The following is a 132092-nucleotide window of genomic DNA, read 5'->3' as shown; positions in this document are numbered from 1 at the left end:
GGGGTCTTTCCCATCACCTACCTGCCTAGTAGGAAAAAAGGAAGACCCAACAAGAGATGGATTGACTCAATAAAGGAAGCCACAGCCTTCAATTTGCAAGATCTGAACAAGGCTGTCAAAGAGAGGACACTTTGGAGTACTTTGATTCATAGGGTCGCCATGAGTCGGAAGCGACTTGACGGCACTTAACACACACACACTTGCTTAGTCCCTATAACTGGAGATGCTGGGGATGGAACCAGGGACCTTCTGCAGGCCAAGCAGATGCTCTGCCACGGAGCCCCAGCCCCTCTCCATGGCCTCAGGCAGGGGGTCTTTCCCATCACCTACCTGCCTAGTAGGAAAAAAGGAAGACCCAACAAGAGATGGATTGACTCAATAAAGGAAGCCACAGCCTTCAATTTGCAAGATCTGAACAAGGCTGTCAAAGAGAGGACACTTTGGAGTACTTTGATTCATAGGGTCGCCATGAGTCGGAAGCGACTTGACGGCACTTAACACACACACACTTGCCTAGTCCCTATAACTGGAGATGCTGGGGATGGAACCAGGGACCTTCTGCAGGCCAAGCAGATGCTCTGCCACGGAGCCCCAGCCCCTCTCCATGGCCTCAGGCAGGGGGTCTTTCCCATCACCTACCTGCCTAGTAGGAAAAAAGGAAGACCCAACAAGAGATGGATTGACTCAATAAAGGAAGCCACAGCCTTCAATTTGCAAGATCTGAACAAGGCTGTCAAAGAGAGGACACTTTGATTCATAGGGTCGCCATGAGTTGGAAGCGACTTGACGGCCCTTAACACACAGAGACCTGATAGGGAAAACCCTGGGGATCTGGGAATGGTTCCTGGGGAGGGGGATGTGTGCCACTCTTGGAATTCTGTCTAGGACACCTCCAAATTCTCCAGGTATTTCCCACCTTCCTGCTTGTCTCCCTGTGCTTCTCCAAGAATGGCTGCTTCCCCACTCCCCAAATGCCTCCTCTTTTCTCTCCAGTGAGGGCAGCTTTGGCAGTCCCAATTGGGTTGCTGCTCTCACCCTTCCTCCAGGGAGCTCAGAGCCTGCATAGTTCTTGCTTCCTAGCCAGATGTAACCCAGTGCTCTTTGCAGCAGAGGAGATTTGGACGTGGGACTCCTAGATCCTTGCCCAGCACTTGGCCTGCTCCCCGCCCCCCACCACACACACACACACACACACACACACACTGGCTTTCGCATCAATACCAAATAGACAAAGGACAGTAGATTGTTACAAGAATTATTTGTGCGGTATGAGAATCTAGTTGGAGGTGGGAGATCCAATCACAAGGACATTGAGTGATCAAATCTATTTACATACCCAACAAGATAATAGTTATCTGCATATTCAAAATTCCGAATAAATAATAACAAGATGCATTCTTCTCTTGGTCCCACCAAGTGTTATATGTGAAAGAAATGTTTGTTTTTGCCCCATGTGTATTACTTACTCTCTTACCCTGAATTTTACCTCCTGTAGTCACTCAGTGTGAAGAAGTCATTGTGTAGATCCTCACATTCCACTTTGTCCACCCCCCACCTCCAGGTCATTAGGAATAAACTAAATAGCAATCCCAAGAACCAACTGCTCACTTCTCTCTCTACTTATATGTTTAAGGAGGATCGGCTTCAAAGCAATATAAATGTATTCAGGCAGAAGAGCTGACGTTCCCCATACTGGTACATTTGAAAAACTACACCCTGCTCTTTAACTAAAGGTAGCCTCTGCCATTTCTTGACCTCCATTAAATCTGACAGATATCAGTAGTAATACTAATACTTAATATTTACACAGTCCTTTCAAAGGTTCAAACCTCTTCATGTGTATCATTCTTGTGATCACCACAAGGCACAGTGAGGCAGCCTTGGATATTGGCCATGCCGCCAGTGAGGGCAGGAAAGCAGCAGGGCTCTCCTAAGACCCTTCGGGTTACCCATCGGGACTGACATGTGCAGGGAAGAGAGGCCCGCTCCCCCAGCAGAGAATAAGAACAAACCATTGCTGTCCTGTCTTGGCCTTCCTTTGGGGTCTCCACTCCAGTTCCCTATTGGTCAGCAATGCAAACCTACGGGATTCCCGGAGGCACCCACCCACACACTTGGGAGCAATTTGCACATTGCTGTTCTCTTTCCCAATTGCCTTTCCCTTCCCCCACTTAATGCCATCTACATCAGTCTGCTACTGAATACGTGCAGAACATCACTCAGCTAGTGTCCTCATGGTGGGAAGACCAGCAGGCCTGAATGGGAGGGTCTGATCAAGGATAGGACGACCAAAAAAGGTCCAGGCTTTCAGCTGCTGAAGAAAGACTGCGGCTCAAGGACTACACATTACCTTAAAAAAACAACAACCTAACAGCCTGATTACCTAACCTCGGTGAGATTCTTGCTGGCCAAATGCTTAAAGTTCAAGTAGGTGGCATCAAGTGTTCCCACACACACACTGAGCAGGTTAGTAGAGATTAACTGACTAAAGAAATGTAACTTCTGGAATGCTGTCTAGTCCTTTGCAAACAAATAGTATTTCTGTCTGAAATCACCCAAGTTGATGTTTCTAAAACATGCCGCCCAGGAGAGAATTGGCTGCTGTGATGATGTCTATCAGGCCTGTATATGTAGGGACCCGAGCCTTTGAATCAGAAAAGTGTGCTTTCCTTCCCATGTCTTCGTATTGTTTTCCGTGGGAAGCACTTGCATCAGCATCAGGAACGGCTGGAGGCTTCTGGAGCAGGGGGCCACAGCAGCTTTCTAACATACCGCAAAGTCACATTAAAGCAGCTGACCGCTGAGGCCGGGCTCTTCTCTAAACAACGCGGAAGAGACGGATGTTTTGCAGCGGCTGTTCTGGAAAGTTGTATTAACCAGGCCGTGCAGCAGAGGGAGCTCGAAGATGCCAAATGTCCTGGTGGCTTTTTTTTTTTTTAAACAAAAGGATGTGGTCTTTGCTGAGAGCTTGGCAGCCCACCCCAGAAGCCCCAGCAGGGAGGCAGCATTACGAGTCTGTGCGTGCTCAGCAGAGGAGAGAAAAGCGAGTGGAAAGTCTCCCTTTAGGGTGCGGAGAACAGAGCAGCTGCACCAGAGCTCTCGCAACCCACCCATCACAGCTGAGTATGTTGATGAAGCCCCCACCCCTGCAAGAGAGCGGAGCCTGAGGAGGGGAGGGACTTCAATGCCACTGGAGTCCAATTGCCAAAGCGGCCATTTTCTCCAGGTGAACTGATCCCTATCTGCTGGAGATCGGTTGTAATAGCAGGAGATCTCCAGCTAGTACCTGGAGGTTGGCAACCCTAGCCCCACCCCATTGGAGGGCTGCCTGGAAAGCATTCAAACAGACACCAGGGTAGTAACAAGTAAAGTGCCGCAGGAGCAGCAAACAGCAAATGAGTGCCCAAACTCTGTATGTGGTTCTCTCCGGGTTCCCCAGCCCACCTCCCCTGTGTGTCCTCCCATAGGATAGGGGGCACCTTTTAGGAGGCGACTGTAGCCGCTGAGCCAACATTTACCCACCTATTGCAGGATGCCGCGCTGCAACTGTGTCTGCCACGTGTGCCAGGGCTGCTGTGTGGGGCCCTGATCCTGCCAGGCAATGGGCATCTTACGTATTTAGCCAGCAATAGCAGTGGCTGTTAAGTCACCTGGGGGGGCTGTGACTGATCTCATTGTGTCCCCTACTTGCAAGGGGGTTTACTACCAGAGCAGAATGCGAAGTCTGCATTGATGCGCTGCCTGCATATCTGCAAGAGGTCCTACCTTTTCTGGCTGAGAGAGATGATAGAAAGATTGAACTAAAGAGAGCATGAATGGCATCATGTCCATTTAAATATATTTTAACATGATGTTCTTTCACCAAATATAACTAAACTCCCAAAACAATTGCCTGTTCTATCTAATAACAACTTAATTCATTAAGTTAATTCATGCCATTGTATTCCCTATTACTATGTATGGGTGTGAGAGCTGGACAACGAAGAAAGCTGATAGGAAGAAAGTAGATTCCTTTGAAATGTGGTGTTAGAGGAGTGTTAAGGATACCGTGGACTGCCAAAAAAACAAATCAGTGGCTTATAGATCAAATCAAGTCTGAACTGACCTTAGAAGCTAAAATGACTAAACTGAGGCTATCGTATTTTGGTCACGTCATGAGACGACAAGAGTCATGCTTGGAAAAGTTGAGGGCAGCAGGAAAAGAGGAAGACCCAACAAGAGATGGATTGACTCAATAAAGGAAGCCACAGCCTTCAATTTTCAAGATCTGAGCAAGGCTGTCAAAGACAGGACACTTTGAAGGACATTGATTCATAGGGTTGCCATGAGTCGGAAGCGACTTGACAGCACTTAACACACACACACACACACACATATATAATGGTCCAGTAGCAAATTTTAAAAAATTAGGCAACCAGTGAGGCTGAAGCATGTGTCACGACTCTTGCCTATGCAGAACTATAAACTGCTAGAACAAAGTATATTATCTTACCCACAAGCCACATTTCTTTGGGTTCCGCAAGGTTTGAAAAGCCCTGTGGCCACCCCAGCTCTCAGACACACAGCTGTGAAACAATCCAAACTGAGAGCCAGCGTGGTGTAGTGGTGAAGAGCAGTGGTTAGGAGCAGCGGACTCTAATCTGGTGAACCATGTTAACTTCCCCACTCCTCCTCCATATGAAGCCTACTGGGTGACCTTGGGCCAGTCACAGTTCTCTTAGAGCTCTCTCAGCCCCACCTACCTCACGGAGTTTCTGTTGTGGGGAGAGGAAGGGAAGGAAGGAGATTGTAAGATGGTTTAATACTTCCTTAAGAGGTAGAGAAACTTGGCATATAAACCAACTCTTCTTCAAATATTTATTGAAGTCTTAGGGATGGGGTTCTGAAAGCAAGTAGGAGGGTGGTTGTTGCAAACTCTCTCGATCTAGAGCGGGTCACACTCTCCCGGTCCCTCCATGCCTCTCTGACAGGTGCAGCTGTGGCGGTCAAACACCTGTCTGTGAAGCCATTTGCCAGAGGGCAGGCTAGGACAAGACAGTTGGCAACACCCCCCCCCCCCCGCAGAGAGCAGCCACACACACCTGGACACTGCAGCTGTTGGTTGGGTGGCAACGTCAACAGGTGGCCCTGGCACTGCGCTGGAACGGCATGAATATGTCAATTGTGAGAAGATTCAAACAAAAATAATCAAAAATTGAAGCTGGCGTTCAGGCCGTGGAAGTCAGGAAGGCTATGGCTATGTTTAGAAACAATATAATAACAAGAGTGGATTGGTTTCCATGGAAATAGCTTTGTTTTACTAATTTGGTAGGACATTGAATAGATGGAGCTTTAGTAGGAATAGTGGGGATTTTAATTATGTTTTGTAGTGTGAGTGATTCAAGCTGCTCTAGCGCCGGGGTGTGTGTGTGGAGGTGTTTGAAAGATACGAATAACATTTCTGGAGAAGATAGGACTTCTTTTACCACATGAATAAACCTATGGGTATGGACTCCTGGTGGAATTCGTGAGGGGTAGGATCCCGCCCCCCCAGGATCTCTTGATGAGCGTATTTCCCCAAAGGCCTCCCAAGCCATTTGCATCCCCTGCAGCGGTCCCTGCAGGTATCTCAGCTGTTGGACCACCAGAGTTTTCACGAGGCGTGCCTTCCCTCTTTGAGCAAGTAATGCCAGCTGTGTGTGCTCTGGCTATTGTCACCCTGGAAGACGTCCTTTCACTCTCTTGCTCCTCTTCCTCTCTCTGAAGGTCTGGGAAGGAAGGAGGATGCTCCCACCGCCCTCTGAAACGCAAGCTGGTCACAGGGAGATCGCCCAAAACGGTTCCTCAGATCGATTTTCCAGGCCATGATGGTGGGACTCTGGATGCCTCAGCAGCCCCTCTGGCTCTCACTTTCCTCAATGACATGTCCAGGTATAAAAGCAAACCAGAGACCTTTTCTCCAGGGTTGTGTATTAGGCTCGCAAACTTAAATATCCTCTCCAGTCTCAACAAAGCCCTCGAGGGCTCTCGAGTTGTCATTCACTGTTGCCTCAGGGTAGGTGTCCTGGCTACCTCAGCAGCTGGAGCCTCCGAGCTTTCTGCAACTCTCTTCCTCTTTTTCTCTCTTCCTCTTTTCTTCAGTGGTGAAGAGGACACTCAGGTAGGATCTCTGTGGTACCTGACCCAGCCAAGAATCGAAATAATCTTCGCTGGGTTGAGCATAGAGAGTTCCACTAAGTGGTCACGGTTAATAGAAGGGAGGGGACAAAAGGAGAACGTTGTGTTGTTGCCTCCTGTACACGGGGGCTTCCGCTGCTCTCCTAACAAGGATGGGAATTGCCAAGGAGGCCAAAGAAAGGAAGCTCCTCGGGCTCTGTAGACACCTTTTACCCTTCACAAGCAGATCTTAAAATACCAACCGAGTGTATTCAACCAAGAGGGATGGGAAATCAAAGGAGGACACACATGTATCAAAAGTCAGACTCGGGGTGTGACTATATGACACGCCCAACACATACTGGGGCATGGGTGCATGCCCAGACTCATAGTCAGATGTACATACGTGGAGGAGACTCACCTTAAAAACGTTCATTCACTTGGCACTATGAGTGGGGGGTGGGGGGGAGGTTCCAGTTTCCCTCCCAGTCTGCTTTGACCAGTGGAAAGGGAGGGGGGGGGTTCACCTGTTTTCTCTGGCTGCAGATGTCTTTCCTCAGGCAAACGAGTGCTTTTTAAGATGAGTTCCTGATGTACATCTGACTGTGAGCCTGGTTGCTCACCTGAGACTCGGCACACGTTGGGTGTATTGTGCCACTTGGCTCTTAGGCAACACAATTTGAAGTGGAACGGCAGAGGAGACAGAGTCTTTGACTCTCTGTCTGGGGGCTTCCGCAAGTGTCCCACAGTCTTCTTCCCTGCAGCTTGGTTGGCTCTCTGTGAGGCAGCTCATTAGGTTTGCCAACTTCCAGGTGGAGCCGGGAGTTCTCCTGGAAATAGAAGTGCTCTCCAAACTAGAGAGCTCAGTTCCCCTGGAGAAAATGGCAGCTCCAGCAGGCGGACTCTATGATATACCACAGATTCTCAGTGAAATCCCTCCCAAAGTCCCCCCTTCAGAGGCAGCTCCCCCAAATCTGCTGTTGGTAGGGTTGCCAAGTGCCCGGTGGTGGTGAGCAAACCCCCGCCAATCCACCCGGGTGCCTGCCAATCAGCTGAGGGTCAGCGGCCAAGCATGCACGCTCGCCTGCGCATCTCTTCCAGTTTACACCCGGATGTGCTGCATCACAATGGGCCTTTTACCATTCAAACTCCCAGTTTGAGTGGTAAAAGGCCCCTTGCGATGCGGCACTTCTGGGTGTAAACCGGAAGTGACGCAATTGCATTGGCGCAGCCGTGCGCATGCGATCTGTGCCCAAAAACCTCCTGCAGGAGGAAAAGGGGGACCTGGCAATGCTAGCTGTTGGGAAGGGGGAAGATTCTTGGGAGCTGCTCTGCACACCCTGAACTGGCCCCATAGCACATGTGTGGAGGGCAGGGACAAGAGGACTATGTGCCTGTAAGGATTAACATTCGTGGATTCTCTTGGATATGCTGGTTGTCAGAACACTTTCCACTTCATAGTTCAGTGTTATGGACAGTGATCCTACAGACTAATCTTCTGTTGGAAATATAGTAACGTAGGAAAGATCTAGACATGATCAATGCGGGCCCAAAACTATGTGGGAAGGGTGTGGGGGGGGGGGGGACAGTGCCCCCTTGGAAATATGGTACACACCCCTTGGCACCCCCTTTCCATTAAAAAGAGAAAGATAATTTCTAGCCGTTCTCCTCCCCTGCCAGCAAATGTCTCTGGGCTGCGGTTGCCAACCTCTAGGTGGGGCCTGGAGATCTGGAATTACGACTGATAGCCAGATAGTTTCAGAGGCATTTTCTATAGCCTTCTACTCTGCTGAGTTGCCTCCTCTCCCCAAACCTCACACTCCCCTGGCTCCATCCCCAAATCTCCAGGAAATTTTCAACCCAGAGTTGGCAACCCTGGGGCATACCCATTAGACCATTGTGTATAAAGTGCCGTCAAGCCACAGGTGACTTACGGCAACCCTGTAGGATTTTCAAGGCAAGAAACAATGGGAGGCGGTTTGCCGCTGCCCTCCTTTGCATAACAACCCTTGGAGGTCTCCCATCCAAATACTAGCCAGGGCCGACCCTGCTTACCTTTTGAGATCTGACAAGATCAGGCTAGCCGGGGGCTATCCAGGTCAGGGCTCCTCCTCTCTGCTTCCTTTCGCTTAACCAATGTTTAATCCATAAGAGAACCTGTAGTTTTATCTCACGGCTGCTTAGTTTACTCGGGAGTCTTTGCTGAGGTACCGGGACAAAAGCCTTTCGGGTGTCTAAGTATATATTTAGCAGATCACCCTTATCCTCATGCTTGTTAACCTTCTCAAACAACTCCGAAACATTGGTGAGGCATGCTGATTCGCCCTCCACAGGCTTTGTCCCACAGTGTGCTTAATAATCATATCTTTAATAAGAGTTTCTACTAATTTAGCCAGGACAGGCCTATCCTTTCTTGGATTCCCTTCTGGACTATTTTTTAAAAACCAATGTAATATTTGCCACTTCACAGTTCTGCAGGAATTTTAGTGACAAGTTACATTTAGGGATTCTCCAGCAGTAGGGTTGCCAGGCCCCTCTTCGCCACCGGCAGGAGGTTTTTGGGGCAGAGCCTGAGGAGGGTGGGTTTGGGGAGGGGCTTCAATGCCATAGAGTCCAATGGCCAAAGTGGCCATTTTCTCCAGGGGAACTGATCCCTATCAGCTGGAGATCAGTTGTAATAGCAGGAGATCTCCAGCTAGTACCTGGAGGTTGGCAACCCTATCCAGCACCCACCAACACACATTCTGTTCACCAGTTTCTTTCTTTCTTTCTTTATCTCTGATTAGCCCTGAGTTACACTGCGTAATCTACCTTGAGTCTCAGTGAGAATGGCAGACTATAAATAGTGCACCAGGTCTCAAACCTATGCAAAACCAAGTCCAGAGTCACGATACCGCCAGTTGGCTCCATGACCATCTGTTCCGGCACACAGTCATTTATGATGTCTAGGAACCTCATTTGTACAGCATGACTCGAAGTACACATTTGCCCAGTTGACGTGAGGTTAGTTGAAGTCACTCAGTACTATGTTGTCCCCTGTAGTCCCCTCTAGGGTTGCCAGGTCCCTCTTTGCCACCAGTGGGAGGTTTTTGGGGTGGAGCCTGAGGAGGGCAAAGTTTGGGGAGGGGAGGGACTTCAATGCCATAGAGTCCAATTGCCAAAGCAGTCATTTTCTCTAGGTGAACTGATCTCCATTGGCTGGAGATCAGTCGTAATAGCTGGAGATCTCCAGCTACTACCTGGAGGTTGGCAACCCTAGTCCCCTCCCTTATTTCCTTCTGGAGATCAACCTCATTAGTGTGTATTTCCTGGCTGGAGTTTATATTGTGCTTTGGAAAGCTGTGATTAGTTGCAGATTCGTTTTACCTTTCATTCAGCCCCCGTAGAAATCTTTGGAATCTGCTGACTTCCACTAAGTTTGGTTTGTGTTTATCTTGATAGGATATTAAAAATGGGAATGGTTTGTGTCGCTCTTGGTCCCCTTCTAAGGAATGCAAAGAAGAGCTGGTCAGGCTGCCGTCTAGTTAGTTAGAAAGCCAGGTTCCCGCTTTCTGGGGCTAGCATTATATGTCACTCTGTCTTGTCAAAAATTCTATGAATATTCAATGAGGATTTTAATGTATTGTAATCAACGAAGCAATTTCAGTGGAGAAATATTAAATATGTTGTCATCTCTGGAGGAGATTTAAATGCATTGTTTTGCCCATGAAGTGACCTTAGGAAATTTGAAAATGGTGCCTCTCTGTTTGGCAAAAATAACTTGTTTGATATAAATCAAATAGGAATAAATCCTAATAAATTATCTCATCTGTTCACAAAGGATAAGGTAGGCTTCTGATAAAAGTAAGTTTTTAATTCCTGTCTTTTTCTTTAGCATTTACAGAGACAAAAATTCAGCTTGGTATATGCATCCTGACACTTGGACAGTTGAAACACAAAGTGTTCTGTTTTCTTAATGCAGCTCACCATCTCTTTCCATACCTAAATCTCCCTAAATGCACAAAGGCAGGCGACTGGGGTGGTGCTTTCGAGGCCCAAAGTAGGACGTTGCCCTGCCTCCAGAGGGCACCCCACCCCCACCCCGATGTTTGTTTTTGGAACTGAAAATTCCCAGACTCCCCAGCCTTTCCTCAGGCTCCAACCCCACTAATAACCTCTGTCACCATCCTCTGTACTTTTTCCAGATTTGCAATGTCCTTTTTGAGGTGCAGCATCCAGAACTCCACACGAGGCCACACCACAGCTCTACACGAGGGCATCACAATATTGGCCATTTTATTTCCAGCTTTGGTAGAGGATTTCTAAAATCCTCTGGGAAACCTTGGTCTGTGGATGACTCGACACTAATTCACTTAGACAGATTTTTTTTTCTCATTTGCCAAAGGGCAAATGAAAACTACTAACACAATCTCAAGAAAAGATGGAGATCATCAAAATAGTGGGAGTTTATGTAAGGAATTATATTTACCTCAAGCGGAATAAAACTGCTGAAGACGGACTCTGTTCTCCGGTCATCCAGTTACAGCCACTGGAGAAGGACAGGATTGCTGCTACACTCCTCGGTCGGTGCCCCACACAAGGAGAGCGCCAGCGTAGGACTCTGGTGCCGGCACGAGGTCAATGGGTGCTGCATTAGAGGCAGGCCATCTTACGCTCTTCTCTTGCTGATGGGTGATTTTGGAGGACAGTATGGGTAGCTGAGTGGAGAGGCCGTGTAGCTCAGTGGCAGAGCACCTGCTTGGCATGCAGAAGGTCCCAGGTTCAATGCCCGGCACCTACAGTTAAAGGAACTAGGCAAGCAGGTGATGTGAAAGGCCTTTCTCTGCTTGAGACAGTGGAGAGCCGCTGCCGGTCAGAGTAGACAAGATTGACCTTGAGGGACCAATGGCCAGACTAAGTACAAGGTAGTGTGTAGTAGGGTTACGTGGGGTTTGTTTGTTGTTATGTTTACTATTCTATGTAGAGAATGAAGAAAGCTGATAGGAAGAAAGTAGATTCCTTTGAAATGTGGTGTTGGAGGAGAGTGCTACGGATACCGCGGACTGCCAGAAAAACAAATCAGTGGGTTCTAGATCAAATCAAGCCTGAACTGACCCTAGGACAGTGATGGCGAACCTTTCAGAGACCGAGTGCCCAAACTGCAACCCAAAACCCACTTATTGATCGCAAAGTGCCAACATGACAATTTAACCTGAATACTGAGGTTTTAGTTTTGAAAAAACCACTCATACATTAACATCTTTTGTCTTAAAAGAAAAACACAGTAACAGAGCTGTGGCAAGGAGTTCCACAGGTTAATTACATGCTGGGTAAGTGGGTGTTCCTCTTTTAGTAGGGGATTTCACTGAAAGGTGGGAGGCGCTGCAAAGCCCGTGCTATGGCCTGAGCGCTCTGCTCCCCTCCTGCTATGCCACGCTGTGAGCTATGCTCCTCTCCAGCCCCACCATGGGAATCACCTTCACCACAGACTCAACAGGCTGCCATCTGTGCCACACCCTCACGCCGCATGTGAGCTGCCCAGCATGTGAGCCGCCCAGCCGCATGACAGGGGAGGGAGAAAGCGCTCCCATTGGGCTGCTGGGCAGAGGGGTGGGCGATGTGAGAAATGCCCTCTGGCGCGCGTGGAGCAGGGGGAGGGGAGCAGCCCGGCCCCGCGCCCCTCTGGCTTTCTAGTGATGAACTCAGGTGAACTCTGCGCTGGGGCGATGGCGCATGTGCCCACAGAGAGGGCTCTGAGTGCCCCCTCTGGCACGCGTGCCATAGGTTCGCCACCCCTGCCCTAGGATGACTAAACTGAGGCTGTCCTACCTTGGTTACATTATGAGACGACATGAGTCATTGGAAAAGACAGTCATGCTGGGAAAAATTGAGGGCAGCAGGAAAAGAGGGAGACCCAACCGGAGATGGATTGACTCAGTAAAGGAAGCCACAGCCTTCAATTTGCAAGACCTGAGCAAGGCTGTCAAAGACAGGACATTCTGGAGGACATTAGGGTCGCCATGAGTCGGAAGCGACTTGACGGCACTTCACACACACACACACACACACACAGAGAGAACAATAAAAATCTTAATGGGGGGTGGGGTGGGGAAGAGAAGCTTCCTTGCCAGAGATGGCATTTGAATCGCGATCTCCTAGAACCTAGCCAGATCGAATTCAAATAGCCTTTAACGGAGTAAGGTAACAATCATACAAATGTAGTAGAAAAGGGCCAGAGTCCAGGAGCCCCTTAAAGACTAAGGTGAATGTTTTCTGGCAGGGTGTGAGCTTTCGTGAGCCACAGCTCCCTTCTTCAGATACTGTGAATCGTATAGATTTCACTCAGGTAAGTCAGGCCCTCTTAACAAACAAGGGCACCACATCCGTTTGGACAGATCAGGACAGTTCTTAGCCTCCCTTTTATCCAGCGGGGGGGGGGGGGAGAAGGAGGTCGCTGGGAGGGCGCGGGGGGGGGGGCGGGGGCGGTTGTGAGTTCCCTGCACGGTGCAGGGGGCTGGACTAGCGGGCCCCGGGGGGTCCCTTCCAACTCTATGATGCTATGCCCCCCTTCTCCGGGGGGGGAGGTGGGGGTGGGGCTCCGCCGGGGCTGCTTCCCGCCCTGGGAGGGAGGGAGGGAGGGGGTCGGTGGTGGGGGGGAAGCGGCTGGGCCCCGCGCCCCGCACGTGACGCCCTCCGCCCAGCCTCGGGGGGCCAGGGAGGCGCTGGCCGCGGCCTCCGTTCCGGGGCGCCTCGGGAGGGGCCCGCCCGCGGGGCTTTGTGGGAGGCCTCCCGGGGCGAGAGAGAGAGAGAGAGAGAGACGCTGCGTGCGTGCGTGCGTGCGTGCGTCGTTCCGGAGCCCCGCCCGACTCGTTGTGTGGCTGCGCGCGGCGGCGCTGGGCGGGGCCTGCTGTGGGCGCCTCCCTCCTGCTGCCGGGCGGGGGCGGGGGCGGGTGCCTGGGGGGGCGGGGGTGCGACGGGGCCGCCGCCGCCGCCGCCGGACTGCGCCCCTCGCCCGCCGCCGCCGCCGCGGCCTGTGCAGGGTGGTGAGGGAGGGGTGGAGGGGAGCCCCCCAACCCACCCGCCCACCCACCCCCTCCCTCCGCGGCCTCCTCCCGCCCGTGGGGCCTCCCTCCTCCTCCTCCTCCTCGATGGGCAGCTCCCACCTGCTCAACAAGGGCCTGCCGCTCGGTGAGTCCCCCTCCCTTTGTGTGGTGTGCGTGTGTCTCTCGGTCGGTGGGTGGGGGGGTGGGTGTCTGCCCGGGGGGGGGGCGGCGGCGGCGGCCTCTTTTGTGTCCCTCCGCGCCTGAGGGGGGCAGGGTGTGTGTGTGGGGGGGGGGTCTCTGTGCTGAGGCGCCGGAGGGAGGCCGGCCTGGGCAGAGGCCCTTCTGTGGGGGGGGGGGAGGGGAAGAAGGAGGCCCGGGAGGAGGAGAAGCCCCTATCTGAAGAGGCTCTGCGGGGAGGGGGTCCCGCCTTCCGGGGGGGCGCCCCCCCCCCACACGCACACGGGTCATGATGATGGAGGGGGGGAGGGGGGGTCGCGGAGCACCGCCCGGCCTCGGCCCTGGGTGTGGCGTCTCTGGGCGGCAGGGCCCTCCCACACACACACACACACCGGGCCTCCCCCAGACCCCAGCTCTGCCGGGGGCGGCGGCGGAGAGCCCCCCCCGGCCCCCCCCCCCGCGGCCGCCTGGACGGGCCCCTTCCGCGCCTGCCCAGCCTTGGCTCCTGGGGGGTGGTGATCGTGGGGGGTGTTTTATTTCCCTTTCCTCCCGTGACCAGGCCCGACGCCTCCCCCCCCCCCCGCACGACGCCCTGCCGCGGGAGCTGTCCGGCGGCTGGTCGCCAGCCAGGCCGCAGCGGTGCCGGACAGCGCCGGTCAAAAGTGGGGGCGCGGGGGTGGGGGGGAAGGCGAGAAAGGCGGCTGCAAAAAAGCCATCTATTCCCAGGCAGGCCTCCAGAGTGGGGTCCATCTCCACCCCCCCCACCCCACCCCAAATAGCATGTCTGTCTAACCTACAAGGTTGCACTGCAAACAAAACCTTGCAGTTAGAAATGCGATTTAGTTTCCAGGAGCGGTTTTGCCACCGACCAATAGGGCGTCTTTCAGGGCCTAAAAAGCGTTACAGTGCAGGTAGGATATTGTCCTTCTGTCTCAAGATCCTCCTGCGTTCTGTCACATTCACATCAGCCTGCCTTCGTGTAGGGCAGTGGTCTTCACAGCCTTTTTTTGCTCCATTCCCCCCTTTCACCATTGTTCAGAATATAACCCCACCCCCTTCCCAAGACAGCCTAACTCAAGAAAACAAACTACAGTTTTACAGATTGTACATAATCTACAGGACATCACACTTCGCTGAATAGTGGTCCCAATATCCCCCCCCCAACCCTAAAATCCCAGGGGGGGGGAATTCCCCCCTTGTTGAGAACCCATGGTCTAGGTAGTTTGAGCGTGTGAGTAGTCTAAAATATCCAACCATTTAATCTTAAACTAAATCACAACAGTTCCTCAGATATAATTGAGATGATTGCTGCTCGCGTTTGTTTTATGATTTAGAAGGGCATGTTAACTAATGTAGTTTGATATCCTTATTAATATTCCATTGGCATTTTTAAACACTATGAAAAGAACATATAGTATATACATTCACTACAATGGAATAGTTTTAAAAAATAAAACGTGAAGACCAGAGACCCCTCTCTGTCTCACTTCTCCCTTCAATTGCGCCTGCCGATGGAGTCTTAGACAAATCAATCTAGAATGGCCGCAGATTGAAGGATGTTGCTGCGTTTTAGGAACAGAATGGCAGTAATCACATAGGAGCAATGGAGAGAAGGGGGGAACAAACGAACAAAACGTCGGATACTAATTTTGACAAAGAATATACATTCCAAGGTTTTTATTAAAAGGCAAATTTTACTTTATGGATAAAGTTGTTCTAACCAGTAATAGATATCCAAGCTGTGTGAGATAGGGAGATTTCTAATTTTTCATGATGGTGTGTTCGGTCACCACAAAATGTGCTGCTATACAGGGGGGTTACTCAGCTGAAGGTTCGCTGGGAAGCTTTAAAATCCACTTGAGTAGGACAGCCCCTGAACACCAGCTTCTTTCCAGGTTGACAGCATATACGGGACAAAATAGTTCCATGTGAGGAGGGCATGTAAGGTTGCCATGAAATTTCTTCCATGTGTAGCAGCATTACTTCTGAAATGTGAGTCAGTCCATTGACAAACTCATTGGAGTTTGCAGATTTTCAGCAAAAAAATAATGCACCAAAAGTAGTGGCCCCAGCTTCCGGGGGCAATGCATTATTTCGTAATCTGACGATGCCCTTGGATTTCCTGCAGAAAAACACGTCAGGGTCTGCAGCTGAAGGGCTGTGTGGGGCTTCTTGCTTCCTGGGCTGAAAGGCTGCTCTGGTGTCCCTCCCCCTCCCTCTGCCTCTGGCCTTGCAGTATTTCAAGGCCGTAAAACCCTGCAGCAGCTGGCAACGGAAGGAGCGCTGCAGTCAGATTCTGAAGCCTCCTGTCCCTCGCCAATATTTATTTAATGAAAATGTAGTAAAGGCATGACACACAGGATGCGGCAGGAGGAGCAGAAAACCGTAAACCACCAGTTGTGGTAAACAGTGTCAGTCAGGGCTCTACGGCAGAGCCAAGTTCCCTTTCGCGTCATAACTGAGAACGAGGAGGCAGTTCTGGTCATCACAGGGAAATGAAAGCATGCCTCTGCGGTAACAAAACAACGGGTGTTTGCTCTTGTTGTGTCTCGAGTGGCGCAGCGTAGAACTCTGAGAGGGGACTATAGAAGTGGAAACCAGAGGAGCATCGCAGGGTGAAGTGTGGGAAAGGCGGTGAAGAGAGAGAAGGAGCTTGAAGCGGAAGGCAGGCAGCCTGGCGGCTCTTGCAAACAGCTTGCTCCAGGCTGCCCCCCGCCCCCGTGGGACAGGAGGCCTGGTCACGCTCAAAGAGGGGACTGCAGCACACCTGTCAGGTCCAAGTTTCGCTCTGGAACCTCCTTCATCATCTCCCCCTCTTTTGTCCTTTTGTGGGCTCCAGCATGAGCTTTTTGTCTGGCCAGTTCCACTGTGCCTGGATTAGTGGTGCTCATTCCAGGGCCTGGGAGAGAGTGGCTGCCCCAATTGACACAACGTGCGGTGCCCTAAGTAAGCTGGGTAGTGGCCCCGCAATTCTAGTAGCCCAACTGGTGGGGAACTCCAAAGTAGGATTGCTCCTAATGCTTCTCCATTGTCTCTTTCCAGGAAATAACAGTTTTTTAAATCATAGAAGCATAGAGTTGGAAGAGACCACCAGGGTCACCTAGTCCAACCCCCTGCATAATGCAGGAAACCCACAACTACCTCCCCCCCACACACACACAGCCCGTGACCCCTACTCCATGCCCAGAAGATGGCCAAGATGTCTTCCCTCTCATGATCTGCTTAAGGTCATAGAATCAGCATTGCTGACAGGTGGCCATCTAGCCTCTGCTTAAAAACCTCCAGGGAAGGAGTCACCATGGTGTAGTGGTTTAAGTGTCAGACTAGGATCTGGGAAACCCAGGTTTGAATCTCCAGTCTGCCATGGAAGCTCACTGGGTGACCTTGGGCCAGTCACACACTCTCACCCTAGCCTACCTCACAGGGTTGTTGTGAGGATAAAATTGAGGAGAACTATGTAAGCTGCTTTGGGTTCCCACTTGTGAGAAAGGCAGGATATAAATAAAGTAAATAGATAAAAATAAAATAAAGCAATAAATAGAATTGTTTTACTACATCTCAAACTTGATGCATGCTCTGCACTGTTGCCATGGGCCCAGTGCCGAAAGGCCTGCACCAGCTACCCTACTGTTTCCGGGCACAGTTCAAAGGTGGGGGCTCTTTTCTTTCAGGCCTGAAAAGGCTCCAGGGTGCCCAAAGTGCCGCCACCTCCCATATTGTCCAGCCCACCAGTTAAGATCATCTCCCCAAATCCAGCTCTCTGTGCGGGTAGAGACTAGAGATAGGGCATTTTCAGCGTTGGCACCTTTTGAAATGCCCTTCCCTTCTGAAAGGAGGCTCACTTGGCACGTACCGTGTTGTGTTTTAGGTGCCAAGCCGAAACGTTTCTTTTCACCCAGATTTTTAACTACTTAAAAAAAAAAAGTTTTTAGCAGTTTTATGGTCAGCTTCTTGTCTGAATTCTATTTTTCGGATATGTTTATGCTCTTTTATGCCCTGTCTGGTTTTCAGTGGCTTGTTTTTATATTGATAATTTATGATTTTATGGGAGGGGGTTGCTTGTAAGCTGCCTCAAGCAGGTCTCTGGAGAGACATCATAAAAAAATCCAGATTTAATAAATAATGGCCCTTCTGCCTCCTTCTTGCGCCCCCTCCCCGCATCTGTCCCATTTGCTCTGCAGCCAGCCCCACCCCCAGCCCTTCCATCTTTGACAGGTCTGGCTCACCTTTATCTAAGAGTGATGGAGACTCACCAGATCCTTTGGCAAATAAGAGGGGTGTGTGTGACACAAATCATGCCAGATAGGCTAGTAGAACAGGCAGGATCAGACCACTTTGTACAGTTAAATATTGTTTGTTTATAACATTTTGACACCGCCTTTCCACCTAATCGGGATCCACAAGGTGACAGACATAAAAAATGAAATATTTAAGCAATTTAAAATACAATTAAAATGATAAAATAATTCAATTTAAAACACATAAACAACACTGGAAGGAGGGCCAGTAACCCTTATTGGGGGTATGCCAGATGAAATAAAAAGGTCTTCACCTGCTGGTGAAAGACACCGATGGAGGGAGACTGACGATTCTTCTTGGGGAGGGAGTTCCAAAGTTTTAAGGTTGATCGTGGGGTACCATAGCCAGCTGGTTTGGCCATGGAAAGGTACCCCTTGGGGCAATAATCAGGCACATGACCTGCAGGCAAAAATATCCCTGCATAAGTGTCACTCAGTAATGTGGGTTTCCTGGAAAAATAGGAATTGGAAAACTGTCCAGAAAGTTTTGGAGTGTGATCTAATTTTGCTTTTTTGGACTACTAATTTGTAAAGAAAAAGTTTAAAGTATGCTGTGTTCATTTTATGTACCAATAGCAACTAATACTTAAGCTGAAATATTTTATTAGGAAAAAAATTAGTCAGGTATGATTTAAATGTTATATTCAGGCAAATTAAGAAGAAGGGAGTCTCAAACCGGCTTACAATCACCTTCCCTCCCCCACCCCACAACAGACACCCTGTGAGATAGGTGGGGCTGAGACAACTGTGACTAGCCCAAGGTCACCCAGCTGGCTTCATGTGGAGGAGTGGGGAAGCCAACCCGGTTCTCCAGATTAGAGTCCGCCGCTCCAAACCACCGCTCTTAACCACGACACCATGCTGTCTTTCAAATTGTTTCATGTGCGAATTACTTTTATTGGAATACTACTTTTAAAATGTACTTTACATTTTCAAAAAATATAAACATAAAGCCCAAAGACCAACTGTTGACACGCTAATTTGAGCACACACAAAGAACCCCCCTGCAGAATAAATAGTGGGTGGCCTGCTGGTTTGCCCTCTTGTCGGTTCCAGCAGAATTTCCCCATCGCCCACGGAGGTCACAGTGTGTGTGTGTGTGCGCTCGCGCTTCGGTGTTACTGTCACTATCCATAACGTCACTTTGCATTACTTGTTAGTTCCATATCTGGTTGGGGGGTTACAGTGTTCCTTACACTATGTGAGCGGAGACATAAGCATTTTAGCTTTGATTTTAATTTGGTCTACACAGCTAGTCAGGGCAATTTATACCTTGATTTTTTAAAATTTGGATTATAATGTGTATTTGTGGTTTTGTTCCTTTCCTTCTGTTTTTGAATCAATAAAACGTTTGTGCTCTCTCGCACAATTCCCGGGGATAATCACCAGAAAAATCATAGCTTTTGAAACTGCCAAGCTTGCTTAATATTGTATCAGCGGTGGCATCCGTGCTTTGTTGTTAATTTTATGAATCAGTCTTCAGAAATGGAAAATTTTCTGCAGAGGAATGAAGCGTTTTTTCATTTCACAAAATTTTATGTGGAGCATTTTCCATGGGATGTTTTCCACCCCACATCCCTGGAGTCTCAGATCACTGAAGGAATCGTGTAGAAACCAGAGTTTGGAGTCCAGTGCTGGGAGGGGTCACAAAAATCTCTCTCCTCTTTAGCCAGATCGGCTGCTGGTTGCTGGGGGGGGAAGGTGCCTCCTCGAGGCAGGGCCTTGCCCAGACTCATTGGCACAGGTGAGGGCCCACAGCAATTTTTCTGGATGTGTAAAATTTTCAGAAATTTTGAGTCCATGAACCCCCCTGGGGGGATTGAAATATATACCACAAATTTTTCCTTATCAACAATAAATTTATTTTACTGCTTTTTCAACTTAAAATGAATTCTTCATAAATTGGAGTGCCAGCGTGGTGTAGTGGTTAAGAGCCGTGGTTTGGGGCGGTGGACTTTAATCGGGAGAACCGGGTTCGATTCCCCACTCCTCCACATGACCAGCCGATGCTAATCTGGTGAACCGGGTTGGTTTCCCCACTCTGACACATGAAGCCAGCTGGGTAACCTTGGGCTAGTCACAGTTCTCTCAGCCCCACCTACCTCACAGGGTGTCTGTTGTGGGAAAGGGAAGGTGATTGTAAGCTGGTTTGATTCTTCCTTAAGTGGTAGAGAAAGTCGGCATATAAAAACCAACTCTTCTTCTTAATTGTGCTAGTTGGAATATTTATGAAATCTAGAAGTTTAAGGCAGTTCCTCTGATAGAAACTCTTTTTTCCTGTCTGGAAGAGCAGAAAGATTTTTCCCAATTTCTCCCCTCCTGCTCCACACTCCCAATATTCCCCCCCACACACATACACTTCTTTTATGTCTACAGATACTAAGCAGGACAATTGGGGGGGGGGCAAAGAAGGCTGCATGGGGGAGAGTGCAATTGTGCCTGCACTGCTTTGGATCCAGGCCTGTATGTCGTAGATTGAGACAAGCAAAAATTCTGAGTAGTCCAGCACAAGGGGGACTTGCAAACGGCCACCCCCTGTGTCACCTTAGCCCATGTATCTTAGGTTTTTTTTCCATCTGAGAGTAGAAAAAGACTAAAAATTGATCATTGGAACCACAGATTTTGTAATGAAAATACTTAATAATTTGGACAAACAGTCTTTTACTAGCAGTATCTTTGGATATGCCCTGACCTGGATGGCCCAGGCTAGCCCCGTCTTGTCAGATCTTGGAAGCTAACCAGGGTCGGCCCTGGTTAATACTTGGATGGGAGACCACCAAGGAAGGCCAGGGTCATTACGCAGAGGCAGGCATGGTCAAACCAGCCCTGTTATGGGGTTGCTGTAAGGTGGCTCTGACTTGACAGCGTTTTTCCCCACCACAATATTTGGATATAACACTGAAATGGGCATTCCTGGATGTATACTCCTAGACGGTACACTGCTTTAAAAGTCAAAATCAGCACTCTGGATTTGCCTCGGAAGCAAACTGGTAACCTAATGAAGTGCCTCTGAGAAACACTCTTTGAGTCCTTTTCTCCAACTATTTAGGATGCTACCTGATGGTGGTGTTATCAAGGCTGCATTGAATCCCTCTGCTAACCAAAATATTACAGAGGACCTTGTTACATGCCTTGCTGAAATCAAGGTATATAAGGTCTGCCACATTGCCACGATTCACTAGGCTAATAAACTAAAAAACGTGGTAAGATTAGTCTGGCAGGATTTATTCTTAACCAATCCAGGCTGGTTTCTGCTAATCACGGCACAGTTTTCACAAGGCTTACAGACTGCCCTATAATCTGCTCTACTATCTCTCCGGCTATCCGAGTCACAGCAAAATTTCCCGGATCCTCCTTACTACATTTTTGAAGATCAGGGCAACATCTGTTGATGTGGCACCTCATTGTTGCTCTGGGATTTCTCAAATATGGTCAGAGAGAGGATCTGACGGTACCTCAGCAAGTTCCTTTACTGTCTTCGGCTGCAGTTCATCTGGCCCAGAAGCCTTGGATTTGTTTAAGGTGGCTGGATTTTCCCTGACGCCCCCCCCCCCCCACACACACACACACAAACAAACTCCTGGTCCGTTCTGAGCTGCAGTCCTACCCCCTCATCAGTCAGGCTACGTTGGCTAGGTGAGAAACAATGATAGGAGTTTTCAGTTTTTAAAAATCTGCAATTTTAGGATGCCTTAAATAGCATGGGATCCAATTAGGCACGTGTGTTTTGGCTTATGTGTGTGTTAAGTGCCGTCAAGTCGTTTCTGACTCATGGCGACACTATGAATCAATGTCCTCCAAAGTGTCCTATCCTTAACAGCCTTGCTCAGATCTTGCAAACTGAGGGCCGCGGCTTCCTTTACGGAGTCCATCCATCTCTTGTTGGGACTTCCTCTTTTCCTGCTGCCTTCAACTTTTCCTAGCATGATTGTCTTTTCCAGTGGCTTATATTTACTAAAAAAATGTTTTTTTAAGTACTCTAGGTTAATTTTATGGTCCATTAGCAGCAAATACTTGGAAGGGGAATATTTGACTTGGAAAAAATTAATCAAATGTAGTTTTACTGTTATATTCAAACCAGTTCAAGCTTTATGTGAAAATTAAGTTTTTACAAGTATCTTTACAACAAAATAAATAAAATAGATAACATTTTTTCCTTATGTTGTTCAAATATAAGAAAAAACGTGAAGGCAGCGAAAACTGTTGAGAAGCAAATTTTAGTGTTCCTGGAACATGACATCCCAATACGAGTTTTAGCTTTGGTTGTGATTTGATCGGCACAGCCAATTGGGCGAATTAATAACTTGATTTTATTATTCGATTGGGGGGTGAAAATGACCCTGGGGGGCAAGCCCAGCCCCATGGCCTCCCTTGGCAAAGCCCCCCACTGGCCAGCGACAGGCAGTGATGCGGGTCCTTGGGAAAAGTCTGAACTGGAATATTTTCTGGAACGATTTCTGTGAAATTTTCCAATTTAAATAATCCACGTTAGCAGAAAAAGGCAAATGTACCATGTACAAGCCTTCTAACAAGACTAATCTGTAGCACCACCGCCCTAACAGCGGTAGATAAACAGGCTGTTTTTTGCATATGTGGGATGGAAATTTTTGAACGGGAAAATAGAGCATTGGAAAATTTTCTGCCCTGTGTCCCCAAACTAACAGGTAGCAGCTTACCTTCTGCTTTTCCGGCCCTGGGCCCAGTCAGCAGAGCGCTGTGTGGGGCCCTGCGGGGCCTTGGCAGCGCTTGCTCCTGGCTGCAGGTGGCCTGTCCAGGCAGTGGCTCAGTGGGATATTTTCTGCCTAAGTTAAAAGGCTAGTCTGCCCCTGATTAGGATTGTGGTGTGTATTTGCAGTTTTATTTTACAGTTTACAAATTAAGGAAACATACGTAGTCTCTCTCACACAATTACTAGGAATAATCACCTGAAAACATTAATTGCATCTCTGAAACTGGCAAGCTGGCCGGCTTCTGTAAGGGCAGCGTCACCTTTTCTGGGTTTGTCGTTGGATGAAACAGCTGGGGGCCCACCAACCCCGTAGCTCACCACACTTGCAAAATGGGACCTCTGCCCCTATGTGCTTTGTAGGCTAATGCCAAAAACGGCATTTGGCCCTATTTTTCTCCTATAACAGTAAGCATTTTCAATACATTTTGTTTGACAGCACATAACTGTTCTTTCAAATAAATCAATTAGAACACCTGAGTGTAAAAATGTAGAAGATTTGTATTTTAATTAGTGTTATTAAGAAACCAGCAAGTTGTATCCACATAGTTTTTTTATTCAGACAGAATTTTGGGACACTACTTCAAATGCATCATGATTTGATGTAGGCCTGCAACTAGTTCTTTGGACTGTTTCACGCTTAAAAGTTATTAGCAATATCCTTTAGAAAAGTTTTTTTGTGGGCTAAAGAAACAGTTTAATACTAGCCAAGTGTCTGTCTTCAGGAGTTCATACTCTGCATCGCACGGAGGGGCCCTGGCTCAGTGGTAGAGCATCTGCCCAGGTGTCTTCAGTTAAAAGGGCCTAGGTGTCGTCAGTTAAAAGGATTGTCCAAAAGGCTGTCCAGAAGGATTCCATTATCAACGGTATTGAAAGCTGCTGGGAGGTCCAGGAAACTTCACACAGTCAAAATCCCCCTGTCCAACTCCCACTGCATCATCCACCAGGGCAACCGAGGTCATTTCAGTCCTACAACCAGGCCTGGAACCAGATTGGAATGGATCCAGACAGACCTTTTGAGGAGAACCAGCACTTTGGATTGTGCCGGGAAAGATGGCTAGCCAGTGCAGCGCTTCCAGCCTTGGGGGGGGGGGGATACAATTGTGCAGTTTTTCCAGTTGCAAAATGAATAGCAAATCTCAGAGGTATACACTTTCTGAGGTGGCGGTGGAAGCGATTCCTGGCTTATAAAAGGCTGATCTATACAACTCAGTAAATGTAGTTGTGTGATAGACTGTATGAAAAGAAGAGGTTCAGCTATCTGGCATTGTTCATAAGTATACCAGAAAGGAACTGCTAACTTGACCTACGTAGAAGACTATGTGGTGTCACCTAATTCAGGTGTGCTGAGATCATGGGGCACCATCGAGCGTGATTTTGCATCATTTCAAAAACATATACGTGAATAGATTGGGGGGGAAATAATGCCACATTCCAGAGTGGCCATCATGTTGTAACCAAAGCAACAGATTCCGTATAAATCTGAAATGGTCTCTGGCTGCTGGTACCTTCTGCTTAATAAATTAATTTGTCTTTAGCAGTATTGATACATTGCATCCTGAAAATGACATTTAAAAGGAATCCAGCTTTTTGAAAAGAGACTTGTATTGGAAGTATTATTCTGACCCCTTGTTCACGGAAATATCTTAGACATATGGAAATTAAACTTTCTGCTGTTTTATAAATCTGATTCGCATACTTGGATTTGTCATGTGTAGGGTTACTCACGAGTATTGTGCTTTTCTCGCATTCATGTATTTTTCAGAAAAAAGAGAATTCAAGATTTTGTTTTGAGGGGAAAACAGAAAAAATAAAGAATTACAAGGACTTTGCAAACAGATGTTAGCAAATGAAAGGTAGGTCAGACATTGGGCCTGCAAATCATAGAACTACTGAGTTGGTGTCCTGAGAGGTTAATCTCTTGAGGTCAACTGAGACCTGGCAGACAGCTGCGCTTCCTAACAAGGATTCTCAGCAGCGTTTCTCAGTCTACTCAGTTCAGATGGTATTGCTTTAAAAACTACTATTTTTCCAAAACAGTCTGTAAGAAATGTAGCTTTAAAAAAACAGTGTCTACATTGCAGTTGGGCTGTCAGAGCAGCTGTCTGTTGCATTTGGCAAAAGCATTTGGGGAGGGGCCATGGCTCAGTGGCAGAGCACCTGCTTGGTATGCAGAAGGTCCCAGGTTCAATCCCCAGCATCTCCAGTTAAAGGGACTAGGCAGGTAGGTGATGTGAGAGAGCTCTGCCTGAGACCCTGGAAAGCCGCTGCCGGTCTGAGTAGACAATACTGGCTTTGACGGACCAAGGGTCTGATTCAGTAAAAGGCAGCTTCATGTGTTCATGTGTATTTGCAGTTACTAAGTTTGGGTTTTGGGGAGGGGCTGTGGCTCAGTGGTAGAGCATCTGCTTGGCATGCAGAAGGTCCCAGGTTCAATCCCCGGCATCTCCAGTTAATGGGACCAGGCAAGTAGGTGATGTGAAAGACCTCTGCCTGAGACCCTGGAGAGCCACAGCCGGTCGGAGTAGACAGTACTGACTTTGATGGACCAAGGGTCTGATTCAGTATAAGGCAGATTCATGTGTTCATAGTGTGTAAGATTGTACAGTTATGTCCAAAGGTGATTATCAGAATTGAGTTTGCGAGTTGGAGGTTTTGATTAACAAACCTGGATGATCTGTCAGTTTACGTAATTGTTTTGAATGCACACCCCGGAGTGAAGAATTGTCAGGCGACATGTAGCCACGGAGGGCGGGGGCGGAATCATGCCTTATTCTCTAATCTTCATGCTAAATTAGAAAAGTAATCAGTTCAATTCTGTGTAACGGTAGGGTCTCTCACTTCTTCTGCCCTGCACAGGGTACCCGAATTGTTTTTAGATTTGGAGGCAGGATTTCTATATATGTCACTGATGCTATTTGTTAAGCTGTTCGAAATTATTCTCTTAAGCAGGATGGGTGAAAATCAATTTTAAAAAAATCAGATTTTTATATTTTAAATTGGTTTTTTAAAAATTTAGATCAGATTTTTTAAAATTAAATGCTTTTTGAGGAAAAAATATTCGTTTTCTATTTAAGATACATTATAGTCCAAATGTTATTCATCAAGAAATAAGGGTTAGTTTTTAATCATGTAGCATGAGGCTGTATATTCATTTAAATTTTTTGGTTAATGAATTCCATTAATCCATTCACAATGTCATGCTCTTCCAGAGATTTCTGTAATATTATTTTGGGCAGTTTTTCTATCTAGAAGATGTTATCACAGATGCTTAGTTTTACAGTTATCAAAACTGAATTTGTGTCTGCAGAGATAACATGCCTCTTCTTCACAGCAAAAACATAAACATACAGAGTTCAGAAAAAGACCTTAATCCCATTGTTCCTTTGCAAATCTATGTACACAGAATCAACCCTTTACATCTTAAGTGCTAAGTTTCAAGAAGTTCAATGAATAGAAGATTGATTGGAATGGAATAGATCTGCACTAGGAGCTCAGTGTGAGGAAGGAGGGCAAACAGTAAAAATGATGGGGAAACCTTTTGAGCAGAATTCTCCACAAGTCTTAGGATCTTTGTGTGTACAGCCTGAGGTTCTGGAGCAGAAAACCTATAATGGCAGCAGGCTGTAAAAGAGACTCAGTTGGGCAATATTAAGATTATACCAGCAAGAACGAATCTGTGTAGAAAACCATGATTTAAATCTAGTCTTACTGACTAGTGATTTAAATCAAACCCACCCTGCGTTTTAGTGTCTTCATATAAGACATGCTCATACCCTGCCAGAAAATATTTTTGTTAGTCTTTAAAGTGCTACTGGACTCTTGCTCTTTTCTACTACTGCAGACAGACTAACTCGGCTACCCACTGTGAATTGTCTTCATATTCATTAAGCATGCGAATATTTAAAGGTTAAGTTTTTTTTAACCAGAGATATCTGTGTGAGAAAAAGATTCACTGTTAATGACCACAGTAAAAATCTTTCCACATCTTTCAGTTAAGGAAATGTTTAAAAGTAGTTGGTGAAGAGTTCTCCGTTCACTGAAGTCTTCAACATATTGCCTGTCCGTAAATATTGTTAAATTTTCATGATTGCAGGAAGGACAATTGGCAAGAACAGCACCCTAAAATATTAGCCGGCGCTTAGAAAGGAAGTGGATCTTGGGCTACTGATGAAATGTGTAGTTGCAAGGTAGCAAGTGTTTCAGCAGTGGCTAGCAGATTAAAAGCAGTTAAAGTAATTCACTTAGCAACCATTAAGGCCCTAGCTTAAACTCCACAAATCTGCAAATTCAAAATTAAGGCTTCTCACTGGATCTTCAGTTGATGTAGCTCCATTAGGCTTTCTGTTATTTTCTCCTTGAGTCCCTACTAAAATTAAAACCAAAGAGATCTCCCAGCTATTTTTGTTTATTGTGGACTTACTGAACTGTTCTAGGTAGTGGAGAATGCGCATGAACCACATTCTTACTGCTGACAAATCTCACTCTTGCGATATTAACAAGAGAGACCCTTTCAGACCTCGGCTGTCTGCACTGCCCACTCCTCTTGGTCTGGATTAATGCTGTCTGTGCCTTGATGTCTCTCCCTTTTTGAAGAGGCATTCAAATGCCCAGGCTGCTGTTGTTTCCCCATCTTGCGCTTGCCTCTCAGTTTCATGTTTATCAGTGGGTGTCGACTCACCCCAGCGGTTGGGGACGGAATAGGGACTCCCCCCCCCCCCCGTTGGTTGGTCACGTGGTGGCAGCGGACAAGTGTTTATCTTTGTGTTCTGCTGATGTCAGTGGAACAGGCGTGGAGGAGGGCAGCCCGGCAGGTGCAGAGAGCAGATTCAGTGAGAACTTTAAGTTTGAACTGCTGGCTGTTGCAGTTGTCAGACCCTTAATGTTTTCTTACTGTATTTTTGTGTGTGTGTGTTTTAATTTTTAGTAAAAAAAAAATTGAACTCGCTCCTGGATACAGAGAGAGTGCAGCCAGTGGATAAGAAGTTTGAAAGCTTTGGTTCAAGATTGCAGGAGGCCGAATGAGAACTTGGACCGACTGGCAGGCCTCTCTGCGGTCTCCCAGTACTGAAGATTGTAAATAGCTGACAAGTGGAATTAATGACTCTGAAACTGAACCCCAGTTTAAGAAATGTCAGGTTGGTAGGGGGTCATGGAGGTCTGGCATTAGTTTGCAAGTTTTAAGAATGAACTTTGACTTTGTAGTCCAAGAAACCATCGCGGAAGCATTGTGCATCAAAGATAACCCTTTGGTTGGGGCGGGGGGAGCACTGTGTTTTGCCTCTGTGTTCTTGCAGATCCTGTCATGTGGAAGGTTTGATTTGGGACCGGGGGTTGGAATCCAGACTGGTGCAAACACAGTGGCTTTGTTTACATACAGGAGCCTTTCTCACCCGCCCTTGAAAAGCCCTCTCTCGAGGGTGGGGAGGCTTTCGAGAAAGGATCCCCCATAATGCTGCTTTAGGAGGGCAACCTTGTCCTTCCCCGCGTGTGAACAGAAATGCTTTCTGCCTGCTCCTGGGGTAGTGGGAGGGCACGCCTGGCATGACCCGGAACTGTCTCTTCTGGTTAAAGACGAAACGGAAAGTTTCTAAATGCTTTTCTCCCCCCCCCCCCCAGAAATAGGGATTTAAAATAAATCACTGAGCTTCTTGTGGTGCTGAGTTTTGACTATACAGTTTTCTGTACTTGCAAAAGCCTGCGAAATGCACAGCCTTTGTGGCCATTTTCCAACTGACAAATGTTGCCCAATTGGCTTAAAGCTGACTGGGGTGTTCCACTTAACCCAGGGCAGAAAAGGTCTGTGAAATGGAGGAGCCCAGTAGATTTTCTAGGAGCCGAATCGGAAGGAGTGAAGGGCAGGCAGAATGTGCTGTTGCAGAAGCGGGGGTATAAAAGGCAGCAGATGTGGGCAGAGACTAGAGATGGAAAATCTAAAAATGGGGTGGGGGGAGGATGAGAAGAGAGGAATGGAACAGGAAAAAGGGAGTTGGCATTAAGGATGTGTAAAAAGAGTAACAGAGGGAGAATGGTACAGAATGGGAGGGAGGAGAATGACACAGAGTGGCAGGGGTGTGTGAACCTGTCTGCAGAGAAATCCAGGGGAGCCACCTGCGCCCACCTTTCCAGTTTGCAGCGGCCTTTGTATCTGGTCGCTGTAAGCAGCAAGTGAATAGTTGTTTCAGAGCCAGAGGCCCTACACGTGGGAAGACCTGAATCCTGCCTCCTGCCCTTTTAATAAATAACATTGGAAATGCCATTTGACGAGAGCAGAAGCATCTGCTTGATAGCAACCTCACAAACAAGCCCTCAAAAGTTATTGGCCCACAACATTTTTTCCGAGCCTCCCTGCCCGTGGTTGCCCCACTTGTGGGCGTGGGGCTTGTGTTTGCTGGGGTAGGGAGCACTGGGCCACCACCTGAGTGTTTGGGGGTGGCTATGGGGCTCTCCAGGAACCGGGCGAGTGACCACCGCCAAGCCCGCGTTGGTCTAGCCAGCACTGCCTGAGGCGGTGAAAAAATGCTCTCTGTGAGGCGCAGCACCACCATGGCTTCCTGCTGCACAGGAGCTGAGATTATGGACCAGTTCCTGTATTGCTGTTTGCTAATAAGTCACAGCATACGAATTCAACCAAAGGCTTATTTTTAAAAACTCAATTTTCTCCTTTTCCTTCTGGAAACTTTGTCTTTTACCTGTCTGGAAAAAAATATTTGGTCGTCTCCGTCTTACTTTGAAAAGTAATGTCTTGCATATGTAACAGTATTTTTTCCCTTTGTTTATTTTAGGCATTCGACCACCAATCATGAATGGGCCGATGCACCCACGCCCGCTGGTAGCGCTGCTGGATGGCAGGGACTGCACCGTAGAAATGCCTATCTTGAAGGACGTTGCCACGGTCGCGTTTTGTGATGCGCAGTCCACGCAAGAAATTCATGAAAAGGTAAAGCTGGAAAATGTTCCGCACATAAGCCCAATGATGCTGTTAAAATCTTGTGGAGAGAGGGTTAATCCCAAATTAGTTTTTTCCCTTTTAAGTAAGGTTTTTCTGCTAACCTAGGGGTTTCTTTAGGTTTGCAGTGTCCTAAATGGTAGCCATGGCTGGCTGCATTATAGAGGCTGGCCGGTCTGCTTGAGGCCAACCTGTGGCTATTAGATACAGTCATAAAAAGGTGAGCCTGTAGCGGCCGTCAGTCCTGCCCAATCCTAGCCATGCCTGGGGCCCACCGATGACCAGATCCTGCTGATTTGCTCTTTCTGTTTGGGAGGAGCCGTTTCAGCAGCCCCAGTCGATGAGCTGCCAGCTCTGTTCTCTGTGCAGGGTGAGCAGTGCCCAGGGGGAGGGCAGAGATCTCATTGAAGAGAGAGTTATTAAGTACATTGAGGAACAGAGCCTCCTGAGGGGAAATCGGTGTGCATCCTTCGAAAGGGACTCCAGCCCTACCAACCTTTTGGAGTTTTTAGAGTGAGTTAACAAGCATGTGGATAAGGTTATCCCATGGGTGATATGAATGTGGAGAAGGTCCCTTCCCGAAGACCACTGAGTAAACTTAGCAGTTCGTGGATAAGAGCGGGAATCCTGCTAGGAGTCAAAAGTTGGTTAAACGACAGGAAGCCAAGAGGATGAACCAACGGACAGTCCTTGCCATGGAGGGAAGTGAGCTGCCGGATACCGCTGGTCTCCGCATCAGGGCTGGGACTGCTTTAATTTATTCACCAGTGATCTGAAAGCAGAAATGCAAAGTTTCCAAAAATTTGGAAGCCATGGGGGCAGAACTCTCCATTCCCCCCCCCCATTTTTTGGAAGCGGGGGAGAACGGAAATTTTAGGGAAATTTTAAATGAGGCAATAAATATTTTTCGGTCAAGCTGAAACTTCTTTTACGGATTCAATAGCATGAAAAGCATTGTTAATCGCTTACCATATAAAATTGTACTATCCAGCATATTTATGGAATTTACAAACATTAATATGTTCGTTTGCAAGGCAAATCAGCACTTGAGGAAGAATTGCAGAATGCCTCACCCACCCTGTGCTACCATAGTAGGAAAAAATCAGAACTGAAGGTAGAAAACAAATTCTGCAGTAAACAAAAGACAGAAAATCTGTCATAGAGTGGGTAGGGCTGGCAGTATGTTTGGATTTCAAACTAAACTTTATTTTATTGAAAATACTGAAATTTGAATAATACATTATCATTAAACACAATATCACATATTAATTATTGCCAACAGTATTTAGATTTTAACAAAAAAAATATTGAAAATATTATGTATATATGCACTATTAAGAATTTGTTGTGAGGGGAGAATGACCTCTGCTGCCCTCAGCTCTTTGGGGAGAAAGTTGTATAAAAATATGCTAGATAAATCTGCATCAGGTGAGGATAACGAAAATATAGGGCGCAACAGAGAGGGAGGTTTCTACATAGCGAGGGATCCCCCGGGCCTGGGGAAAGATGGGATCTCCCCCCTTTGCCCTCCCAAGAGGACCGGTGCCATTAAAAGGCAGGAGGAGGAAACCACGCCCCCCCACCTACCCCCCAGTACACACCACCCAGCCAGAAGCCTCCTCTGCGGTCCAGTCTTAAAAGGAGCTTGCGTCTTGCGTCTCTTCCCCAGAAGCAGAAGGGTGAGCCAGTGTAGGCCCCTCAGTCCCCCAAACCAGCTCTCTCTCTCGCGCTCTCTCTGCACCTCCGAGGGGCCCCCTCCGGCTTCTTAGCAGAGGTTGGCACATTTTGCACATTCTGCCAGCAGTACTGTTTTCTTTTGCAGAATGGTGGAAATGCTTCTTATGAAAAGTTTGGTTTCTCCCCTGGGAAATTTGGGGAAACGCGACACGTGGGCAAACCACCAGACTCCTGGAGGGACATTTCCCCGGCTTGATTGGAGGGCCGGCCGCTTGCTGGCCTGTCCCCACCTGCCTGCAGCGCCGCTGCCTCTCCCACCTGCTCATCCGCCTGCTTTTCCCCCCTTGTGGCTTCAAAATTGCTGGGAATGTCGCCTCTCTCGCTGAGAGGCACATGGCTGCCAGGACAAGAGCAGGGCGGCTTTAGCCCCGGAGGCTGCCGGTAGGGGCTCCGTTTGCACCCCCACCTTTCTTCCCAGTGGGTGCCTGAGGCTGCTTACACTGTTTTCCTCTCCTCCATTTTATCCTCACAACAACCCTGTGAGGTAGGTTACGCACATAAAGCTACCTTATACTGAATCAGACCATCAGTCTATCAAGGTCAGTTTTGTCTACCCAGGTTGGTGGTGGCTCTCCCGGGTCTCAGGCAGAGAGAGGTCTTTCCCATTGCCTACCACCTGAAGCTTCTGTTATTTTTTTTTTCAATTTTCGGGGACCTTCGGCATGCCAAGTTCTTCTGCAAAGCCACAGCCCCTCCCTGTTTTGTATTCTTTTCTCTCCCCCGCCCCCACCAGCAACAGAATGGCACAATGGGCACGTGCTGTTTTAGCCAAGATGTGGGTGACTTTGTGTATTTCTTGGTGACATTCCGTCTTTCCCAGTAACTAAAAGGGGGCTGAGCATACACACTCTTAGCTGGGGAGGAAGGAAGGCCTCCGTCCCAAACGGAGTGACAGCAGCTGCTATCTTGCCAGCCCGTCGTGAGTTGGAGCGCTGTCTTGAACTTTGTTTGGAATGGTTTTTCAGCAAAAGTGGCCAAGCAAGTCAGAACTGCCATGACCAAATTCTGGGTGTGGCATGTGTGCAGTGCTTCCTAAAAGATGCTCTCAAAATGTTAGCCAGATGATTGAGGTTAAAACGAGTCTGAGGTTGGGGGTGGTTTTTGACCTTTATGTTAAAGGAGCAGCAGGGCGTGGGGTGGGGGTTGTAGGTAGGGCTGTTCTTCTGAAGACTAAAGGCACAGGCAGTGCTTGTGATTCGCAAGGAAGGAGAAACTGGGCCGGTTCCAGACCGAGTGGGGCATCTCTGTCCACTTGCATCAGGGAGGCGGTGGAGGTGCTGCGTGGTGGCCGGGCTGAGCCAGTTTCCATCACGGGGAGAGCTGCCTGCCTGCCTGCCCTGCCCCTCTCCCCCACCCTGTGGATTAGGCTCTTGATGGCAGGTGGATTAACTGTCTGGTTATTTGCATTTAAACATTTGTAGAATGTGATGGGTTTGGGGGGGGAGGGGAGACGCTGCTTTGAGTTCATATGGAGTGGGGGAAAGTGGGTTAGAAGGGCCTGAATGACAGCAGCAATAAGCCTGTTTCCTGCCCACTTGGCTTTTCACGCAGAGTCTCTCTATTTAAAATATTTGACTGCTTCTCAAGGCAGCAAACAACAATGGAAAGACCTTAAAATCATCTTTAAAACCAGCAATTGAAAACCAATAAGGAGGGTCAGTAAGGGAACACCAGATGAAACAGAAAAATCTTTACCCGTTGGTGGACAACTGTGCTCAAGGGGGGAGACGAACCTCCCTGGGGAGGGAATTCCATAATTTTGGTGCCATGATTGAGAAGGCCCTTTCTCAGGTTGCCGCTTGTCTGGCCTCAGATGACGGGGCACCCAAAGCAGGGCCCCTGAAGGTGATCATCGTGGTCAGGTGGGTTCATCTGGTCAGGCAAGTAGGAGATCCTTCAGGTATGCAAGTTCCAGGTCATATCGATGAGGCCGGCAGCCCCCATGCCTGAAGCGGCGACTGGAGCTCTGGCCAATCTGGGGAGGGGTTCAGCTACTTAACTGGTCTTATTCAGCAGCCGCTGGAGCCACCGAATGCTGGTCGGTTATGGTTTCTCCCAGTGCTTTGTGATGTCCGTTGAGATTGCCAATGCAGACCTTATGGTAGCCATGATGCCTTCAGTTGGGGTCCTGGGAGCTGAGGCAGCTGTGTCTCCCCCCCCCCCCCTTTGTGTGTGTTGAAGTCAGTGGGAGTGGAGACTTTGCCGCTTGGCCAAGTATCCCAGGGCTGCTCGGTCATCAGAACGGGCTGACCTTCAGTGGATAAAGTCCAGCATCTTGGAGAGAGCGAAGTCGGTTTCTGTGTTACTAAGTCAACCCGTAAACTCCAGAGAGAAGGCAACTTGACTATCTGTTCCTTCCTTTCCCAGGTACTCAACGAAGCAGTTGGGGCTCTGATGTATCACACCATCACTTTAACTCGTGAAGATCTGGAAAAGTTTAAAGCACTTCGAATAATTGTTCGAATTGGGAGTGGTTTTGATAACATCGACATCAAATCTGCTGGAGATCTAGGTATGACGCTCACGTTTGTCTTGTACCTTTTTACATGGAAATACAATAACCCAGTCATCCAATATAAAATTTGCAAACAAATTTTAACTTGCTTAATCTGTAAAAATTTACTGCTACTTGGCATGTTTGGCTGCTTATATTTAGGCAATTTGCATTAATTTATGAGGAGCCTCCCAGCGTATCTTTACCCCCCTCGTTCCAGGACTCAACAAATCCCAGGCTCTGGGTCTCTGGTGCTTAGAAATTTCATTGTGGCACCCGGTATTTTCAGCAATGATTTTATTGTAGTGTCTCACAGGGATCCACAGGAGAAGTACAAACTTAGCATTTCACATCAGACACCCTTACTGGCGCCTGCTGTGTGTTTCTAGGAAGTGGGTGGGGCCAAGTAGGACTTTTGCCCAGCCAATGACAGGTGAGCAACCTGTACTAAATGAGAGGTGAGCAATCTGGCAATATTTTCTCTCTTTTTTTTTTTTTTTTTTTTACAAAGCATCCTGTTACTCCTACTGTAATTGTAGCTTTATGAATTAAATGGTTTTGAGTCTGCACATTTATTGCCACTCAGCTGTGGAACCTCTGCCACTGCTGTGCTAGCCATGAGGTTTCCCCGATCTGCACAGATCCACAGGTCGGCTTAGAGGCCTGCTGCTCAGAAACAGGCGTGGCCACGTGCCACATGACAAGGCCCTCCCCTCTCAAAGGCACCGTGGGAAGCCCCACGAGCCGGGTCAGTTTGCACAAGTGTGCCAAAATACCACTCCACAACCGGTTGGGTTTCATTGTGTGTGAAGACGGCTTTTAGTTATTGTCTTGGCCTTCTCAGGAAGTAAAAATGTTGTGGGACAAAATAATTATGCCCTGAGTAGACACACTTTGTGTTGTTTTGTGAATGTCTTTCATTTGGATCCTGTGCTCATTTTAATAACTTAAATGTCGATTTGCTTAGGCGGCGCTCTGAAAGTGATTTTTGATCCCTCTTAAAAGCAGATTTCTTAGTGCCCTCCTTAGAAATGTTTGGGGAGGGGCTTTGAAAACCTGTTTTATTCACTAGGGCTTTCAAAGGGGCGTGACTGGCAGGCATTTACTTGGGGCAGGGGGGGGGCTTACTGGGGTTTTGTGTTTTGTATGTTTTAACGTTTGGAATTGTGAGCCACGGTGAGCCATACGGGAAAGGTGGGATGTAAATATTTGAATGAATCAGTACTGCAAGGTAAAATGTTGGAATTGGACTGTGTGTAAATAAATCAGCAGCTGACGCTAAAGGCCGGAGTCGAGCTATACATGTTAGGTGTAGCAGACGGAGAAAACTGACAAAAGGGTAAACCAGAATGGATTCCCTGGATGACAAAGCATCCCCTGCAGAGCTGGCTGTATCCTTAAGCATGTTGTGCTAGGTCTGAAACTATAGAATAGACTAGAAATTCTATTTCTACCCCGCCCTACCCCAGTGAACCGGGCTCAGGGCAGCTAACATCATTGATTATACATACCTGAATGTCTTTGGCTTTCCTCTGAGTTTCTCCCCATGAGTCTGAAAGAGTTTGTGAGGGGACTGTGTGTGAGACCTCCCTGTTTGTGCTTTGTTTACTGAAGGGATAGCCGTCTGCAATGTCCCAGCAGCGTCAGTCGAAGAGACGGCAGATTCGACACTGTGCCACATCTTGAACCTGTACAGGCGGACGACGTGGCTCCACCAGGCCTTGCGCGAAGGCACGCGGGTGCAGAGCGTGGAGCAGATCCGGGAGGTGGCGTCTGGGGCCGCGAGAATCCGGGGGGAGACGCTGGGCATCATCGGGTTAGGTAGGCTCAGCTGGAGGGAACACCTGGCTTCGCTTCCCTTTGGGGGACGGAATGCTGGCCTTTCGACGTTGCTTTGTTGTTTGTTCTTTCAGAGCAAGTTGGTTTACCTTTAGCATATTTACAGGGGAGTTCTCTAGACCTGTCATGAATAGGAATATTAGACAGATATTCCAAAGCGATGGCCTTTAATTCACTCCTCCCAATTTTATTCTAATTGAAATGAATTAGAACCATTATCATTCACAGGACAAGACCCTGCCCCCTGCGTGGGGATTTGGGGGGGACGCCTACTCACTGAGGCCCGCGGGCATTTTACACTCAAGGAATGGCTTGGCTGGCTTGGGGAAGTAGCTGAATCCCTTTAGTTGTGGGGGGGCAGGTTCTAATCAAACACAGGGAAAAACTCCATTCGGAGGGCCAACGGGAAAGCCTGGAAAGCTGCACAAAGGCTCACGGCCTCTTCTGTACACCCCCTGAAGCAGCAGATTTTATTTTTCGATTAATTCATGTGCTTGCGTGGGGATTTCACGTGTGCTCAGTGGCTTGCTGTATGCCAGCCTGACGTTTTTCTTTTTTGGGGGTGGTGAACTGTGGTTTTCCAGGGCGAGTCGGGCAGGCAGTTGCACTGCGAGCCAAAGCCTTTGGCTTCAATGTCATTTTCTACGACCCGTACCTCTCGGACGGCATTGAGCGTGCCCTGGGGCTCCAGCGGGTGAACACCCTGCAGGACCTGCTATTCCACAGCGACTGCGTGACCCTCCACTGCAGCCTGAACGAGCACAACCACCACCTGATCAACGACTTCACCATCAAACAGGTATGGCTGCCTACGGGAGTGGGTTTCCATGGTGGCAGCGGCGTGATCTTTGTGGTGGCAGTGCGTGATCTTTGTGGTCCATACAATAAGCCTGCAGGGGTAGGGGCAGAGTTGTTATTCCTGTTCGGCTGATCCAACAGCACCATCTCTCTGACGGATCGAAAGTTCGACTGAAATCATCCCGATGTCTGTTTTGTCCTGATCAGCAGGTTTGTTGAGTGAAGAATGTTGTTTCCTGCCACTGCAATTTATAACACTGATCTTCATTTACCTGTATGTGTCAGAATTATATGCTGAGAGAATGCCCTCCCAGCCATAATAAATAGTAGACTGTTTGCGTGGTGCTGTGTGTCTGGAGCCCCCTGGTGTCCAGTGAGAAGACAGAGTCCAGTACACATGAAGCTGCCTTCTACTGAACCAGACCCTCGGTCCATCAAAGTCAGTATTGTCTACTCAGACCGGCAGCAGCTCTCCAAGGTCTCAGGCAGGGGTCTTTCACATCACCTACTTGCCTGGTCCCTTTAACTGGAGATGCTGGGGATTGAACCTGGAACCTTCTGCATGCCAAGCAGATGCTCTACCACTGAGCCAAGGCCCCTCCCCTAGCACCTGAAAGACTTAAAAAAATTTCTGGCAGGGTAGGAGCTTGTGTAAGTCACAGCTCACTTCTGAAGCTCACACCCTGCCAGAAATCTTGTGACGTCTCTCAGGTGCCACTGGACTCTGGCTCTTCTCTACTGCTGCAGACAGACTTAACACGGCTGCCCATCTTAAACTATTTTTTAAGTTCAGGGTTTCCCAAACTTTTTGAGTCATGGGAGAGAAATTGGTCACGGAGCCCTAATTTTCACCCAGCACCTATATACTAAACCGAATGACAGTAGTATTTTTCTTTCCAATCTCTTCATGGAGCACTAGGAGATGTTTCACGGAGCGCCAAATGCTCCTTGGAATACAGTTTGGGGACCTCTGTTTTAGTTAATTAATTTGATGGACACCTTGGTTTGGGCTTTTGTGACGTTGTTATGAATTGTCCCCCGGAACGTCTGATTCCCCACCAATGGTTGCCCGGCTAGTCCTGCAAACAGACAGATGCCCAAGCAGTTGTTAAGATTAATGCCTTGGGCATTATGTTAACATAACTTAAAGTTAACACAATGCCAAGGATGAGTGCATCCAAAATTCACCCTCAGAAAGTATGTTTATGTTATGCACAGCATCAAAGGGAAATGGGGTACGCTGGATTTCCCCCCTGACAAGTAACAACGAAAAAAAAGCAAGTAATAAATGGTGCCGCACTCCATCAGAAGTCACAGAACCTTAGAAAGTGGTTAAAGAAAAATACATATGTGTTCTGAAAAGTAATTAATATGTCATTTTTATTCTAGTAGTTGCCCTGTAATTTTATACTGATAGGCTCTGACTTTCTACTTACCTGTCTGTGAGAAAGAACAAAGTGTGTGTGGGGAGGGACACCTGCCCCAAATCCCTCCCAGAGTGCTTTCCCCCTCCCCCAGTGATGTGTGTGCAATCACTGCTGTTACACCCCCATTTTATTTTTTATGCTTGTATTTATCTAGCAAGCTCGGTTTTCCCTTGAGTTTGCAGACTATGCTCCCTACCCACCCCGCTACCCCCGTTGTGCTGATTTTTGTTTTTGATCCACACCGGAGCCGGGGCAGCACCCCCCAGCTGTGAGGTCTCTGCTGCGTGCCCCTGAAGTCTTGTATTTCAGTTGGGGTCTGACTTCAGTGCAATCCATAGAGTGAGAGTATGAACTTAAAATCAGGCTGAGTTCCTGTTTCAGCATGTGAAGTGTTGGTGGAAGGAAACCCTGCCTGGCAAAGATCTCTTTTGCCTACCATTCTTTTTCAGCCTGTGAGGAGGTCTCCCCAGTCCGCTTCCTTGGCCTCCGCTAATCACAGATGACTCCTGTCGGCGTGGAATTGCAAGCCTCTAATGTCATGACCTCCTTTTCCCTCCCTGCAGATGCGGCAAGGGGCTTTCCTGGTGAACACTGCCCGAGGGGGGCTGGTAGATGAGAAGGCGCTTGCGCAGGCCCTGAAGGAAGGGCGGATACGAGGGGCAGCGCTGGACGTGCATGAGTCAGAACCGTTCAGGTACCGGGACTTCCTCTTCTACACAGCATTTAGTGCTCAGGCCAGGCAGCTGTGGGGAGGGAGGCAGTCTCTGCCCCAAAGGGATCCCCCGGCCTTCCTGGTCTTGCACAGGGCTTCGCATGCACAGCCCTTCTGTCTGGACACACAAGGGCCTTTGTGCTGCTCAGGAGTTGTCTGAATAGACCGGGGAGCCCCATGTTCCACTGCCCCTTTCTCCCTATGAAGGGAAATGGGATGTCTTTGGGGGGGGGATCCACTCCAGGCTGTTTGCCCAGCATGGCCTCCCCCCATACTCTCTTTGCCATGTGCCTGTGAGACAGCAGCAGCAGATGAGAAAGGGGGAAGGGGCCAGGGCTCAGTGCTTGGCATGCAGAAGATCCCAGGTTCAGTCACCGGCAGCATCTCCAGTTAAAAAAGACTAGGCAGTAGGTGATGGGGAAGACCTTTCTCTGCCCGAGACCCTGGAGAGCTGCTGCCAGTCTACTAACCTTGATACACCAATGGTCCAATTCAGTATAAGGCAGCTTCATATACCTGTGTGTGTATGTATAGTCGGGTTCACCAACCAGACAGGAAGGAGGAGGGACGGTGTTGCCCACAGTCATCCCAGTACAAGGCCTCATCCTGCCCCAGAGTTTTCAAGGCCCTTTAGGGAATCGGCAGCTTTGCATTGACCCTTCCAGCTGTTAGGCATAAATGCCTTGTTTCCTCTGAGCTGCTGGCTGCGGCACTGTTTTTATTTATCCCTGTTGCCACATGGGCTTCCACTCGTAAGCTCTGGGGAGCTGCTGCGGCCCCGTAGCCAGCTGGTCCTGCTTCCTGCACTAAGGCCACTATCCGTCCTGTGGTCTTGAGGGGTGAAGAGGAAGTAACGCTTCAGTGGCCAAGCGGCACAGAATGACCAGAATTAAAAACAGCCTGTTCTCTCTTCACGTTTTGCTTATAATGCCTGTGAAAAATGCTCCTCTTTTTTTTTTCTTGCACAGTTTTAGTCAGGGTCCTCTGAAGGATGCACCAAATCTGATCTGTACCCCACACGCCGCCTGGTACAGTGAACAAGCTTCAATAGAGATGAGGGAAGAAGCAGCGCGGGAAATCCGGAGAGCGATCACAGGTGCGCATAGTTTGCTTGCTTGCTTGCTTCATTGATACCCCGCCTTTCTCCCCAGCGGTGGCTCAAGGTAGCTGACATAATTCTCCTCTCCTCCGTTTTATTCTCACAACAATTCTATGAGGTAGGTTAGGCTGAGAGAGAGTGACCGGCCCATGGTCACCCAACCATCTTCCATGGCAGAGAGGAGGATTTGAATCTGGCTCTCCCAGATCCTAGTCTGACACTGTAACCCAGTGGTTCCCAAACTTTTCAGGCCACGGCCCCCTTGGTTCCACAAACTCAACCCCAGCGCCCCTATCCTATCCAACAACACAGTTGAAGGGGCCCAACTCTAGCGCCCCCCCTGCTGCCCCTTGCCTCTTAGTGCCCCCTAGGTAATCCCACTGCCCCCCAGGGGTTGGTACTGCCCACTTTAGGAACCACTGCTGTAACCGCTACACCGCGCTGGCTCTCTCTCTTTTTTTTTTTAATAAAAGGGTTTTTTATTTATATATTTGGGAGGGTACAGAAAGGGGGAAAAAAGGAGAAAGGTAAAACATTATATATATAAAAACAATACAATATAGCATGTTTCATTGGATAATAAACTCAGTTAGATAAAGCTAGAATTTTAGTCAGTTATCATACTTTGTGATACATTCTCTTATGCCCATGTTTCTTGCCATGGTTGACGAACGCGCCAGGCCCAGGGGGGCAGGGGTCTGCTCTCCCCAACATTGGTGGAGCAGCAAGTGCCAGAGTGGCTTTGAGTGTTGCGTGGAGCTCAGCACTGCTGATTGTGCGCGTTCCTGAGAGGCATCTTGGTTCTTCCCAGCCAGGTCTGCTCCCAGAAGGTTGAAATTAAATCAAAAGAGTTTTCAGCTAGACATCAGGAACAGTTTTTGCTCCCCAAACCCAAAATACTGTAGCAGGCAGGTCACTGCAAAAACCTGGAAATCCGCAAATGTTGATTTACACGTTAACACACTGTATTATCTGTGAAATGCTTACAAGCAAAGAGGTGATTCCTAAATTGTCTGATCTGCTGGCTGATTGCATAAAAATGACAAATCTTTTAAAGCCTGGTGCCCCAGACTGCGGGATCTTCAAAGTACCATCCTGAGTCTCTGAGCTGAGAGGAGGAATTAAGTATTTCTTGGCTGAAAAGAAATCCAAGCTGGCTGCGCTGTTCGGCAGTAGAGGCTCGGATCCCACGGTGTGCGGGTGGAAGCACAAAAAGGTTTAGGGCAGTTCCGCTACTGCCAAATCTCATGCACTTTCCTCCCAGCATGGTGTAGTGGTTAAGAGCGGTGGTTTGGAGCAGTTGATCTGGAGAACCGGGTTTGATTCCCCACTCCTCCACATGAGCAGTGGACGCTAACCTGGTGAACTGGATTTGTTTCCCCACTCCTCCACATGAAGCCAGCTGGGTGACCTTGGGCCAGTCACAGCTCTCGTAGGGCTGTCTCAGCCCCACCTACCTCACAGGGTGTCTGTTATGGGGAGGGGAAGGGAATACTGGTTTGAGTGGTAGAGAAAGTTAGCATACAAAAACCAACTGTTCTTCTCTATACATTGTAGTGGCTGTGGATCGGTTGTACAAGATCTTGTGCAAGTGGGAATACAAGAACCCTGACTTACTGCACTTTGTCTTCTTTCGTTTCTGCTTGTGCGAGAGCTGTAGCAGAAGCAGAAATTTTGAACTGGCTCTAGCCCTGTGAATGGATCCTGAAACTAGCATGTGATGCTGTAGACATGTTTGAGCTTATAAATGAACTGAATTTGTAGATGCAGGCTCCATGGACTTCATCCTTTTAGCTTGCAACTAAGAGAGACGCGTTCAAAAATAAATTAGTTGTTTGGAATAAAAGGGTAGATGAGGGAATATTTGATATGATTCATTGCTTTTTGTTTGATTTTTGTTTCAAAGCCATAGCAGTTTACCCCCAACTGCAAGTTTTATGTTAAAGCTTACCATAAATGATATATGCCATAACAGAATGCCTGTAAACAAACAAATGCCCTCCAAGGAAGGAAAGGGGGCTTTTGGTTTCTGTCATGACGGGGCCCAGCTTCTTGGACAGCGTGGTTTTGATGTAAGATACAAAAGGTTGAGATGCATGGCTGTAGACCAATCATAGCTGTGCGAGTCAAGGGGAGCATCAGACTGGACAGCCCCACCCCTTCAAGGAACAGAGACTGTTAGCGTGGGGGGGGGGACTTTCCGGGAAAGACTCCACTCAAAGCTTGTGGCTTTTATTGGATCCACCCTTCCTGCCAGGGAGGGAGAAGTTAATATAGTAAAAGAAATGCTTTCCATCTGCATTCAGTTTGGAAACTGACCCCATTTTTGCAAGCGTCTGATCTGGCCATGCTGGTCCGTGCCGTATGTTCACCCTGTGTCCAGATTTCTGTAACATGCTCTGTTGCTGTGGTGCGCTTTCACGGCTGCCCTGGAAGTTGATGTGGAAACTTCCGCTGGTGCAAAAGGCAGCGGCCCTTTGCTATCAGGCTCTTACAGGTTCTGCCCCTGACTGGACCGTTTTTTAACTATGCAGATGACACCGAGGATAAAGCACAACTCTGTGGGGGGAGGGAAAGGAGTGAATCCTCCCCCCCCCCCAAGGAGGCCATGATGAGTGTCAGCAGGACACCCAAAACTGCCCCTGCTCACGTGTGAGGAGTGTACACCGGAGCTTGTCTGGGCCTTGACCATCTCATTCTCTCCGCCAGGTCGTATTCCAGACAGCCTGAAAAACTGTGTCAACAAAGAACACTTGACTGCAGCCACACACTGGGCCAGCATGGATCCGGGAGTTGTCCACCCAGAGCTCAATGGGGCTGCGTACAGGTAGGAGGCTTGCAGCGGCAGCACCCACCCCCACCCCGCTCCTCAAGCACTCGCTGAAAATGTTTTTATTCTGTTATTTTTCTTGCTGCTAAAGATCCGAAGAGCAAGGGTGCCCTGAGTAGCTGTCCCAACTGTTTAGTTCTGTTGCTGCCAGAGGCCACGCTTTGTCATTGCCACGATCCCCTCCCCTCCCCTGAGCTCTGGGGTGTGCTCCGAGGCCTCTGGCATGGGAAGGGGTCTTCGCCTTCGTGTGAAGGAGCGGGCAGCCTTGGATCGCAGCCTCCTGAGAGAAGCAACTGCCCCTCCTCCTCCCAACAGAGAAGGGGCTTCTCTCCTCTCTCTTTGTATGGGGGGGCGAAGGGGAGGTGGAAGCAGGGAGGAGCGTTTTCTCTCCCATTGGCAGGGATTCGCTAGTCAGATGCAGAGTGGGACCGGAAACAGACAGGCAAGAGGATCAAATTCCTGGAGGCCCGGAGGGGTCCTCCCTGGGCAAGATCTTGTTCCCAACCCGAACGTCAGCTGTGATTCGGATCAGAGCTCTCCAGAGGTTTGACGCCCGTCCTCTTCGTCTTCTCTCAGTAGGTATCCTCCCGGCGTGGTGAGCGTGGCTCCGCCCGGCATCCCCACAGCCGTCGAAGGAATCGTCCCCAATGCCATGTCTTTGTCACACGGGCTGCCAGCTGTCTCCCACCCTCCCCACGCCCCTTCGCCAGGCCAAACCGTCAAACCGGAAGCTGATCGAGACCACACGAATGACCAATTGTAGCCCAAGAAGACATCATTCCCAACGTTGGTGGTTGCAGCTTTGCAGAGTGTGTGGGAAACCAGGTGGACTTTTAAGAGATGCAAAACCTTGAACATACTGGAGGAGACCACGTGAGTTTGACAAACTGGTCCAATATGCAGTATAACAAAAGAATGATGGGAGAAAGAAAGAAGATTTGAAAACTTTATTCCTCCATATAAAGCGTAGTCTGTCCCCGTCCGGTGCCCCCGACTCACCTGTTCCCGTGTCCTGTGAGTTCTTCGTTAAGCAAGAGAAGTTAGTAGTTAATTATATCATGAATGTACTTGTCTGTGTACAGTTTTTAGAACATTAACAAGGGTTTGTTTGCTTAGTTGTCAACAAGGAGAACGGCGTAATGGAGGCATTTGGCAAACCGACTGGAGATCCTTTGTTTTTATGTGTTAAATACGTGCCCAAAAGTGAGGCAGTTTGGCGAACTTCTCAGGACAACCGTTTTTCCCCCATTTTTCTTTCTACACCACTCTGTGCATTGTTTTTTCTACCTTCTTGTCTTATTTTTTAGAATAATTTAATAAAATAAAAATGATTTCTCCTAATTTTGGCACAATTTCCCCTTATTTCAGAATGAAGACATTTCAAAGAGATTTTGAGGTGCAAGTAAAAGTTTTGTAGAAATAAGCATCACACTTTTTTGTCACCAGTCAAAGTATATATTATTGGTGGGATGCAGAGAGAGAGAGAGTGAAAGAGAGAGAGAGAGTCTGAGGCACTAGACTACTGAAGAGTAGCAGCATTTCATTGCCTACATGGATTCCTTCCCGGTAATGTGGTAGGCTAGCAATATTTTGGGTTAAATCATGTTTGTGACTGTATCCATTTGTATGAATTATTTTAAAGAAATAAAAATTACAAACAAAATACCTTGTATACAGCATTTTATTTACCGAGGTTCAGAACTATTTCACTTTCCTCACCATTGTTTGTGAAGGCCGGTTGGAAGAAAAAGGAAATCACTTGCCTCCAATTAATTGCTTTACAGACTGGAAAAGGGAACACAGAAATAGTTCCGTTTCCTTTTTGTTTTGTTTTTATCTGTTGTTGTGTGTCCTAAACAGTGTTGGGGGCCTGAAGGTTTCAGCAAGGATATCAAACAGCTAAAAAAATCTGACTCTCCTCTTTGTAATAGCGTGATTCCAAGGAGATTCCAAACTTAAACAACAGTAACATTCAAAAAAATTCTGTTGCCAATCTAGTTTGCATTTTTTAAATAAGAATTAATTGATCAAAGTTACAGACCATTCCTATGCTTGTTTTTAAGAAGGATCTCCCACTGTATCCCAATTAAATGTGCATAAAATTGCAGCATTAGAAACTATCTTTCAGGGGGAAAATAAAGAACATATAAACAATGTAATCGAGATCATACGTCAATAGGAAACATGTTAAAAGAGTAAAACAAAGCCACCTATATGAACAACTAAACCCACATTCTTCATAGATTAAGAGAAACAGTGAATAAGAGCTGCTATATAAATATACCTAACCTTATCAATATATACAATACGATAAACAACTCTGCAGAGGCGGAAACCACGTGCCTAGATCAGGTGTCCCAAACAGGTGTTTGTAACTGTTGAGAGAGTTCACTGGGCCATCACTCCTTAGAGTCAGAAGAACCCAACAGCTACAGTCTTATAACAAACTATCTATTGTCTATAGTTATATGAAGTTTCCCTCATTCCTGGTGCCTTTTCACTTGCCAAGTTTAAACCTAAAACCTCCCTGGCTGTCTGACCTGACCTTTTCCCCAAAAGAGAAATAAAACAGTTTTTGTGTTAATATTTCATATCAGCCTTTCATGTGCCATATTCAGACTTGTAATAATGAAGAGTTTCTCCATTTCTTCATCTTCCTAAGTTTGGGACAAAATGCAACTAAATACATTTCATTTGTCTGGGTGGAAGGCAGGGAATCGCTGTAACAGCCAATCAAAAGCCTGTGCTTGGTGGCTTGTGTTATGATTCCTGGTTGGTAGTAAGTAAACTTTCAAAATAAAAACGTTAATTTTGTTGAGTGTTAATGCCACTGAAAGCATGAAAAGTGCAACTGTAAAGAATGGTCGTACCTGATGTATTTAATTTTGTGTTTTTAAATAGGTTAAATTCTCACTTATGCATCAGCTGATTGTGTATTCAGATGTTGTTAGTATAGAAGAAGAAGAGTTGGTTTTTATATGCCGACTTTCTCTCCCACTTAAGGGAGACTCAAACCGGCTTACAATCACCTTCCCTTCCCTCCCCACAACAGACACCCTGCGAGGTAGGTGGGGCTGAGAGAGTGTGACTTGCCCAAAGTCACCCAGCTGGCTTCGTGTGGAGGAGTGGGGAAACCAGCCCGGTTCTCCAGATTAGAGTCCCCCACTCCAAACCACCGCTCTTAACCACTACACCATGCTGTCTCTCAAATTAAGTGCTTCATGTGCAAATTACTTTTATTGGAATACTACTTTTAAAATGTGCTTCCTTTACATTACAAATTCAGTTCACCAGATTAGCACCGCTGCTCATATGGAGGAGTGAGGAATCAAACCCGGTTCTCCAGATCAGACTCCACTGCTCCAAACCCCCGCTCTCAACCACTACACCACACGGTGTAGTGTTGTATTCTTATTTGTTTATTAACATATTTAAAATATGGGGTGGTGCAATTTTATATTCTTCCCTCAGAAGCAAAATTAGATAGTTACGGCTCTGGTTATATTTTTAACAATGTCAGTCTGGTCTAGGGGCAGGAGGGTCAGACAGATCCCCTCCCCACAGTGATTCTGGCTGTGTGAGTTTGGGCCTGGTGTTCTCGGGCAGCCTGGCCTACTCCAAAGGTTAGTGTGAAGATCAAGCAAAGGATGGGAGAAGCGGGAAGCTGCCCAGAGCTCATGGGAAAGAAGGCGGGGGGTTTAAAAAGTCATGAAATAATAGATATTGCCAGTGAAAGAGAAAGCGCATTCTTAGCTCCCCAGCTGAAACACCTGGTGCTTAATTTCCGTTTAGATCACGTTACGTATTTCTTCTTTCCTGACTAAGGCATAAAGGTGCGTATGTAAAATATTTATGGTCTACCACTAGGTGGCAAAATTATAGTATAAATCCACTCTACTGATGTAGAGTTCTGGCTGCATTTGTTTCAGATATCTCTGCTCTCCTTCCAAGCCTAAAGTGGCTCATAAAAACTCAGTTAACACATATCAATAACAGAAGTAAAAGCGTGGCATAAACTATAATCAAGAATGTGCACAACACAGGTAATAAAAGCACAGTATTCTCTGTAACATAAAAACAAAGAAGGGGAAACTAAATATATATCCAACTTGTGTGTGTAGGTAGGTGGATATAAATGTTATATATCTATATATCAGTAGAAACAATCTGGGTCCAGAGAAAGGGAGAAAAATGGTAGGGAAAGCATCCGTTTTTACAACAAAGATTTTGATGACTCCAGCTCTGCACCAGAGGAGTGCTGATCTACATCATCAGTTAATTATGCTAATAATAATACCCTCAGTTAGAGGGTAGGCTGTGCTAGGCAGCCTATCCATGGTTGCCTTTTTCTGGCAAATCCACCCTAGCTCCAAACGTAGCCAGCAGCTACTGGCATCCTCCTTTATCCTTGCCTGCGTGTAAAATGCTGATAGATGCCGAGCCCCTGCCCTGATGTGCCATAAAGCCGCTACCAGGTTTGGAGAGATGTTGCTTAGCACTAAAGGCGCTCCTTCACAAGCCCCATCCCGCCATAAAGCCAGTGATTATCTGATCAGGAGGCTCAGGGTGCTCTCTGCTTATCCCTACTTAACCTGAGCGACCTGCCCTTAGCCTGTCAAACAAGGGGGTTAACCTTGCTCCACATCCCTGGCCCCACCTGCTGACTATAATGGTGCGCAGGTCTTGACTTAGATCAGCTAGATACGCATCACATCCTTCTGTGGAGAGATGGACACCTTCACCCCTGTACAGGTGAGACTTATCATACCCTGTAAGGTGAGAGCCAGCGTGGTATAGTGGTTAAGAACAGTGGTTTGGAGTTGTGGAGTCTGATCTGGTGAACCGGGTTTGATTCCCCGCTCCCACACACGAAGCCAGCTGGGAGACCTTGGGCTAGTCAAAGCTCTCTTTGAGCTCTCTCAGCCCCACCTACCTCACAGGGTGTCTGTTGTGGGCAGGGGAAGGGAAGGCGATTGTAAGCCGGTTTGATTCTGCCTTAAATGGTAGAGAAAGTCGGTATATAAAAACCAAAACTACTACTTTCTCATACCTGATTGATAGGTGAGGTATATATGCCCCCCACACGCCAATATTTCTTTGCACACAAGCCTATTAATCTTGCTGTATCAATTTTTGCTGTCTTAATTGCTCCTGTGCAGACCCGCCTCTGGAAAAGCGCAGTCTCCAAACCACTAATCCTCCTATGCCTTAGCGCAACCCCCTGGGTCTGTACGAGGTTGTTCTCACCCAGGTGCAGCCCCATGTCCTCAGGACAGCTGCCCTCGCTCAGGACGTGAGGGACAGAAGGCAGGCGTTGGCTCCACAAGGTCCCTCTCCTGCCGCGCCACTCCTCCCCCACTGCTCTCGGCACACCATCAAACCTTCAGATGGCCCCACTGACACCACGAACAAGGGTTCACGCCCAGAGACGGGATCGGCCGTGCTGGCCCTCGCGGCTGCAGGACGCTCCTCTGCCTCTCTTGGCAGCAGGCAGCAGAAATCTGCTGCATAAGGGTGAGGAGCAATCCACCGCCACTCCCTGCTGCTCTCCCTGTTGGATGGCTGCTTTTTTCCCTGGCTAGCTGGGCCTTGAGTTTATTTGACGCTGGGCTGGGGCAAATCAATCCACGGCTCCAGGGCCACGGATGCCGCTCGTCTGATTCATTCATAAGGGGGAGGCTGCGAGAGCAGGGCCTTCCTAGGAGATCCCAGCAAATGTCTGGGGAGTTGGCGATCCCTTGAAACCTTTAGCAGCTTTACAGCACTGCATATTGAGCCTGGAAACAAATTACAGTAATCTAGGAATTATGCATAATTACAAGGTAACACAATCTGTGATTAAAACCACTGATTAGTCATCAGCAAGTCACACATTAGGATGCTGAGACATTGCTCAGGATAGCTCAGTGTTTCCCCCCTCCCCCGCAAGGCTTCCCCAGGCAAGGCAGCAGAGTAATATATGCAAAATCATATGGGTTGTTAGCTTTTGTTAGATGTCATGCTATTTGTCCCAGAGGTGATTTCAACCCCTTACTTTACACTAAAATGTCAGCACAGAAGGCGTTTACAAAGAGCCCGCGTGGTGCAGTGGTAGCATTGGACTAGCACTGGGGAGACCTGGATTCGAATCCCAGCTTGCCCTGAACCTTACTAAGGTATTGGTTCTCCCCAATCATCAGTGAGAAGCAAATTGCATGGGAACCCATTGGGGGGAGCTTAGTCAGCCTCCCTTTCTTCTGCTCATCTTTCTTAGGAGGCATCCGGTATATATACCTTCCATGGCAAACCCCAACCTCCATGGAGGAGGGAGAATAAAGTGACAATTTTTTATCAGAGTACCCTAATCTGTTTACTTGTAGCTTCCTCCATGCAGGAAAACAATAACACACACACATCAACAGTAATTGTTTGGCAAAACATTAAGAAGAGCTTTCTGACAGCGGTTCCTCAGTGGAACAGGGGCTTCCTTGAGAGGTGGTGGGCTCTCCTTCTTTGGAGGCTTTTAAGCAGAAGCTAGATGGCCATCTGTCAGCAGTGCTGATTCTGTGAACTCAGGCAGGTCATGAGAGGGAGGGCAGGAAGGGTTGCGTCAGTGCTTGGCTCTCGTGGCCCTTTCTTACCTGCCGAGGGCAATGCAGATTGATCACAACTTTGGGGTCAGGAAGGAATTTTCCTCCAGGCCAGTTTGGCCTAGGGATCCTGGAGTTTTTTTGCCTTCCTCTGGCCATAGAGCTGGGGTCACTGGGGATGGGGAGGTAGCTGTGAATTTCCTGCATTGTACAGGAAGTTTGACTAGATGACCCTTGGGGTCCTTCTCAGTTCTGCGTTTCTATGAGTCCCATAGTCCAACATTGTTAATTAAAACAAATGGGGAAATTGAGGGAGGGAGGGAGGATGTTTGTGATACAATCAATATCTCTTTTATCAGCTTTCCACCATGTGGGTTGAAAGAGGGGAACCCCTTGTCCAACACACACAAGGCCGCTGGGCCTGCATTGAAGGCCCAAATCCACCCCTCAGCTGCCCCCTTCCCACATGACACCAACCCCGGTGGTGGGCCAAAGGTACCAAAGCCAAGTTCACCAATCTCCTGGCTTGCCTCATCTCATCTGCAGCTATAAGAACATCAGAACGGCCCTGCTGCATCAGACCCAGGAGGCCCATCAAGTCCAGCAGTCTGTTCACACAGCGGCCAACCAGGTGCCTCCAGGAAGCCCACAAGCAAGACTTTGACTGCAGCAGCAGTACCATCCTGCCTACGTTCCACGGCACCTCACATAATAGGCCTGCTCCTCTGATCCTGGAAAGAATAGGGATGTATCAAGACTAGAATCCATTTTGACTAGTAGCCATGAATAGCCCTCTCCTCCATGAACATGTCCACTCCCTTCTTAATGCCTTCCAAGTTGGCAGCCATCACTACATCCTGGGGCAGGGAGTTCCACAATTTAACTATGCGTTGTGTGAAGAAATTCTTCCTTTTATCTGTTTTGAATTATCTCTCACTCTTCACCTTCAGCAAATGACCCCACATTTTGGTATTATGAGGGAGGAAAGCTTCTCCCTGTCCACTCTCTCCATACCATGCGTAATTTTATAGACCTCTATCATGTCTCAACCTAGGGTTGCCAGGTCCCTCTTCACCACCGGTGGGAGATTTTTGGGTGGGAGCCTGAGGAGGGCAGGGTTTGGGGAAGGGAGGGACTTCAATGCCATAGAGTTCAATTGCCAAAGGGACCATTTTTCTCCAGGTGATCTGATCTCTGTCGGCTGGAGATCAGTTGAATTAGCAGGAGATCTCTGCTACTACCTGGCAATTGGCAACCCTATCTTAACCTCTATGAACCTCCCAGTCATTTCACACAGCACAGTAGACCCAACACACAGGCGTAAGTTGCCCTGAGGCCCCTACAGCCACGGTCATCCTCCAAGCTAATGCTGCACTGCTACCCGCACTGCGGTGACGGAAATACCCCTGGGGTGCCACCACCAGCCCCAGACCTTCCGCTTCTGCTCCTTCTTCCTTGCACAACTCCAAACGGCGAGAGCCCCCCCTCAATAGGTCCCCCAGAGCCCCCTCTCACTGGCTGGGACGCCCGGCAGCCTGGCCCGTGCTTCCACTACAAGCTCCACAATTGGCAACCAGGGCGCCCGCACCATTGGTCATATCAGAAAGGATGGAACCGACGGAGAGCAGGGCTAGTTATTCCAAACCTTTTACAAACGCAATTCGAGGAAAAGATGCCATAGGACTCCGATCAAGGACAGGCCAACTGGCACTCGTCTCTGGACTCCATTTCCAGAAGAAGATTCATCTTACAATTATTCTTTCGTCAGGGCTGATTGCTCCAGAGGCCCCCGGAGTCTGATCTCCAGATGCAAACGACATCGAGAGCATGCCTGAGGAGGTTTCACCTCTAAGTGCACTTTTCATGCCGTGAAAAATATCGAGGGAAGCCAAGGCGGATATTTTTCAAAAGATTTGACATAAGAAAATGGCCCCATTCCAAGGAAAAAGAAACCCCCTGAAATAGTTTCCAAGTCAAAGCAAACAGCAGCTAAATCTAAATAAACAGCAATGCAACCAGAAAGATACACTTTTTGCACAGGGAATGAAATACAATAGAGATATCAGCTCATTTTATTCAAAAGTACCCGGTGACTGTGGAGCTAAATGATCCAGAGGACTTTGTAGTCGATCTCTTATGCAATTAAACTCCAGCACGGGAGGGAAAACCCTCAGAACTGACAGGCTGATTCGAAAAGCCAGGGTGAGATCCTTCTTCTGAATTTCACAGCACATTTCTATTCATAAAATATATTTATTGCCAAACACTTTAGGTGATTTACAGTGAGTTATGACATGAAAGCATTCTGAAGTGCAAAACAAATTTAAAGACAAATCTCCATCTCCATTCTCTCTCTCTCTCTCTCTCTCTCTCTCTCTCTCACACACACACACACACACACACACACACACACACACGCACAATCCATAGGAGGGCATTTATTTATTCTTCAGGGAACTTGCCTGAGGTGGGTGAGAAAATGCAAGATAATAAAAACATAAAATTTCATAAGTTATTAATTAATACCCAGCATTAAAAATCCAGCCACAGCACAAAAATATAACACCAAACAGTTTAAAATGAGCCTTACACAGTTCTCAGGCTATGAAAAAGATGTTAAAAGATCTGCCCTGAAGTAGGGTTGCCAACCTCCAGGTGGTGGCTGGAGATCTCCCGCTATTGCAACTGATCTCCAGGCGACAGAGAAACCAATTTGTTCTTGAGGATGTCCGTTGATGCTATGTCCAGGGTATCCCTTCCTACCCTCTGTTCCATTTTTGTCAGGATCTCAGCTAGGGTTGCCAACCTGGAGATCTCCTAGTATGACAACTGATCTCCAGGCAACAGAGATCAGTTCTCCTGGAGAAAATGGCTGCTTTGGAAGGTAGACTGTATGACATTATACCCCACTGAAGTCCCCCCTTCCCCAAACCCCGTTCTCCTCAGGCTCCACCCCCAAAATCTCCAGGTATTTCTCAATCCAGAGCTGGCAACCCTAACCCTGCATTAAAGGCCTGGGTAAAAAGGAGCGCTTTGGGCTGGCGCCTGAAGGAGGGAAACTCAGGTGTCAGACAAGCCTCATGGGAAAGGGCATTCCAGAGAGGGTGGCACTTCTGAAAAAGTCCTGTCTCCGACTGCTGCCATCTTCCCCTCTGGCTCTGAAGGCGGGCCCACAGAGAGGAGGGGCTTGCAAGGAAGGTCTTAGCTGGCATGCTGGACACTATAAAAGGAGGCAGTCCTACAGATTCTCTGGACCCAAGCCATTTCTGGCCTTAGGCATAAGAACCAGTACTTGGAACGGTGCTCAGAGACAGATGGTCAGATTGTCTAGGTCTTTCAGCGTAGGGGGTGATACGATCCCTTGATTCTGTCCCCCGCCCTGACCACAGCCGGGGCAGCAGCCACACTTTGGGCCAGCTAATTTCTGGACCGTTTTCAGAGTCTGCTCCACACATGCCAGTAATCACACCATGGGTCACACTGGACTTTGAGGAAGTCATTTAAATATGAAATTGTTCTTCAGTATAAAACATGCTCAAATAGCAGCTTACAATGTTACAAAAATATTATTCATATGAATAAGAACAGCTCACTAATCTGACTACTTGACGTCATGCAATTCATCTCAATAGCAGCTTCCACTATTATCTAACTTGTGTTACATTTTGAGCCTTTTGCAAAGCGCTAAGAAGTACAATTCTCTAACCTCCTCCAACCATTTGCTTTCTTTGTTAGGGCTACAGTGTTGATGAAGATGCGTGGGAATATTTGTTTACTACAGGACGTACGGTGAGGTTATGATTGAAAAAGAATGCTGGGCACAAATCATCCATAACTTTGGGGTTGGATGTCATCAATATGCAGGTGATACCCAGCTCTATCCAGATCTCCTAAGGGCTTTACATAGAGATTGAGAAAGATGGGGGATAGAGCAGTTCTCACTGTTCTTCTTTCCTCTAGTTAACGTTCAAACTTTAGTCTGGGAAAGCAGCCCTTTGTGCCTTCTGAAGCTCCCTCCTTGCTTGAAGTTTTCTGGAAGCTCCAGCGATATCCTTTGGTGCTTTTTAATTTGCAGCAAAGGCATTTATTTGAAGCGATGGAGCTGTTGAAAACGAGAGGAATGGAGCCAAGGGGTCTATCTTCCCTGAACTTGGTGGCCTCATCTTACTCTTTATTAAGATGACCTGCATTGAACTTCCCTGCCTCCCTGCTGGGGCTCATTTGAAAACTTTCCCTAAAAAGGTTCTGATACAGAAGACAGATTGACTGCCTGAGTCAGAACACCGTCTGCTTAAGGCACAGTTGTCTGTGCCTCTTCCTCTCACAAATCATAGAATCATAGAGTTGGAAGGGACCACCAGGGTCATCTAATCCAACCTCCTACACAATGCAGGAATTTTACACCTGCCTCCCCCCCCACACACCCCCAGTGACCCCTACTCCATGCCCAGAAGATGGCCAAGATGCCCTCCCTCTCATCATCTGCCTAAGGTCATAGAATCAGCATTGCTGACAGATGGCCATCTAGCCTCTTCTTAAAACCCTCCAGGGAAGGAGAGCTCACCACCTCCCGAGGAAGCCTGTTCCACTGAAGAACTTCTCTGTTAGAAAATTCTTCCTAATGTTTAGCTGGAAACTCTTTTGATTTAATTTCAACCCACTGGTTCTGGTCCAACCTTCTGGGGCAACAAAAAACAACTCGGCACCATCCTCTATAAGACAGCCCTTCAAGTACTTGAAGATGGTTGTCATATCACCTCTCAGTCTTCTCCTATCCAGGCATAACATACCCAGCTCCTTCAACCTTTCCTCATAGAACTTGGTCTCCAGACCCCTCACCATCTTTGTTGCCCTCCTCTGGATACATGTTCCAGCTTGTCTACATCCTTCTTAAATTGTGGTGCCCAAAACTGAACACAGTACTCTAGGTGTGGGAGATGAATTAAGATGGTCCACCCTGAGATGCAAAGACCCCATGGGTTTCTAGAATTCTTGTGGGAACATTGAGAACCTCAGTAGCTCATTGCTCAGTCAGCTTTGGAGGACAGGATGAAACTCTACATTATGCTTGTGGCCATGAGATGGGTTGAGATTCCCTGATTGCAGGGAACTTACCCAAGGACCACGGGGCTGATTCAGATTGGGACCATGGTTCTGAGGCAGGAGAGGCATCAGCCTGTCTCCCACGCTGTTTTCCCAAGCTAAAATGGCCCTGGAGGAGGGTGTGTTTGCCCCCATTGAAGGGCTTAATGTGCAGGATTCAGACCAAAGTGCAGCCCCTTCAATGGGGCAAAAAGTGCCCCCCACAGAGCCCGTTTCAGTTTGGGAAAATGGTGCAGGGGAATGGCTGGAGCCTAGGGTTGCCAACTGCCAGGCAGTAGCAGGAGATCTCCTGCTAATTCAACTGATCTCCAGCCAATAGAGATCAGATCACCTGGAGAAAAATGGCCGCTTTGGCAATTGAACTCTATGGCTTTGAAGTCCCTCCCCTCCCCAAACCCTGCCCTCCTCAGGCTCCGCCCCCAAAATATCCCGCTGGTGGCAAAGAGGACCCTGGCAACCCTACTGGAGCCCCTCCCGCCCAGCACAATCCATGGTCTGATTCAAATGGGGCCTTGCAGCACTTGGGTAAGTACGTTCCCAGCAACCATCCACCCAACTCACGGCCAAGCATATTGTGTGGTTTGGCTCTATGCCTAGTGGGGTTCTGGATTTTGACTCATGGCCTAGTGGGATTCTGGAGGGAGAAACTGCACAAAACAGCCTACCAGGAATTTGAGCCGAGCCATTAGCGGGGGTGACAGCTGCACTCTCCACTTTCTCAGACCAGGCCGTCAGCCAAACTATTGATCTTCTCGGGTTGTGGAGGAGGAGAGGTGGGAAGTTGATATGCTGGCAATGGCCGAAGGATGGTATCAGAAGTCCACGTCCCTCCACTAAAATCAGCTTCCTTGAAAATGGTGCGCTGAGAGCTCCTATTGCTCCTGGTCCAAGGACTACATTTTTAAGAACCATTGTTACTGACCGTTTTAAATATAAAAACATGGCACTGTTTGTCAATGCTGATGTGGTCTCTGTTGCCTTATCTTAAAAAGGGGCCTGATCCCCAGGTATTTTGCTGTTTCAAAGGCCACCTGGATTCAACCTGCAAACACATATCCTGTCCCACTGGTAATACTGTAGCCTTTTCCCAGTAAGCTTTGTAAGCAAATACATTTTCTGTGACTTCAAACTCTTTGGAACAGTAACCTGCTCTGACACACAGTCTCTGAGAAAACCCCTGGCCACTAATATTTATGCCAGGTTACAGGCCGGGTGTGCCGGAGCCAAATCAAACAGTGATGGAGACCGACAATGGGCACCCCCTCCCCCCTTCTTACAAGCCTCTCTACTTTTAAACAGAAGCTGAGATGATGTCACTGTCTGCCTGGAAACGACTGGGAAGTTCCTTCCACTCATAAAAAGCTCGCTCTGCAGCCCGTGCTTATGTGGCACCAGCAGTATGTAACTTATTTCGAACATCAGCCTTTATGGAAGAAAGACTAAAAGGAAGCTAAAGTTATGCTGGCATTTAAAAATGGTCTTTCAAGCAGCTCCAGCAGTATCCTTGTAAAGTCTGCTGGGCAAAGAACTGACATTTGGGTCGGGCAAATTGGGAGGACCTCCAGTCAAAAACAGATGGCCAGCTGGAGTGTTGGGTTACTTTGGGCAATAACAATTAACCTCCTTGCCCCTCTGAACTGGAACGCCGCCATGCTTTGGTCCCTGTACTTTCTAAGGGCTCAAAGAGAAAGATAGGTAGAAAGACCCCCAAACCCAGATAGGTTGGGACAATTTTCCAGAAATCCATTGGAAGTAGGAGGATTTTCCAAGCAGGTTCTCTTGAGGGACCTTCCCCGTTAGCTTGGCAACGAGAGAAAACATGATCCAGATGGGTTACCCACAGCACCACCGGCCAAACAGTCTCTCCAAAATGTATAATATTGAGGCTGACGGCTGGTCTGTGCTACCTTTTTCCCTATGTGGTGGAAATGCATTTGGGCCAGTAATGAGTGGGGAAAGCCAATCGACATACTTTCATATGGAGTCGAAATTATAATTCCTTGCAACCCAGAACTGGCATTGAATTGTACCAAAAAGACGGCATGAATTTGGTTGACCACCATTACAGCAGCATGTCTGGTTTTTGCAAGATATTGGGAACAAAACTTCAGTTCCCCATTTGAAAGAATGGAAGGCAAGACGGCAAGGTTTGGTCAGCATGATAAAGTCTACATATTTAGTTCAATCAACACATTTACAGACCCTAAATAAATTGGAAATTGCCTTCCATTGTATAGAACAGTATTTAAATGTAAATTGTATAAATGTAAAGATATAATTTTAGTCCATATTTACTTTCTTTGTTTCAGCGGTTTGGTAAATATGTTTATTATTGCAAATTGTAAACAATTTGTAAAATAAAATTTAACTTTACAAAAGGGAAAGTTGCTAAATGAGTGGGAGGGAGAGGAGAGTCTGCTCTTAGAATGGTGCCTCTTCTTCCTAATCTGGTTCCTGTCTCTGGCCCGGCCCTCCCAGAGAGAAGAACCCAGCCCCTTGGAAGGAAGCGCTGTCCCAGAGGTCTCAGAGGGGCCTGCTTTCCCCTAGGCTCACTGGATTTATGTGACTGGCTAAAAATTGCCTCATAACTTCTGGCAACCTCAGCAGCCATGGGCCAGAAGCTGGGATGATTCCCTGAGCAAAAGCAGTGATTTGGAACGGTGGACTCTGATCTGGAGAACCAGGTTTGGTTCCCCTCTCCTACACGTGAAGCCAGCAGGGTGACCTTGGGCTATTCACAGCTCTCTTAGAGCTCTCTCAGCCCCACCTACCTCAGTTCTGTGCGCTGCTGCGTGCTGGATCTCCTCCCCCCATTCTCCCCTCTCTCTTGGATGTGCAGACCCCGGGCCGAAATAATATTTCACGCAGAAGCCAGTTATCTGGCTTGGTTCAAGCCGTGATTGCTGAACATCATGTTACAAGAACAGGCTTCCTCGGGAGGTGGTAAGCACTCCTTCCCAGGAGGTTTTTAAGAAGAGGTTAGATGGCCATCTGTCAGCAAGCCTGATTCTATGACCTTAGGCAGATGATGAGAGGGAGGGCATCTTGGCCATCTTCTGGTCACTAGGTGTGGGGGTAGAGGCAGTTGTAAATTTCCTGCATTGTGCAGGGGGTTGGACTTGATGGCCCTGGTGGTCCCTTCCAACTTTATGATTCTATGATTCTAAGTATAAATAGTATCCTGTTGTATTATGGTTATATAAATTGTATCCTGTAGTACTTTGGAGAGCCAGCGTGGTGTAGTGGTTAAGAGCGGTGGTTTGGAGCAGTGGACTCTAATCTGGAGAACCGGGTTTGATTCCCCACTCCTCCGCATGAGCAGTGGATGCTAATCTGGTGAACCGAGTTGGTTTTCCCACTCCTACACATGAAGCCAGCTGGGTGACCTTGGGCAAGTTACAGTTCTATTAAGAGCTCTCTCAGCCCCACCTACCTCACAGGGTGTGTGTTGTGGGGAGGGGAAGGGAAGGTGATTCGAAGCCGGTTTGAGTCTTCCTTTAGTGGTAGAGAAAGTCAGCAAATAAAAACCAACTCTTCTTCTGGTTCTGGATTGATACTGTTGTGTTGACAATACTCAAGTGCATTTTTTGTGTTAAATACACATGTGATGTTTAGGGTTGCCAACCTCCAGGTAGTAGCTGGAGATCTCCTGCTGTTACAACTGATCTCCAGCCGACAGAGATCAGTTCACCTGGAGAAAATGGCCGCTTTGGCCATTGGACTCTATGGCATTGACGCCCCTCCCCAAACCCCGCCCTCCTCGGGCTCTGCCCCCAAAACCTCCTGCTGGTGGCAAAGAGGAATGTGGCAACCCTAGTGATACTTACAACCCTGCAGCTCATTTCAGCCCCATACAGTACAGAAGGATTTTAAAAAATGTGGTTGTGTATGTGTTTCTTTCCCCCATTTAATTAATTCAACACATGTGGACATCAGTCTTCATGGCTCTTGGTGTGTGTTTTGTTGACCTCTGTGAGTGAATGAGTGGCAACTCATAAAACCATTTGTTGACCACCTTGATGGCTGTCCATCTGTCGTCACTTTTAGACTGAACCGCACAATGAAAACAGAGTAGTTTTCCCGAGCTGGACATCATTATAATCCCTCTTTCCAGCTGGACAAAACGATCAGGTTGTCTTATACGAGACAGATGAGGATTTAATCCTCGATTCCTCTAACTTCCATAAATCTGTCTGCATTGCGCCACAGCTAAAATGCTTTGTAGTTTGTGTCATAGCTCATAAAATCTATTGAGACTTCTTATCCAACTTTCTCAGAAGAACAAAGCCTCCCTATAGAAATCCTTAGCAAGCTACAAAAGATTTGTCTTTCTAGAAGTATGTTGCCAGTTGAGAGTAGACGGGGTGGAGAACGTCAGGCCCAGGGGCCGTTTAAGGCCCACGGAATCATTTGGTCTGGCCCTTCGTGGGTCCTGGCAGATCTCTAGCTCAGAAGGATCTAAGACTGGCGATCCACCCCCTCCCGCAGACAGGAATAGCCTCTATTCAAGGCGGATGTGAGTTTGTTTTGGTGAGAAAAGGAACCTTCTTTCCCCCTTGCAGAAGAGTCTTTAGCTATGGAGCTGCTAGAACCGCCCAAGAAACTATGTTAACCCTTTCCCACCGGAGTCGTGGAGAAACATATTCCCTCTGTACTACAAGAGGGCTGGGGGCTGAAGTGGCGAAAATGCAGGGGTTAAAGGGGGTAGAGCCAAAATGTGTGTGTGGAGGGGGGGAGTTCTTAGCCAGTGTGTCCTCATTTCACCCCTGCAGGCGGAGGTAGCAGGAGCCGGCTGTAGAATCCGGCCCCGACCGTGTGAAGCAGGAGCAACTCCAGCATGTGGCTGGACAGCTATGCCCAGCTGGTGCAAGAGACCATCCTGTGCCACCTGCTTGCCCACGCCGGGGGGGGGATCATCTGGGGCAGCTGCCTGTTTGGGGCTTGGTTGGCTAATTTTTAAGTTGATAATTTTGTATGGCCCGCTAATGATGTTATAAATATCCAAATGGCCCTTGGTGGAAAAAAGGTTCCCCACCCCTGGACTAGACAGTCACTGAAAAAACTGACAGGAGGACTAATTTGGCTGGTAGAAAGAGGCAGGCTCATCTCTGGCTATTTGTCCTCTCTGAATGTATGGAAGTGGCTACTTGCCAAGCAACATGGGCAGGATGACACAGTGCCGCCAATGAATCCTCGAGGAGGGGGAAGGGGCCCTGCTGATCTTTTGCCTTTCTTCTTTGAAACAGCTCCAGGCATCACAGATGTGGCAAACACCGAAGAACACACCTGGGCAACACAGAGGCTCGATCGCACTGCCTTATCCAAACTGGTAACATTTCTGTTGGATTGTGAGGGCTTTGTTATGCCCAAATCCCTGTTAAATTAGCAGAGTGCACAAAGACTGTTGTGCGCAGAGAAGCCCATCCAAACCTCTGTGTGTGCCAGGAACAAAATTGCTAGGAGCCTTTTGTCTATTTAACTAATATACTTCATTTATTGTAGGAAATCCATTTCTGGATAGGATAATGTAAAGTATAGTTGCCTATCTAGTCTAACTAACTAGGATGGAGGGAGATCCAGGACATGCATCCTTCCCTCATAATGGCAAGATGGAGAAGAGTGTCGTTGTGTGTGAGGAGGTGGGAAAAGAAACAGGAAGGAAGGAAGTTTCCCTAAGAGTAGCAATCTACATATCAAAGGGATAGGTCAGAGCAGTAGAAAAAGGATGCCCCAGTGTCTTGTCCCCTCTGTCTCTCTGACTCACTAGTCTTGCCCCCCTCTGGAGTCTGAGGTTAAGAGACAGCGCAAAGTCCTTCCCTTCCAACAATTTCGACTGACAATTTCCCTCTGATTCGATCAACAGGTGCGCGTGGGATTTCCTTGTCCCCTCCCCCCTCCTTACGCCAGTAGATCTCGCTCTCGCTACATGCAGCTGCTCTTCTGAACCATTCAGAAGCGGGGATTAGGGTGACTCCCTTAGTCCCGTCATCCAGCATAAAATGGGAGGTCGTCTCTACTTAAGGACATGATCTGGACCCCAAGCAAAAGCAGCGGTTAATTAAGCGGTACAATCAGAAGCGAATGGGTTGATAAGGCGTTTCCTGTTATTTGCTCAGTGTACCCGAAGTGGCTATAGATGAAGTATCTTGGAAAAACCGCAATTGCTGTGCGATTCAAGTAGGATCTGTTGTGACTTTAATTCTTACACATTAGGAGCAACTGGCCACTGTGACCGGGGACAGATTCAAATTGCTTACTGGGCCAAATGGATACAAGAACATCTTAAATCTAGACTTTCTGAAAGGGAAAGAAAATCATAGGCTAAATGAGCCGGGGGGGTGGGGGGCAAGTCGTGAGGCTGAAGCCAGCCATCTTTTAACGAATTTAGTACAAGAATAAAAACAGTTTGTATTGGAAAACCAAACAAACAATAACAGCAAGGTGCTATATACAGAAGTGACAAATCACATCAGTGAAGTGCTATGTACATAAATTGCTACACTTTGTATCCCTTGAGGAACCTGTTACAGTCTTTGTAAGAAGCTGTGCACCTGGTCTGCTTTAAAATTCTTAAGACTACTGTACTACAGATCTTTATGAAAATTGAATATAGCAAGGCCATGTATCCATATGAGGAACTTCTTAATCTTCATTGAAGTGAACACATACACTTATGGTGAAATATGTGGGACTGAAGAAGACTCCGAAACGATCGTATCCCAGCATTCCATCTTGTTCTTCAGTAATATGAACATCCGTTGAACATCTACCTGCATTTAGGATACGAAAAATATATGCCTAGATTGCTGTATATGCTTATGGCAATTTATGTACATAGCACTTCACTGATGTGATTTGTCACTTCTGTATATAGCACCTTGCTGTTATTATTTGTTTGGTTTTCCAATACAAACTGTTTTTGCAGATATCTCAGCATATTCTTGTACTAATTTCCTAACCTATCGTTAGTACAGAGATGTTTGTTTTTGTAGGTTACTAATCTTTTAACGAATCTTATTAATCAGACAGGCTTTCATTGAAGTCTCCCCCTCGTCACATTTGTCCTCTTGATGGCAAATTCATGCATGCAGGACAGTTCATAGACGTGGTACCTTCTGCTGCCGAGATGTAGCAAGCAGGAGAGGTTGCATTTTGCTCTGGCATGTTTATTCCTATGAGACCACAGCCAAGGTCTGTGTTTTCTGGATATTGTGGTCTCAACTCGGAACGGTACACATGTGTTCACAAACGCTGCTGCTTGTCAGACCCGTTCCCTGCTGAGAGCCTGGTCTTGAAGGACATGGGCAATCCCATCCAGTGAAGAAGAAGAAGAAGAAGAGTTTTTTATACTCCGATTCTCTCTACCTTTAAGGAGTCTCAAACCGAATTACAATTGCCTTCCCTTTCTCTCCCTACAACAGACACCTTGTGAAGTAAGTGGGGCTGAGAGAGTTCGGAGAGAACTGTGACTGGCCCAAGGTCACCCAGCAGGCTAAATGTGGAGGAGTGGGGGAAACGAATCCGGTTCTCCAGATTAGAGTCTGCTGCTCATGTGGAGGAGTGGGGAATCAAACCCGGTTAGGGTCCGCCGCTCCTAACCATGACACCACACTGCCACCTCTTCGGTCAGTTAAACTGCCCAATGACAGGACTTCTGCCATGTCTAGATTCTGCTGCAGCCTATTTGCCTCCCGCCCACCATACTGCCAACTCTAGAACTTGTTCAGAACATCGAAACCGTCACCTCGATTAGATTGTCAAGGAGAAGTTGTGCTGGGTTTGCTCTGCAGCGTCAGGTTTGGACAGCCGGGCTTATAAAATACTTGAAATAAAACACTTTGAAAGGTCGACTCTCCTGTTCAGTTGGTGCAGAAACAGCAAAAAGCCTCCGGAGCTGGCGGGAGCCCACCCCCCTTGCCATGGCACAGAAGAGGGAGGCGTCCCCCTCCCCCAGACGGCTATTGCCCATAATCCACACAGAGGACAGAGAGTAACACTGATGAGCCTTTCCCATCTCAGTTATGAAATCGGCCTGATGCGTTGCACTGCCTTTAGGGACTGCGACAGCTAGTGAACTTATCTGAGAAACGGAGACCCTTTCAGCCCCATCCCAAACTCATAAAGCTGTTTTAATGACGCCGTTGTAATGAACTGGTGCCACGGCATATTTTATTCTTAACTGAAGAGTTAGTCTGAATATGGTTGTTGCCATCTGCTCTTCTGTCGTTCCGTGATTGCAAAATGAACATATTTTACAGCAACATCAGTCAAATGAAGCCTTAATGAGGAGCGAAACGGAACGCGGGCTCCGTGGGTGCACTCATAAAAAGTGTCACGCAGATGGTGACGGTGATGCTTACTCTCTCCTTCAGGCAGAAACGGTTCCTTTCTGACACTAAATATGTCATAACAGCTGTAAATTTATTATGTCAGAAAAGGTTATCCATTGGGGAATTTCCATTACGTGCATCTTTCTCTGTCACAGCATAATGGCGGGACTCCTAGACACGAACCTTTCATTTTAAATCATGAATCAGGACTAAAAACATTAGAGACTAAATAAAGAAAGCAAAACCCAAAATCAAACAAGCCCCATTTCAGTATTTTGGGGGACCGGAACGTTTCTGTTTATATAGTTCCCATCAACCAAAGGAGCGCCGGGGATTTCAGCAGGGTGCGAAGATGAAAAGAATGCACCGAGTGCCTTTCGAACAAAAACACTTTGGCAGTTTGGCCTTGGTTTTAAACATCTACTCTGTATGGTCAGTTTCTGTTTTATCTGTTTTATCTGGCATATTAGCCGCAACAAAAATGTATTTATTTATTTACACTTTGGCCGTTCTGTCTGCAGGAGAGAGTCTCAGTTCCAGACTGATGATGATTATGTTGTATCAAGCAACTGAGTACAATTTCAGTTCCAAATAAGGTTTATTGTAGACACAACAACTGCTGCATCCCTTGGTAAGGGCTCGAATACACACGATGTCTGACACATGTCAGGTCACAAGTGTGCGACTAGACTCGCAGTTAGGCGCACATTGAGAGAACTCATCTTGAACAGCACTCATGTGTTTGGTGCTGCAAAGGGGGAGAAGATGCCCAAGATGGCCTCCCCTCTCATGATCTGCCTAAGGTCATAGAATCAGCATTGCTGACAGATGGCCATCTAGCCTCTGCTTAAAAACCTCCAGGGAAGGCGAGCCCACCACCTCCCAAGCAACCGCTGTTCTGCTGTAGGCATTTGGCAGGCCTACGGGGTGCTGCAAAGTTCCGTCTTACCTCCCCTGGTACTGCACATCTTCATGAAACTGCTGGGAGAGGTCATCTAGAGCCTTGGAAGAGTGCAGTTAACATGCAAAAGACACACAACTCCCCCCCTCCTTTCATCTAATTACAGGGAAGCAAGGACGTTTGTGGGCAGTGAAACCAACAGAAATGTAACCCAGACAAGATGGAAATGCTGTTGGTTGGGGGTAAAGCTGATGTGGCATTAGGTCTACAGCCAGTTTCGGCTAGGATTGATTGCACTCCCGAAGGATCAAGTTTGCACCGTGGGAGCACTCCTGGAACTGTCGCTGTTGCTTTAGAGGCAGATGATGAGGGGTCCAGAAGTGTGTTTCACCAGCCCTGGCTGGTTTGCTAAGTGAGGATGTTCCCGGGGGGCGGGGGGAGGCTGACTTGGCCGCTGTCTTAGATGCCTTGGAAACATCAAGCGCATTAATAATGCATTCCGTGTAGTGCTGCTGGAAATGTCAACCAGAACAAGGCATGGCTGCGAGGAACTTGACAGAGGTCTGCTGAGGAGATCAGACAGTGATGACGCGTGCGCTGGCCCTGGCCCAAAAGACTGGGGCTGACCTTTACACCCCTATGTAGGGAAGGGCTCCACCCAGACGAGCTGCCCATGACCCAAGGTCCAAGAGTCTCTGGCGCTTTGCTCTGTGTTCCTGCATGAACAGAGGTGAGGTTGGTACAGGAAGGTTTTCTCCGCCGTGTCCTCCATACTTTGGAATTCTCTGCCCCAGGAGATGTCTATTCTCTTTCACTTCTGGCTTATAAAGAGCTACTGTTTTCCAGAGCATTTCCTTCGAGGATCCTGTTGGGATTTGTTGTCTTTAATCTGTACTGGATTACACTATTCATTGACTTCTTTTTGTTATCGGTTCATGAATATTTTGAGTGTTTACTGTGGTTGGTCATTGGTTGTAGCTTTAAAAGGTTTCGTATTATAATAGTTTGAAAATGTTTTTAATCCTAATTTTTATGTTGTAAACCATTTTGAGGGCTATTTTTAATAGAAATAAATAAATAGAATATTTTTGTGAGTTAAGTTACTTTTGTCCGTACAAAGTCCTGCCCGTAACAGCCTAGTTTTGTTAGTTCGTTCTCCAACAATCTGTTCATGGGAATTCTTAAGATGAGATGTCAACTGTTTCTTGAGATTATAAACATGCACAAATGGGTTTCCCAAAATTAGAGATGATTTTTTGGTATAAAGATAATTTAATATTTCATACAGAAGGTGTCATGTCAAAATGTCTATGCTTGTAGCAAATGAACAACCTTTGGAAGGAAGAGGGGTATTTATTGCAAGTGTGGAATCCTTCTGCTGCATTTTCAGGTGCCAAAAGCGTCTAGCTGTTCTGGCCTCCTGTATTCTCAGTTCCCAGTTCTCAAAAATCCTTAGCCTTGATGTATGGGTGGGAGGGAGTTTACATGAACTAGCACTGGGTTACTACAGTATGCATTCCAAGTCATTGGAGAAAATATTAGTAGAGATAGATAATTAGTAGAGAGAGATAATAATGCTGATGAGGCAGATGATGAAAGGAAGGGCATCTCAGCCATCTTCTGGGCATGGAGTAGGGGTCACTGGGGGTGTGCGGGGGAGGTAGATGTGAATTTCCTGCATTGTGCAGGGGGTTGGACTAGATGACCCTGTTGGTCCCTTCCAACTCTATGATTCTATGAATAGGCTGTATGTATAGAGATTCTATTTTAGCAGTCATTTTTTGTTACTACTTTAATCCCAATTCCAGTGTGACAGGTGTCCCAGACTCCCTGTTTCCAACAAACCATTATGCCCTATCCCTTCATTTGATAGCATATAATAATTAGCATGTTTGCGTACCACCATTTTCCTGAAACCATATTTTTTTTCTTTGGAAAAGCTGTATTTTCCTTTCGGCGTTTTTTTGTTTTCATTTCTTAGCTCAGACATTTACATCTGGGTGCATTAGAAGGGAGTTGCTTTCAGCAACTGCTCGGAAGAGCCATCTGTCAGACAATAAAACTTACCAAAAATATGCTTCTCATATAAAACACTGCATGAGAAAGGTTTTGTATTGGTCGCGGTTCCTTCTTAGCTTAGGGGCATGAAAACAAGAACTTGTTCCGTCATCAGAAACCTTGAACTGACTGCAATAAGGTTTCTTAATTAGGCTTCCTGAAGTCATGCTTTGTCTAGTCAGCATCACAGTTTTAATAGTTTTCTTTAATGCAACTGGCATACGATTAATTCACATAAACAGGAAAAAAAAGGCAAAATGCGCTCGGCTCACTGGGAGATTCTGAAGGATGCTGTCGACACAGGACCGAAGGGACCTTCCGCAGGCATAAATAGCCAGGCTCCTCTTCTCCTCTCTTGCAGAACTACTCAGCTGTGAGAAAAAAGCCAGGGCTCTTAACTTATAAGTGCTCCAGAGGAAACATCAGTGAGTAATTATGAAATCTTTGAATGTATTACAAATGTACTGTACACTGGTTTGAACGGCACTTTTTTTTAAAAAAATGCACATTTCTTAAAGCTCAAACGCAACTGTGAAACAATGTTAAAAATTCGTGTTTGAAACAATAATCTAGAAGTCTGCATTTCTATTACTTTGATGCATTGTAGTATTTATCAAAGTCCTAAGTTATGAAAAATGACAGCTAAGTAATGAATTAAATTTGCAATGCACTAAATCGACTTTCAATGCTAAGCCATGAAATGTCTTTTGCAAACTGAAATTTGAAAGAAATTATGCCTCTAGGCAAAATAGCACACTATTTAATCTTCAAAAGCATAAACATACCATTAGTGTCTTGCACCAAAACATTTACTGACATAATTAGGCCAATATGCAATTCTAATAAAACTGAAAACAGAGTAAGAAATGGATCTCAAAAAGCACATTCTTTTCTTTTCAATCTGAAAACTGCAAATTTAAATGATCCTGCATGGAAACTTATCTAAAGTCTAATAATTACATTCCTAAAAGTGGCGAGGGATGTTATCCTAGGTACTACTGTCTTGTTGCTCAGAATTCCTAATTAAGCATTCATTTTTGTAACCTACAGAGGCGAATGTGACTCTTGTCCACCACCGGCCAGGAAATGGAAAACGTGATACTTTTCTCCAGCTCCTGCAAAGTTACCCTGACTCTGCTTTTAACCTTCCTGGGCTGTGCAGGCTGTTTGCCTCTTGAAGATGATTCTGTTTGCACAGCAGAAGATCTGGCAAAGTACAGCATCGTCTTCACAGGGAAATGGAGCCAAGTGGCTTTCCCTAAACAGTACCCTCTGTACAGGCCTCCGGCCCAGTGGTCCCCGCTTTTGGGTAAGTGGCTCTTCTTACGCAGCTGAAAGGCAAGTGGAAATCTCTCAGAGCCCTTCTGTCCTCTTTCCTGCATTCTTTGTAATCCAATTGAATCAAAAGTGCTCGAACCGAGAGGCAGAACATGCAGTTATCTGCACAACATTTAAAATCTGTGTTTTCGTTCAGCTCCTGTTTTCAGCTCAGGGCAGCTGAAGTAAACAGGCGACCTCGTAGTTCTAAGCAGAGACTGTCTCCCTTGAACAAGAACGGAGAGAAACAGTAACTATTAAATAATTAAGCAAATTCAAACCAGACTTTCAGATATCGCAATGTCTTCCCTTGTCCAGGCGTGGTCCATAGTTCTGACTACAACATGTGGAAAAAGAATGAGTTTGCCAGCAATGGTATGCGTGACTTTGCTGAAATAGGTGAAACATGGACGTTAATGAAGGAAATACAAGCAGCTGGAGAAAAAATCCAGAGTGTTCATGGAATCTTCTCTGCTCCCGCCATTTCCTCTGGTACAGGTCAAACCTCCACAGATTTCGAAGTGCATTCAAGACACCCCTTTGTAAGTAGGGAACCACACCTTGGTCTGTTGTGTATAAGAATGGATGCATTGGTCGGATTGCCAACCTCTAGGTAGTAGCTGGAGATCTCCTGGGATTACAACTGATCTCCAGGCAACAGAGATCAGTTCCCCTGGAGAAAATGACCACTTGGGAAGGTGGACTCTATGGCATCATGCCCCATTGAAGTCCCTCCCCTCCCCAAACCCCGCCCTCCTCAGGCCCCACCCCCAAGATCTCCAGGTATTCCCCATCCTGGTGTTGGCAACCCTATGCATTTGTAAACAATATATATTCTTTTCTTTTTAAATCCCATCCTTCCTTCCTGTAAAGTATGCATCTCTCGAGGTGGTTCACAAGAGGTTAAGAACAATTTAACACAGAGATGTAACAATGAATTAAAAGAATGAATAAAACCAGCAGCTAAAAAACAGCGCTAACAAAATTAAAACATCAGCCATATGGAAATTAGTGGCTCATCAAAACCAGCAGTGTTTGAAGTATCTTACTTAAAGGCTAACAGATTTAAAGTAGGTTATTTTCTCACAGGTTCACTGTCACACTGGCTTGTTTATGTCAAGATTTGTGATAGAATAATCAGACCAGGCAAAGCCGTGCCTGATCGTCTTTTTGAAACAAGGTTTTGCTTAAAAATCCCTAGGTTTCTTTTGCAGTAAGAATTGTGCCCAGCCCGGACTGGTTTGTGGGCATTGACAGCTTCAATCTTTGTGAAAAAGACCACTGGAAAGAGCAGGTGTCAGTGGAGGTTTCCCCTTACGATGCCGGGACCGACAGCGGCTTCACATTTTCCTCACCCAACTTTGCTACTATTCCACAGGAGCCCGTTACAGAGGTAAGTCCAACACTTAGAATCATAGAGTTGGAAGGAACCTCCAGGGTCATCTAGTCCAACCCCCTGCACAATGCAGGACATTCACAACTACCTCCCCCCACATATCCCCAGTGACCCCCTACTCCATGCCCAGAAGATGGCCAAGATGCCCTCCCTCTCATGATCTGCCCAAGGTCATAGGATCAGCATTGCTGACAGATGGCCATCTAGCCTCTGCTTAAAAACCTCCAGGGAAGGAGAGCCCACCACCTCCCGAGGAAGCCTGTTACACTGAGGAAGCATTCTAACTGTCAGAAAGTTCTTCCTAATGTCTAGACGGAAACTAATTTCAGCCCGTTGGTTATGGTCCGACCTTCTGGGGCAACAGAAAACAACTCGGCACCATCCTCTCTATATGACAGCCCTTAAAATAGAATTATAGAATCATAGAGTTCGAAGGGACCACCAGGGTCATCTAGTCCAACCCCCTGCACAATGCAGGAAATTAACAACTACCTCCCCCCCACTTCCCCAGTGACCCCCAACCCTCGCCCCGCAATGCAGGATCCCACAATTAAAGCACAGATGGCCATCCAGCCTCTGCTTCAAGACCTCCAAAGACGGGGACTCCACCACCCTCCGAGGCAGTGCATTCCACCATCGAACAGCCCTCACCGTCAGAAAGTTCTTCCTAATGTTTAGGTGGAATCGCTTTTCTATTAGTTTAAATCCATTACTCCATGTCCTAGTCTCTGGAGCAACAGAGAACAAGCTAGTTCCCTCATCAACATGACATCCCTTCAAATATTTAAACATGGCTATCATGTCTCCCCTCAACCTTCTCTTCTCCAAACTAAACAAACCCAACTCCCTAAGTCTCTCCTCATAGGGCATGGATTCCAAACCTCTGACCATTCTGGTCGCCCTCCTCTGGACATGCTCCAACTTGTCAACATCCTTCTTAAATTGTGGAGCCCAAAACTGGACACAGTATTCCAAGTGAGGTCTGACCAATGCCGAATACAGTGGTAGTTTTACTTCCCTTGATCTAGACACAATACTCCTAATGATGCAGCCCAGAATTGCATTGGCCTTCTTAGCCGCCATATCACACTGTTGACTCATGTTCAGTTTGTGGTCGACTAAGACTCCCAGATCTCTTTCACATGTACTGTTGTCAAGCCAACTATCTCCCATCCTGTACCTGTGCCTTATGTTGTTTCTGCCTAGGTGAAGTACCTTACACTTCTCCCTATTGAAATCCATTTTATTACTTATGGCCCAGCTCTCCAGTCTATCAAGGTCATTCTGACCTCTGACCCTATTCTCTGGGGTATTAACTACCTCTCCTAACTTGGTGTCATCTGCAAATTTGATTAGCATGCTCTCTGTTCCATCATCCAAGTCATTTATAAAAATATTAAATAGTACCGGTCCCAGGACAGATCCCTGTGGTACCCCACTAGTCACTCCTCTCCAGGATGAAGTTGTGCCATTAATGAGCACCCTTTGGGTTCGGTTGGTCAACCAATTACCAATCCACCTAACAGTAGCAGTGTCCAGCCCACATTTTACTAGCTTTGTTTCAAGAAGATCATGGGGGACTTTATCAAGGGCTTTACTGAAATCAAGGTACACTACATCTGCAGCATTCCCTTCATCTACCATACTTGTCATTCTATCAAAAAAAGATATGAGATTAGTTTGGCATGACCTGTTTTTGAGAAACCCATGTTGACTGTCAGTGATCACGGCATTTCTTTCTAAGTGCTTACACACTGTCTGTTTAATTATCTGCTCTAGTATTTTACCTGGTATTGATGTCAGGCTGACTGGGCGATAATTGTTTGGGATTTCTTTCCTCCCCTTTTTAAAGATGGGGACCATATTAGCCCTCCTCCAGTCCGCTGGAACCTCTCCTGTTCTCCATGAATTCTCAAAGATTATTGCCAGTGGTTCTGAAATCACTTCAGCCAGTTCTTTTAACACCCTTGGATGCAGTTCGTCCAGCCCCGGAGACTTGAATTCATCAAGAGTACCCAGGTATTCCCGTACTATCTCAGATTCTATACTATGCTGTAATTCCCCTATTGCATCCTCTGCTCCATTATTCCCAGGTTGAGGACTTTTCTCCTTTTAGGAGAAGACTGATACAAAAAAGGAGTTAAGTAATTCTGCCTTTTCTGCCTCCCCTATTAATAACTCACCATCCTCTCCACGCAATGACCGGATCGTTACCTTGATCTTCCTTTTGTTATGGACATAACCAAAAAACCTTCAAGTACTTGAAGATAGTTATCATGTCCCCTCTCAGCCATCTCCTCTTCAGGCTTGTTGTCCTCCCTCTTCATTCATACAGCTTGTTCTGTCAGGCAGGGTTCAGATGTTAGGCAGAGGCGTTTGTTGGTGCCAGGTCACTAAGTTCACCTCCAACCTCCTTCCTCTAGGGCATGAAGCTCGACCACATGCTTCCCAATTTGATGGAACTCTGTGACTTCTGTATGTGGGCATCTCAAGCATTGAGACTCCCTGCCCCCAGAAGCAACCAGGTTTCTAAACTAGGACTCAACAGTGCAATCCTAGAGCTATGCCCCTCTAAGTCTCTTGACCTGGATAGCCCAGGCTAGTCTGATCTCATCAGATCTCAGAAGCTAAGCTGGGTCAGCCCCTGTTTAGTACTTGTATGGGAGGCCACCAAGGAAGTCCAGGGTTGCTATGAAGAAACAGGTAACGGTGAACCATCTCTGTTTGTCTCTTGCCTTGTAAACCCTAAGGGGTCACCGTAAGTCGGCTGGAACTTGACAGCACTTGCCACTGCCATCAAGTCCCTTGAAATCTGCGGGCTTAGAAGAGTGTAATTCTGTTTTGGACTGTAGTAGATATTATAAATTGTTGTGCAGAGAAACAAAGTCCTTGCATTGTGTGCGTGTGTAAACAGGAACATTATCTCCTCTTACCCAGCAGGCATGGGGAACTTCAGTACCCAGAGGATGGGGAGAGAAACTCCGCACTATTCGTTCCCTTCTTCGTTCCCTGCAATGTTGCTGGAAATGAAGGAGTGCATTCTTGTCCTCCTATGTCACTACATTTCTAGGCACTGCTGTCTTCCCCTTTCACAGGGAGGGGAATGAATTGTGCATAGCAAAAGAAGGTACGTGATCATCTCCCCAAGGGGACGGAGCAGGCAGCTGCATCAATAGCCGTTGGGCAATTCAGAGACACGGTTTTTCCTCCATGCAAAGCAGCTTCAATTATTCCCTTCCTATTAGGAAGAAAGTAGACTCCTTTGAAATGTGGTGTTGGAGGAGAGTGTTACGGATACCGTGGACTGCCAAAAAACAACAACAAAAAATCAGTGGGTTTTAGTTCAAATCAAGCCTGAACTGACCCTAGAAGCTAAAATGACTAAACTGAGGCTATCGTATTTTGGTCACATCATGAGAAGACAAGAGTCAGTGGAAAAGACAATCATTCTAGGAAAAGTTGAGGGCAGCAGGAAAAGAGGAAGACCCAACAAGAGATGGATGGACTCAATAAAGGAAGCCACAGCCCTCAATTTGCAAGACCTGAGCAAAGCTGTCAAAGATAGGACATTTTGGAGGACGTTGAGTCATAGGGTCGCCATGAGTCGGAAGCAACTTGACGGCACTTAACACACACACATTAGTTTTCAGCTAGTTCCTCCCCTCCCCCCGATCTTTGTTCTCTTTTCTATCATGCAGGCTTAGAAAGCTAGGGATCTCTGGCAGTTCTGATGTAGAGACTTTGTGGACCATGGTCATTTCCATGCCCCCTGCCCCCCGAGCTCTACTTCCCTGGGCTCTGCTTCCTAGTTCCTACCACAACTGGTTTACTTCTTGCCAGGTTCTCCTGCACCAGGGTCATTTCATCTGCACATGACTATTATGAGAGGGAGGGCATCTGGGCCATCTTCTGGGCATGGAGTAGGGGTCGCTGGGTGTGTGTGTGTGGAGGAGGTAGTTTGGAATTTCCTGCATTGTGCAAGGGGTTGGACTAGATGACCCTGGTGGTCCCTTCCAACTCTTCTATGATTCTAGGATTCTATTAGTGTTAGCAAAAAACTGATAGTGACGTAGTGTGGCAAGTCTACGTTTAAAGAAACTGAGTGGCATTTTGTGTTCTGAATCCATTTGTTGACAAAACTTCACGGCTGGATCTTCGTAAGTCGTGAATCAACCATCACCACCAACATGCGTAGTGAGTTCTTCAACCAAATCTTGTCGGTTACTGCTGGCAGGTTGTGTATAGGTATGTGACACCCAGTTGTGTGTTTTAATTTGCAGATCACTTCTTCCTCTCCAAGTCACCCAGCAAACTCATTTTATTATCCCAAGCTTAAAAGCCTCCCATCTATTGCTCGAGTAACCATGATAAAACTGAAAAGAAGCAAACTGGGGTTTCCTGTTCCTCAGCCCAACATGACTGCCATAGATAATGAGATAGAAGATACAATCTCAGGTAAGTGCTTAATGGTTTTAATAGAACAGAATATTTTGTTTCCGAGAGCTAAGAGCAGAGTGTCCATCTAGAAGACTTGGGGTGGCCAAAGTTGAAATGTCCTCTCTGCCACGAATGACCTTGGGCCAGTCTCACCCAGGTTCAATCTTCCTCACAGGGTAGGCTAAGCTACCTCAGGGGAAGTTATATGGGGACACACACACATTGTGCTCCTTGGAGGAAATGTAACAGATAGATGAGACTAGGTGCAAACTGAAAACCCTGAAATACCTCCTATGAAAATCTAGAAAGTAAGTAGCTGTGAGCAACTGCCAAGTTTACCTTGAGGGAAATCTTCTGGTGATGGAGTCATCCCACAAATGGTTAATAGCTCCCACCTTAGGGTTGGGGCAAGGTATACACATTAACCCCAAGCAATGAGTAGCAGGGAGATGCAGAATGGAGCCAAAGCGAGGAAGAAGAGTTGTTTTTTGTATGCCGACTTTCTCTACCATGTAAGGCAGAATCAAACCGGCTTACAATCACTTTCCCTTCCCCTTCCCACAACTGACGCCCTGTGAGGTAGGTGGGGATGAGAGAGCTCTAACAGAGCTGTAATTTGCCCAAGGTCACACAGCTGGCCTCACGTGGAGGAGTGGGGAACCAAACCCGGTTCTCCAGATCAGTCCACCGCTCCAAACCACAGCTCTTAACCACCATACCACGCTGGCTCTGCTCTGTCCTCTGGTTTGCCGTTTCTATCTATCGTGAACCGTCTTGGCCTCTCCTGTAAGGAACAATGCCTCTGTATTGCAGAAACCCCCCTGGACTGTGAGACATCGCTCTGGTCTTCCTGGGGCCTTTGTAGAGGCACATGTGGAAATTTGGGGACGAAAAGCAGAACTCGCTACATACATCTCCATCCTGCCAACAACGGAACTCCCTGTCCAAACTTGAATGAAGAAGCCGAATGTGAACCAGACAATTGTGTCTGATGTGGCTCTTTATTAGTGTGTTATTTAGATAATTTAAATGTCAGAGAGACCTCTTCACTTAATCTATTTTATGCCTGTGAATGCGCTTGAGTTTAAAATAGTTGTAATATTTTGTTGAAAAGTCTTGACGTAATTTGACGCTGAATTATGTTTGTGATCTACAAGTAAAACCATCTTTTGCTGAGAACACCTGCAGTACCCCCTAGCGGTAGAAAATTTGACAAACTTTGTAGTTTGGTTTTCATTCATGTATATGTGTGTGTGTGTGTTAAGTGCGGTCAAGTTGCTTCCGACTCATGGCGACCCCATGAATGAAAGTCCTCCAAAATGTTCTATCTTTGACAGCCTTGCTCAGATCTTGCAAATTGAGGGCTGTGGCTTCCTTTCTAGTCAACTCATCTCTTGTTGGGTCTTCCTCTTTTCCTGCTGCCCTCAATGTTTCCTAGCATGACTGTTTTTTCCAGTGACTCTTGTCTTTTCATAATGTAACCAAAGTAGGACAGCCTCAGTTTAGTCATTTTAACTTCTAGGATCAGTTCAGGCTTAGTTTGATCTATAGCCCACTTTGTTTTTTTTGGCAGTCCACGGTATCCGTAACACTCTCCTCCAACACCACATTTCAAAGGAATATATATTCATGTATATAGAGCTCTATAAAGGCAGCCCCAGCCCTCAGTTTGCAACACCTGAGCAAGGCTGTTAAGGATAGGATATTTTGGAGGACACTGATTCATGGCGTCGCCATGAGTCGGAAGTGACTTGACGGCACTTAGCACCCACTCATATAGAGCAAGCACCCTGCGTCTTCGAGAGTTAGCCTGTGTAATTTTGAAAGGTATGTATACCTACTGTGTCTCTCTTAATTATTTTGCTATAATTTATTGAAATTTGTGGTGTTTTCCCCCCAATCATAATTAACACAGAAGAATGTAGGGAAAAGGAGTAGATTTGCAGTCGGGTGATCAACAAAACGATATGAAGCATGCTTTTTAAGGGTAATCAGTGCGCAGAACAAGAAAGTTGTTTTTGTCAAGAATAAAAACAATGTCCACTTATTTATAGTTATTTATTATTTAAAGTTGAGGCAGCAGGAAAAGAGGAAGACCCAACAAGAGATGGATTGACTCAATAAAGGAAGCCACAGCCTTCAATTTGCAAGATCTGAGCAAGGCTGTCAAAGATAGGACATTTTGGAGGACTTTCATTCATAGGGTCGCCATGAGTCGGAAGCGACTTGACGACACTTAACACACACACACACACACATTATTTAAAACATTTTAATGGTGTCTGTCCACAATCTATGAGGGTCTACAAGGCAGTGGACATAAAAACATTAAACTAATTAAAATACGGCCAAAATTATACAATTCAATTAAAACTCATAAACAAACAACCCTAGAAGGAGTGCCAATAGGTGTTGCTGGGGGAGGGGGGGTATGCCAGATGAAAGAGAAAGGTCTTCACCTTACCATCAACCAAAAGAGCTACATGTCTGTCTTATGCTCTGTACACCACCAGAGCAAACACACAAACGGATAGCTGTGAACTTTGTAATTACCAGAGTACCTCTGAACATGTAGGGTTGCCTTAGCTAGCCTTCACGTCTCTGGAGTCAGGGGAAGGCCTGGCCAGATGGATTTATGACACAAAACTGTGCGGAAGCTTTCAAGTTATCCAGAACTCTTTGTTGGGCCGGATGTTAACAAATGAATGCTTCCTTTATGTTAAATGCCACCTGGCTGCTGAGATGACAGCCGGAGGCTGTGAAGAAGGGGAGGGTGTGTTGCAGAGAAGGAGCCCTTCATTTCCATCCCTGGCAGGAGTCCAGCTCCAGGATGCTCACAGCTCACACATCCTCCAGCACCTCCACCTACCAACTCCAAGCCAAGCTGGGCAATGGCCTTGAACACATGAAGCTGCCTTCTACTGAATCAGACCCTTGAGGGTCCATCCAAGTCAGTATTGTCTACTCAGACCAGCAGCGCCTCTCCAGGGTCTCAGGCAGAGAAGGGTCTTTTGCATCACCTACTCGCCTGTCCCTTTAACTGGAGATGTGGAGGGTTGAACCTGGGACCTTCTGCATGCTGAGCAGATGCTCTGCCACTGAGCCACAGCCTTGCCCCCTTTGGAGAATGGCGCTCAGATGAGCCACAGATGGAAGATCACTGCCTCATTATAAAGATTCAGAATTCAAGCCACATTCTTAATTTGTAGTGACACATAGAATCATAGAGTTGGAAGGGACCAGACAGGCCATCTTGTCCAACCCCCTGCTCAAAGCAGGATCAGCCTGACATCGGCCCATTTCCTCCAGGTGGACTGACCCCCATGGCCTGGAGATCAGTCATAACAGCCGGAGAATCTCCAGCCGCCATTTGGAGGTTATGGCAAAATATATATATATAGCTTTTGTGGCTAAATTATAGTCAAACGCAGCTTCTTAAATATTCATTTGAATACTGTATTTTTTTCTTTTTCTTTGATTATGTTACTTTCTTTGATTATATACACAAAACGTACATATGAACAAAAGCTTATATAGGATAGGAAATCACAACGCAGTGCGGCTTCAATGCAATATAAAGCCCGCCTCTGGTATATTGGGTGTGTGTGGGGGAGTGACACAGGTTTCTGGTAACGCGTTCCCTGTTTCCCTTCTTCTTCCGTCACCCATAATCGATTTGAAATTTTTTTCGAAATAAAGTAACGCTGCTCCAATTCTCTCCAGGCAGAAGACGGTTTCCCCACAAGGGTGCTTTCTGAATCCAGCCCTATAACACTCGCAGCAGCTCTCTGTGTCGACGCAAACGGGGCCTGTTAAGTTCCCTTTACCCTCGTATCACCTTTCGTTCATATGTACGTTCTGTGCAGATAATCAAAGAAAGGGACATAGTCAAAGAGAAAAATAAGAACAGTATTCAAATGAATATTTAAGAAGCTGCGTTTGACTATAATTTAGCCACAGGAGCTGTGTGTATCTACCTACCTACCCTACCTATCTGCCTACCTATCTTATCTATCTACCTGCCTACCTGTCTTATCTACCTACCTACCCTACCTATCTACCTACCTATCTTATCTATCTATCTGCCTACCTCCCTTATCTACCTACCTACCCTACCTATCTTATCTATTTACCTGCCTACCTGCCTTATCTACCTACCCTATCTTATCTATCTACCTGCCTAATCTACCTACCTACCCTACCTATTTACCTACCTACCTAATCTACCTACCTAATCTACCTACTTACCTATCTACCTACCTATCTTACCTACCTATCTACCTAATCTATCTACCTACCTATCTTATTTATCTACCTACCCTACCTACTTACCTACCTACCTACCTAATCTATCTATCTAGGGGGAGGGGATATTTAAGAAGCTGCGTTTGACTATAATTTAGCCACAGGAGCTGTGTGTATCTACCTACCTACCCTACCTATCTACCTGCCTATCTTATCTATCTATCTACCTACCTATCTGCCTACCTGTCTTATCTACCTACCTACCCTACCTATTTACCTACCTACCTTATCTATCTACCTTATCTATCCATCCATCTATCTATTTACCTACCTATCTTACCTACCTACCTACCTACCTACCTAATCTATCTATCTGGGGGGAGGGGCAGAGCGGGCCCGGCAGGGGTCTTCGCCATTTGGCGGCAGAAGGGGGGGGGGATCCACGAGGCCCGCTCTGCCCCTCCCACACCTTCCCTCTCCCCCTCCCCCCCTCAGAGGGGGGCGAGGGGGAGGGGCCGATGGCCGCGGCCGTGAGAGGAAAGCCCCCCTCCCCCCTCGCGCGCGCCCCCCGCGCCCCTCCCCCCCCCACACACCCTTGGCGGGAAAAGGGGGCTGGGGGGCGCGCGCTGTGGCGTGTGTGTGAGGGGGTGTTGTTTTTTGATGGCGCCGCCCCCCCTCTTCTGCAACGCCTGCCTGTGGAGGGGGCCCCCCCGCGGCGACCCCCCCGCCGCCGCCGCCGCCCTCCGCCTCACCTCCTGCGGCCACCTCCTCTGCCCGCCCTGCGCGGGGCCCCCCCGCCCAGGTGCGCCCCTGCGGACCCCTCCCCCACAGGCCGCGTCCCTCAGGAGGGGGGGCGCAGGGAGCCGAACCCCCTCCCCCCCCCCACTGACATAACTAAATGCGCGCTGGATTAGTCGTGTCGTGCGGGTCGCCTGGAGGGGGGGGGCTGCAGGGCCTGGCCGCAGGGAGCGCCCCCCCACCCCCACCCCCAAACGCCAACACAGCCCTGGAAAAGCCCCTCCCCCACTCCCCACTCCCCCCCCTCAGTGGCAGAAGCCCAGGCTTGAAGGCCGGCAGTACTGTTGCCAGCCTCCAGGCCCCAGCTGGAGGTCTCCTGCTTTTACAACCGGTCTCACCGGCAGAAACTGGCCGCTTGGGCCATTGGACTCTATGGGAGCGAGAGTCCCTCCCACCCCCCAAGCCCCGCCCTCCTCAGGCCCCACCCCAGAAACCTCCCGCCGGCGGCAAAGAGGGGCCTGGCAGCCCCAGCTGTGGGTCTCACAGCTGGATCCTGCTGCCCTCTGGTGCCCACATCAAAGTCCCTTTACCCGCCACTTTGGGGTCCCCCTGCCAGCCCCCCCCCCATCTCCCCGTGGGCACAGGTCGACAAAGGGCTTTACCGCACTGGTTATTTATTGCATTCGGGCACAAGGACGCACATTTGCCACTTAACGCGATACCCGCTGTTCTTTGTTTTTATCTTACAGATAAAAAAGAGGTCTGTGTGATTTGCAGAGTTCCTTGTCGAACAATAATGCTTTCTCAAGAGGTATACAAAAAGTTACTCTGTATTTAGCGATTTACCATCAGGATATATTTTATTGGTTCCTGAGATTTCACGTTTTACAAGTAGTTGATCCTACTGAGCTAGTAGTGTAAGCCAAACACAAATAAAAACAAACGGCTAGAGCCCAGAATTGTAAATGCATCTGCTGGCAGGGTTCCCAGCCTCCAGGTGGTGCCGGGAGACCCAGAATTACAACTGATCCCTACCTTCAGAGATCAGTTCCCCTGGAGTGGATGGCTGCTTCAGAGGGTGGACTCTGTGGAATTATACCCTGCGGTGGAATTATACCCTACTGCAGGGCCCTAAGACTATCTGACATTAACCAGGGCCAGGGCCTTTTTGGCTTTGGCCCCAGCTTGGTGGGACTCTCTGTCAAAAGAGACCCGGGCCCTGCAGGACGTAGTCCAGTTCCGCAGGGCCTGTAATAGGGAGAAGCTCTACCAGGCATAGAGTAGAGGCAGCGACAGTTGTAATGGACCAGCTGGCCTCCCCCTTTCATTTCCCTCCCCTTCTTTCCCCTCTTTTCCTCCCTTCCCTTCTCCCTGTCTCTACTCCTGGATGACCTATAAGCCTTGGGTCCTTGTGGTCATCTGTCGGTCATCTACCTCCTAAGCCAATTTGGCCCCCAGGCTCAGGAATGAGCTCAAAGGCCCTGAGCAGTAAGTTCCGTGGGGCTTTCTTTCGAGTAAGTGTGGATTGCATTGCAACCTAATAATTTTCAAATTATTGATGTACTTTAAAGTAGTGAAGATTTTTGGTAATGTTTAATTTGTTTCACTGCAGATGAATTCAGATATACAGTCACTGTTTATGAGAATAGATGAGTTATGCAGAAAATATTCCAGAGAAGTCTCACAAGTGAGTTACATGTGAACAGTTTTGAATGGTTTGTCGTCTGGAAAATACTAGTCTAGGGGTCCCCAACCTTTTTGAACCAGTGGGCAACTTTGGAATTCTGACAGAGGGTGGTGGGCTACTAAATGGCTACCACAGGAGGAGGCAGAGCCAACCAAAAATGTCAGCAAAGCCAGGCATAAGTGTAATGCTGACTCTTCCACATTCCAGGCAGAGGTTCTGTTTAACACGATGCCTTTTAAGATTAACGTATTATTTAAAAATACGTTCTTGCATACTCACAACTAGCCGTGTGCTTGTGGTGGCAGCTGCTGTCAAAGCAACTTTTAAAAAATCTGCACAGCCAAACACATCTCCATCCCTCCTATGCTGTTTTCTCTGGCTGAAATGGCCTTGGGAGGCTCTGTTTGCCCAGTTTTGGGGCCTCGGAGGTCCTCTTTGCCCCATGTGCAATCAGTAACAATTTGGACCTCAGGAGAAGCTTGAGACCTGGGAGAGAGCTGACTCCTGGAAGATCCAGCTTGAAATTAATGACCTAACTGTCCCCAGTAGTGAGATGACATACGATGCCGTGGGAGGGTCGGAGCTGAGTTGTGACTTTTGAATTTAAGATTCTAAAGAATTACATAGAATTAGGTTGAGCCCTTTTTGTTTGGTGTTGGTTTTTCTAGATAATTATTGTATCAAAAACATTCTAACATGCATTTTTTCTTACTTTTAAGATTTCACAATTCCAGGAAAAACACAGAGGGCATTTATTAACTTACTACCGAGGAAAGGTAACCATAACTGTGGACTCATTGCTTTGAAATGTTTGGGGACAACTTTGGTGGAAATTGCATTTACATTTTTTTTTTGCATTATATTACGAAAATAATTTCCATAATACTAGAATACGGGGTCATCTGCTAAATCTGGAGGGTGACAGATTCAAAACAGATAAAAGGAAGTATTTTTTCACACAACGCATAGCTAAATCGTGGAACTCCCTGCCCCAGAATGTGGTGATGGCTGCCAGCTTGGAGGGCTGTAAGAGGGGAGTGATATATTCATGGAGGAGAGGGGTATTCATGGCAATTAGTTAGAATGGATAGTAGTCATGCTGCATACCTATTCTCTCTAGTATCAGAGGAGCATGCCTATTATTTTGGGTGCGGTGGAACACAGGCAGGATGGTGCTGCTGCACTCATCTTGTTTGTGGCTTCCTGGAGGCACCTGGTTGGCCACTGTGTGAACAGGCTGCTGGACTTGATTGGCCTCCGTCTGATCCAGCAGGGCCTTTCTTATGTTCTTAATGTCTCTTAAAACAACACTTTTGTTGGAACGTTCCATTAAATGTCTCCTCTGACAACAAGATCTCTATCGCTGCCTACATTTCACATATAAAAACGGTACACTTTTTTGTGCCAGTAGGTGGGGCTGTGGACAGGCCGTGGTAGTCTGTCTGTCTGATAATAGGGGAGGCTAACACGATCCTGGCTCACACATGCCGGAAGAAGAAAGCAGGAGCAAAAACTCCATGCAAATAACATGCACTATATTGTGTACATAGTTATACAGTGTACATATTGGTGCCATTTTACAGCTGAAGAAGATGGGGCATCAGTAATAAGCAGTGCTATATTTTGTTTAGAAAAGGTGCCAGTCCTCATACATAAGGTCACACCCATTCCCACTCATTCCCCCCTCCCTCTGCAGATCTCCACTAGGCTGTCCCAGAGGGTCCCACTCTCTCTTTCTCTGGCTGAATGGGGCAGCCTGGCACAACTGGATCAGGACTGGGGAGGGGCCCCCCAAAAGGATGCCGGTACTAAGTACCAGTGAGAACTGTCACAAAAAAAGCTGTGGTAATAAGTGACTAACTCAACCCTAGACAGTGAATTACTTCCACAGTATTCTAAGGTAGAAATAACTAGTAGTAAGAATAAAGTACATTACAGACAGTAGAAAGGCATGATGTGATTAAAGTCGGTGAGATTTTTTTCCCCTGGAATAAGTGGGCTGAAAGGGAAGCTGTCCTTACTGAAATGGTTCTGTTATTCTGTATAGATTGCAAAATTGGAAGGATATTGGAAAGCAACACAGCAAATGCAGCATTCACAACATCAGCAGCAGTAAGCAGCATTTTAATTATTAACGTGACAGTTACATTTTGAATTGTATTTGTGAACAATATTTTTGTAGGAGCTGCAGTTAAGAGGTACTGTATATCACTAGATAGAAAAAGCTATGAGCCAGTTCACAAAGGTGGAGAATATCTGGATAGTTCATGCAGAAGTGGAGTGTGTGTGTGGGATACTAAACAGGATAGAAAACTGGGGCAGAACAGACAAAAGGCTGGGCAAAAAGCCTGATGGCTTTTGAAAGGGAATAGGGAAGTAGGACTGCAGTCTATTGCAATGTTTATTGTGTATGTCATCTTGCTTGCCTCGGTAAGAAAAGGTAAAGGTAGTCCCCTGTACAAGCACCGGGTCATTCCTGACCCATGGGGTGGTGTCACATCCCGATGTTTACTAGGCAGACTATGTTTACGGGGTGGTTTGCCAGTGCCTTCCCCAGTCGTTCATGCTGGGTACTCATTTTACCGACCTCGGAAGGATGGAAGGCTGAGTCAACCTTGAGCCGGCTACCTGATACTGACTCCTGTCGGGATCGAACTCAGGTCGTGAGCAGAGCTTTTGTCTGCAGTACTGCAGCTGACCACTCTGTGCCACGGGGCTCTTTTCAGTAAGAAAGGCAGGCTAGATATGAAGAAAATAATAACTGATGCAGTATTTGAATGCCTGTCCAGAGTCTCTCCCCTTGGCTCAGGCATAAACAATTAATACTGCTCCTTGAGGGAGGGATTTGAGGAACGATTCCTTGGTCGAGGGCCTTAGACTGTTCTGAATCTGCTGCGTGGGGACCAACAGCACAGCCAGGCCTACAGAAATGGCCACTAGAAAAACATCGGTTACAGGTAAGGATTCCCTCCAGGTCTTAGATTCTCACATTGATTAAGCCAGCCACACTTTCAAAAATATATGCAGTGTAGGGTAATATGTAAAAAATTGTGCGTGTGTGCATATAGCTGGATGGATAGTTATAATCATACATGAACATATTTGGCATGTAATAAAGAATAACAAATTAGTTCTGTCTTGTGACAACAATAATTGTATAGAACACCATACTAATTTGCTTAATTATGTCCCCCTTCATTTTAAAGTTTGAAGCCTCGTCAGGAAGCAACTCCAGTTCCAACTTCTATTTCAGTAGAAACACCAATTTCTAGTAAGAAAATAACATGAATTTGTTTCAGTCGATTTATTGACTTTTATTCAAATGCTTGTCAAACGCTTTTCGCCTATGTCTCAGGACAAAATGCCTGAAATATCAAAGATTTAACAAGCAATTTGGTGAACTGTGTCTTAGTGAAATCTTGTAATAGACATTAAAATTGCCTTAATCCATATGAAGCCCTCAGGTTCCAGAGAGAAGGACCCTTTGTAGTGGGTATCCAGTGTTTCATTCTAACGCTCATTTATTATTTTGGTACCTCTAGAAAATCAGAACGAGTATGCTTCCTATTCACTTCGTCCCACTCGTCTGTCAACATCTGAAATGTAGGTACATATCCATTTAATTCTGCCCCCAAAAGCTGAGGAAAAAATATTTTTGATATGTGTTGTGGCTCACTATTTTTGCGAGTGCCTAACTGCACATCAAGAGCACCGTGGCGCAGTACTGCAGTCCAAGCTCTGCTCACGAACTGAGTTCGATCCCGACGGGAGTCGGTTTCAGGTAGCCGGCTCAAGGTTGACTCAGCCTTCCATCCTTCCGAGGTCGGTAAAATGAGTACCCAGCTTGCTGGGGGTAAAGGGAAGATGACTGGGGGAGGCACTGGCAAACCACCCCGTAAACAAAGTCTGCCTAGGAAACGTCGGGATGTGACGTCACCCCATGGGTCAGGAATGACCCGGTGCTTGCTCAGGGGACCTTTACCGTCTTTAACTGCACATCTGTGTATTAATTAGAGGAGCAGGCATAGTTTCAAATGTAGCAATTCTGCCCAAATGACTTTGGTATATAGATCAGATGCTAAATGCGGCCCTAGTTCATCATTTGTAAAATAAAACAAAAGAAAACATAATACTGTACAGGGACAAATATGAAATTCTTAGTGATTTACATGTTTAATACTAAAATTTTAGTTTGACGTGTTGTATATTATTCTTTGACTATGTATCCCCATTCCAACAGAAGGGATCCATCGATGGAAGTAGATTATGTGCCACCTTCAGTGAGAAAAGTAAGTGGCTTTTCCTTTTCTATGTGGACAAGTGAGGACACACAGCAAAATGTTGCAGGTTGTTTCTTACCTTGCATCTGGTGCGCTCACATTCAGCCCTGAGTTGAAAGTGCAGTGTGGGATGTCAGTTATGGAGCTGATGTGGAAGAAGTTAAAAATACTCCATGATAGGTTTTTTTGCAGGTTCCCATTTGCCGGACTGAATCTCTGTTCCCTTCTCCAGTTCACCACCCCCATTTTCAATGCTCTGCCCTTCTCCTTTCCCCTTCCTTTTTATCTCTGCTTGCTCCTCCTCAGTCCTCTCTCTAAATGTTTTTTTTTCTTCCTCTCCCTTTAACTCTGCCTCCTTCTCTCCCTCTCGGGTATCATTTCATCTTCCCCATTGCATCCCTCTGGTCTTCCCAGATACCACTTGGTACCCTATATAATTGTTTTTTTTAAGAGCTGGTTGTGGCAAGAAATAGTGTGGGGAAAGGAGAATGACACAGTGTTGAAGTCAGTGCTGTTGTGTTTACTGTACACTGCACAACTCTGCAACTGTTAACAGTATTGTACTTTTAATATCTCTAAATGTACTCAGATTGAAACAGTGGCTAGACCAAGAATATCTTTGATAAGCCCACCGCAGAATGGACATATGGGTAAGAATGATCAATAACCTATATTTGTTCAACAGAAATAAATATTTTGTGTTTTATCCTGGTAACACATTGGCAAAGACTGCAGTGCAGTTGTTTCAAAATTGTGTGTATGGTCCGTGCTAAGTGTTTAATCTGGAATTTCCATTACTTATTCACTCTGTCGTTGTGGACAATACAGTATTAAAGCCAGCCTTTTGCATTCCAGTGTTTTCTGTGTTGCTTCCCCCCACCCCCCCTACCTGATTTGTGACAGTTATATTTTGCATATGCACTTTTGCAGTGTTCAATATGAACTTGGGCTTTTTGATAATCCCTAAAAGCAGCGAGACAAAAGCTGAAATCTGATTTGCTTTTAAAACTAGTACTTGCTATAATATGATTACACAATGCTAGGACATTGGATAATTTTAGCATTCATCTTCACAGTAATTGTAGGGTTCCCTTATTCATGGCTGTACTTTTTTCTGCCTTGCTCAATAAAAATAATATTTTCTTAGTAAAAGATAAAAATTTCTACAGGTGTTTTGCCTCATTTGCTGGTTAATAGTTCAGAGAACCAAACTCTACCCTCTACTCTTATATTATCAGAGTTAAAGGTTGTAAATAGCCTTTAATTGATAAATCCTGGAGAACTCTGCTGCTAAACACTTTTGCACAGGCAAAGCCTTTAAAATAGTTTAGTTCAGATATAATAGAATGCGAGAGGGAATCTCTCCTAACAGTGGCCTACCAGAGGTATTTGAGAAATCATATTACAGCCCATTCCTGAGCTTTCGGCGTGCGGGCACAGCGGGGAGGAGGCATCACTGCCGCACCTCCTAAGAGGTTCCCCACACTCCAAAAGCACAAAAAAAGCCTTTAATTAGGGAACATCTCCCGGGACACCCCAGAGATGGGCCTCCGGGCCTCCTCACCAGCGCTGGGGCCACTAATGCCGGTGTAGTAGCCTGGGTGCTAGCCCAGGGGGGGGGGGGCGAACACTGGCGTGGCCCCTTCCTGGCCTCCTAAGGGCTTTCGCCCTTGAAGGTCAGGAATGCGCTGTTAGTGTATGTGGAATGGTTTATGATCTATTTGTAATCATTTATTTGTTGGGGGAGGATTTTTTTTTTAGTTAAAATGTTGAGCAATGAACCAATCCTACTGGTATCAAAAACAGTAGATCTTACTGAGAGGGTCTGAAGGGCCCTTAGTGGAAAATGTCACTTTTTCAAAGAGATACATTTATTTATGTTTTGGTATTGCACCCTCAAAATAATATCTTACTTGATGTATGTGCTTGAATGTTCTAATATAATCAGGAATATTATTTACAGGTAGTGTTTCCTGCAGAAGTTCTCGTTCGTCTGGAATGGTTTTTTGTCAAAACAGTACATCAGAGTCTGTGAGGTAATCAGAATCAGACTTAAAGTGGAATTTAACTGTTGAAACGAGATACTGGGAGAACTGTGAACAAAATCTGCCCAGTGTTTTTAAAAAGTAAATTGCTGCCAGCTGAGGTCCTTATTAAGATGAGGACCACAGCCCAGGGGACTGAGGCTGCAGGGTACGGGCAGGAGGGATTTAAACTCCCCCTTCTGCAATTTCACCAAGAAAAGTTTACACTCACCCCTAGGGCTGTCGATTCGGTTCGTCCCAAACCGAAAAACAGCCAAATTTCCCTTGATTCGGCGGTTTTTAGTTCGGATGGAACCGAACTCAAAAAAGGTGGGAAAACAGGGAGCCGAATTCAGCGAATTCGAGGTGTTCAGCGAATAGATTCGGCAAATTCGGGGTTCGGCGCAGCAGCATAACCGTCAGTTACTAAGCAGCATTCTCCTGCAGCCAATCGGTGGCCAAGCTGGGTCTTCTTCTGGCCAATCAGTTTGAGCGATTGAGTGCATGAGCCCAGCTGCTGCGCGGCCCGGGAAAAGAAAGAGAGAGTATCTGTTTGTGTGTGAGAGAGAAATCCCCTTGGGGGGGTGCTTGTGCACATTCGCTCCTTTCCGTGGCTGCAGAGGGCAAATTTTTGGGGGTAGAGACCCCAAACTTTCAGCGGAGCTTCAAAGGACCCTTCTTGCGAGACCCCCCAGGTTTTGTAAACATTGGGCCAGGGGGTCCCGAGATATGGGGTCCTCCCCTTTTCCCTATTGGGATGAATGGGATCAGCAAATCCTGTGTGCATCTCGAGAGCGGCAAATCCAAGGCAAAACCTCCCGTGCTTAAATGGAATCGTATTGGATTATCCAGTCCTCCCAGTCCCTCCTGATGGAACAGAAGACATCCACAGTAAGACCCCTTTTGGGGCTTTAACCTATAATTTTTCTCCTGTGTGTGTGTGTGTGTGTGTGGGGAAAGCAGAGTCTGTGTGTGTGTGTGGGGAGGGAGCAGTTTCTGTGGGTGGGTGGGGGGAAGCCAAATGGGCTTTCTCCCATTCTGTCTGGGGTGTGTGTGCCCCCTCGAGTCTCTCTCTCCCTGGTTTGAGGGGGGGGGCTTCAGTTGTGTGTCCTCAGGTTTTCCCTCATTCATAAGATAGGTTAGGTCTATTTTGATGCTTGCTCAAAAATTGTTTTCAAATTGTGACTTAAAGAATGCATTTTCCTGGTCCCGAGTCCGATGCAAAAGGGGAAATTCCACCCCTCCTGCTCCTGATGCTTAGCTAGCGTGCCTCTGTCCCTTTCCATGGTTTGCAAACTCCCAGGGGTCAGGTGTTGCTTTGCATGGTTGCAAGCGTGTTGCTTTGCATGGTTGTGTTGTTTTGCATGGTTTGCAAACTTCTTCTGTCCCTTTCCATGGTTTGCAAACTCCCAGGCGTCAGGTGTTGCTTTGCATGGTGGCAAACGTGATGGTTTGCATGGTTGTGTTGCTTTTCATGGTTTGCAAACTTCTTCGCACCTGCCCCGCCCTTGCTCCCCTTGTCGGGGCTGGGAGCTTTGAGTGGGCGGCAAGCTCTGCTAATTGCAAATGCACATTAAGGAGGGGGAACCCCTTTCGGTGCCCATATCTCAGCCCCTGCTGATCCAAACTTTACAAAACTTGGGGGTTATTGCAAGAAGGGTCCTTTGAAGCTATGCTAAAAGTTTGGGACCTCTACCCCCCAAAATGTCCTTCCCCCGGAGCCGCGGAAAGGTGCGGTTGTGATTTTAATGGCTTTATTCAGCCAAATTTTTCCCTGAACTCCGGACCTCATACCGAATTGCACGGACCCAAAGCGGGGGAGTTCGGACTTCGGCATTTCCCAAAAAAAAACGGGCCGAATTTTGCCGAATCTGAATTTTACCGAATTTTTTTTTCAACAGCTCTACTCACCCCTTCCCATACACAGCTAATATTCCAGGAACAGGGGAAGTGGGTGCCGATCTTGGGAGGGATTAAGCCATTTCTTCTGTGGTGGTTTTGATCCAAATCATGGCACTCCCTTGGCAGCATCTACCTTTAAAAATGTTGGGCAATTCTGTTTGCAGATCTCCCAGCATCTTCCGTAGTGTGGCCCTCGGTCTACTCTGGTTATTTTACCTTTCCAAGGAAGAAACCTCTGTGCTGAAAGAGCTACTCTGTTCGTCATGACCAACAAAATAATAATAATCTTTTATTTATATCGTACCCTTCCCTGGCAATGCCGGGTTCAGGGCGGCTAACATCAGGATAAAATATACATATTAACATCAGAATAAAGTACAATAATTAAATATATCCAACCATACAGCACATTAAAACCATCCTAATAATGTTGAAATCCAACCCCTCTGTTAAAGTCCAATACCTGGTTTGTGTCATTAGATCTGCAGTACATGTTATCTTTACGTTTTGATAAAACCATTTCACAGACAGTTCCCGTGTTTTCACGGTGAAGGCCAACATCTCCGACGGGCTGTCCTGAAGCCTGCTGGTCTCCCACATGGGACTGCACAGAGGCCACAGCGATGAAAACATGGTTGCAGTTAACTGTAGTGGGTGTTCACTGAGTGGACTCTATGCAGGCACACATCTCTCCCTCCCTGTGGCTCGTCTGTTAAAAGATCTATTACGGGACTCCCAGCCTTTTTGATTCAGCAGGCACCTCTGGAATTTTGAGATGTGGGGGGAGGTGGAACCCAACCCAGAATGGCTGTTGCAGGAGGCTGGGCCAAATGTGATACTTTCCACTTTGCAAAAGAATTGCCATCCTGCCGCAGCTTGCATCCATGGGAAACCCTTTCATTTGAGTGACGGCAGCCGTCAGCAAGCCCTGCCTTACAGTGGCACTGCCCACTTTCTGAAAAGCTTGGTGGGTGCCAGGGGAAGTCGTGGTCGTTACCCTGGCACCCAGTGTTGCCATGTTATATAGGCTGTGACGGTAGCTCATATGAACGGAGGGCAGAAGTGTGTCCCCCTTCGTCTTCACATAGTGTGAAGGTGGGAAAAGCTGTTGGCAGAGGGGAAGGTTTTCTTGCTCAGGTAAACATATGAACACTTGAAGCTACCTTACACTGAATCAGACCCTTGGTCTATCAAAGTCAGTATTGTCTATTCAGACTGGTAGCTGCTGTCAAGGGTCTCGGACAGAGGTCTTTTAACATCACCTACTTGCCTGTTCCCTTTAACTGGAGATGCTGGGGACTGAACCTGGGACCTTTTGCATGTTCTAGAACATTTGGTGGCTGGCCTGCACATGTGCCATTTCCATGTGTAACTGCATAGAGCACCATTCAATTAACTTCTGTTACAGGTAAGTGTAAGTATGTGCTACTGTAAAGCACTTAGAGCAAAAAGAACAGCAGTATAGAAATATAAGAAATACATAGATGTGTTGTATAGCATTATTCTTGACCATTGAATTACTAGGTCAACACCGTTAAGAATGCCAAGCAGAGAAACTCCTTACATGTCCCAGATTGGATCATCACAAAATAGTAAAATTAGCATATCCAATGCTTTTGGACTGGGAACTCCTCAGCGGTATCAGCGCACGCCAGCATCTTCACTCCCAGGGGTGACAAGATGCCCCATCAGCCTTGCTGATATTTTACAAAAGCAACATTAAGGTAAGAAAATTTGGTAAATGACTTAAATTTCTGAGACACCACATTAATTTTCTGTTCAGTGTAAAATGCAATGTATTGATTGTCATGGGTCAATGACATTAACTCGTGGCCCAGTCATGTACTTGTGTGTGCCCCACTGAATGAAAAAGGGAAGTTACTTTCCTGTAACGTGAAGAACCCTAAAAGCTGAATATTCTGCTGCTGAGCTCATTCCCTGACATATCTAGATTTTGTGCAAAATATGCATTGCAAAAGCTTTGTATACATACATTATTTTTGCAAATACATATAAAACAATGCATATTAACATAATATGTGTTATAGGGCACTAGGATGAGAAACCACAGGTGTGGGTTTTTTTTTTTTTTTTAATGCAGGCAGGCTCTTTAATTCATGGAGACATTCTCGCTTAGACCAATATATTTCTTACTTTAACCAACTGACCTTGAACAAAATACCTCCTTTAAAAACCAGTTCACAGAGAGATATATGTAGTTATACATTGAAGCATTACGGTTGTGAGGTGTTAGAACAGCCCTTTTAGAGGCAGTATTAAAATGACATTTTATAATGGCTGTAGTGTTCTTGAGACAGTAAACACCTGCAAGCAGTGGTTCTCTAAAAGTTAAATATCTGTAGAGTGTTTAGGATAACTACATCTTTAGACAGTTCTGGCTAAGTATGATCGCTACTGTTTTTATTTATTTTTCATTATAATGTTCATTTACAAATAATTTATTACAAATTTCACTTGCAATAATAAAATTCACTCTACTTTACATCTCTCTTTTTATAGGGTCCACTAGTCTTGAAGAACATTTATTACAGAAATAAATGCACCTCGAAAACCCTGTCTAGTAGAAAGAGAAGTTAACTGCTGTATATTTTAAAGTCTATATAAAAAGTATATATAGAGAGGCATACTACTGTAAACTATCCAGTTTTATTAAAAACTGTTTTAAGAGAAAATACTTTTATTACGGCTATTTTATTGTGTGTTTTCAGAAACTTCCCCCCACTATGGTGCACCGTCAGAAGCTGTAATGAATTATTAACACTTGGAGCTTGGTGTTGTGCGGGGCCGGTTTTTTTGGAGGTTCTGGGTATGACCTTTAAAGCCCTTCACAGCCTAGGGCTCACCTACTGGCTGAAAAATCAGCATTGGTAATGAGACAGGAATCCTAGGTCTCTATTCAGTCCAGGAGAATGCATTGTCTTGAGCTTCATTATTCTATGATTGGGTCTGTTATTTGCCTTTGGGGTATAAATCTTGACTAGTCTGGAGAGACATAGTCTTTTATTATAGCACTCATTTGAGATTCAAGGACTGCAGTGAATAACTTTGCATCTTGGTTTAATAACGCTATTGGTCGATAAGAATCTGATTGATCCATTTGCTTACCATTTTTTTAAATCACTGCTATTCTTGTGTCTTTCCACGAGTGTGGTGTTTGCTTGCCTTTCATTGTCTAGTTAAATAATATTGTCATATATGGTAATAACAAATCTTTGAGTTGTTTATAGAATTCTGGACCATATCCATCTATGCCAGAAGATTTACCGTTTTTTTATTTTCTTGTCACGTCATCTATTTCCTTACTTTCATTTGGTTTATTGAAAGTATTTTTATGCTCACTCTTCAGTTCAGGGAAATTCAATTTTTGTAAATATTCATCAGTTTTTTCATGAGATGGATTATCTGAAGAGTATAATTTTTCAAAATATTTGACAAACTGTTCTGCTATTTGTTTTGTACTATTTTTTTTGTTCCTGCATTCTATCATTGCTACTTTATTTCCATTTTTATGTTTCCTCAAAGTACTTGCTTGTAGCTTTGAACTCTTGTTACCAAATTAATAATGATTCTGTTTCATATATGTGTTTTAGTAATAGAATCTATTTCAATAATATCTAGTTCTTTCCTTTTATTTTCCAAGTCATTATGTCTTTTTTTATCCTTTTGTGTGTGTTTTGCTTCTAATTATCTTATTTCCACCTGCAGCTTCAGTTTGTCGCAATTAAACTTCTTTAGTCTGGCCATTTTTTGAATACACAGCCCCCTTATTAGCTATTGTAATGCATCCCATACTACATGCATTAGCATTCCTTCATTTATATTTTCTTAATGTAAAGCATTCACATTTTAACTGTTTTGCAGATGTTGAACATTCAGGGAATGACAGTATAAACGAATGGTCAAATGCTTTTCTCAAACATTTACGGTAACTGAATTGTTAAATAAGTGGTGAACACATGAAACTGCCTTATCATTCGGTTTATCTACCTAGCTCAGTATTGTCTTCTGTGAGAGAAATCATCCCCTCAAGGTCTCAGACAGAGAATGGTCTTCCACAGCATGTATTTTCCCCCAAGATCTTTTAAATTAGTTATACCTCGAATGGCACCTGGGATTTGCACAGGATTTGCACATGTTCTGCCATTGAACCAGAGCTCCCTGGTGTATGAATCCAAACTCAAAATGTCAATCTATAGAGCAATCCTCAGCATAGCTACCAAATAGAAGATTTAACTCATAATGGCTGTAATCTGAGAGTACTGCCCATGGAACCCAAGGGGATTTGCTTCTGGATTGACATGCATTATATCAGGTGACAAAGCTGCAAAATAAACAAACACCCTGTTGTATTCCTTCACTTAGACATTGTATAGTTTATTTCAGATTATACCAAAGAGTTCGCACACCAGAGGGAGCCACATGTCAACTCAGTGTGCGGCTGCTCTAAAAAAGGGAAATTCCATGCTGGCCATAATTAGACGAGGAATAGAGAATAAAACTGCTGATATCATACTGCCCTTGTACAAATCTATGGTGAGACCACACTTGGAATACTGTGTACAGTTCTGGTCACCACACCTAAAAAAGGATATTACAGAGCTTGAGAAGGTGCAGAAAAGAGCAACCTAAATGATTAGGGGACTAGAGCAACTGTCCTATGGGGAGCGGTTAAGACGCTTAGGGCTGTTTAGCTTGGAAAGAAGGCGGCTAAAGGGAGACATGATAGAGGTCTATAAAATTATGCATGGTTTAGAGAGAGTGGACAGGGAGAAGTTTTTCTCCCTCTCCCATAATACTAGAACCCAGGGTCATCTGCTAAAGCTGGAGGGTGAGAGATTCAAAACAGATAAAAGGAAGTATTTTTTCACACAACGCATAGTTAAATTGTGGAACTCCCTGCCCCAGAATGTGGTGATGGCTGCCAGCTTGGAGGGCTTTAAGAGGGAAGTGGACATATTCATGGAGGAGAGGGGTATTCATGGATATTGGTTAGAATGGATAGTAGTCATGCTGCATACCTATTCTCTCTAGTATCAGAGGAGCATGCCTATCATTTTGGGTGCGGTGGAACACAGGCAGGATGGTGCTGCTGCACTCGTCTCGTTTGTGGGCTTCCTAGAGGCACCTGGTTGGCCACTGTGTGAACAGACTTCTGGACATGATGGGCCTTGGTCTGATCCAGCAGGGCCTTTCTTATGTTCTTATTACCTTAAAACCAATATATTGGATCCAGATATTTTGTGACAGTTTAAATTTTGCTATGAAAGTCAAGTCATGAATACTCTCATCTCAGTTCTGAAGTCATGTAAAACAGTGCTGTTTGAAATCTAGGGGAAAATTATAAAGTTGCATAATCTGTAGTGTACATACTGAGGATTTGAGAAACTTTTAAAATACGGATCCTGATCTTCAGTGCATAAGATGAGCTCCATCATTCCAAATGGCTTCCCCAGTAATTATAACAGGACAAATGAAGCATGTGTATGTGTGTGTGTGTGTTTGATGTATTTGCCCTCCTCCACTGACAAAGAGAAGACAAAGGTCACCTTATTCATGGGAGTTTTACATGAGGTTTGTTGCCCACTGGACCCACACTTTCTTCTTGCAAAGCTATGCACCAGCAGTCTCCAAGCTCAAAACAAGAAGCTTTTGAGTCCTTGCCCTTGAAATGCCGCTTTGTAATTGGCTGTAGTTCTTTGAGAGAAAAGTCTGTCCCCCCCACGGAAACCCAGGTGCCGAGTCAAAAAGCTTTTTAAAAAACAAAATGGAGCTCCCTAAAAGGAATGGAAGAAGGGGGGGAGAAACCCAAGCCTCGTTTCTAAATGCCTTCTGCTCAGAAAGCATTCCTAGGAAGCAGGAAACATTTGAATCCCCCCCCCATGACACGCTGCTTTATAATTGGCTGTAGTTCTTTCTGCAAGGGAAACATCACTCCCCCAAGCTTCTGTGTCCCGCGCTTTGCCTTATGCATGGGGATTTCAAGCAGGATGAGCTCAGGGGAGATGGAAGAATCAGGTTAATAGAGGGATGGGAAGTCCCAGGCAGCGAGGTCATCTCTAATGAAGGGAAAACTCGTGCATAACTCCAACAAACAACCGAGACAGACCGGGGCGAATGTGGGTGAAAGTACCGACCAAAATGTCAGGAAGCTTGCACTAGGAAGAGTTGAAAATAAGATGATTAATTTAGCATAGCCAATTCTGTCACTGTGTATGTTGTAGCATTTTTCCTTGAAGCTTTGTCACACAGGACTGGTCATGTACAATGGAGCCTGAGCAAAGAGTACATCGACCCCCAGAGAATCCGACCACAAGATGACACAGCAAGTACTGGGCTGCCAGTATCCTGGCAGGCCGCTTGGAAGGAGACCCTCAGGCCTTGTCTGCACGGAATGGGAATGGGATGCAAAGGGTCACAAATCAGGGTATCATCTGAGGGCAAGAATGAGAAGAAATCTTTCAAGAACAATTCTGGTGAGTTTCGAAAACAATATTGTCAAAGGCTTTCGAAGACTTTCGAAAACAATGTTTGTTTGTTTATTTATAGTCCATCTTTCTCAAGGCAGATTACAACTAAAAACAATTCTATAACAACAGTGTAATAAAATTAGAAAACAGTGGACTAAAAACACAGCTTAATACAGACAATAAACCAGAATGGCCAAGATTGAAGAGCAACGCAGTGAAGCATGTTACATATAAAAAACAATGAAGGAAAGGTTAATTACAAAATTATAAAATGATGCAATAAAAGCAGTATACAATGCACAATGAAGACTGTCTTTAACTTCTACAGATGTTAACAACAACCTTATTTACTAAAAATGCCCTCCATTATACACATTTTGTGGAATTACAGAGCTGTAGGAGTCTCCCAGGCCTTCTCGGGTGGGCCTTCCCACTAGGTGGGAACCACAGTGTTCACATTTTTTTGCTAGAGAGGATCTTCAGGACATCCACTTTACTGCCTATGGTGTGCTGGTTTGTGAAGAACCGGCTTTCTACTGTAAATATTGTAAATTTAACAAAAATGGAAAGTGCTAGCAGTTGTAGAAGTCTGGATTAAAACACCAAACACTGAAAGACATCAGAAGCTTCCATCCATATGCAGTGGATCAACTCTTGCTTAGGGGGGTCAGTCTGAAGACGTGTCAGTTCGTCTCCTCCTACTGTTGCCGGCTTTCCTCACTGTGTTACACTCATACCATACAAGGAATGTGAGCCAGTATTTATTAGATAACAGTATATAGGAAGTCTGAAGCAGGCAAATGTTTAGTCTGATAGACACTGACGTTAAGCTAAAACGTGCTAAGAAGCCCTCTGCAAAGGGAAAATGGTCTGGTGCCAAATTGTTGCTTTCAATTTCTGTGCTCTAAGATTCTTCCTTTGTATTTGGAAGCTTTCCCCACACGGTATGCTGGCTTGGATTTCAAAACGAAAGAAATGCAAGATATAAATGGAATAACAACAATAATTAATCTGACTGACACAGAACAGTAAATTCTCTTGGATGCAGTTCTAGGCCACCAGTGCGCGTTTAATCTCCTCATGACGCAGCTCAGTGCTTTATGGAACATGGGCAGCCCATTCCTGAGCCTTTGGCGGCCGGGGGCGGCGTGGCCAAGGCACCGCCGCAGCACCTCCAAAGCCGTTTCCCGGCCACCGAAAGGCTTTAAAAAGCCGGTGCGGGGCTCTGCACCAGTGGGACGCCGGTGGAAGGCCCAGCTGACATCCCTGGGTGGCGCTGCCGCAGCAGCACCAGGAGACCGGCGCCTGGGTCCTCCTGCCGGTGTCTGAACCCACCTGGACGGTGTTAAGGGGGACGGGACAGCCTCTTTTGGGCCTCCAAAGGACTTTCGTTCTTTGAGGTCAGGAATGGGCTGTTAGTGTTCCTCCCCACTAACTAAGCTAAGTGGGGGGGGGCAGCAGTAGAGCTACTAGAGAGTGTAGTGAGTAAGGAAATTCATGTCTTTGTTTAAGCCAGGATGAGGTGTAGTGTTTAATTTCTTGATGAGCTGTAAGTCAGTGCTTTCATGGTGTATATTCCCTTTGAAGGGTTTTTTTTTTTTTTTTTTTTTTGGGCAGAACTGACTTTTGGGTTTATAATAGTATGTCTAGGGAGACTGAAATGTCGTCTTCCCACCTGGGTTGTGGATGTTGTGAGTTCTTATGCCCATGGAACCTGTGTCACAGGCCCTGAGGGGCTTCCTCTTCAATGCCAGAAAACCTCCCCTGAGAAAATCATCAGACTGCAAATGGAAGCCCTTCTTCACCTTTGTCACAAGTCAAGGGATGAACCCTCTCACCTGTCCATTATTCGTCATCCTAGAATTCCCTTTACAGCTGCACATCTCAGGCCGAGCTCACTCCTCAGTGAGTTTATCTCACTGACATTTCAGCTACTTGACCACTCTTCAATGGTAAAACCATCTTTCACGCTCTTATCAAATAGTTCCCTAGGGGACTGGTCAGACTGCCCCCTCCTCCGTTCAACCTCCTGCCCTGCAGTGGGATCTCCAACTAGTAATCTCCCAACTAGTTAAGAAACTTTCAATTAGTATGCTAAAAGAGAAGCTTCTAAAATGGCTTTTCCTTTGACATTCTGGCCTGTTATTCGCAGCAGAGGTATTTTGGGATTTAATTACTCTGTAAATGTGGTCACCAGGAGCCAAACTTGTAAAGTGGGGCGGAGAGAGCTGGAAGCATCTCTGCAGAGATAGGAGCTTCACCAGCCCAAGGGAATGCAATGGCTCTGGTTACCCAAGGGGAGTGGAGGGGGTCAGGTAACCCAGGAGGAGGAAAGCCAGCCCATCCCAGAGGTTGAGGGAGGGGTCCACCAAGAAGGGGGGGGGACACTCAGCCCCATTCCAACAGGCAAGCTTCACTCGCCCGGCAGGAGAGGGGAATCTGCCTTGTCCCAGTGACTTGGCTGAGGGGCAGAAGGTGCCTCCAGAGAACTGCAAGTTGCCTGAAGAGGCGGAGGGGGCCACCGATCAAGCGGTGCTCTGTGATAATGGTGGCGTTGACTCAGTGGAGAGGGTGACGGTAGTTTTAGGGGACAAAGAGGAATGCCTTGCTGGGGTGTTTGCTCACCCCAGACTGGAGCCACTTCGCCAAGTACCCTTGGAGAAAAAGCGGGGGGGGGGTCCTCTGAAGCCCTGAGGGAACAGGTGGTGTGGAAGTGAGATTGACAGGTTCTCAAGTCACACTCCATTCCCTTGGGGACCACAACGGCAATCTCCCTTGTTTCCAGACCACCTGTTCCCTAAGGTTTCAGAGAGCCCCACTTCTCTTTCCAGGAAAGGTTTCAGGTATGAAGTCCCAGATAAATATGGAAGTCCGTTTTGGGGCAGTATGCCACTTTCCCCAGAATGTGGAGATCGGAGATACCTGTTTAAAATTCTATATAGGTGATAGGTACCTCACATCATCGAGCTTGGGGAAAATGTTTTTTAAAAGCCACCACCAGTTGCTCCGTCTGCCCTGGCCCAGTTTCTGAACGTGGTGGTCAGGTGGCTGAGAGAGAACAAACTGAAGCTGAGTCTCTAGATAAGGCAGAGGTGAATCTGTTTGGAGGGGCCGCTGGCTTTAAATGGGGCTGTTCTTTCACCATAGATGATGTGCAGTTTTTGCTGAAAGACTCAGTTAGGAGCCTCAGGGTTTCGTTGGTTCCTAGTTTTCTGTTAGAGAAAAAGGTGGCTCTGATAGTGGAAAATGCTTTCTTCCAGCTTCCAAGCTGGCTCCCTATTTGCAGGCGTCCATCTGGCCAAGTTGATCCATGTTTCAGTAACCTTGAGTCTAGATTACTGTAATGGGCTGCCCTTGAAGACTATCGAGGAACTTCAGCTGGTGCAAATTGCAGCAGCAGCCCAGGTGCTAGCCATTGGGACCGTAGTATGTCCCTTCGCTGGCTGCCCGTTCATTTTCAAGTTCAGTGTGCTGGTGCTTACCTTTAATGCCCATCATGATTTGGGGCCCACATACCTGAGGGACCACCTTTGAAGCACCTTGGCTCATCCTGGCAAGGCCAAGCAGCTATGCCTCCATTGTCTAGGGTGTGCTCTGCAACCACCGAGGCGGGGTCTTTTTCAGCTGCTGCCCCATGCTTCTAGCCTCCTGGTTTTCTGATGAGGCCATAAAATAGAATAGTTCCAGAGTGCTTTTGGGGCAGTCTGAGCTTGGGCAAAAGGAATGTCTTTCTAGCTGTACATGAGGTTGTTGCTATACTGGAGATTTTTAACTTGGTTTTTCTGTATTGTGTATTGATTGTTTAAATGTTTACCATTTTACCTGTCTAATTGTATATACTTTTATTGTATTTTATATTATTGTGTTACCCGTCTAGAGTCCTGAATTGGTCATGAGAAAGGAAGGCATATTTTTAATTAAAACAAAACAAATCTTCCTAAAGAGCCAGTAAAAATGATTGAGGAGATGTTTTACAATAAAAATATATAGACTGACACAAACATCACAATGAGCTTCTAATGTATTCACTTCATTACTTTTAATCTTTCATAATAATAATCAAAGTTAGCATTGCATCTAATATACTGAAAACATGCTACTGAAATATCATTCTCAATTCACAATCAACTCAGTTTTTACAAACACTGCATTTATATTTTTGGAAAACGAAATGAAACAGAACAGGGATCTCTAATTCAGGGCCTGCCTTTCAACATTTCTGACATTCACAGCTTGGTCGTACAAAAATAATTTCCTTTCTCCTATTTTTAGCCACTTTTCTTTCCCCCCTCTCTCTAATGTAATATTACCAGTTTAAGAATCAATTGAAAAGACTTGTAATTACAATGTTTTTGGAATGCTAAATACATGATTGATCTTATTAAACTTTCCTTTTGAGAAACTTTCCTTTTTTATATATATATAAAAGTTTGTAATATAACATTTTCAATTCACGTATTTCTGTGATCATACGTTAACCCACACATATAAGCAGTCATGGGCCAGGATGAAAATGGTACTCTACAGGTAATCTCTGCTGTTTATTCATTTACTTATTTACTTCTTGATTGATATTTACTGCTTGTATACATTACCTTCTCCCCAGGGGGACCCAAAGTGGCTTATAGCATTCTCATCACCTCAATTTTATCCTCACAACAACCCTGTGAAGTAGGCTAAAAGCTGAGACAATGTAGCTGCTATATTTATTATTTACTTCATTCATACCCCAGCTTTCTCCCCAATGGAGACTCAAAGCAGCTTACATCTCCTCCAAGTTATCCTCACAACAACCCTGTGAGGTAGGTTAGGCTGAGAGCGTGTGACTGGCCCAAAGTCATCCAGTGAGCTTCCATGGCAGAGTAGACATTTGAACCTGGGTCTCCCAGATCATAGGGTTGCTGCTGTTGAACAGTAGTGATCAGCCTGCCTTGGGTGAGTCATGCAAGAAGGATGGTAGCAGATTGTCTGGTGGTTGCTGCTGGGCCTGGTGGCCCCAGTGAGTTCTCTCTCAAATACCAAAACAGCCCTGGAAAGGGCCCCCCTCCTCCCTCTCCCCCTGGCTTTTTCTAACAGAAGCCAAGGCGTGGAGGCTGGCAATACCATTGTGGTTGCCTAGCAATTGCCACTGAGGACACTCATTTCTTAAGGCCACAGGCATTGCTTTTATCATTTAAGGAGTTTTAACCACCCACCCCATTGTGTTTTTGTTTAGAATTCAGATTTTTCTGCAAACCTGGGGCTTTTCTCAGGTTTGTAGAAAGAACTTTCTGTCCATGGCCCAAATCTCTGGATTTAAGAATCCACATATGGGGCCACACTGAGAATTAGATATATTGATAGATGCAGATGGGGGGGGGCAGATAAAAGGTAGGTTAGTTGGTAGGTGGATAGAAGAGAAGGAAGCAGGGAAAACTGAGGATGTGGTGGCTGCCAGGAAGAGGGAAAGAAGAAATAATGTGGGGAGGTGGATACAGGGGAAAGTGAGGTTCCCCCCCCCCACAGTCCTTATGAGTTCCCCACTGAGTCGGCCGGCACCACAAAACTCAGCCAGCACCCGCAAACTGAGCCAAGTCCTCTAAGTGACTAGCACTTGGCCAGAGTTTTCCCAGGGAGTCCTTGCAGGCCCGCTGTTTGTACCATACTAAAAGACAAAAGACACCAGCTGCTAAACTTTTCTTGATGCTGAAAAGGCCTTCGACAGGTGAAATACTATTACAATGGATTAAGATAAATTACGCCAGCTCATGGAAACAGATTAGTATTAATGGCCGCCTCTCAACAATTTTGAAGTATTTAGAGGCAGCTGGCAGGAATGTCCTCTCTCCTCTCCTCTGTTTGTAATTTCTCACAAACCTTTAGTTCTCCGGCCGGGGATTGAGGATGGGGTAAAAATCTAAATAAATCAATCCAAAGGAAATAAAGTATGTGAATGTTGGATGAGTTCAATATAAACTGAATCTTTATTCAGATGATATAGCAATATTTTTAACAGGTGGTGAATTCTAGTATAATACTTTTTACAGGAATATGGATTGGTAGATTGGTCAAGTTTTCGCAGGCTGCGAAAAGGGGGGACTAAGGGAATTGGGGAGGTCTGTTAACAACGTCCTCCTGTTGGGTTAGAGCCTGATTTTGCATGTGCAAAAGCAAAGTGAGAGCGAAGGTGTGGATTTTAAAGTCAAACGTAAATATGGCCTAGTAGGAAGGTAATGAGCACTTTTTAAAAGGTGCTTTTTAAAAGGTGTTTTTATACATTTTTGAGGAGCCCCATGGCGCAGAGTGGTAAGCTGCAGTACTGCAGTCCAAGCTCTGCTCACAACCTGAGTTCAATCCCAACGGAAGTTGGTTCCGGGTAGCCAGCTCAAGGTTAACTCAGCCTTCCATCTTTCCGAGGTCGGTAAAATGAGTACCCAGCTTGCTGGGGATAAAGGGAAGATGACTGGGGAAGGCACTTGCAAACCACCCCGTAAACAAAGTCTGCCTTGGAAATGTCGGGATGTGATGTCACCCCATGGGTTAGGAATGACCCGGTGCTTGCACAGGGGACCTTTACCTTTTTACACACTTTAAAGGAGGAGAAGGAGAGGAGAAAGGAACAGCAAAATGGGACCTATTGCATAAGTTTTGACTACAGAACTCCCTACTTGCCCTCACAACATCTTTTCATCTTCCACCAGTCCAGCCTGAGGAAGAGGTCTGTGAAATCCAAAGCCTAGCTGATTATTTCCTGACTTTCAGTTGCTCATAAATGAACTGGGTGTTAAGCGGTCACTTCCTGGTCGTTTCCATAATGTTTTCTTGAAAATAATGTATCACCTTCCATTTAAAGAAGTAATGGAGAAATGGCGTAATGAAGGAAAGTTGTTGCCTTCCTTTCACTGTATTGTCTTCAATCTTTGTTACCCATTTTCTGTATTATGGGATGTCATGCCTTAAACATTTATAATCCTAGTGCTACTGCACTGTTAATTGGAGTTCTGTTCTCTAATCTGCCTTGAATCTCAGTAATACTATCTGGTTTGTGTCAGTGTGGCCCTAATCCATAGATTAAGGTGTCCACATATTATGCCACACTTGACTATTAGAATATAAAATTACATGATTTATGCATCAACAAAGTCAGCCACCAACTTGAATGTTAAAGAGCAACTGCTACTTTCTTTTTCTGTGCATGGCTCTTTACAGAACTGTGAGATTGTGAAAAGTGTTGCAACATGTAATCCAGGGTTTCTGGCATCTGTTCCTACATGAGATACAAGGCATACTGCTCTTTTTGTTTCTCTCTGGGGTGAATTAGCTCAGCAGCATTAGTATAATGCCTTTATTAGGACCAGCTAAAATAATAGAAAGTGTTAAGCAGGTTTTCAGTTCCCATAATGCTTCATCGAGCTGTTTGCTAAGCTTAAACTGAACGGGGTGGGGGCAGTGTTACGGGGCGGGGTGGAAGAAGAAGAAGAGTTGTTTTTTATATGCCGACTTTCTCTACCACTTAAGGGAGAATCAAACTGGCTTACCAATCATCTTCCCCTCCCCTCTCCAAAACAAACACCCTGTGAGGTGGGTGGAGCTGAGAGAGTGTGACTAGTTCAAGGTCACCCAGCTGGCTTTGTGTGTGTGTAGGAGTGAGGAAACAAACCTGGTTCACCAGATGAGCATCCGCTGCTCATGTGGAGGAGTAGGGAATCAAACCCGGTTCTCCAGATCAGACTCCACCGCTCTTAACCACTGGGACAGTAGGAGGCTTTCAGTTTGCGGTCATTTCAACATGGAGTGGGAGAGCTGCTTCGCAGAGAATTGCTTAAACCAGGGAATCCCACATTTGTTGAGGCTGACGTGGCTTCTGGAATTTTGAGAGAGAGGAGTGGGCGCCATCACAGCACAACCACCGTGTGCGTGCGTGTGTGTGTGTGCGTGTGTGGGGAGGTTCTAATACTCTCCTGTATTTTAAGTTTCCACGAAATATGCAGGGAGGAAAATGGAAGGTTTCCGTTTCAGTTTTTGATGGGGCCCGCAGCATATGGCAGTTAACACTGTAATTGCTCAAGTTTTACTAATATTTTTCAAATGACATCATTTGGGGTTTGTGGTCTTAGTTACCATCTGCAAGTCTTTGCAGGTACGGGAACTCTGACTGGAGAATCCTCTCTGGGACAGCACTGTGGAGTTGTATTTGTCTGTGTCCAGTGGATTTTGTGTGAAGGTAGTCAGGATAGGCAGGTGCCTGGAGGGTGGGCAGGTTTCTCTGGCTCTTCCCCTATTTACCTGAGCCCCCTTTTTTGCTGGTGGTTGAGCTACTGTGGTGGTGAAGTCGCTTTGGGCACAACCACCACCCCAGTCCATGGAGCCTGGCTGTGAGCTTAGGTGCCCGTGGCCTTGAAACGGCGCAGCCTGCCTGGACTAGCCCACAGGCAACTGGAGCTGCGTTGAGGGTTGTGTGTAGAGGATCGTGACTCAGCCCATAGAAAGGGAAACCAAGCACAATCCATAGTCCCCAAGATAACAAATGAAACTCTTGTGCCAGCCTTCGAGGGCAGTGGAATGGGAGAGGTATTCGGAGCAAATAAATATTTTAGAGACAAGAATCCCCTTCCAGGCAGCTCTGGGGGCCCTGTTTCATTGGGAAATATTTTGATGGGACATTGTGGGACTCAGCAGGAATTGTTTAGACTTTGATTTATTTCTGTTCAGACTAAGGAAATGTGTCTTTAGCCATAATCTTGCATCCGTGGCCAATTATCACACATAATTATTTTAGGCTCGATGCAAATAAAATAAACCATTTCTGTCTTAGAGATTTCAACAAAGCTTTTATTGTCTTGTGTAACTGGGTAACATTTTATGTAAGGTTCACTGGGATTAATTAATTAAAATGATCCTGGCCTATTTCCTAAGGTTCTATAAAGTCTGTTTGAAATCAATGCCTTCACACTGCTTATTTTATCATGAGATCCATATACCGTTGTTGAGCTGCTCTATTTGCCAGTTAATTTTATTATTGATTAAACAAGCACAGATTTTACAATGTTCTGCATTCTTTTGCATCGTAATACGTGTGCCCTTCTTTTCAGCTTCCTGCTTCTCATCCAGATTTCCCACTTACAGAGAGTATCCTTATCCTAGTTTATGTTTTAGGATAAAATGCTCTTGTGATGAGTAAAGCCAAACAATGGCCATCTTTGATCTGACTTGACTGCTTGCTACCAACTGATTTGAGAACTACCAGGTGAGGCTTCTTTCCCAGGCGTTGCTGCTCAGGGGTCTCTTGTGGCCCCAGAATTTGATCTGTTCTGCTAGACCCCGCAATGTCATAACAACAACCATGATTTTGAGGTGTTTTTTAAATTTAGAGGCCTCTAATGATCTGAGGCTGTAGGGTGCTTAACTTGTCCATAAATCCTGCACACTGCAATGTGTCGCTACCAGGTTTACTAATAAGTGAGTTACTTGATTTTTTTACGTAGGGATATTTCTGTTCCTACCCTTATTTTGCAAGTAATTCCATGCAGTTCTGGTGCAGTGATAGGTGGCTGACCTGCCCTTCTTTGAGTGCTGAACCAATCCCCTGTCACCAAGCCTTGAGTGGGTGGAGCCTTAGTAACAACCTGTCAGGAGGGAGAGAAGATTCATGGGAGGAGAAGTGGGAACTCTGTCGACCTCTGAACATTTGCAGGAGAGAAAGGAAATAATGAATGCATTTCTTTTGTTCTGGCTCCTGTGCCTCAGTCAAAGTTACAAACAGTTTGTCACTCTTCACAACAGTGTTCACACAAACCATAGATTCAAGTCCAGTACACCTTAAGAGACCGACAAGAGTTTCAGAGAATATGTTTCCAAAGCTCTCTTCCTCAGTGGTCTCCCATCCAAATGATAACCAGGCCGACCCTGCTTAGCTTCCAAGATCTGACAACATCAGGCTAGCTCAGGCTTTCTAGGTGTGTGCTGTCAAGTCGCTTGCGACTCATGGCGACCCTTGTGAATCAATGTCCTCCAAAACGCCCTATCATTCACCACCTTGCTCAGATCTTGCAGACCGAGGGCTGGGGCTTCCTTTATAGCACTGGTTCCCAACCAGGGGTCCGTGGACCCCCAGGGGTCCGCGAGAACTAAATTAAGGTCCGCGAAACAAAGTTATAAACCCATAATAAATTAATATTTTCAATTAAAAGTTCTCTATTATAAAAATACATATTCAAATATTATTCTAAGCTTAAAGTTTAACTAACAGTTATGATTAAAGTTTATTTTCAAATTCTCAGAATTTTTATTTTGAACCTTGGGGTCCCTGCACTGAACAAAAAAGTCCTAGTGGTCCCTGGTCAAAAAAAGGTTGGGAACCACTGCTTTATAGAGTCAGTCCATCTTATGTTGGGTTAGGTACTTTTTCCCTGCAGCCTTCCACTTTTCCTACCATAATTGTCTTTGTTATGTATGCATGTGTGTGTGGGTGATTGAATCAAGGGAAGGAGCTCCTTGTAATTGCATCAGGGGAAACCCTGGGCAGCTTGGAGTTCCCCAAGGCTCCTGACCGGTATGTTCCAATTGGCTACTGGGGTTTTCCCCCCCAATCAAGGTCGTGGGGGGAGTTGCCGCAGGCGGCCAGGCGGGCATAAAAGCAGGGGTCTGGTCACTGTATTTTAGTTCTGTTCCTGTTCACCTAATAAAGCGGTTGCTGTTGGAACTCCGTCTCTGACCTCATGTGTTCCCCCCCACGCTGACTTAACAGTCTTCTCCTGTGACTCTTGTCTTCTCATAATATGACCAAAGTACGACAGCCTCAGTTTAGTCATTTTAGCTTCTAGGGACAGTTCAGGCTTGCTTGATTTCATCTAGAACCCACTTATTTGTGTGTGTTTTTTGGCTGTCCAGGGTATCCGTAACCCTCTCCTCCAATACCACATTTCAAAGGAATCTACTTTCTTCCTTACATCTTTTTTTATTGTCCAGCTTTCACACCCATACATAATAATAGGGAATACGATGGCATGAATTAACTTGATCATGGTTGCCAGTGACACATCCTTACACTTAAGAATCTTTTCTAGCTCCTTCATGGCTGCCCTTCCCAGTCTCAGTTTCCTTCTGATTTATTGGCCGCAGTCTCCCTTTTGGTTGATGATGGAGGCAAGGAATAGAAAGGCTTGAACAATTTCCATTTCCTCATTGTCAACCTTAAAGTTGAGTAATTCTCCACAGACAAAAAAGACTGGATACAAAAGATGTTAGAAATGGCGGAAATGGCAAAACTCACTGCATTGATAAATCAAAAAGACAATATACAATTCATGGGTGAATGGGAGGCATGGAGGGTTTACTGTGAAACTGAACTTCAACTGGGGGAGTTTAAAGGTTATTCATTGATCTAATCCATTTTTCAAAGATATTTCTGAAGAAATGTGATATACTAATTTGGTTTTTAAGTTTTTAAATCTTAATGAAATAAGCGATATTGAGCAAAGTAATTATATTTAGCTATATAAAACATATTAGGATTAGAATCCTTGATACAAAAGAGCAAATAGGTTTATAACAAGATGGAGGGAGATGAAGGGGGAGTTTTTTATATTTACTTAATAACAATGAGGTATTTTCAACAATAATATATTTTCATTTTTGTACTTATTGATAAATTGTATACATTGTTGAAATGTTTGTTCATAATGTTATATAAAATAATAAAAATTGCTTAAAAAAAAGTTGAGTAATTCTCCTGTAGTCATTACTTTTGTCTTCTTGATGTTCAGCTGTAGTCCTGCTTTGGCACTTTCTCCTTTAACTTTCAGGAGTAGTTGTTCCAAGTCTTCGCTGTTTTCTTCCAGTAATGTAGTGTCATCAGCATATCTCAAATTGTTAATGTACCACAATTGATGTTACCATTAAAGTGTGCTATAAGAGTGTAAGTATGGTACTTCTCATACATGAGAACAGTATCCTCTCTGATAGCCTGACCCAGCATGCCTTCCCTGTACTAAATAAATTATGAAATCAGTTGAACCCATTGAACAATTTCCAGGCATCCCACTTTTTTGAGCCTAGCTGTGGGGGTGTTAAATGCCTCAGAACTGAGAGACCTATTACAGCTCTCTTTCTCTCTGCCCATGGCGGAGGTTTCTCTTGAATGATCAACCCTTCGTGATTTTGCCAACACTTCTTGCTGCTCCTCGTCAAATCCTGCTCCTGCCTTATCCCAGACTCACCTCCCAACAAGCCGTGGCATATCATACATTCATTCACGTGTCTCCCCAAAGTACAGTCAGCAAGGCTCCTGTGCCCTGAAACAGTCCTTTGTTGATTGGAATGAAGCAAATTGCTTTTCACTTTAGTCTGGAAAATCATCGGCTCTTCATACGCAGAGACAGCAGCACCCGAAGGATTGGTCATGTTTCCAATCTAACAGATAGAAATCTGTGGAGTTTTTTTGCATGAAGTGGGTCTTCTCACGGGATCTGATCTGGAGTAATGTGTGCTTGGAAGACGGAATGCAATCCATGTGCAGCTGAAAAGCAGCGGATTTGCTTTCTCTGATGTGGCTGATAAAACGGCGCTTTTCAACAGAGCGTGGATCTCTGCTTCTGTCCAGACCGCCACCTGCCTCTCTGCTCGGATATATAAATTTCTACGGCAATGATTGCCGACCACTTTAAGGATTGTTTTCCCGATGCTATCTAGACGGGGAGAAAACTGAATGCCATTTGTTGTTGTGGGCGCTCTCACTACTGGAAGTGTCAATCAAGAAGAGCAGAGATAGGCCAAAGCACTTAAGGCATCCCAAAAAGCTGCCATTATCGCTCTGTCTTCCTGCACCCGTTCTGACCGCTGATCAAAGATATGGCAGGAGACAAAGGGTTTTCCTGTGTGGGGAAGAGTACAGATTCACTCCACCAGTGTGAGCTCAGTGAGGCATTCCAAAATGGTAATACATTTTTAAAGGAGACTACATGAAATTGGTCTACAGCCAGAGGAAGCTGTGACTGAGCTTATTCAGTGAAAACTGGCATATTTTCTGATCAGCCTGCTGAATTTATACTATGTAATTTGCTATTTTTCATGAAGGATACATCCTACCCTCACATATAGAATCATAGAGTTGGAAGGGACCACCAGGGTCATCTAGTCCAACCCCCTGCACAATGCAGGAAATTCACAACTACCTCCCCTTCACAACTACGACTATTCTGCAGTTGTTTCCTGTGCCCTCTATAATCTTATTTACAGACAAAATTAAAGGCCATTTTTGCATGGCTGTTTCCTCGCGGTCATTCCGCCGACTACTTTGGGGTTTTGCTTGGATTATGCTTGCATTTTCCGACCTTCAGAGATTGCCGCGCATTCCCTGCTTGTTTCTGCACGTTTTCTGCTCATGTTTTCTGGTTTTGTGTTTAGGAGACAGCATAAATGGCAAAAGTGTCTTTGGGAGACATTTTCCCTCTTCTTCCAGAGGGAACAGTCAAAAGAAAAGGGGAGCGGAAGGGAAGCAGTAATCTTTCAAAAATGTATCTTCAAGAATAGCTATATCTCTTGAATTTAATTCTTATTGTGTTTCTTATTGTTTTTATTTCCCACCCAATGCCGTGAATATTTTCTTAGAAAGATAATGGCATTCTAGTCAGGTGAGCCCAGGCCTCATCTGAACCTCTGTGTAGGGTTTGGAAGCGACGCCTAAACAGTGGAGTGTTCCCCCCAATTCTGGCACTCGCCCTGTCCTTGAAGAAGAAGAAGAAGAAGAAGAAGAAGAAGGAGAGTTGGTATGTATATCCCGCTTTTCTCTACCTTTAAGGAGTCTCAGACTGGCTTACAATTGGCTTCCCTTTCTCTCCCCACAACAGGCACCTTGTGTGGTAGGTGGGGCTGAGAGTTTGGAGAGAACTGTGACTAGCCCAAGGTTACCCAGCAGGCTTCATGTGTAGGAGTGGGGAAACCAACTCGGTTCTCCAGATTAGAGTCTGCCGCTCGTGTGGAGGAGTGGGGAATCAAACCCACATGAATACATGAAGCTGCCTTGTAGTGAGTCAGACCCGTGGTCCCTCAAAGTCAGTACTGTCTACTCAGACCAGCAGCGTGACCCCCCTCCCTCGCCCAGGTGCAAACAACCTCCTTCATTGCTCACATGGAGCCCTCCTGGATCCAAACCCAATCCCTCTCTCACGCACAAAAGAACAGCTCCCCTTTTCAGGCCCCCTCCCCTGTGGGCCCCCGGGGCATTGGCCAATCTGGGGGGCAATCTGGGGGCTCAAGCCTGCCAGAACTAGGTCCCTACAATCAAGAGCATCATCACATCTTCCCTTCGGGTTGTAAAAAAGTATCCCCTTCTCTGCCAGTCTTTGGGGCCGCATCTCCGGTGTCCATCTCCATGACTGTCACAGAATAATCAGCCTCTCGTCCACAACAGCATGATTATCATTTTCACTAAATTCAGAGTATTAATAAAACATAATTTTCCCCCAGCACGGCTTTCTGCAATAACAACAGGACTTCCAATATTTGATTAAAATGATAATTTTGTAGTGCACACCCCTACCCAGGAACTTGTTACAGGACAGATGTTAAGAGACTCCACTACCCTGGGGGCCTTATTTGGGTGGAAAGGCGGCATAGAAATATTTTCAATAACTAAAAAATAAATGATGGATAGCAGTGGATGAATGTGGGAAAACAGTAGACGGTCTAGATGGAATAATATTCTGTTGCTTTTAACTGCCTGACACCTGGAAAATTATGTTGTACATACTCAAAAACTGCTTTGACTGTATACATCATTGATAATGAAATCCTCTGCACACTCACCCAGGAGAAAGCCCAGCTGGATACAGAGGAACTTAATTCTGAGTAACCCTGCCTAAGATTGTGCAGTAATTTGCCTTCCAATTCCTTCACTCTGTTCTTGGTTAGGCTTTGTTCTGTCAAACATGTAAGTAAATGAAACCCTGTGTAGCTATTTGAAGCTACATATTGTGTAGCTTCAACAAGTTCTTGTCTGGACCAAGTTGAAAATGATAACTATTCTGTGTAGCATTAAAACAATGGTTTGCACATGTGTTCAGAAACAAAGAAGTAACTGTCAGATCTGCCTGTGATCCATTTTTATATGGAGTGTTTCATATATTTGACTTACAACAGTGCTAGAGCGATAGGATGTTTGGTAAATAGGTAAAATGTTTGGTAAAATGCTTCCGAGCAAAACTGGTGTGTTTACTCTTACTCCCCGCAACAAAGTTGCCTTCAGTATTTTAACAAAAGCAAACCGTGTCCTGCTTCTGCATGCATCTTTGGAGCAGCCTGTTAATCCTTTGGATGAAAGGGACAGTATTAAACCATAACTTTGATTTTCAAATAGAGCAAATTAGATGTAGCACTTACATGTTCGCCACTGTAATAAATGAACGTGGTCTGTTTCAATAAGCCTTCAAGGCTGAATGGCGGATAGTTGGCTAGTTAGGAAGAAGGGACCCCGCAGGCTCTGCCGCGGAGGACCTGGCATTTACCCAGCTAGCCCAGATCCCAAGCAGCTAGCCCACGATGGGGAGTCCCCCTCACCAGCTTTATCCTACCCCTCCAAGAGCAATAAGATGTTTACCTCTGAGGTCACTGGAAGACTTTAGAGATGCCTTTATGGTGTAGTGGTTAAGAGCTTGATTCCCCACTCCTCCAGCTGGGTGACCTTGGGTTAGTTACACTCTCTCAGCCCCACCTACCTCCCAGGGTGTCTGTTGTGGGGCGGGGAAGGGAAGGTGATTGTAAGCCGGTTTGATTCTTCCTTAGGTTGTAGAGAAAGTCAGTATTTAAAAACCAACTCTTCTCCTTCTCTTTCTTCGTTTAGTCTTCTGAAAGACCCTCTCTATATTTTCCTCTTAGCAGACTCTTCTTCAGATTAAGGGTCCTAGGTTTATCCTTGCCATCTTTCCCAAATTACCCTGGGAAGATGGGAAGCCTTGGGAAAATCACTTGTGTTGGTGGTGCTGGAAAAGGGCCGTCCAGTCACAGCCGACTTATGGGGACCCCGTAGGGGTTTCAAGGCAAAGAGACATTCAGAGATGGTTTTCCATTGCCTGCCTCTGTGTAGTAACCCTGGACTTCCTTGGTGGTCTCCCTGCTTAGCTTCCTAGATCTGATGAGATCAGGCTGGCCTGGGCAATGCAGGTCAGGGCATTTAGAGAAATTCAAATCCTGGCAGAAGTCACCTTCTCTTTGTAGGAGTCACCTTTTCCTTGTACCGTGGTAAGAGTTGGCCCTTAAGTGAATGCAAACAGACTACCATAATACCAAATCCATAAAAGGAAAAAAAGTAACTGTACTTGTATTTTCAGGAGCCCCGTGGCGCAGAGTGTTAAGCTGCAGTACTGCAGTTGAAGCTCTGCTCACGACCTGAGTTCGAACCTGACGGGAGTCGGTTTCAGGTAGCCGGCTCAAGGTCGACTCAGCCTTCCATCCTTCCGAGGTCGGTAAAATGAGTACCCAGCTTGCTGGCGGTAAAGGGAAGATGACTGGGGAAGGCACTGGCAAACCACCCTGTAAAACAAAGTCTGCCTTGGAAATGTCGGGATGTGATGTCACCTCATGGGTCAGGAATGACCCGGTGCTTGCACAGGGGACCTTTACCTTTACTTGTATTTGCAGTCATTGATTACGAAAAGGAAAAGCGTATAGGTGAGCAAAAACAGTGTAACAACTATGGAACAAAGGGTAAATAAAATGAGTGGGTTTCTGTTTCATCCTTTGGTGCTGGTTCTCTGCACAGTCTCAAGAGAGCCAGCGTGGCGTAGTGGTTAAGAGCAGTAGACTTTAATCTGGAGAACCAGGTTGGTTTCCCCACTCCTACACAGGAAGCCAGCTGAGTGACCTTGGGCTAGTCACAGCTCTCTCTGAACTCTCTCTCAGCCTCACCTACCTCACAAGGTGTCTGTTGTGTGGAAAGGAAAGGAAGGGAAGGTGACTGATTCTCCTTAAAAGGTAGAGAAAGTCAGCATATATAAACCAACTCTTCTTATTATTCAAGGAGCTACCCCCAGGAGCAGGCCTCTCTTTTTCTCAGCCATTTCTTTCTGGCAATTCCAAACCAAGCCTCAAAGTTTTCCCATCCTCCAAATCAAGCCTCTTTGTCTTTCTCTCCAGTCACAGGATGTACCTCTCCTTCAAGCATTCACAGACACTTCCCATCCTCCCTAATATTAACTTTGAACTTGGATGAAAGTTTAGATGGGGGGAATCAGCACATTTGGTTTAAAGGATTTATTTTAAGCAGGATTCTGTGCAGGATTCAGTAAGTCCCATTATCAACAGATTAGAAGGGGAGCGGGGTAGAGAGGGGCGTGTAACTCTAACCTGTAAGGCTTCAAATTAGAGGGTCTCGTAGACCACTTGGGAAAGGCTGCTGTTTGTGAAGCTCTTTTAAAAGCCATACAGAGAAAACTTGCTGCCTATAGGACTGTGTCCTAATGGGGTGAAGGGAAGGAAACTGAAGCAACAATGAGAAAGTTAGGCAGTGCCCACTTTGGTTTGGTGCTCGAGGTGGGCTCACCTGGCACAGAGAATCAGCACGGCTCCTCTTGGCCCAGGATTTTGCCTCAGCTCTTGCATGTCAGCCAGTGTATAGAAACTTTCCATGTCGAGCCTGCCTTTTTTCTCAGGTCCACTCAATTTCTACCTCTTTGCTGACTTCTCTCTCAGAGCCCCTTGGTTCTTGAGGTCATTACAGTAAGCAAAGATCCAATCTCTAGCTGTCTCCTGTGAGTATCAAGGAAATATTCTTATGAACAACAGGCTGGATGTAATTAAAAGCACACAAGGGAGCCAGGGTCTACTTGTAAGTCAAGCAAAAGAGGCAGAAAGTGGATGCATCCAGAAGCTGCAGATAAAAGACAGGAAAAGGAGAAGGGGGTGGGGGTTGAACACATGAAGCTGCCTTCTACTGAATCAGACCCTCGGTCCATCAAAGTCAGTATTGGCAGCGGCTCCCCAGGGTCTCAGGCAGAGGTTTTTCACATCACCTACTTGCCCAGTCCCTTTAACTGGAGATGCCGGGAATTAAACCTGGGACCTTCTGCATGCCAAGCAGAGGCTCTACCACTGAGCCCCCCCTCCCCCAAAGGTCAGCAAATAATATGAAAAAAGCCCTTGGCTGAGCTGTCGGGGGGGGGGCTAGGTCAGTCTCTGGGTGGAAATGAAGGCAGTCCTTCCTGAGAGGAGGGCAGTAGCAGAGTCATGGCTTGGCATCTAGGATAGGGTTGCCAGGTCCCTCTTTGCCACCGGTGGGAGGTCTTTGGGGCAGAGCCTGAAAGGGGCGGGGCTTGGAGAGGGGAGGGACTTCAATGTCATAGAGTCCAATTGCCAAAGCGGCCATTTTCTCCAGGTGAATGGATCTCTCTCGGCTGGAGATCAGCTGTAATAGGAGATCTCCAACTAGTACCTGGAGGTTGCCAACCCTAATCTAGAAGGAGCGAAATGCCCCTTTCTTACCCGGAGGGCCACTAGGCCAGGGCAGCCTCTGAACACCCTCAAGAGCCAAGGCATGGGAGGAGAGGCTAGGGGAGAAGAGAGACGTCCACCCCGAACCCTGTCGTGTTCTTATGGGCAGAGTGGTAGGCTGAAGGTGAAACCATACCTGGTCTGGTGCTTCTCTGGGGGAAGGGACCCCGGCATGGGTAGCTTCCCCAAGAGAGTGGGCCCTTCCCAGGTACCGAGAAGACAGGGTGGCGGACTTTGTCCGGATTCAACCACTGCCAGGTGGGTCATCCTCCTCTTACCTTCCCTGTAGGGCCTCTAACCCGATCATGACCTCAGGAACGTTGTGATGTATCTTGCATGCAACGTTCATATTTGGGTATACCTCATTTAAAGCCAGGTGCGCCTTTGAATCTGCACTGGAGCTTTTCAGCAACTCAGTGTTATATAAACACACACTGTTGTAAGCACGGCTTCAATAGCACAAGATCAAAAGCACAGAAACCCTTCTCCCCCCCCACCCCCACCCGCCCCACTGCAACTGTCAAAGAAATCTGTACCTTCTCTGTGAAAGTCGCCGGGCTGTCTCATCTTTTGTCCACAGATAATGATAAAAAGCCAGCCTTTAGTGTTCTCTCCTGAAGGACAGGACTGGGACGGATCCCACGGAATCTGTTCACCAACAGGAGGGGAGGGGGGGAGACGTTTCAAGCCCTCAGCCGCACATCTGACCGGTCACGAAGTTTTTTGCACGTCCTCCTTTTCTCAAAAGAAAGATGGTTATCACCCCACATATTGTCTTGAAATGTTTTCGGCGTCCTTTGGGTGTGTAAAATAAGCTGCTTCTCAGCCAGGTGCTTTGAATTCAAATTAAATTGGAAAGGCAGACTGATACCAAATGCAGCAGGAACAATGACCGGGGCCCTGCAGTGTTGAAAGATTTCAGGGGTGTTTTTTCCCCTCATCCGTGAAGCATTCCACTTACTTCAACAGCCTTTCTTGCTATTATGCGGGGACTACCCTCGTTCCTTTTCTCTCTCTCGCACTTCAGTGGATTTCTTCTATTATCAGCAAGCTTTATCAACATAATCAGTCAGTCAGCTGTATTAGGACAAGATCCAGATTTTGTATTTGTGTTTGAACAATTCATGTCCAGATGTTCAAGTCAAACACTCCTCTCTACTTTCTCCACCAAAAACCGCTTACCAAAAACTCAGGCTAGAGTTGCTTTAACTCTTTACCTTTCAAAGCCCCTCACTCTGAAGGGTGTGTGTGTGTGTGTGTGTGTGCATGCAACCAATAGTTAGCCCAGGCAGACACATTCAGGGGAGCCCCCATAACAAACTGGTTTTGTGTCCCTCCCCGTCAGGCCTTCTGAGAGCCCTAATGGTTCCTGCCCACACAGTTTGATTCCAGGATATTCAGAAAATAACAGCAGAGCACTTTCTTTGAGAATCATAGAGTTGGAAGGGACCACCAGGGTCATCTAGTCCAGCCCCCTTCACAATGCAGGAAATTCACAACTGCTAGAGTTCTCAGAGGTTCTCTCAAAGTATTAAGAAATACCCTTGAAGGAATCAGTCCATAATGGTATATTTTTCCTCCATTCCTATAAATTAACTAATATTCTTGAGCTTTTAAAGGTTAACATGTCTCTACCTTAGAGTATATTAGTTTCAGTTAAATCAATCTTGTTCAATTACATTCTTGGAAGATAACTTAAATGCTGATTGACAACCTCCATTTTATTTTAGTAGGGGAAACTGCCTTCATAGAGGAAGATGAACAGAGTTAGCCTAAAAGGCTACAAGGCTAACTTATTTTATAATCCAGCGAAGGGTTATGCTACTTGGGTAGATTCCTGAGGTTTCTTATATCAGGGGTAGGCGACCCCCCAGCACATGTGCTGACAGTGAGACCCACCAGGCCATGTGGCCAGATCTTGATCCAGCAACAGAAGCACTGGAACCAGTTTCACATAGAAGAAGAAGAGTTGTTTTTTATATGCTGACTTTCTCTACCACTTAAGGGAGACTCAAACCGGCTTACAATTGCCTTCCCCCCCCCACAACAAACACCCTGTGAGGTAGGTGAGGCTGAGAGAGCTCTAACAGAGCTGTGACTTGCTCAAGGTCTCCCAGCTGGCTTCATGTGTAGGAGTGGGGAAACAAATCCAGTTCACCAGATTAGCATCCGCCGCTCATGTGGAGGAGTGGGGAATCAAACCCGGTTCTCCAGATACCACAGAAACACTGTCAAAGTTTCACGAACAGAAACTCATAAAAATTTGGTGAGGCCACGTATAATATAATTGTCATTTCTTGAGGAATGTTCTTTAGACCATGATGTAAATTTCATTTCTGTTCTCACAATAACAGTTGTGAGTAGGGTTGGCAGCTCCGGGTTGGGAAATACCTGGAGATTTAGGTGTGGAGCCTGAGGAGGGCGGGGTTTGGGGAGGGGAGGAGCTTCAATGCCATAGAGTCCAATTGCCAAAGCAACCATGTTCTCCAGGTGAACTGATCTCTATCGGCCGGAGATCAGTTATAATAGAGGGAGATCTTCAGTTAATACCTGGAGGTTGGCAACCCTAGTAGTGATGGTGAGTGCAGTAAAAAAAAAATCAATGCAAGCATCACTTGATTTGCCAGACTTGTACTGGTTAATGTTATATCCTTTCTCAATGACTTGCCAAATCTGCTGGGCTTATATGTCCTGCTAGTTAGGCGGGTGAAACAAATGAGCTGCCCTGTGAACATCTGCAGATTTCTAATTGGCCAGGGTCCTTTTAAACAGTAGCAGGCTTTATTTTAACTGATGCAGTATGGAAATGTTTCATGTTCCCCACCAAGGTTACACCTCAAAGCCAAACTGGCATCTAAATGACATCATTACGCAAATGTGAACTTTTGGGGTAAATCTGACTGCATCATTCCTAGTTTACCTTCTGACACAAAGTGTTGATTTTACATGTAATAATTCTAGGAATAATGCATTAGAACATCCCTTAACCATAAGAAGTTTGGACACTAAGGCTGTGTTTCAGAAACCAAATTTACTCTCACATGGGTTACATTAGCTGTAGACACAGAGTGACTATTTATTGTTTCACTGGAAAATGGGATTATCTCCTTAGGCAGATTCTGAGAGGGAGGGCAGTTTGGAATTTCCTGCATTGTGCAGAGGGTTGGACTAGATGATCAAGGTGGTCCCTTACAATTCTATGATTCTATGATTCTATGTGGCCCTGGATTGCTGAATGCAAGCTTAGCTTCAAGTTTCCCCCTTATTTCATAGGTTGTGATCTAACTAGTTCTTATATCTTTGCATTTGGTACATGACATTCTGAGTACATGACAGGTTGTGGGGTAGGCAGCCAATTCTGTCAGCATTAACATTGGCCTGATCATTTTAGGATTAATCTGGCCCTTTGTGTAGAATGGCAAATTCTCTAGTAATAATAATATTACAGTTCTAAGTTAATTACCGGGAGGAAAGATGGCATGGTATATCCAGATCTTGTCACATCTCGGAAGCTAAGTATGGTCAGTCTTTGGAAGGGAGACCTCCAAAAAAGACTCTACAGAGGAAGGCAGTGACAAACCACCCCTGCTTCTCGCTTGTCTGGGCTTGCCAGAAGTCGGCTGTGACTTGATGGCACTATACCCACACACAAGTTAGTTACCAAGAAAATAAATTATGCGGGTTTGCACTGTCAGCAAATCTTTCATTCCATTAAACAATAATGAGAATTTAGTTTTGTGCAAAGCTCTCTTCTTATAAGGCTAAAGAAACATTTGTTTTCATTTGACTCTTGCTTCCATTCCCATTGATGAGATGTAGCTGATCAGAAGCAAAACGGTTGACCAGTAGTCAGAAAAAAGTCAGTTTCCAAACACTTTGTTTGAGGCCTGGCTCTGAGCACTCTTGTGCGTTCCACCGATCTGCACTTTCCATGGCACAGCTAATCAGTCCACATAAGGGCTCTTTGTCTGTTGCATAAGAGAGAGAGTTACAGGAAGGTTATCTTTGGAAGAGGTCCAAAAGGAGGTGAAAAGGGAAAACTTAAAGGGAAAAAAAATCCCCGGCCACAATGAAGCATCAATTCCACCCAGGTCCAAAGAAGCAGAGGGACCCTTCTGTGAATGTTCTCAAATGGCCAGAGCAGGAGCCCATGGCTGGAACGATGATGCCCCTATCCGTGGATAAAGGAACATCATTCCTGTGCGCCGTTCTTCTCCCTTCTGTGCCAGATTTTGGCTTTAAGATGGCTGTTTTAGACATGGAACAAAGCTGGTGCTGTGCTTGGCTGAAGGTGAATGTCCCATACGTCGTTAATTACAGGCAAGGTCCCTCTGCCAACTCAAGCACAGTTCTACAAGAGTCAGCGGAATCACGGGAAGACTTCTGTGGCTCCATTCCTGCAGTATGGAGGCTAACATGTAAACTTGCCTTACTCAGAAAGTAATAACAGGAAGGCCCCTCTTTCACGCTGTAGGATGGAACTGCAGAGGATGGTCCCGGTGATATTTAGTGTCAACCTGAGTCTCAAAATATTCATGCTGTCTTTTCAGCTTTGCTAGAGATTCTGGTAGCTTTCTGCATGCCTCAGTGTCTTCTACATACTGCAGTTCCTTGCTCAACTGGAATAACTTTTTGTTATGCTTTTCATATTTGTAGCCTGTGGTTCTGGCAAGGCGCTCCGAACGGCATATTTGAGGTTATCCTGAGATTTTCTCACAACAACCCTGTGAGAAAGTCAGTCTGAAGTACCCAGTAAGCTTCATGGCTGAGCAGCAATTTGACTCCCCCTCTCCTCAGAACAAAGCCCAGTGTAAGCACACAACTCTGGCTCCCAATGGATCCTTTAGACAAGCTTCCCCCATCTTATAATTATGCATTTGATTTTTCCTACCTACATGCAGAACTTCACATTTATCTCCTTTGAAATTCATTTTATTAGTTTTAGCCCAGTTTTCCAGCCTGTCAATACCATCCTGTATCCTGGTTCTGTCTTCTACCATAGTTGCTACCACTCCCAATTTAATAAGAATTCCCTCTATTCTTTCATCCAATCATTTATAAAGATGTTGAACAACACTGGTCCCAGGACAGATCCCAGAAGTTCTTGCAGATATAGATACGGCTCCTCCAAACTGCATCTTCCTCTGCACATTTTAATATTGTTTTCATTGATCACTTCTTAGTAGAACTGATAATGTTTTTCTGCTTCTCTAATCATCTAAATAGGAGCCCCGTGGCGCAGAGTGTTAAGCTGCAGTACTGCAGTCAAAAGCTCTGCTCACGACCTGAGTTCGATCTTGACGGAAGTTGGTTTCAGGTAGCTGGCTCAAAGTCGACTCAGCCTTTCATCCTTCCAAGGTCTGTAAAATGAGTACCCAGCTTGCTGGGGTTAAAGGGAAGATGACTGGGGAAGGCACTGGCAAACCACCCGGCAAACAAAGTCTGCCTAGGAAACATCGGGATGTGACTTCACCCCATGGGTCAGGAATGACCCGGTGCTTGCACAGGGGACCTTTACCTTTAATCATCTAAATATATCATAGAATCATAGAGTTGGAAGGGACCACCAGGGCCATCAAGTCCAACCCCCTGCACAATGCAGGAAATTCACAACTACCTCCTCCCTCCACACCCCTAGCGACCAGAAGATGGCCAAGATGCCCTCCCTCTCATCATCTGCCTAAGGTCACAGAATCAGCATTGCTGACAGATGGCCATCTAACCTCTTCTTAAAAACCTCCAGGGAAGGAGAGCTTACCACCTCCCGAGGAAGCCTGTTCCACTGAGGAACCGCTCTAACTGTTAGAAAATTCTTCCTAATGTCTAGACGGAAACTCTTTTGATTTAATTTCAGCCCGTTGGTTCTGGTCCGACCTTCTTGAGCAACAGAAAACAACTCGGCACCCTCCTCTATATGACAGCCCTTCAAGTACTTGAACATGGTTATCATATCCCCTCTCAGTCTTCTCCTCTTCAGGCTAAACATACCCAACTCCTTCAACCTTTCCTCATAGGACTTGGTCTCCAGACCCCTCACCATCTTTGTTGCCCTTCTCTGGACCCGTTCCAGCTTGTCTACATCTTTCTTAAATTGTGGTGCCCTAAACTGAACACAGTACTCTAGTTGAGGTCTAACCAGAGCAGAGTAAAGCGATACCATCACTTCGCGTGATCTGGATACTATAACTTCTGTTGATGCAGCCCAAGACTGCATTTGCCTTTTTAGCTACCGCATCACACTGCTGACTCATGTTCAGTGTTTGGTCTACTAAGACCCCAAGATCCTTTTCACACACACACTACTGCTCAAACAAGTCTTCCCCATCCTATAATTATGCATTTGATTTTTCCTACCTAAATGCAGAACTTTACATTTGTCTTTGTTGAAGTGCATTTTATTAGTTCTAGCCCATTTCTCCAGCCTGGCAAGATCATCCTGCATCTTGGCTCTGTCTTCTACCATATTTGCTACCCCTCTCAATTTAGTATCATCAGCAAATTTAATAAGCATCCCCTCTATTCCTTCATCCAAATCATTTATAAAGATGTTGAACAACACAGGGCCCAGCACAGATCCCTGAGGAACTCCGCTAGTCACTTCTCTCCAAGTGGACAAGGACCATTAACTAGCACTCTTTGGGTACGATCTGTCAACCAGTTGCAGATCCATCTAACAATAATAGGATCTAACCCATATTTTCCCAATTTGTCAACTAGAATACTATGTGGAACCTTATCAAAAGCAAAATATTGTCGAAGGCTTTCACGGTCAGAGTTCATTGGTTCTTGTAGGTTATCCGGGCTGTGTGACCGTGGTCTTGGTATTTTCTTTCCTGACGTTTCGCCAGCAGCTGTGGCAGGCATCTTCAAAGGAGTAACACTGAAGGACAGTGTTATCTGTCAAAAGCCTTACTGAAATCTAGATAAACTATATATACAGGATTCCCCTGATCCAGCAAGGTTGTAACTTTCTCAAAAAAGGAGATAAAATTAGTCTGACATGACTTATTCTTGAGAAACCCATGCTGGCTCTTAGTGATCAGATCCATCCTTTCCAAATGCTCAAGGACAGACTGTTTGATGATTTGTTCGAACACTTTTCCTGGTATAGAAGTCAAGCTGATGGGTTGGTAGTTACCTGGATCTTCCTTTTCCCCCTTCTTGAAGATGGGACAACATTTGCCCGCCTCCAATCTTCTGGCACCTCACCTGTTTGCCAAGACTTTTCCAAAATAATGGACAGAGGTTCCATTATTTTTATATCAGGGGAAGGCTATAGATCAGCAGCTGAGCATCTGCTTAGCATGCAGAAGGTCCCAGGTTCAACCCCATCATCTCCAGCTGAAAGGATCAGGGAGTAGGTGATATGAAAGACCCTTATTCTAGATTCTGGAGAGCTGCTGCCAGTCTGAGTAGACAGGACCGGCCCTAACAGACAAAGAAGGCTGATTCATCATATAGTTATTTTCATTGGGAAGGAGGTCTCCACAACTGCAGCTTTCCAAGAAAACTCTCACCGTTGTCCATCATGTTCTCATTTGAAGAACCCGTTTAACCAGGTTTATTTTTCTCTTAGGGTTTTTCAAATTTGTAACCTATGCTTCTGCCAAGGAACCTGGAGTAGCATGTATGGGGTATTCCTACGATATCCTCACAAGAACCCTGTAAAATAAGTTAGGGCGGAACAGATACTAGCCAGGCTGTTTGGTTCCTTATAAATCATCTTTGCAGTTCTGGCTGCTGTTTTACTTTCCCTTCTTGTCTCTCTTCTCCTTGGTCAAACTGTTGTATTACAATTATAGAACTCTTGAGATCGCGTGGATAGGCAACTTCGGCTTAAAGGGGATAATTTGTTGTTCACTACAGCTGGGCCAGATTCAAAATCTCCAGGATAACCAAGCTAAACCTCTTTGGGCTTCTGAGACAGGATTTGTTCATTTATTCTCCAGAGATCTGTTCAAGGCAGCTCACAAAGTAAAACAAAAGAAAAAAGAAAAAAGGATAAAATCATAAAAGCAACATGAAAATCATTACAATTAATGAGCCATTACAACCCATCCTATAGATCTACACCCTTAGGCTGCAATGAATCAATTCTTACATTGTGAGGTACACAATTCTACATTTTTAACTTCTTAGAATTCAGTGGAAGGATTTTCAGCAATGGCTGGTTCCATTTTGGCCTTTGCATTTGGACTGAATTTGAAGCACAAATCCATGGATGGAAATCTTACCCTATTCATTAGGGTTTTTTAAAACTGAAAACTATACTAATGGTACTTCCATGAAAAACAAATCAGTTGCCAGATTGAGGATTTTATAAGACTTTGAAGTCCTTTCTGTTTTTCTTCATTTCTCCAGAGGCTTTTAATTTTAAGTCTTGATTTCACTTTTATTTTTTTAAGTTATATTTAAGCAGGATATAAGATAGGTAAAAAAAAACTATGATGGAAAGATACTTAGGAAGGAAAGGGGCAACATAACTTTAGTTTCTGCTTCGTTCCTCCTTGGTTTGACTAAGCTTGAAGCCAACAGGAGTTTTAAATAGCTTGCTATTTCTTAGGAAATATTTGAGATGGTGTGTGTTTGCAGCCACTAGCATTTGGCACAGGCAGGAGCATTGTGAGAGCCTCCATTTCTGTTCTTTCAGAAAGAGCAGACTCCCTAGCAGTCACCGTAACAAAAGAGAAGCAAGTAGATGCAACGTTGGGTAGGTCAAAGGGGGCCGAAGGCAGCATCAGGAGCCTGACCGGCTTCCCGTCTCTCCTCTGTGGCTGCCCCCTCATTCTGCTGGGCTTCGGACACCAAAGTCCATTCATCCCTTCTCCATTCATCTACCTTATTCATGTCACCTTATTTCTTCACACAATTCTTGGAAAAGTTTCACAGCACTAAAAAAAAAAGTATATTTACAATAAGTAGACATGAGTAAACTAGTTAGCTTGCAAACTGGGGTGGGTTCCTCTCAGCAAGACCACCAAATCCATCTCTAAACATTAATTTTTGAGAATTCAGGGGCAACCCTAGTAAGTGGATAGATGAACTGTAGCAATATAGCCGCAGAATGCATACCATCACACTCTGCTGAAGCATCCCAAAGATTTAATGTTATCTCTGCAACAGTGTGTTGTAATGGATAATGGATAAGAATAACAGTGTGGTATAATGGATAAGAGCGGTGGACTCTACTCTGGAGAACCGGGTCGGTTTCCCCACTCCTCCACATGAAGCCAGCTGGGTGAACTTGGGCCAGTCACAGTTCTCTCCAAACTCTCTCAGCCCCACCATCCTCACAAGGTGTCTGTTGTGGGAAGGGAAGATGAATGTAAGCTGGTTTGAGTCTCCTTAAAAAGGTAAGAGAAAATTGGGGTATAAAAACCAACTCTTCTTCTTCTTCTACTTCTTCTACTTTTGCACTTCAGATCTTTGGGGTTGTGCAAAAACTGTTTTTTTGGAAATGTTTTCTACAGTTCAAATGCAGAAAAATGGAAACATGGACAAAACTACTTACTGTATTTAGAATTACTTACAAAGATCAGCTTCCAATACCTTGAAGCAACCAGCATCTGGAAAAACGGGAGATAGACTGCCACTGACTCCCAAGAGCAAAATGCTCACACGGCCCCTCACCTGACCAGGGTGAGCAGCGGCCAGTCAGGAAGGCCAAGCAGCCCCGGGAAAGAGGCCTCGGGCCAGGCCCCCCCCCCCCGTTGTGTGCACGTTCTCTTTTGAATAGGGAAATGGCTTCTCAATATGCATCTTACTCAGCCAGTTTAATCAAAGGGGGGAAAGCCTGTTTTAAACAAAAACTGTGATGCATCAAGTCAGCCCCTACATTAAACCAGCGGACTCCAACCTCGTTGAACACTTTTGACATGTTGAGAGAGAGAGTGAGTCGTGGTTGCGACCGGGACTCCAACCCTCCAAAATGCAGAGGTTTAACAGAACTTCCAATTAAATGACACAATCAGGAGGGGAAATGGAAGATTTTGCTTTTGGAGGGGCCAAGACGCTTTCAGGTGGGGGTGCAATCGTCCCGTCTTCTTCCTGATAGAGATGCAGTTGAAATAAATTGTGAGGCTGGCCTTCCAGTTGTTCTCATATTTATTTTCTCTTCTTGTAGTAATGGTCTCTCTTTCGTCTGGTGGCAGAACTGTTGTGGTTGTGAAGCAGTTTCAAGCCAACACCCCTCTCCCCCGCACCCCGCACCTTAGTGAATGCAAATAGGGACGAATGTCAGAGGGAGGGCCATTTCTCTGGAAGCGGCAGCTATGGCCGGGCTCCGTGGCAGGTGGCTCTGCCTTCCGCTGCCCAGCCTGTCTCCACCACCACCATTTTTCCACCCACTAAACCAGCACCTTCAAACCAGCCGAAGTGGGGTGGGGTTAAGGGCAGAGAGACAGAGGGGCAGAGAAAGGAGGAGGAAAGGACGGGAGAGAGGCGACAAAGGCAGGGGCAGGAGTGGAAGCAGCAGGAGCCTGGCAAAAGGGGGCAAAGAGAAAAGCGGCATGGGAAAAGGGAAAGGGGGCCGGCCGAGAAGCAAGGTGGCAGCAGTAGGGTGCCCAGGAACGGAGCCACAGCGGCACCCGCAGCGCCATCCCCGGGGACTGAGGTACAAGGTGGCCACGGAGCACAGGGACAATTCCTGTGTGTTTCCCAATCCCCAACACATTTTCCATCCCAGGAGCTCTTAAAACTGTAGTGGAAGTGGGAAACTTCACTTATGCTAGACTTACGTGAGGGCACACAAACTGCACTTTTTAAGCAGGAAAAAACCTAAACATTTTATGTTTTCCTTTCATGGAAGACTCTGGTTCTGATTAGGGCAGCTCAAGGGAGGCAAAAAAATGTACTCCATGAACATTAACTTCTCTCTTTTTATTTTAAGACAAAATAAGGCCTAAAGGTATGTCATTTTGAGTTATGCAGTTAGAATTCCCTGAGGCGGGCTTTTATAGGGGGAAATGCTGGCTGTTGCCAATTCATCATCTGAGGATGTCTTTATTGAGTCACAGTTTGTATTACCACATTTCTGTTCTTTTTAAAAATAAAACTTTCCATGAGTGAAACTAACCCAGCATTTTAACCAGCACAGTTTGTGCTTCTCAGATCTGCCAAATTAAATTTCTTTTACAAACAGGAATCAGAAGTCATGTGTAAGCTTACTCTGTATTTTATGAAAGATTCTTTTTTTCCTACATTAACCTTCTCATCAATAGAGCCATAAAGTCGATCGCCTGCGTGGTCTGAAAGCTGCTTTTCTTTCCCAGTGTGGTAGTTTTAGAACAACATGCTCTCCTTCAAAGAAGCATTTCTTTCATTGTCAGGATTGCTTTACAAAAGTGAAAATGCAAATGGGTGTTGAAGTACATATTCCTTGGCCAAAAGCATCCACTGATTACTAGACCACATTTGTATGCATGAGAAGGGTGGCATAGGAAAGAAATTAAAAGGTTGGTCTCAGCACTTTCTGTTCATACTTTTGATTTCCAAGGCGCTGGCCTCCTGCAGCAGTGCCAGGTTAGAACCTGGCAAATAAAAGGTGGCGTTCAGAGGAATCTGGCAAGTGATGAATACGGCCTCAGGGGATACATTAAACGACTCTTTTGTCCAGTTGATATTAATGGGTGTCTGCTTGTCAGAGTGACAGGTACAGCTTGGTAGAATCTGGAATCTGCTCCCTCCCTGAGAGAACGTAATTTTGCTGCCTGACCATAAAAATTGTCGTAGCTTGCCAATATTATCTACAACCGTGTAACAGAGAGGAAACAGAACGCAGCAGCTTGCAAAATAGTTTTCAGTATTCTGCTACATGTAAAACAGGGACCCGTGTTGTGTGGTGGACTCTGTGTTCTTCTTGGTGGAGTGAGCGATTCAGCACGCCTGTTGCCAGCAGAGGACAGGACTCGCAATAATGGGTTTAAATTACAAGCAGAAAGGTATCAGCTGGATATAAAGAAAATTGATTTTTTTTTACAGTAAAGAGTTCAGTACTGGAATGGGCTGCCTAGGGAGGTGGCGACGAGCTCCCTCTCACCGGCAGTCTTCAAGCAGCGGATAAGCAAACACTTGCCAGGGATGCTCGAGGCTGATCGTGTTTGTTTGCGTTTGCCCCAGTCTTTCTCCACTTGTGCTCTAACCAGATGCCCAGGCTCTGAGCCCTTCAGGAAACCAAGGAGCATGCTGAGCTCCACAAGGGGAGGGGGCTCAGGAGCCACTGGGCCCGCTTGTCCAGGTCATCTCTGCATCCGGCAGAATTTTGACAGGAGTGCCGTCTCTGCCAGCTGGGCCTCCCACGGAGGCACCAGGACTCAAAGCACATCCATCAGTGTCAGGGGGCAGAACCTTCTCATCAGTTCCCCACTCCAAGTCTAAACCTCGCCAGGGCCAGCATGGGACCAAGTGTGAAAATGCCACGTGTCTGCAAAGTGACAAATGGCTTTTTGGGGGGAGCCACCTCTTCCCTCCCCCCTCCTCTACATGAGCGGAGGACTCTAATCTGGCGAACCGGGTTGGTTTCCCCACTCCTACACAGGAAGCCAGTTGGGTGACCTTGGGCAAATCACAGCTCTGTTAGAGCTCTCTCAGCCCTACCTACCTCACAGGGTGTCTGTTGTGGGGAGGGGAAGGGAAGGTGATTGTAAACCGGATTGAGACTCCTTAAAAAGGTAGCGAAAGTCGGCATATAAAAACCAACTCTTCTTCTTCTTCTTCTTCTTCTTCTTCTTCTTCTTCTTCTTCTAATAGCAAATCCCCCCTCATCACCACGCCATGTGCTTCATCATAGTCTGATTAGATGAGATGTTAAACCTGAGTCCCCAGCCCAATTCCTGGTTAGTGTGTGACTGCCGCTCGCCTTCAAAATGGTGTGTATGTGAGTGGAGGGGGGAATGGGGTCACGGCAGCTGGAGAGGCTTCGTCATGCCTTGCCTTCCGCCCAGCATGCTTTTGCAGACAGAAAAGGGCCATGGGGCGGGCTCTTTGTCCACGTAGAACTGACAACCATATTCTTATCACATCAAGTACTTGAGTACAATCCAGATTTGCCTACTTTTAATCTGGAATTAGCACAAGTGTGCATTCTTGCAGCAGATTGTTGTGCCTCTGCATTGAATGATGTATCTGCTCCCTCTCATTCAGCCTTCTTTTCCAGCAAGATCAACTTCTCCCTTGTGTCATAGACTCATAGAGTTGGAAGGGACTGCCAGGGTCACCTAGTCCAACCCCCTGCACAATGCAGGACATTCACAATTACCCCCCCACACACACACCCAGTGACCCCTACTCCATGCCCAGAAGAGGGCCAAGTTGCCCACCCTCTCATCATCTGCCTAAGGTCATAAAATTAGCATTGCTGACGGATGGCCATCTAGCCTCTGCTTAAAAACCTCCAGGGAAGGAGAGCCCGCCACCTCCTGTATTGCTGCACTCCAACCAAAGAATCGTTCCTTCTTCCTTCATGAATCTTGATGTTTCATGTACACAAAGAGAGGGTTTTTTTGGGGTAAGGTTTTACAACTGCTTCTGAGCTCCATGTCAGCTCCTGCTTTCTTTGGGCCCCTGGCTCCATCAGCACAGCCATGAAAAATACTCCTAATCTGAAGCCAAACCTTGTCAAAACTCTTGAAAACACTCATAAACTAGATCCCCAAAGAACGGAGCTTAGACGAAACAGTTACAGCCTTGTGTTTGGGCTGCCAGGCTTCTGAGATGACCCCCGGCCCATCTCTCATGCTGGGATTTTGCCCCTCGAGAGCAGGGAAGCCGAGAACGTGAGCAAGAGGATGACTGCTGGTTGCCCTTTCTGCTCCAGAGTTTTTTGTTTACCTGGGAGCCCAGCCCCTCTCTGGACGGCTTCCATGTTTACGCACAAAGTTCAGCTCAAATACCGTGCCAAGCAGATGTGGACCTGGGCAGTAGCTGCTTGGGCTACAGGGTCACGGACCGGTTGTCTTGGGAAATAAAATAAATATGTAACCTATTTATTGCATCTTGGGATTGTTTCTGCCTCGGTGTGCCTGGTAAGCTAAAACTTTTCCATCACTGGAAAAGAAGGCATGTCTAGCTGAGAAGAAGAAGAAGAAGAGTTGTTTTCTATATGCTGACTTTCTCTACCACTTAAGGAAGAATCAAACCGACTTACAATCACCTTCCCTTCCCCTCCCCACATCAGACGCCCTGTGAGGTAGGTGGGGCGGAGAGAGTGTGACTAGCCCAAGGTCACCCAGCTGGCTTCGTGTGGAGGAGTGGGGAAACAAATCCACTTCACCAGATTAGCCTCCGCTAATCATGTCGAGGGAGTGGGGAGTCAAACCCGGTTCTCCAGATCAGAGTCCACTGCTCCAAACCTCCGCTCCAAACCACTACACCACGCTGGCTATCATGGTCATGGTCAGGTCATTCAAGTGACGAGCATGTCCAGCATGGAACCACTTGCTGGTCAGTGCACCTGGGCAGTCAGATGCCCTCTAGAAGTGACCTCTGGAGCAGGCAGTGCGAGTATGGGCAATGCCCAAATGTATTGAATCCAGGCAACTCAGAAGCCTTTAACAAAAACCCAGCAGGGATGCTGCTGGAAGGAATGCAGAGGGCATCCCGCAGGGTGGCTCGTGGCCATCTTCTCTCTGCCATTTAAGGACTGGGAGCAGCAGTGACAAATGTAGATGCAGCGTTCAGGAGGGGGAGGGAAGAGGCAGATCCCAAAAAGGCCGTTTGTGACTTTGCAGACACATGGCATTTTCACACTTGGTCCCATTCAAGGTGTTCCGACACAGGTGAACTGGCAAGTTTTGTCCCTCTTTCTCCCCAGGAGGCTGAAGGTGTACCCGATACCATCTCCGCCCTGCACCATGCAGTCGATTCAAGACTGGCTAGGACTTAAGACAGGATGCCCACCTCTGTGGCTTTGCCATCACATGAACACATGAACCTGCCTTCTACTGAATCAGACCCGCAGTCCATCAAAGTCAGTATTGGCTGTTACCGCACTAGTGTTAGCCAAATTGCTCTTTAACGTGGGGAATTAGCAAGCAAGATGGCAAACTACAATATTTATATAGCTAGAGCAACCTTTGTATACTGTACCAGAGCCGGTAACTGTGACCTTTAAATAAAGACAGAAGCAAAGGATTCCGAATTAAGAGAGTTTATGTTGTTTTCTTTCAAATCAGTGATGCATACACACATACAGAGAAGTCTAAGAAATTCAAAGAGAGTAGTACAAGCACAGATGCCAATGTGGCAGGGATAGTTGATGGGGTGGTATTTATCGTTCTTGAAGAGGTGTTGTCCAAGTTCACGTAGACTAAGATAGAAGAAATTAAGAGCAAAGGCGGGGACAAGGGGTTCCCATAGACTTGACCAACAAGGCGGGAGGGAGCGTGGTCAGGCTACGCAAAACCAAACCAACAGAGTAACGGGAAAGATGCCAGGAAAGACCTAAGGTAACATAATAGGATGGGGGCACCCCAGATATACTGTTTTTCTGGGGGCGGGGAGAGGGGGTTTACCCCTCCTAGGTTCCCAGGTGACAAAAGGTGACAAAAGGATTAATCTGTGGCTACTGGGGTGGGGATGGTGAGAATTTGGAAATCTATTCCAATGGCTTTTGCAACCCGGGAGGAACCGGGAGTTCTCTGCTGAAGTGATTAACGTTCTGGAGCAATAGGAGCGATCTCTGCAAACGTCTGGGGATCTCTGCTGCATAGCTGGAAGAACGACTCATCGCTGATATCAGGATCGCTGCTGATTGTCCATTAAGCTGCTGATGTTGCAATGGGAAAAGGGGGTGTTGGTACTGACTACGTGACTGTCTGCTTTCCACGACATGGCTGCGGCTGGAACAGAGGTTGCACAGGAACATGGAGTCTCTCAGGTTCGCTGGAGGTTGCCCTTGCTTCTGCTTCCTAGCTGCTGGCTGCATGGAGCTCGCAGGAGTGGCCGTGTCAGTTTCAATGGAGCGCGCAGCGGCCGTCCAGTAGCATTTGGAGCGGGCGCGCGGTTGGAACAGTAGCCGTGTGCCTGCATATCGGGTTGCCAGGTCCAGTTCAGGAGTTTAGGCGGCCCGAATGCTTTCACTAGGTATTCCCAGCAATGTATCAAGAGTTTGGAAATGTTATAAAAAACATCGCTTTAAAAGGGTTTTTGGATGCCACGGCTAAAAAATGGTTAGAAGACGTCTTCACAGCTAAAGGGGCCAAACAAAGTGCGAACACTATTTTTTATAACATTTCCAAACTCTTAATACATCACTGGGAATACCTAGTGCGGTAACAGCCATTGTCTACTTGGACTGGCAGCAGCTCTCCAGGGTTTCAGGCAGAGAAAGGTCTTTCACATCACCTACTTTAATTAGAGTGCTGGGGATTGAACCTGGGACCTTCTGCATGCCAAGCAGAAGCTCTGCCACTGAGCCATGGCCCCTCCCTTAAAGGATTAACTCTGAGTGTTTTGAATACATGAACACATGAAGCTGTCTTATGCTGAATCAGACCCTGGGCCCATCAAAGTCAGTATTGAACATAAGAACATAATATAAGAACATAAGAAAGGCCCTGCTGGAGCAGACCAAGGCCCCTCAAGCCCAGCAGTCCGTTCCCACAGCGGCCAACCAGGTGCCTCTAGGAAGCCCCACAAACAAGATGCCTGCAGCAGCATTATCCTGCCTGTGTTCCATAGCACCTAATACAATAGGCCTGCTCCTCTGATCCTGGAGAGAATAGGTATGCATATAGGTACTTTTACTAGTAGCCACAGATAGCCCTCTCCTCCATGAACATCTCCACTCCCCTCTTAAAGCCATCCAAGTTGGAAGCCATCACCACATCCTGGGGCAGGGAGTTCCACCATTTAACTATGCGTTGTGTGAAGAAATACTTCCTTTTATCAGCTGTGAATCTCTCACCCTCCTTCTGATGCTCTGATTGCCCCTGCTTTCTACATGGCCCAACAAGATCTGCCAGATGTGTAAGCGTCCCTCTGACCCTTCAGCCCTGAGCCACAAGGCCAGCCGTTAAGGGCTGTTGCTCAAAGGCCACGCTCACCACTGGATGTCACAGCCATACCCTTCCCCCCCCCCCAATAGTCCCAGCCTTGTTAGGAAGTATGTAATCCCATTTCCTTTTATCTTCTGAAACGCGAGGTCCCCGGCACAGGGGTGCTGTTTGACATTATACATCCTTCCTAAACACCTGCCAGTGAATGCATCAAATCTTTTCTTGTCGGCTGGCGTCATGCTCCAGGTCTTTGCAGCATCAAGCAAAGTTGACACCACACAGCTGTTGTGGGGCCTTATTTCTTGTTCTGCAGACATGGCGCTACCTCACCACTTTTGCCCTTCAGTGTGTCTGTATCAATCTTCACCTTTGGCCTGTCCAGCCTTGGACGTCATCAAACGGAGCAACAAAAATGAGCCAGAAACACCAGAACCTATTTGCAGGGGGTGGGGGAGCACGCACACGAGGTGCGCGGAGCGCAGAGTAAATTGACCAGGATAATTCTAAGAAAATTGTGTCCTTATTTAGCAAAGACCCCTGAAATACGGATTGAGATGCAGTTGATGATTGGGGTGTGTGTGAGTATTTATAAGTAACGGTTTGTAATCTGTTATAAAAGGATGGGAGGGAATTTAGAGGTAATTATTACTTATACCGTTACTGTCAAGCAAGGAATGCCAATTATTTTCATTTTTCAAAATTTCATCAGAGGAAGATTGAGTTATTATTTTAGAATTAATTTTTAAACAACTTGTACATTCATATTTCAATCTGATTTTAAAACTCCTCATTTAAATGTCACGCTTACTACCCTTTTGAAAAGTTTTCCTTCAAATCCTTGCAGAAGTTTAGAATGAGGATTACAGTATTTTATTAATTCATTTAGAACATTTTAATCCTATGCTCACAGCTAAAAATGATAATACACTTTACAGAAACTTTAAAAAAAATTAAACCAGTGATACCAAACCAAAATCATGAAATCATAAAAGTATAACATAAAAGCATGGTTTTCAAAAACAGAAACAATAACGTTGTGCTCATAAAGGCAGGTCAACTGTGTTAACTAGCAAAGTGGTAGAACATGTCAAATTGAACAACCAATCCAAGGAAAACGATCATCTTCCAAATCAATTCACAAGCATCTGAGAAAATGAGATGGGTTTTACCTCAAGCTCAGACTTCACAGATCTGGCCCCAGGGAAACTCCTATGAGGAGGGAAGTTGAGTCACCACAAATGAAAAAGTCCCATCTCTAGTGAAATATGCAGGGGTACCCAGTTTTCAAACGAGCTCCTCTTCCCTTTGCGCAAGAATCCACAGAAGAGGAGGAGGTCAGTTTCCCCTGATTCCCCTTCCAACTGCAACACCAAGAGAGCCCCTGGCTCCTTCCAAGGTCCCCCCCCTCCCCAAGGATGGCTTTTGGGATAAGTCAAGTGCAATTAGCTTCCGACAGAAAGGGAATGTGCCAAAGATCTCTTCCATGCACTGCATTCTATTTTAGCTGTATTTTGTACCTAACCCCTGGTAAAATACTATTATATATTTTATTTATTTATCCAATATAGATTGTGTAATGTATGTGAGTAGCTAAGATCGTAGCAGGGGAAAACCTAGGAGCTTGAATCCCGGGCGAAGGCTCCTAAACCCTGCTCGCGCTATTGGCCAAGCCAACGCAACCCATCGGCCCTAAGCCGGGTCAGGCCATTGGTGACCTGGGGGTTGTTTTCCTCCTATCACGGATCAGGGGGGGAGCGTCCACCAGGGGCCAGGGGAGCATTTAAGCAGGGCCTGGTTGTACAGTTCTCAGTTCTGTACTTCACTACAATAAAGCGTTGTTGTTGGAACTCCGTCTCGTCCTCGTGTGTCCTCCCCACGCAGGCTTAACAGATTGTATTTATTTCTTTATGTATTTATTTTATTATATTTTTACCTTGTCCTTTCCCAACCTAAGTCAGGCTCAGGGAAGTTGACATGAATTAACACAATTTAAAATATAAACAAACATATGAAAGTCAATTAAAACGCGATCACAAAGATTAAAACTAACAGCGCCCTGGTTGTGGCTCTCGGTTGATACCTTCAATGCCAGTTCTCGAGAGAAACCGGGCAAATGCCAAGTAGGGGAGCCAACAGAGATGTCAATGGGGGGGAGGCGGGGGGCATAAACAGGGACAAGGAAAAGGGCATAGAAACAGGATGGAAAGGAGGGGGAGAAAGGGGGAAAGGAAAAGAAAAGGGGACGGGTAGGGAAGGGAAGGGAGGAGAAGGAAACACTTATCTAATAAATATGCCAAAGGCTTACTATCATTATTACCATTACAGTATATTATCTTGCTTTTTTCACTAAATTTGTACATATTATGTTATGAAAATTGTTCAGGGAAAAATAGTAATTCCAGAATTTAATTAGAGTTCTACCTGAAGAAAGTCAAAGAACACATTCAACTTTTAGTCTTGGCAACTGCCTGTTAAAATACAGATTGGGCAGCTTAATTCTAAGTGTGTCTACTCAGAAGTAAGTGTGATTGTACAGATATTACCTTTTGCTTTATACCACTTTAGAAGGTACATTTACAGTGGGTATATAAATATTAGTAAAACACATGAGAGGATGAAATAAAACCCAAGACATTAAATATTTTTCTACATAAAAACCCATCAGAATATTATTGTACATAGTGATTTTTACAATCCACTCTGTTTCAACACATTTCATTTGCTCTTTAGGCAACTGCAGTAAATCTTACAATGCTCTATATAAAATATATATTTCACAGGAGGTTAGACTATTTTAGCTAAATCATCCTGACTGGCCAAGTCCTCTAACAATTTCTCAATAAATTTCTTTCACAATGGAGACCAAGAAATAAAGAATATTCATTTCCCACACTCTACAGATACCTTTGAATTTTTAG

At 46.2% G+C, this 132092-nt stretch overlaps 2 protein-coding genes across 5 annotated transcripts; both read left to right on the top strand.

Moving 5' to 3' along the window:
* Positions 1–13247: 13247 nt before the first annotated feature.
* Positions 13248–43108, top strand: CTBP1 (C-terminal binding protein 1). Of its 4 annotated transcripts, XM_056861718.1 has the most exons (10): positions 13259–13302; positions 24124–24214; positions 29144–29298; positions 33412–33556; positions 35153–35359; positions 35962–36176; positions 38166–38296; positions 39283–39410; positions 42123–42240; positions 42820–43108. In XM_056861718.1, exons 2-10 carry the CDS (start codon positions 24208–24210, stop codon positions 43004–43006), a joined length of 1293 nt encoding a protein of 430 aa, XP_056717696.1. In that variant the 5' UTR covers positions 13259–13302; positions 24124–24207; the 3' UTR covers positions 43007–43108. The 4 variants fall into 4 exon arrangements, with proteins under 4 accessions (XP_056717694.1, XP_056717693.1, XP_056717696.1 ...); XM_056861716.1 differs by lacking the exon at positions 24124–24214 and having other exon boundaries at positions 13248–13302; positions 42823–43108; XM_056861715.1 differs by lacking the exon at positions 24124–24214 and having other exon boundaries at positions 13248–13302.
* Positions 43109–66290: 23182 nt separating this feature from the next.
* On the top strand, positions 66291–73346 carry LOC130488354 (spondin-2-like). Its single transcript, XM_056862014.1, has 5 exons — positions 66291–66513; positions 66840–67063; positions 67723–67914; positions 72198–72372; positions 73168–73346. The coding sequence occupies exons 1-5, from the start codon at positions 66291–66293 to the stop codon at positions 73344–73346; spliced, it is 993 nt and encodes a 330-aa protein (XP_056717992.1).
* Positions 73347–132092: the final 58746 nt, after the last annotated feature.

The sequence above is a fragment of the Euleptes europaea genome, chromosome 16 (genome assembly GCF_029931775.1).
Source record: "Euleptes europaea isolate rEulEur1 chromosome 16, rEulEur1.hap1, whole genome shotgun sequence".
In the NCBI taxonomy this organism is placed as follows: domain Eukaryota; kingdom Metazoa; phylum Chordata; class Lepidosauria; order Squamata; family Sphaerodactylidae; genus Euleptes; species Euleptes europaea.
This window is presented reverse-complemented; position numbering and strand designations above follow the sequence as displayed.

Coding starts and splice junctions, on each gene's coding strand:
- CTBP1 (XM_056861715.1), top strand. CDS start 13,263: ATGGGCAGCTCCCACCTGCTCAACAAGGGCCTGCCGCTCG. Junction 13,303..29,143: donor CAACAAGGGCCTGCCGCTCG/GTGAGTCCCCCT, acceptor TGTTTATTTTAG/GCATTCGACCACCAATCATG. Junction 39,411..42,122: donor AATCCGGAGAGCGATCACAG/GTGCGCATAGTT, acceptor TCTCTCCGCCAG/GTCGTATTCCAGACAGCCTG.
- LOC130488354 (XM_056862014.1), top strand. CDS start 66,291: ATGGAAAACGTGATACTTTTCTCCAGCTCCTGCAAAGTTACCCTGACT. Junction 67,915..72,197: donor CACAGGAGCCCGTTACAGAG/GTAAGTCCAACA, acceptor TTTAATTTGCAG/ATCACTTCTTCCTCTCCAAG. Junction 72,373..73,167: donor GATAGAAGATACAATCTCAG/GTAAGTGCTTAA, acceptor TCTGTATTGCAG/AAACCCCCCTGGACTGTGAG.